We start from the raw sequence: 144,179 nt of genomic DNA, 5'->3' as shown, positions 1-144,179 counted from the left end.
AAGAGAAGCTAAGCAAGACAGGATATTGGGAAGAAGGTCTTGTGAAGCAACAAGAGACATATTCTTCAAGTTGAATTGATCTTTCTTCATTTCCTCCAAAGGACAGCACTGAGTTATACCTTTATTTCAAAAATAAGATAGAAAAGTTGTCAGGCAGCCACCGATTGTGTGAGACAGAATTTATGTGTTACAGTGCAAAGAAACAGAATATTTTTATAACTTTCAAGAATCGCAAGCTGTCAGCATGCACAATGCGTGTACACACACACACACACACACACACACACAACTAAAAAAAATCACAACAGAATATCACTTGCTCCAATAAAAGAGTCAGTATGACTAATGTCATGACATAATAACGCTCTTGGTATTTATGAGTCACAGGGATAAAAAAGATGGCAATCTGGTGCAGAGCTAAGGAACAATTCTAAGGAGCCGATTTCCCCTCAGGGATATAAAGAAGGGTTGGATTTCAGTACACAGTATTGCAATTTCTTATTTTGAGTGCCATGCCACTCTCCCTCAATTCTTCTTAGCTATATGAGATGATCTCTTGCTAACTGAGTTCCAAGAAAGGGAAATATGAGGATATGGTTGAATTTATTCTCCTCTTTAAGTGCAACTTCCAATTAAATTATGATTTGATTAAAACATCTAACATCCTGACATCACTAACCTAGGTGAGGTGTGGCCTTGTCTGGAAGACAGTTGTGCTCCTTTTTGAGTAGAGATGATAAAGATGAACAACCCATTAAACATTTGCCCATGCACTCTAAAAAGTGCAACACTAAATTATTGGGGCCAATGCCAGGAAAGTGTGATAATGTATCAGCACATAGACATGGGATTAGTCTCATAATTGTTATTAAAATTGCATACTATGATACATAAACTTAGAATCCTGTTAGTAACCAGAAATGAAAATCAACTGTTTATTAAAAAAAAAAGTTCCTCATTATGAGTTGAGTGCTCTAAACTTTTCAGTATGAACAGCGTTAACCTACAAATATACATTATTCAAGGCAGAAGCTCTGGAAGACCATAGTGACCTCAAGAAAGCTAGAAAATGCAGCCTTGCATACTGTTTTGCAATGAAAGCACTAAATATGTGACCCTGAGTCTGAACTCTACAGAGATGTGTTTTTCTTAACCTTTGTTGCTTTGCTCTATATTAAGAATTCCATCCCTTATCACTTTTATTCTAAAAAAAATAGTGCTCAGAGTTTCTTCAGATGTTGAGATATAGAAGACAGAAGAAGATAATTGTCAAACTTAACTTCAACAGAATTTGTGGAGTGGAATATGATATAGTAGAAAAGGCTTATTTGTAAAGAACACAAGGATGGCAGTAATATTATTGCCTCCACTTAAGCTACCCAAACCCCACCACTAAATTGACTGGTAATGTCTTCAGTGAGTTGATGGAATGCTAAGTGTGGTAGAAGGCAAATCACATTAGCTTATCATTATTCATATTTTAGATTCTTTGGTCAAGTCCTTTTCTTGTCTATAGATACAAATCTGGTATCAGGTGACATACTTAAATCTCTTATTATAAATATAATAATAATTATTATTTTGTTGATTTGGTTTTTATTATAAAAGGGCTCATTGTAGCTCAGGCTACCCTTCAACTTGCCATGTAATCTATGGTAGCTTTGAACTTATTCTTTCTGATTCCAGACCTCCTGAATGCCAGATTAGATTCATGCATCATCCATCCTATTGTGTGCTTGGAGCCAAACCCAAGGCTTGGAGAAGCTATGCTGACACTCTATCAACTTAGCAACAATCTAGCCATAAATATTTATTTACTAATCTTCATTCATATCCTATTTCACTGAAAAATCCATAAATTCTTTGCATCATATAAGGATACTATCATTTATTTCTCATTATATAACAAACTTCTTTGTCACTTTTATTTGTTCTACTCATGAGATATCTTTAAACATTAGCCAAATATGTGTTCAATAGTGGCTCACTCTGGTTTTTCTCAGTGGGTTGAATCACCTCATTTCTTTTTTTTATTTTAATTAAATATTTTCTTCATTTACATTTCAAATGCTATCCTGAAGGTCCCCTATACCCTCCCCCTGCCCTGCTCCTGAACCTACCCACTCCTGCTTCTTGGCCCTGGCATTCCCCTGTACTGGGGCATATACTCTTCTCAAGACCAAGAGCCTCTCCTCCCATTGATGGCCAACTAGGGCATCCTCTGCTACATATGCAGCTAGAGACATGAGCTCTGGCGGGGGGGAGTATTGGTTAGTTCATATTGTTGTTCCTCTTATAGGATTGCAGACCCCTTTAATTCCTTGGGTACTTTCTCTAGCTCCTCCATTAGGGGCCCTGTGTTCCATCTAATAGATGACTGTGAGAATTCAAATCTATATTTGCCAGGCACTAGCATAGCCTCACAGGAGATAGCTATATAAGGGTCCTGTCACCAAACTCATGCTGGCATATGCAATAGTGTCTGTGTTTGGATAGGTTTTTTTATGGGATGGATCTCTAGGTGGGACTGTCAGAGGATGGTCCTTCCATCAGTCTCATCTCCGAATTTGTCTCTGAAACTCTTTCCATAGGTATTTTATTTTGTATTCTAAGAAGGAATGAAGTATCCACAATTTTGTCTTCCTTCTTCTTGAGTTTCATGAGTTTTGCAAATTGTATATCAGGTAGTCTAAGTTTCTGGGCTAGTATCCACTTATCAGTGAGTGCATATCATGTGTGTATTTTTGTGATTGGATTACCAAACTCTGAAACTCTTTCCATAGGTATTTTATTTTGTATTCTAAGAAGGAATGAAGTATCCACAATTTTGTCTTCCTTCTTCTTGAGTTTCATGAGTTTTGCAAATTGTATATCAGGTAGTCTAAGTTTCTGGGCTAGTATCCACTTATCAGTGAGTGCATATCATGTGTGTATTTTTGTGATTGGATTACCAAACTCAGGATGATATCCTCCAGATCCATCCGTTTGCCTAAGAATTTCATAAATACATTGTTTTTCATAGCTGAGTCATACTCCATTCTGTAAATGTACCACCGTTTCTGTATCAATTCCTCTGTTGAGGGACACCTAGGTTCTACTCAGCTTCTGGTTTTTATAAAAAAGGCTGCTATGAACATAGTGGAGCATGTGTCCTTATTACAAATTGGAACATCTTCTGGGTATATGCCCAGGACAGGTATTGCTGGATCTTTCAGTAGTACTATGTCCAATATTGTTAGAAACCACCAGACTGATTTCCAGAGTGGTTGTACTAGCTTGCAATCCCACCAGTAATGGAGGAGTGTTCCTCTTTCTGCACATTTTCACCAGCATCTGCTGTCTCCTCAGTTTTTGGTCTTAGCCATTCTGACTGGTGTGAAGTAAAATCCCAAAGTTATTTTGATTTGTATTTCCCTGATGATTAAGAATGTTGAATACTTTTTTTTTCAGGTGCTTCTCAGCCATTCGGTTATTCCTCAGCTGAGAATTCTTTGTTTAGGTCTGTACCCCATTTTTAATGGGGTTATTTGATATTCTGGAGTCCAGTTTCTTCAGTTCTTTGTATATATTGTATAATACTCCCCTATATATTTGAAATTGGTAAAGATCCTTTTAAAATCTGTTGGTGGCCTTTTGTCTTATTGACAGTGTCTTTTACCTTCCAGAAGCTTTGCAATTTTATGAGGTCACATTTGTTCATTCTCAATCTTACAGCACAAGTCATTGCTGTTCTGTTCAGGAATTTTTCACCTGTGCCCATATCTTTGAGACTTTTTGCCACTTTCTCCCCTATAATTTTCAGTGTCTCTGGTTTTATGTGGAGTTCCTTGATCCACTTGGACTTGATCTTTGTACAAGGAGATAAGAATGGATCAATTTGCATTCTTCTACATGCTAACTGCCAGTTGAGCAAGCACCATTTGTTGAAAATACTGTCTTTGTTCCACTGGGTGGTTTTAGCTCATTTGTCAAAGATCAACTGACCATAGGTGTGTGGATTCATCTCTGGGTTTTCAATTCTGTTCCATTGATCTACCTAGCTGTTGCTCTACCACTACCATGGAGTTTTTATCACAATTGCTCTGTATTACAGCTTGAGGTCAGGCATGGTAGTTCTACCAGATGTTCTTTTATTGTTGAGAATAGTTTTTGCTATCCTAGGTTTTTGTTATTCCAGATGAATTTGCAAATTACCCTTTCTAACTTGGTGAAGAATTGAGCTGGAATTTTGATAGGGATTGCATTGAATCTGCAGATTGCTCTTGGCAAGACAGCCATTTATACTATATTAATCCTGTCAATGCATGAGCATGGGAGGTCTTTCCATCTTCTGAGACCTTCGATTTATTTCTTCAGAGACTTGAACTTCTTATAATACAGATCTTTTACTTGCTAAGTTAGAGTCACACCCAGGTGTTTTATATTATTTGTGACTATTGTGAATGGTGTTGTTTCCCTAATTTCTTTCTCAGCCTGTTTATCCTTTGTGTAGAGAAAGGCCAATGATTTGTTTGAGTTAATTTTATGTCCAGGTACTGCACTGAAGTTTATCAGGTTTAGGAGTTCTCTGGTGGAATTTTTGGCCTCCCTTAAGTATACTATCATATCATCTGCAAAAAGTGATATTTTGACTTCTTCCTTTCCAATTTGTATCCCCTTGATCTCCTTTTATTGTCTAATTGCTCTAGCTAGGACTTCAAGTACAATATTGAATAGGTAGTGAGAAAGTGGGCAGCCTTGTCTAGTGCCTGATTTTAGTGGGATTGCTTCAAGTTTTTCTCCATTTATTTTGATTTTGGCTACTGGTTTTCTGTATATTTCTTTTATTATGTTTAGGTATGGGTCTTGAATTCCTGATCTTTCCAAGACTTTTATCATGAATGGGTGTTAGATTTTGTCAAATGATTTCTTAGCATCTAATGAGATAATCATGTGGTTTTTGCCTTTGAGTTTGTTTATATACTGGATTATATTGACGGATTTCCATATATTAAACCATCCCTGCATTCCTGGGAAGATGCCTACTTGATCATGGTGGATGATTGTTTGGATGTGATCTTGGATTCGGTTTGTGAGAATTTTATTGAGTATTTTTACATAGATATTGAAATTGGTTGGAAGTTCTCTTTCTTTGTTGGGTCATTATGTGGTTTTGGTGTCACAGTAATTATGGCTTTATAGAATGAATTGGGTAGAGTACCTTCTGCTTCTATTTTGAGGAATAGTTTGAGAATAATTGGAATTAGTTTTTCTTTGATGTCTGTTAGAACTCTGCACTAAACTCATTTTGTCCTGTGCTTCTTTTGTTTGGGAGTCTATTAATGACTGCTTCTATATCTTTAGGGGATATGGGATTCTGTTTTGTGGCTATCTTCTTTTTGATTTATTGAAGGATTATTTTCTTGCTTTTTCTAGGGCATAATTTCCCTCCTTGTGTTGGATTTCTCCCTTTATTATTCTTTGAAGGCCTGGATTCATGGAAATATATTGTGAATTTGGTTTTGTCATGGAATACTTTGGTTTCTCCATCTATGGTAATGGCATTTGTGTTCTCTAGGGTCTGTATAACCTCGGTCTAGGATCTTCTGGCTTTTATAGTCTCTGGTAAAAAGTCTGGTATAATTCTGATAGGTCTACATTTATATGTTACTTGACCTTTCTCCCTTTCTGCTTTTAATATGCAGTCTTTATTTGGTGCAATTTTTGTTCTGATTATTATGTGTCAGGAGGAATTTCTTTTCTGGTCCAGTTTATTCAGAGTTCTGTAGGCTTCTTGTATGTTCATGGGCATGTCTTTCTTTAAGTTAGGGAAGTTTTCTTCTATAATTTTGTTGAAGATATTTACTGGCCCTTTACGTTGAAAATCTTCATTCTCACCTATACCTATTATCCTTAGGTTTGGTCTTTTCTTTGTTTCCTAGATTTCCTGGATGTTTTAAGCTAGGATCTTTTTGCATTTTCTTTGATTGTTGTGCCCATGTTCTCTATGGAATCTTCTGCACCTGAGATTCTCTCTTCCATCTCTTGTATTCTGTTGCTGATGCTCACATCTATGGTTCCTGATTTCTTTCCTAGGATTTCTACCTCCAGAGTTGTCTCCCTTTGGATTTTCTTTATTGTTTCTATTCCATGTTGAAATCTTGGATTTTTTTTTTCTATTCCATCACCTGTTTGGTTGTGTTTTCCTGTAATTCTTTACGGGATTCTTCCTCTTTAAGGACTTCTACCTGTTTAGCAGTGTTCTGTATTTCTTTAAGTGAGTTACTAATGCCCTTCTTACAATCCTGTACTAGTATCATGAGTTATGATTTTCAATTGAATCTTTCTTTTCGTGTATGTTGGGGTATCCAGGATTCACTGTGGTGGGAGTAGTGGGTTCTGATGATGCCAAGTCATCTTGGTTTCTTTTAGTAAGATTCTCAACATTTGCCTTTCGCCATCTGGTAACCTCTGGTGTTAGATGTTCTAGCTGCCTCTGGCTGGAGCGTGTTCCTCCTGTGAATCTGTTAACCTCTGTCAGCACTACTGGGAGTCCAACTCTCTCCTGAGACCCAGTGGTCAGAACTCTCTTTGCAGGCAAGCTCTGCTGTTGCAGGGAAGAGGCACAGAGTTCTGGAGCTCAGATCTGCCTCCTGGCTAAAAATGAAGGCCCGAAGGAACCATATCCAAGAAGCTCTGTTGCTTCTGTGGCCCACGTGCTCTCCTGCACAGACTGATCTCTGAGAGACAGGGAATACAAGATCTCATTTCTTGATATAGATTTACTCTCAGTTAAATCAAAGCTCCTATGAATCATATGCTTTATTTGTTAATATGTAAAGTATCTTCATTTAAAAATACCATCTGAAAACTTATTTTTATTGTGAAACATAATACTCTATAGCAGTTAACAAAAATAATTTTTTTTAAAATGAAACATATTCCACCCCACAATATTCTATTCATCACCATGGACTACTCCTATTTTAAGATTGTCTCTTGAATTGATTCACTTTTCTCTATTCTCACTATAACTTTATTGTACTACACAATTTTAGCCTTATCCATACATTGATTATATTAGAATATGATATCTTTACTCATATCTAGACAATAAACTCCTATTCTCTCATTATCTAATATGCAAACTGCTGAGATGTGTGTCTGTCCTGTTGCTGGGATGCACAGAGCACCTCTGCTATGCTGCTCAGGGAGGGCAAAATGTAGCCAGAAATGGAGATACTCAGTCCATGTTTTCCCAGGTGGGAAACAACAGAGCCTGGGACAATTGCTGTGGTCACCAGTCTCCTGTGTACCCAGGAGTCACTGGCATACGGCTAGGGGTTAGGAATTTTGGTTCCCTGTCCAGACTTCCCCACTGGTCATCCACAGCCTGGTCCTGAGTGAATGCCAAGTGTACAGAGGGACTCAGAGGGAAAGGTCTTCTCTGGGAGATTGAGACATGGCTCTTTACTACGAAGGCCTCCCACTGAAGTGACCCTTCATGGAGAGATGGTCCTTGCTTGTTTACACTACTTCATGCAATGGTGGATGTGAATGCATAAACCTTACTCAGAATGAAGCAGGAAGTAAATACTTTTTGCATGATGTAATGCCCATGAGAAAAACTCATTGGCTGAACACTTGGGACCTATCTAGATACCTCATCAGCATGGAGAACTCCAGGGTTTTATGCTGATTGCTTGATATGGTTCTCTCAGTGGGGTGTCCAGGTTATGTGTTCCAGAGCATGTAGAATTAGTTAGACAAGTTGTTGGTACTACTCCTACTATTCTCAATTCTGAGTTTCACAGGGTTTGGTCTCACTCAACCTTACCAGTTCTTCTGTCTGTTGATATAATCTATATACCCCACAGCAAACCATAAACCTCATATGGTTATTGAACATTTCATACTTCACTGCTAGTCTAAAGCCAAATATGATGTATATCAGGACACATTTACCAGAGATATAATAAATAATATAAAATAGAGAAATTAAAGTATCATGTTGAGATTTTTAAAAATTAAATTATAATTGTATCATTTTTTGAAATTATAGTAAAATTACATCATTTTCTATTTTACCTTTTCGACCTCCACTTTCTCCTTCTCAAAATCTTGGTCTCCAACCTTTTACTTGTTGTAATACACACACACACACACACACACACAGAGACACGTATCATATTTAATATGTAAATACAATCTTCTCAGTCTGCTTAGTATTACTTGCATGTATTTGAATTCATGTGTTGACTACAGAGTATTAGATATCCATTTATTGTGCTCTTCTATGGAGAAAATATGTTCTCCTACTCTCATCATTCCTTAGTTGCATGTAGTTCTTTGTTTAGGGCTAGGTACTTGTGACTCCTTTAAGTTATAACAACACAACCACTGCACCTAAGGATCAAGGAATACCTTATAAGAGAGGAAAGAAATATTGGAAAAGCCAGAGTAACAGGATGACTGCTGTGAAATTGCTTCTCCTAGAAAGGTTAGCTCTCTAGAAGGAATTTACCTTCTAAATTCACTATCTTTTCATCATCATCATCGTTATCATCATCATCTTCTTCATCATTATCATCATCAACAACAACTGCAGCTTCTCTTCCCTCAACTCCTCCCAGTACTTCCCTATAATCCCCTCTCTCCTAGATCCATTACTCCTCTGTTTCCCTTCAGAAATGAGTGAGATTCCCAGGGATATCAACTTTACATAGCATAACAAGATATAATAAGACTAGGCACAAACTCTCACATCAAGATAGGGCAAGACAACCCTGTAGGAGATTGAGCAGGCAAAAGAGTAAAACATAAACCTCTCCCACTATTCAGAGTTCCACAGAACATCTGGAATTTATCTCAAGACCTAGATGGACCTCTTTCAGTCATATACCTAAAAGACATTTGATTCTACTACAAGGACACTTGCTCAGCCGTGTTTGGAGCAGCCTTATTGATAATAGCCAGAAACTGGACTAAGCTGTCTCTCAATCAAAGAATGTATAAAGAAAATGTGGTGCATAGACACAACAGAATATCACTTTTTGTTCTTAAAATATATTTAATAAATGCCTTTATCACTCACTTACTTGATACTTACAAGTTGTGCTAATGTCTCTGTTATACTCAATATACAAATGGTTCAGACAAAAGCCAATGGATTATGTTTCTCTACATACATTCCATTCTACAGACAATACTTTATACCGTGCTATGTGAAACAGTAAAGATTCTGGACTTTATTGGAAAATTATAAAATCCTTCAAACATGAAGAAATAATTTGCACTTATAAAAGATCAGTGTTTAATGAGATAAACCAGACACATGAAGATAAACAGCACCTGATCTCACCCACAAATAAACCCCCAAAATCCTCTTATAGAAAGAAAAAAGAATGGAGGAGCCAAGAAAATAAAATTTAGGAAGATATGGACTAATATAAATTTCTGCTCAGGCAGGAGAAATTAGTTTAAAAAAAACTATTGTAAAATGTTGATGATAGTTAATGATGTGCTGTGTTTTTACAAAATGCAGGGCTGGGAGGGTATAGGGGACCTTTGGGATAGCATTTGAAATGTAAATGAAGAAAATATCTAATAAAAAATGCTCCGGCCATGAATATAAAGAGTTATCACCATAAGCTGATGATGACGTGGGACAAAATATATATTCTTTATTTTGATTATGTAATCCACAATGTATTATATACTTCAAAACATTTTCTTGTACTCCCTATGTATTTTGCCAATTTGAAATTCAAAAGCAATAAAAAATGTTGTGTACAAAATATATAATTTCAAAATAATTTTATTATATGATCTAAGTAATCCAGCATTGTAAAATGTTTGAAGAAAATAAAATTTTTATTATATTGAATAATTCACAAATGCATGATCTCCATTCCTCACCGTAAATTTTGTCTATTTGTGACAATCTCAGTGAACATTTATTCATTGAAACTTTCTAGTATGACACAATTTTTTATACTTGCAATGTTAAGAAAACTTCTTAGATTTGTGAACCTACCTAAATACTAATTTTTAATAATCTGACCCGTATTTTCCACAGAATCACTTCTTTATTCTCCATCTTAATATGGTTAACCTTGGTGTGTGTGGCATGAGGGGATTCCACCTGTAGGATCATAAAATATTTTCCTCTCTGAAAAAGTTTGTTCATTTTGCATAACATTGTTTAGACACACTAAGCATTTTATTGTGAATTATCAGATCTCCTTTATTTAAAGGTTGAATAATATATATACAATTAATATTATATAATATCAGTTATTACCACCTGGTAATTGATATCAAATTAAAAAGCCCCTCTTGAGCTTCCTCTTCCTTGAGGAGAAGGGGAGTGGGTAATAGAGGTAATGGAGGAAAAGTTTTGTATGGCTGGGACAGGGATTTATAAGAGTGGGATGGGGAGGAGAAGGGAGCTACAGTTGGTATATAAAGTAAGTAAGCAAGTAAATAAATAAATGAGTGCCCCACCTTGATAAACACTATTTCCCCAAATATCAGCATTTGGCAGTTGCATAAAGTACATTGTCTAGTTATGGAGACCTATTTTGATTCCCCTTCAGTCTTAACATGCCTATTTTTCTGGTACTTGTTCAAGTCTTGTTTAGGCAACCATTAGACAATAACTATTTTAGTGAGCTGGAATTCAAATCTCATAGTGGTTTAATAATCCCCCTAAAAACTAGAGAGGAGAAATGTTCATAGACACAGTGTAAGCATAAGGTATTCTATATAAAATGATCAGGTTGGATCACTTGACTACTTTTAATTTGATTATTTACTTTTTTCTTTTGGAGTTTTATGTGTTCTTATAAATTTTGGATATTGGCACCTTCTATGTTATAATTTCTCCAATTTTGCACATTATTAGTTTTGTGTAAAAGCTTTTTGTTTTAATGTAGTCCCACTTATTGTTATTTTGCTTTGATTTCACTACAGAGAACAAAGTTGACACATTCTCATATAAATATATAAAGAAGGTAATATCTCCACCTCATATTTTACATTAGTCCAAGAATTTGAAATTAACCAAATGCAAGGCAGAGTCTTTTTCCCCATTATTATGTCGTGATACCACTTTATTTCTCAATGACTAGGAGATGTATCAATAAATCATAATGTGAGTTCAGATCCCCAGTAGAGAAAACAAAGGAAGAAAAAAGAAAGAAAAAAATGAAAGAGAGAGAGAAAGAGAGAGAGAGAGAAAGAGAAGGAAGGAAGGAAGGAAGAAAGAAAGAAAGAAAGAAAGAAAGAAAGAAAGAAAGAAAGCAAGCTCCACAGTCTGTATAAGTAACCCTACTGCCTACTGTTGGGGAGGCAAGAAGGATTTGAATGCTATTTTCATCAGAGTTCAGTGAGCATTAAAAACAGGAGAGTCATAAATGACATCCACTATCTCATTCTCATCTCTACTAGTACAGATATAAAGGAGCAAACATTTCTGAAAAGACAGGTGCACATATATGAACAAGTAGGTATAAATGTGTATACCACATACACACCACAGACAGAGAGACAGAGACAGAAACAGAGACAGAGAGGTATCATAAGCAACAATTGAAATATGAAGAATACAGTAAAAAGATTGCTAAAAATCAGTAGATAACAGAGATTGAATTATTTGATGTGACATCTCATAAGAGCTAAAATATTTCAGTATTATGTATTCTATTGTTCTTCCATTTCAATGCACTTACATTAACTGTGAATTATATAGTCTTCTATTGTGAATATGAAACTTTTCTCCTTATCATTTTAATCTCTTAAAACCTGTATTTAAGCTATATGCTTTTAAATTTCCTTCTTAGAGGACAATCTGTAAAAGCAGGTAAAAAGTTAGTTGCATTGAAGAGGAAGTGGCAGAGAAAAAAAGAGGACTCTTTCCTCTCATACTTAAGCTATTGCTAGTTCTTACCCTAGCTGGAATATCCAGGTAATCTTTGTCAAATCATGCCTACTTATTTTATCCTCATTTGAATATATGAAAAAATAAACTGCTATGACAAGAATGGAAGAGTGTTTGAGGCTAACTTCAAAGATCTTCCCTCTAATCTGGGTTGTTCTCTGATCTTTGAGTCAATTGACTTTATATTTTGTATAGATTGTTGCAGAACAAACAATGTGTTGTTAATCACATTGTGAACATCAACAATGTGAATTGATATGATCTGTTTCTTCTTGTGGTGTGGTTGAGTTCTAGCACTCTCCTTTAACAGAGATTTCTATAAACAAGAGCTAAATAAAGTCAACCCTGGGCCAAGAGGCAGAGCAATCAACCAGATGGCAGGGACTGAACATAAGTAAACAGAAAGGAGGTTTGAAGTTTGTGTTGAAGGGTATTTAAGACAGTGTGAAGAAGAAAGAGCTTTCTTCTGGGACATTGGTTGAGGGGGAAAGTCAGCTGGGTTTTTAATCTGCCTTTCTGAGATTTCAGGCTTTCAGCATAGCATCTGGTTCCTCAGTCTTCATTGGTAACATTGAATAGCTGGAATTTTTGTTTCCTAAAACAACAATAGATTTCAAAAAGGTTTTCATGAGAGATGTCTTTTAAAAGTTATTCAATTATCGATATTAGTGAATAGCTTTCAGTAGCTGTGTCTTGCTAAAAGTTTCTTGAGATAAAAATCAACAAATCAGTTATTATAGTGTAGTTTTATGGAGATAGTAATATCATTCTTTCAGGTGGCAACAATGGTAGAAGAACTTGGAACACTTAGATGAAAAGTAATACATATATACAGATAGATAGATAGATAGATAGATAGATAGATAGATAGATAGATAGATAGATATATAGATAGATAGATAGATAATGTTGTAAAATTATTAATATTAGAAGAATAAACATGTTTGGAATATGTAAAGTTTAATAACTTTCAGAATGTTATATTTACTACAAGAGATACCAGACAGAATCATTTTATTATAAACAAATGTGTCACAATCACAGTTGATGCCTATATTCACAGCAACTTTGCCTTGCAACAATATAAGCCACATATGTGACATACACACAGGTAAAATTTAGGAAATATATCAATATATTTCTCATGAACCCTTCAAGTGATAGCATAAACTTTCAATCAGAAATCATTTTATTTAACACATCAAGGCAGTATGCCAAGTATTCTAAATTGGTGCTCTGAAATACTATAATCAAACAAACTTAATGATTTTCAGATAATTCTATGTAAAATATAATTGTTCCTTGATAGTATTTGAATGATGAATACTATGTTTATATCTATATTTAACCACCATATAATTTGATAGACACCATTATGACATTTTAACCAAGTATATCTTTGTGATTATCCTGCTATCTCCACTATTCCATGCTACTCCTGTTTTACCCTTCTAGTGTTCCCAAAAAGTATTCATGGGACACAAAAGTGAAAAAATATGGAAGGTAAGCCTAGCTGCATGTTTTATCAATGTATTAGAATGCATGAGATTCAGAGAAAGAGAGAGAACATTTAATTGACATTTCTGATGTCTTGGGGGTTTTTTGTACTTATACGTTAATGTTAAATTTGGTAATAAAAGAAAAGAAAAAAAAAACACTCTTGAGCATGGAACTAAAGACTTTTGACCCTCTTTGCAACTGTCTGATCATGATCTTGTCTTATTTTTCCCTGTAGATAGTGAATTTTAAAATATATTGATAGTATCTAAACATAAGCTGTATTTTCAGGTTAACTCAACTCTTCCCAAATGAAGTGCTATCATTTTAGACAGAAATTTAATAATAAAAAAAACACGTCTTGAGTGAATTTATATATTGAATCTGTCAGATGCTTAAGAGAGTTCAAAGAGGTCTAAGGGGCAAAATATATTTTAAATGAATAACTGTTCCAAAGGTCATAAAGTAGACCTAGAGCCTTTAAACTAATTAGATTGAAAAGCTTGATTCAGCAAATGTGGTTTTCTTACTGCAAACTGTATTTGACCTCCCCCAGGTTTAGAAATAATTTCCAATATTTGTGACATTAGTTTGCTGTCTCTGTTTCTCTTCTTCAATATAAGAGTGAAAATCTTCAGGCCTCAAGATGATCATTTGTCTACCTTCTAGCATTCATTAGCAATTGCAATAAATTCTAAAAACTTTAAGACGGAATTTAGTTAGTAAATGGGAATATATATTTTATTTAACATCCAGATAGAGTACATTAAAGTTTCATTGATAGGTAGGACTCCTGTGAAATACTGTGCAAAGAGGAAAATGTTGTCCTAAATTAATTCCCTAATATTAATCAAAAGACACATAGTTGTTCCTCCTATAGAGTTGCTCCTCCTATAGGGTTCTAGAAACCTTTAGCAACAATATGAACTAACCAGTACCCCCAGAGCTGTGTCTCTAGCTGCATATGTAGGAGAGGCCCTTGGTATTGTGAAGATCATATGCCCCAGTACAGAGGAATGCCAGGGCCAGGAAGCAGGAGTGGGTGGGTTGGGGAGCAGGGCAGGGGGGTATAGGTACTTCCAGGATAGCATTTGAAATGTAAATGAAGAAAATATCTAATAAAAAAGAAGAAAAAGTCATGATGATAGAATTTTGGCTGATTATTTTGTTAAATGTTAAACTTATTTATCTTAAGTGACTCAAAGTATAAAAGTATATTTTACAATATGAGGTTTAAAATTAAGGAAAAGAGAAAGAGAGAGAGAGAGAGAGAGAGAGAGAGAGAGAGAGAGAGAGAGAGGAAGGAGGGAAGGAAGAAAAGAAGGAAGGAAGGAAAGAGAGAGAAATAAACAATGTGTTAATCAATGCACTACTTCTTTTTGAAATCACTTAGTTACTGGTGATATTTTTCAAGAAGTGATAGAAGGTAACTTGTTTTGTGTCTCTCAATTCTCGCTTTCCTCAACATCCCAATGTTCAATATACAGAATTCTAATCTTCTCTTCCATAAGATTCGTTTGCATTTCTATTTGTTAGTCAGATAATGTCTGCGTAAGTATCTTAGAGCAACTATTAATACACATCTATCACTGATTCTCAATAAGCAGTAGTTAAAGCAGCAAGAAGGCTCATAGCTGGAACAAGTTAAATAGCAGAAGACAAAATAACCAGACTATGTACAAGAGATATTGGGCAAGTAAAACTGGGATTTTGATAAAGAGTTGCATTTTATTGTAAAGCATCTTTTGTTCTTGTTTTCAAAGGTAGCCCATACTTGGAAAAAAAATAGTCCTTGTAATACAGAGTATTAAACACTTATAGAGACGGTAGAAAGAGGAAATGCTGCTTTACACAAAATGAGGATTGAGCTGTGACTTGATGGGGATGTTAATCGGGTCGTACACTGATGCAGTATGTAATAATACCCTGGTTGGTCCATTTTCTTTAAAGAAACAAAAGTGAGGAAAACTCAGTTTGAAAGAATATACACTTCAAAATTGCAGCAAGATGATATTATGCCAAACAATAAAAAGAATTTGTAACGGGGGAGGGGGGGAAAAACAGAAAAAACAATGGGTGAGACAGGAAACAAATGGCTGTACATGATACCTATCACTATAAAAAGATGTCTTTGAAAAACTTTCAGTTAACTAAATATTCAAAAAGAAAATTATTTCCTGCTCCATTCTATGGTCACAGTGAAAACTGCCGATTACAAGATTGTAGCAGGGAGGGCATATATGCTTGATGGCCTGGGGACAATGAGGGTGATGAGAAGGTCATATAAAACAGAAAAGATATAAATATTACTGTGAAAATCTTCTACCTTGTACCCCCCCAAAAAAAACTTTTTTAAAAGAAAAATTTAAATGCAGAAAACATATATGGAAGGAAAAGAAGCTGTTCACAGAAGCCATGAGTTAATTAAACAAAAATCCTAATCTCATTTAGGATACTTCTTCATGAATTTTTGGTCAAGGAAATTCAGGAAGCCACAAGACTCTATATTTTTGTTTTCCCTCTTGGTGACTGCCAAATTTAAGTGGTAAAACCTTATTACTGGAGAAATAACACTTCTACTGGATATAGTTTATTTATTTTTTTGTTTTTTATTTGTTTTGTTTCTTTGTGGTTTGGTTTGGTTTGGTTATTGTTGTTGTTGATGTGTTTGATCAACTTTTACTTGAGTGTTGTACAGGGAGATAAATACAGATCTATGTGCATTCTTCTACCTGGAGACAAACCATTAGAACAGCAATGTTTGTTGAAGATTTGTTCTTTTTCAATTGTATGGTTTGGCCTCTTTGTCAAAAATCAAACAGCCAAGATATGTGGGTTTATTTCTGTCTCTTTTGATTCAATTCACTTATCAGCCTGTATGTTTCTGTACTGATATCATGCATGATTTTATCACAATCACAATTCTTTATAGAGTTTGAAAGAGAAATATTCAATTTTATATAGGAAAACAAAATTTGGAATAATTAAAACATTTCTGCACAATAAAATAACTTCTTGAGGTATCACATCACTGATTTCAAGATATACCACAGACCAATATTAATTAAAACCATATGGTATTGGCTTACAAACATACAGGTTGAACAATGGAATCAAACTGAAGTCCCAGAAGTAAACCCAGGAATTTAAGGAGAGTTGATTTTTGATTAAGTCAAAACAATACAAAGAAGATAAGAAAGGATCATCGACAAATGTTGATGGTATAAGTGAATGACTATATGTAGAAGAATACACATAGATTTATATGTATCACCCTGCACAAAACTCAAGTTCAAGTCAAGCAAAACCTAAATATAAAACTGATAACACTAAATCTAATTGAAAAAAAATGAGGAAGAATCATGAACATATTGGCACAGGAGACATCTTCATGAACGAAATAACAACAGCTCATATACTATAATCAGCAACTAATAAATTGGACCCCTTGAAATGGAAAAGTTTCTGTAAGCCAAAGGACACCATGAGTGGGACAAAGTGGCAGCCTACAGAATGACAAAAGACCTTCACCAATCCTACATATGACAGAGGGTAGATATAAAAAATATATAAAGAATCAAATGATACAATTAAAAATTGGATTACAGAACTGAAGAGGGAATTCTCAACAGAGGAATATTTAATAGCTGGGATATATTCAGAAAGATACTAACTTAAAGAAAATGAAAGAAACTTTAATAAATGTTCAACACCCTTTGTCATTAGGGTAATGCAAATCTAAAGATTCCAATTTCCATCTTACACCCATCAAAATGTCTAAGATCAAAAATTAGAATTACAGCTCATCTTAATGAGAATATGGAGCAAGGGGAATAAGATTCTATTGCTGGTGAGAGTGCAAACTTGCACAAATACTTCGGAAATCAATTTAGTAGATTCTCACAAAATTGGGACTAGTACTTCCTCAAGACCCAGGTATACCATATATGGGCATATACCCATAAGATACTCTGCTATACCATAATAACATTTGCTCAACTATGTTCATAGCAGCTTAACTCACAATAGACAGAAACTGGAAACAACCTAGCTGTCCCTTAACTGAAGAATAGGTAAAGAAAATGTGGTACATTTACACATGTAACTGGAATATTATTCAACTATTAAAAATAATGACACCATGAATTTTGCAGGGAAATGATTGAAACTAGAAAATATCATCCACAGTGATGTAGTCCATACCCAGAAAGACAGACATGGTATGTGCTCACTTATAAGTGTATATTAGCCATAATGTACCATATAAACATGATACAGTCCACAGACCCAAAGACAGTAAGTAACAAGTAGGGCCCAAAGGAGGATCCTTAAATCTCACTTAGAAGGGAAAATAAAATAGACATAGGAAGCATAAAACGGGAGGAAACTGGGTGGGTGAGGGGTGAAGATGGGAACAGAAGGAATCAGTGTTATGTGAATGGAGGGAGAGAGTACTGGAAGAGACATATTAATCAGAAGGGCATGGGATCATCTCTGGGAAGAACTGAAACCAGAACAATGGAAACTCCCAGCAGTGATAATGACCCTTGCAATAGTGATCCTAGAAATGGGCAATATGGAAGCTGAAATAGGTACCTCCTCTAACCAGTGAAGGCACCCAATGGAAGGGTAGGATCACCAACCCAGCCAGACACGAAGCCTTCAACTCACAATTTTTCCTGCCAACAAGTTCTGCAGGGGTAAAAATAGAGCAGAAATCAAGGGAATGGCCAATCCCTTGAGACGTATCCTGAGAGAGAGAGAGAGAGAGAGAGAGAGAGAGAGACAGAGAGAGAGAGACAGAGACAGAGACAGAGACAGAGACAGAGGCAGAGACAGAGACAGAGACAAAGAGAGAGCGAGAGAGAGATGAGAGCCCACTTTTGACATTATTAATGATATGCTGCTATGTTGTGGTAAATCTCCAATCCAAATAAGCCCAGACAATGAAAACACAATGCAATTAATATGAATACATGCTGTAGGCCTAGATTGGGCAGATCTATCACTACACTACAATTTTCCCTTATAGCTTGCAGTTTCTCCAGGCTATGTGCTTCTGCTCTTCTTTCTTCCTTCCTCCTTCCTAGTCATCCTCTATCTCTTTCTCTCCCAAAACCTTCAGCTCCACCTTCTCCTCTTTCTCTGCAAAATCACTGGCTTCAACCTTAATTTTATACATTAAGGTGAGTAGAAGGTTTACAGGAAATCACCTGACTACTGACTTATTTCTTGTTCACAACCCCTCACAGGAGAACAGAATTAACATCAAATATAATTAGCCCCAGGGCTATCCGCAACATTTCCCGCTTTCTGTCCAATTAAAAGACTATTTTATCTCAGATATAATTGAACACAACTACTACTATTTTGTAATTTGTAACGTACAAGAGACCTAACACCCAGTCCTTCATCTTTGTTAATTAAATAGAACCTGTGTCCTCTATCCTATTTTTAAAAGATTTATAATTATACACTTTACTCATGTCCTGGCTTTAGATTTTAGGCCATATGAAAACCACCTTTCAAATTTATATTATCTTTCTCAATGCTAAATGGCTTTGTTGGCTATGAGACAACCAATCTTCAACCCTGTCAGAAATACAAGAATGACTAATATTACCTGAAAATATGAGAAGAAGAAATTATAGTTTCAAAACTTAGACATTTTATATAGACTACTGACCACCCAGACTGTCCCTTATACTTAAAAAGTTTGGAGCATAATCAGGCTTCAACCTTCTGGACCAGGGTCATCTGACAGACCTTTGTAATGCAGAATTGTGAAGGCTGATTGTCTTGGCAGAGATTATCAGTTGACTATATTTCCCATAGTGTGTCCTTTTTCTGAACAATTGTTTGCCTGCAGATAAAATGAGGTAATTCTTGCCTACTGGATTTTTTTGTCACAACTGGAGCAACTCCAATTGATGCTCAATTCCTTTTTGTTTCTAAGAGAGGGAATGCTGTCAGGAGTAGACATGTTTCATTAACAAGTGAATAAATAACATTAAATGTCTCATTCTGTGGATTTTTTACTTTTTTGAAAACCAGCTATCTATGTGAAGTAATCTAGATCGTTCTCTGTTAACTATTCTCAGCCATTTCTAATTAAAATAACTGAAAACACCCAAACAATAAACTCAAAGCCATGAATTTCATATTTGGTCCTTAACTCTCATGCTTAAACATCACAGATCTGTTTATAAGAACAAGAATACAACGATTGGGTCTAAGCCCTGCACTTCAAAATTTTTAGCATCAATAGAAGAATTTTATACCAATGAAAGCTTTTGATTTTGCATCAAGTTATGTACGAAATTATGACTTTAGTAAGAATTAAAAAGATTTCTACTAAATGAGATTAAGGCTATGCAATCAATTCTAGATATCTCGCCCTGTTCTAATTAAGACCATTAATACATTCCTAGAAAGTCAACCTATCATAACTACCCCTATCTCCAAAGGCTAGGGAACTGGGACGACGATGCTTCATAACTTCTTTAAGCTGAATATGGGCATTGAGATATATTTGAAAGGAGGGGGAAAGGGTAGGGAAAGTGGGGGAGTTGGTTGGTCTTAAGAAGACCACACTGACGATTGTATTACTATCTAATGTCTGTGTCCTGACTAGATCTGAATGAAAAACAAAGATATCAGGAGTTTAGGCAGGTAACTTCAGCATGTCTGACTATGAAATTCACCAAGGCTGTATATTCAGTAATATATACATCTCAAAACAAAATTTTAGTATCATCAAGATACCCTTTTTGCTTGATTCTCTGGAATCTAGTTCTTCAGTGGGTCTCCCTCTATCAAACCTGATACCTATAACTCTGGAAGGTATAAATACTTTAATCACCTTTTCCACAAACACAAAGACAAAACCTTTCCCCCCAAAAAAACATATTCTTCAGCTGGTAACCAGGAAAACTGTGGGGCAGTGGGCTATGCACAGACACCGTGATCGTGAGTCGAGCATAGGTTTCGAACCCCAGGGGATCCATTGGGTGGTGATTTCCACCTACATGGGGTGGAAGGTGTTCGATCATGTCTCCCAGACCCCTTGCTCCTGTTACTGCCCTCCACGCAAGAGAGGTGTGTGATTATCAGTCACACAGACAATGTCCTAAGCTCCAGACATTATGGCTAGACACTACCCCCACATTTACCTGACTATAGCCAGGTGTGCCCCTCCCTACAGTTACCTGATAGTCCAGCCCACTTTAAAAGAGACTGCTTGGCCCCTCCTCACTCTCTTTAAGCTCTCACCTTTCTTACTCTATAGTCCTTCTTCTCTCTCTCCCTCCCCCTCTCCATCTGGTCATGGCCATCCTCTCTCCCTCTTTCTACCTTCTCTCTTTCTCCCTGCCTTTCAACATAAAGCTCTAAAACCATAAACTGTCTCTGCTCATCAAGGTCCACCATGCTTGAATGATGTGGTAGGCTTTCCCCTAATGAGCCACGTCTAACCTCCCACCAGAAGGCCTGTTTGTGCTCCAGACACAGACCGAACCAAGGACTCTCCCCATTGTGAGAACACTTTCTTCCCTTCCCCCCTCCTCCCATTGGCCCCGGGCTGACCGCTGACCAAGCAGCCCCCAGGGCCCCCAACTGTTCTCAGCTCTTCTGAGGTGTTCAGCAGTGTCTGGGATGCCGGAGACTTAGAACCTGGTACCTAGGACTGCCCCTTGTTCACCACCACCCAAACTGAGTCCATGGCTTCCCACAACCAGACACCCACCCAGGGCTGCATGGAAAGCATGTGGCAGTCCTTCATAATCTGCCCACCCAGAGCACCAGAACTCTGGCAGGACAAGGATTTTCTCCCCCCCCCCCACCCTTTATTCCTCCTGTTCCCACTGCCCCACAGAAAACCTGTAGCTTGTCCTCTTTCCCAGAGGAACAATAAAACAACCACGATACTCAAAATCACACACATTTTAGCCTATTTGAGCCTTTCTAAATTGTCATGTCAGGATATTAATCCAAAATTACCATGGAGTTCACATTAGAGAATTTAAGTCTCCTGCAGACTTTATTATATGATCTTTAAAGCAATTAATTCAAACGTCCACTAATATCTGCCTATAGGAAGCAGATAGTTTTAATTGCTAAGCTCTCTACCTGGAGCAGCCATCCTGTTATACCGTAATCTACCTGTTGTGCTCTCTACCTGAAGTCACAGACTTTTATTAATTAATACCAGTTCTACTAATTAATATCTATTAATTATTAACAGGCAATTATCACTGCTCTCTCTACTTGGAGTCAGTGACTAATATTTTCTATCTAGTTCTGAACTGTAAGCAAACTTTTCCATCTTTAAGTATCAAAAGTTTATATTTCTCCCTTTATATCAATGAGTTACCTGGTCCAAAGCCCTTTGTATCTTTGTCTCCTGATTCTTTTTTCACAGGGAGGAGCTGAGTGTAGAAAGACACATGTTGTGGAGAGCAAAGGATACAGGGAAGCAAACACAGAAAGGCTCTCTTGGGCATAGATGCTCCTCTGTCATTCTCTGTAGTCCCCTCAAATCCAATCAACTTCGAATTCACAGGGCTGCAGCCTATATCACTGCCCAACCCCGATTAAGGGGTTGGAGAGCAGTGAATTTTTATCTCAGGTTAGTTGAATTCAATTCAATATGTTGGGTGCCATTTTGTTGTGGTATATCTCCAACCCAAATAAGCCCAGACAATGAAAACACAACTCAATTAATAAGAATACATGCTGTACGCCTAGATTGGACAGATCTACCACTACACTACAATCTTCCCCATATAAGAGACCCCTTATAACTTTCAGTTTCTCCAGGTCAGGTGCTTCTGCTCCTCTTTCCTTCTTCCTCCTCCCCAGTTGTCCTCTCTCTGTCTCTCTCTATCTCTCTCTCTGTCTTTCTCTCTCCAAAAAAACTTCAGCTCCACCTTTGCCTCTTTGTCTGCCCAATCACCAGCTCTAACATTTTTTATATATTAAGGTAGGAAGAAGGTTTACAGGAAACCACCTAAGTGCTGACTTATCCCTTGTTCACAACCCTACACAGGAGAGCAGAATTAGCCTCAAATACAATTAGCCCCAGGGATTTCTGCAACACTGCTATACTTTCAAACAGGAGTTTAGCATAACTATTATCTGGCAAACTTCACCCAGGATCTGATGGAAACAGATCCATAGCCCAAAATTAGGTTGAGCTCAGAAAATCTTGTAGAAGAGGGTGAGAAAGGGTTGATGGAATAAGAAAGGTAAAGGATGCCAAAAGAATACAGAATCAATTAACTTGGGCCAATAGTGACTCACGGAGTCTGAACCACCAACCAGAGCACATGCGTTGGATGGACCTAGGTCCTCTACACCTGTTTAACAGATGTTCACCTTGTTTTTCATGTGAGACCTTTAACAGTAGGGTCAGGGATGTCTCTGACTCTTCTGTCTGCCTTTGGATATCCTTCCCCTAACTGGTCTTGCTTGTCTAACTTCAATAGAAGATGTGCTTGTCCTACTGCAATCCCCAAGGTGGTATGATATCCTTGCCTTTCTATTTCTGATGATAAAGGTAGGGTTGGGATGGAAGAAGGTAAGGTAAGAGAGTGGGACTCAGAGGCGAGAAGGGAGGGGAAGCTGTGGGCAGGATGTAAGGTTAATTCATTAATTGATTAATTAAGAAAGAAAAAGAAAAGAAAAAGAAAATAAGAGAAATAAAGACCCTAGCTCTAGAACCCTTCCTGTTAGAGAAGATATCAAACTACCTAATAGCACTCTTGACTCGATTATAGTAAGCTATGTACTAATTAATAATCCTTTTATTTGTATTTTAGTATCTAAACCATCTGTTTACATGTACTTATCCATTAATCAATTGGTAGTTTAATTCTGGTTTACTAATATTCTGGATGATGATAGATTAAAATAATTCTATATTAAACACATTCATAAAATACTCTCTTAATAAGCAAAACATGTTTGTGCAATTACCTTTATACAAGAATTAGTACATGGTGAAAGAGGCAGAGATTGCAGCTGATTAACAACCACAGTCTAGTCCTTTTAGCTAAAGTAGATATCCATTGCATAACATATGGCATGCTTTGGGCTATTAAAACAGAGAAAAATAAAATAATGGGTTGAGGCAGAATTGTGTAACTCTTTAAATGTGAGATGTCCATTGGCAACACTATCGCTCCATGGTAGCAATATTTTGTTGACTTCCTTTTTGTCTAGTTATGGAGCTTCTTTACATGTTTTGTTTGTTGTTTGCTTGTTTTTAAAGGGTTCAGGATAACTATATGATTTTTTTCCAGTGAGAAAAGAAAATGAAAGAAGGAGAGTATGGATCATTTTTTTTCCCAATAGCAGAAGCTTCTGAATCTAATTTTCACTATGGTAACCATGAGTCTAACTATACTGTAAGCATTCTATTGCTAATGAGATTTTGTTCAGGTATTTTCAGTGAACATGTAGAAATACTATAGTGATTATTTTTACTTCTAAAGAGGTACTTCATAAGCTTTATACACAGTATACTTGTAGATATTCCCTGTAGGTGAGATTTAAAAAGTTATCATGATTATTCATTTTACTTATCAAAATGCAAATTATTTTCAGTGTCAATAGCCTGAAGACTAACAGTAGAATATCTTGCTGAAACTGCAAAAGATATATGAAGTAATAACTCAAAAATATAAAAGAGTTCTATGTGAAATTAATGCTAATATATATGCCTGCAGTAGATACTCCCCCTCCAATGTTCTTCTCCAAGACTCATCACTATATTAAATTTTAATGGGTTCTCAAATTTATTTATACCACCTTTACAGTATATAAACATGCTTTACTCTTCTTTTCATGTTTTGTACTTCTTGTGACTATTCTATATTTTCCAAATTTCCATGTATATTTGTTCCACTTACTTTCAAAAATATCAATGTCTGACACACCCAAACATCCATTCCATAGCATAAGTAAGTAAGTAAATTGTGATGGCACTGTTTGCTGAAAGCTTTTATTTCTGAGATAGTTCACACAGAAGAATAAAACAAGACCTAAACAAAATATCTGGAGCTTTGACATATTTACAGTACAGAAAAATTGACTAGGAGAAAGAATTTTAGAACACAGTGGAATTGTTCTTAAACCTAGATAATTATTCCATTTGATTATACAAATGATACACAACTAAATTTATGTAGTTGAATTAAATGTACAGATTATAAAAAGCCAAAATCAGTACTAGAGAGATAGTTTGGTTGATGATGTACTTGCTTTGTAATTACAATTATTTGAGTTTGATACACAGAATCTACACCAAAAATACTAGTATGAGACAATGAAATTGTTCATGTGATCTGAGTTTAAGCATGAAAATCTACATGATAAAAGAGAACCAACTCCTGAAAATTGCCTTTTGATCTCTACTTATATGTCACAGCATGTGCAACCTATACACATATACATGCACACACACATACATTAACTAATTAATTAATAAAAATTTTAAATCCCAATGATAGTATGGACGAGAGAAGAAAGGCAGATATCTAGGGGTTACTGAACAGCGGGCTTAGTCATCTGGCAATACTAAGCCCGGTGAGAGTACCTGTATTAAAGAAAACCATAAGTCAAACAACACCTGAGCAATATCAAGGCTGGCTTATGGCTTTCTCATGCATATGCACACCAATCCTGTGTCTGGCACACATATGAATTTCACACACATACACACATGCTGAAAGTGTTTTAATAACATTATGTATGATAAGTTGAAATCATTAAACTTTATCAAAATATTAAATTTTCTGTTGACAATTTTTATATATTTTCCCGACATATGTGTTTGTAGCATTTACTCTCTATATAAAGGAAACAGATTGCTTAGCTCTGGCCTTGCCAATGGGAACAAATCCATTTCAGGAGTATTACCTGTTTGTTTTAGCTTATCGTCATTGGCTCCTGGCAACTAGAGAAAACCAAATGATAAAGGACCTCATAAGGACATAGAGAGGCTGCCTCCTTTGGCCAGGCGGGAAGCCTGGTGGAAATACAGGGTCACCAAACCACCCACATATCTTTTTGACCCAAAATGTATCATTTCTATGAGGAATACAGAGACTAAGGGAATGGTCAACCAATAACTTGCCCAACCTGAGACTCATCCCTTGGGCAAACACCAATTCCTGACACCATTAATAATATGCTGTTATGTTTGCCAACAGGAGTCTGGCCTGCCAGTCCTCTGAGAGGCTCTGCCTACCAACTGACTCGGACAGATGCTGTCTTACTTAGGTTTTTGGTTTGGTTTGGTTTGGTTTGGTTTTGGTTTTGGTTTTGGTTTTGGTTTTGGTTTTGGTTTTGGTTTTGGTTATGGGTTTGGGTTTGGGTTTTTTTCCTGTGAACTAACACTATGACCAAGGCAACTCTTATAAGGAAAACATCTAATTGGAGCTGGCTTACATGTTTAGAGGTTCGGTCCATTATCATCAAGGTGGGAGCATGGCAGCATCCAGGCAGGCGTGGTGGAGGAAGAACTGAAAGGTCTACATCTTCATCTGAAGGCTGCTACCAGAATACTGATTTAGGAGGAGAGTCTTAAAGTCCACACCCAGAGGGAAAGACCTACTCCAACAAAGCCACACCTATTCCAACAGGGTCACAGTTTATAATAGTGCCACTCCTGGGCCAAGCATATACAAACTATCACATTCTACTCCCTGGCCCCCATAGGCTTTTTCAAACACATGAGTCTATGGTGGCCACACCTAAGCATAGCATAATGCAAAATACAGTTAGTCCAACTTCCAGCATCCCCATAGTCTATAGCAGTCTCAACAATGTTAAAAGTTCAAAGTTCAACATCTATTCTGAGATTCATACAATCACTTAACTGTAATCCCCAAAGCAAGATAGGAAACCATCTGGGCAAACGTCCAACTCTGCACTGTCAGATATCAAAGTGGTCTTTAAGATCTCCACTCCATTTTCATCTTTGGTGACTGCAACAAACTTTTTTCTTCCGGGCTGATTCCACTACCAGGAAGCAGCTTTTCTTAGCAGACAGCCCATCCTTAACATCTTGTGGTTTCCAAGGCAACTTCAATGTTACAGCTTCTTGTTTCAATGTCTGTGATCCACACATGATCTTCTGAACTCCTCCAAAGGGCTGATGTCACTACTCTAGCCCTGCCCTCTGTAGTACTCTAAGCTCAAAATGTCCACTGCAGTTGCTATTCTTGATGATTATCCCATAGTACTGGCATCTCCAATACACTGGGGTCTTCTGCTGCAATGAGGCTTCATCCATTATCTTTTATAGACTCTCTTCATGGTGACAAGCCTCAACTTCTTTGCATGACCCCTTCAGTTCTGGGTCATTCACTGCAATTGAAGCTGCACCTTAACCAATGGCCTTCCCATAGCCTCTCACAGTGTCAAGCTCAGCTGTTCTTCATGACCCCTTCATGCCTTCAAAACCAGTACCATCTGGGTGACTCATACACATAACCAAGTCCAGCTGCAGCAAGAGATACAACTTTGTCTATCTCTGGAACACGGCTTCTTTGTGCACTCAGAAAACACTTTGCATATTATTTCAACTCATTGATGCTGGTCTCTTCTTAATCAAAACTAATTTCTTAGCTCCAGCTAACCATCATCAGTTCTCTTGGAAATTCCTTCTATTCTGAACTCTAAAGCCAGAGCCTCATGGCCAAAGCTGCTGAGTTCTGCTGCTTGCTGGAGCTGAAACATGGTCCCTTTGTTCTATTACATTATCACCAGCTTTCTGTTTCCCAACTCCTTCACTGGCTAAGCTTGCCTGTCCTGTAACTTGCTCTGAAGTCAGAGATATGCATGCCTGCCTCCTGGTATTAAAAATGTGTATCACCAAGCCAGGATTTAAGTTTTTCTTCAACTAGAACTTACTCTGTCCCATGCTGGACTTGAGCTCAGTGATCTGTTTGGCTTTGTTTCCTGGAATTAAAGATGTGCACCATCGTGCCTTGTTGAGCTATATAGGATTTTGCCTCCCCAAAGTCTCACTTCCTTATTCTGTTATCTCCTCAAACATTCAGTTCCATTTCACTTCCTGGAGCCCCTTTAATACTTTAACCATATGTTTTACATTTTTCCTTTCTAAGCTTGCTATGATTTTTCTAAATGCTCTTCATGAGACTTAACTAGAGAACAAAGTCTCTGCTGGGCTTTTTTGAGACTTCTTTGGTCAATTCAATTAATACAAATCTCTTTACCTTAGCCTGAGATAGACTCTTCAGACAAGGGCAAAAAAGCATCCATATTCTTCCCCAAAATCCCACAAAAACAGTCTCTCAGATACATACTAAAATACTTCTCCTCTGAAACCTCTAGAATCAGGCTTCCACAGTTCAAATCACCCTCATCAACAAAGTCTTCCATATTCCTACTAACATGGCCCATCAAACCCTACTTATAGCATTCCATGGCTTTCCAAATCCAAAGTCCCAAAATCCACATTCTTCCTGACAAAAATGTGGTCAGGCCTATCACAGCAATGTCCCTGTTACCAACTTCTGGCTTAGTTAGGATTTTATTGCTGGAAACAGACACCATGACCAAGACAACTCTTATAAGGACAACATTTATTTTATTTCAATTAGGTATTTTATTCATTTACATTTCAAATGCTATTTCAAAACTCCCCCAGACCCTCCCCCCCACTCCCCTACCCACTCACTCCCACTTCTTAGCCCTGGCGTTCCCCCGTACAGAGGCATATAAAGTTTGTAAGACCAAGGGGCCTCTCTTACCAATGATGGCCCACTAGGCCATCTTCTGGTACATATGCAGCTAGAGACATGAGCTCCGGGGTTATTGGTTAGTTCATATTGTTGTTCCACCTATAGGGTTGCAGACCCCTTTAGCTTAAGGACAACATTTAATTGGGTCTGGCTTAAACAGTAAGAGGTTCAGTCTACTATCAAGGCAGGAACATGGCAGCATCCAACCAGGCATGGTGCAGGAGGAGTCAAGAGTTTTACATCTTCATCTGAAAGCTGCTAGCAGAATATTGGCTTCCAAGCAGCTAGCATGAGGTCTTAAAGCCCAAACCCACAATGGCACACCTACTACAACAAAACCACAGTTACTCTAACAGGGCCTCACCTTCTAGTAGTGCCACTCCCTGGGTGAAGAATGTATGAACTATCATGGATGCAGACACCCACAGCCAAACAGTGGATGGAGCTTCGGCATTCTGGTGGAATAATAGAAAGAAAGGATACAGCCCTTAAGGGTAGAGTAACTCCATAAGAAGATGATAGAATCAACTAAACTGGACCCTTTTGGCTCTCCGACACTAAACTACTAACCAAAGAACATAAACAAACTAGACCTAGGCCTCCCTGCACATGCATAGCAGATGTGCAGCTTGGTCTTCGTGTGGATTCTGAACAATTGGAGCAGGTCTATCCCAAAAGTTGATGCCAGGATATAGGATATTTCTTCTAGCTGGTCTGCCTTGTCTGGCTTCATTGGGAGAGAAAGAACCTAGATGCCAGAGTAAAATGTTCAACATCCTTAATCATCAGGGAAATGCAAATCAAAACAACCCTGAGATTCCACCTCACATCAGTCAGAATGGCTAAGATGAAAAATTCAGGTGACAGCAGATGCTGGCGAGGATGTGGAGAAAGAGGAACACTCCTCCATTGTTGGTGGGATTGCAAGCTTGTACAACCACTCTGGAAATCAGTCTGGCGATTCCTCAGAAAATTGGATATAGTACTACCGGAAGATCCAGCAATACCTCTTCTGGGCATATATCCAGAAGATGCCCCAACCAGTAAAAAAAACACATGCTCCACTATGTTCATAGCAGCCTTATTTATAATAGCCAGAAGCTGGAAAGAACCCAGATGCCCCTCAACAGAGGAATGGATACAGAAAATGTGGTACATTTACACAATGGAGTACTACTCAGCTATTAAAAAGAATGAATTTATGAAATTCCTAGGCAAATGGATGGACCTGGAGGGCATCATCCTGAGTGAGGTAACCCAATAACAAAGGAACTCTCACAATATGTACTCACTGATAAGTGGATATTAGCCCAGAAACTTAGGATACCCAAGATATAAAATATAATTTGATAAAAACATTAAACTCAAGAGAACGAAGACCAAAGTGTGGACACTTTGCCCCTTCTTAGAATAGGAAACAAAACACCCATGGAAGGAGTTACAGAGACAAAATTTGGAAGTATGACGAAAGGATGGACCATCTAGTGATTGCCATATCCAGAGATCCATCCCATGATCAGCTTCCAAATGCTGACACCATTGCATACACTAGCAAGATTTTGCTGAAAGGACCCAGATATAGCTGTCTCTTGTGAGACTATGCCAGGGCCTAGCAAACACAGAAGTGGATGCTCACAGTCAGCTATTGAATGGACCACAGGGCCCCCAATGGAGGAACTAGAGAAAGCACCCAAGGAACTAAAGGGAACTGCAACCCTATAGGTGGAACAACAATATGAACTAAGCAGTACCCCGGAGCTCTTGTCTCTAGCTGCATATGTATCAAAAGATGGCCTAGTCGGCCATCACTGCAAAGAGAGGCCCATTGGACTTGCAAACTTTATATGCCCCAGTACAGGGGAACGCCAGGGCCAAAAAGGGGGAGTGGGTGGGTAGGGGAGTGGGGGTGGGTGGGTATGGGGGACTTTTGGTATAGCATTGGAAATGTAAATGAGCTAAATACCTAATAAAAAATGGGAAAAAAAAGAAAAGAAAATACACCCTGGAGTTCCCATCTGCACAGAAGAGAAAAGAAGGAGGGAATAGGAAAAATATTTTAGGAGGGGCTGACCATGAGGGGACAGTGAGCAGGATATAAAGTGAAAAAGTAAAAAACTTGTTAAAATTTCCCAACCAAATTCAAGAATACATCAAAGATATCATCCACCATGCACAAGTAGGATTCATTTCAGCTGTTCAGGGATGGCTAAATACATTAAAACATGTAAGCATAATCCACCATATAAGCAAATTGAAAGAAACAAACCACATGGTCATCTCATTAGATGCCAAACAGTGTTTGTTAAAATCTAACACCCGTTAGTGGTAAAAGAATTTAAATACAGTACGGATATAAAAGGCATACCTAAACACAAAAGAAACACACAGCAAGCCAGTAGGCAATATCAAGTTAAATGGAGAGAAACTTAAAAGCATTTCCACTAAAACTGGGGACAAGAAGGCTCTCCAGCCTCACACATATTTGCAATATAATACATGATTAGAAGTAAGATAACTAAAGGAGACTAGGGGGATATAAATTTGGAAAAGAAGAAGTCAAAGTATCGCTATTACCAGATGATATAATAGTGTATATATAAGTGAACCCACAAATTCTACCAGAGAACTCCTATGCCTGATAAACTCCTTCAGCAAATTGGTTAACTACAATATTAACACAAAGAAATCAATAGCACTCCACTACACAAATGATAAATGGGCTGAGAAAGAAGTTAGAGAAAAGATACACTTCACAATAGTCAAAACTAACATAAAATACCTTGAATAGTAACTATAACTAAGCAAGTGAAAGACCTTGAATACAAGAACTTCCAGTACCTGAAGAAAGAAATTCAGGAAGATATTAGAAAATAGAAATATCTCCCTTGATCATGCATTGGTAAGATTAACATAGTGAAAATGGACATCTTCCAAAATGCATTCTACAGATTCAATGCAATCCCCATCAAACTACCACGAAAATATTTTACAGACCTTGAGAGAGAAATTATTAATTTCACATGGAAAAAAAAGAGGGTAGGAAAAACAATTCTCAACAATAAAGGAACTTCTGGAGGTATTACCATCCCTGACCTCAAGCTGTACTCCATAGCAACAGTATAAAAACTGCTGATATAGAAACAGACAGGTGAATCAATGGAATTGAATCAAGGACACAGAAATAAACCTACATACCTTCTGACACTTGATTTTTGACCAAAAAAAAAAAAAAAAAAAAAAACACCAAAACCATAAAATGAAACAGAGAGCACCTTCAACCAGTGGTGTTTCACTGGATGTCTAGAGGTAAAAGAATGCAAATAGATCTATATTTATTACACTGCACAAAACTCTAGTCCAAATGGATCAAAGGTGTCAAAGTAAAGTCAGAATACTGATACACTGAATATGGTGGAAGAGAAAGTGGCAAACAACATAAATGTAGTGTCACAGGAGAAAGTTTCCTGACAAGAACAGGAATATCTCAGACAGTAAGGTCAAGAATTAATAAATGAGACCTCATCAAATTGAAAAGCTTCTGTAAGGCAAAAGGACCCTGTCAATAGGATATAAACAGCTCTCTACTGATTGAGAAAATATCTTCACTAATGCATCCAACAGAGGGCAAATATCCAAAACCTATAAAGTACTCAATAAGTACATAAACATGTACATGAACATGGAGAACATGCTGTATTCTCCAACACAGCAAATAACCCAATAAAAAAAATGGGGAGCTGAACTAAATAGAGAATTCTCAACAGAGGAATCCTGACTCGTCGAGAAGGACTTAAAGAAATGTTCAACATAAATAGTCATCCAGGAAATGAAAATCAAAATGTCCCTGAGAATCCACCTTAAGACCAATCAGAATAGCTGGTTCCAGGCAAAAGAAGAGAACTAAAAAATATTATCCTGAGTGGTATAACCCAGAACCAAATTGATATGTGTGGTAAATGGATATTAACTGATAAATGGATATTAACCAAAAAGTTCAGAATACCCATGATACACCCCACAAAGAAGTTAAACAAGAAGGAAGGCCAACTGAGAATGCTTGAATCCTACTTAGAAAGTGCAACAAAATAGTCATGGGAGGCAGAGGGAGGGAGGGATCTGGATGAGAGAGGTGAGGGTGAGGAGAATAGGCAGACAGGATCAAATATGAGGAGAGACAGGAGAGAGTCCCATAGGGCCAGAAAAATGAATCGAAATTTGAAGCTGCTGGGTGGTTGGGGTGGAGGGTATTCTCTAGGAAGTTACAGAGACACAGGATGAGTCAGGTTCTCAGGAGTCAATGCAGGTTACCCTAACCAAAATGCTCAAGAGTGGGAATACGCAACCTGAAGAGATCATGTCTGTGGGGCAAATGGAACCATGTCACCAGACAAAACAACTGGTAAGATCGAGCAGATTAAAGAACCCAGAAATTGTCATAATTGAAAACAGTAGGCATTTGAATCTGCTCCCTAACCCAGTTCCTATCCTGGAACAAGTAACCATGGCAACCCATTAAGAGTACCATGACAACTGGTCAGGTAGCATAGAGCCCAGTGTTCTCCATGCTAATAAGGTATTTAGATGGGCCTGAATGTTTAACAAATAATCTTCCCTTCCCTGGCATCCCCTCTTGCAAAAGGTATTTAACTTCTTGTTCACCCTTGGTAAGTTGTATGTATACATTTTCTACCATGAATAAACAGTTTGGATAAATGACAACTGTCTCCTTCAAGGACTGTCAAGGTGGGAAGCCTTGGTCATACAGAGTCCTGTCTAAATAGAAGAATTCTACTAACTTCTGACAATCGCCCTGAGCCAGGCTGGATTTATCCCACCTGAAGCTCATCACAGACCTGAGCAACACCCACTCATAACCCTCCTCCTCTCACTTAAAGAAACACAGGCTAGGATTCTTATCATCGGCTACATTTCCCCTGTCCTGAGTGGTATATTGGCATGTCTCAAGAACCTGGTACCTCTGTTTCAAGGAAGGAATGTAGCTGGAGCCTCCACACTTTATCACCCAGAGTGGTGTCCTGACATCCCAGTAGTGAGGATGAATGTGAAACCATGTACCTCCAATAGCCAGACAAGACTCCCAGTAAAGGGCTGGGGACACTAACCTATTTACAAAACTTTTGACCCAAAATTAGTCCTGTCTAAAAGAAATGCAGGGACAAAGATGGGACAAAATTTGAAGGAATGGCTGACCAGTGACTAGCCTATTTTGAGACCCATTCTATGGAAATGCACAAATCCCTCACTCTATTAATGATGCTTGCAGATAGCAGCCTACCATAGCAGTCCTCTGAGAGTCTCTACCTAGCAGCTGAATTAGACAGCTATAGATAATCACAGATAAACACTGGACCAAGGTCAGGTACTCCTATGGAAGAGTCAGGGAAAGGATTGAAGGCCCTCAGGAAGACGGCAACACCACAGGAAGACCAACAGTGTCAACTAACGTAGACCGCTGGGAGATTGCAGAGACTGAGCCACCAACCACAGGCTGGTCCAACATCCTGACACATATATAACAGAGGGTTCCCTTGTCTGGCCTCAGTGGGAGATAATTCACCTAATCCTGGAGAAACTTGATACACGAAGCTGGTAGATACCTGCCAGAGGGTGGGCTGTCCTCTAAGAGTCAAAGGTAAGGGGGGGATGAGGGGAGGAACTTTGTGAGGGAGGAACTGGACAGAGGCCATATTCGGGATATAAATAAATAAATAAAGTCATGGTCCCTTTCTGTCCATGCCAGAACCAGGGGTCCTTGGGCACGGAGTCTCCAGACACCCACAAGGACCCCCACAGGACCTTTCACGGGATCTTAAGACCTCTGGTGAGTGGAACACAACTTCTGACAGGAGACAGGTTCGAACACCAGATATTTGGGCACCTTCCCTGTAAGAGGAGAGCTTGCCTGCAGAGAGTACTCTGACCACTGAAACTAAGGAGAGAGCTAGCTTCCCAGGTCTGCTGATAGAGGCTAACATAATCATCTGAGGAACAAGTTCTAACCAGAGACAACTATAACACCTAGCTCCAGAGATTACCAGATGGCGAAAGGCAAACATAAGAATCATACCAACAGAAATCAAGGCCACTCACCATCATCAGAATGCTGCACTCCCACCCCACCTAGTCCTGGGCACCCCAACACACCCAAAAAGCTAGACCCGGATTTAAAAGCATATCTCATGATGATGGTAGGGGACATCAAGAAGGACTTTAATAACTCACTTAAAGACATACAGGAGAACACAGCTATACAGGTAGAAGACCTTAAAGAGGAAACACAAAAATCCCTTAAAGAATTGCAGGAGAACACGACCAAACAGGTGATGGGATTGAATAAAATCATCCAAGACCTAAAAAGGGAAGTAGACACAATAAAGAAAACCCAAAGTGAAGCAATGCTGGAGATAGAAACCCTAGGAAAGAAATCTGGAATCATAGATGCGAGCACCAACAACAGAATACAAGAGATGGAAGAGAGAATCTTGGGGGCAGAAGATTCCATAGAGAATATCGGCACAACAATCAAAGACAATGCAAAACACAAAAAGATCCTAACAAAAACATCCAGGAAATCCAGGACACAATGAGAAGACCAAACCTACGGATAATAGGAATAGATGAGAATGAAGATTTTCAACTTAAAGGGCCAGCAAATATCTTCAACAAAATTGTAGAAGAAAACTTCCCAAACCTAAAGAATGGCATGCCCATGAACATACAAGAAGCCTACAGAACTCCAAATAGACTGGACCAGAAAAGAAATTCGTCCCGACACATAATAATCAGAACAACAAATGCACTAAATAGAGATAGAATATTAAAAGCAGTAAGGGAGAAAGGTCAAGTAACATATAAAGGCAAGCCTATCAGAATTACACCAGACTTTTCACCAGAGAAAATGAAAGCCAGAAGATCCTGGACAGATGTTATACAGACACTAAGATAACACAAATGCCAGCCAAGGCAACTATACCCAGCCAAACTCTCAATTACCATAGATGGAGAAACCAAAGTATTCCATGACAAAACCAAATTCACACATTATCTTTCCACTAATCCAGCCCTTCAAAGGATAATAACAGAAAAAAAAATAAACAATACAAGGACAGAAATCATGCCCTAGAAAAAGCAAGAAAATAATCCCTCAACAAAGCAAAAAGAAGACAGCCACAAGAACAGAATGCCAACTCTAACAAAAAAAAAAAAATAGGAAGCAACAATTGCTTTTCATTAATATCTCTTAATATCAATGGACTCAATTTCCCAATAAAAAGACATAGACTAACAGACTGGCTAAACAAACAGGACCCAGCATTCTGCTGCTTACAGGAAACCCATCTCAGGGAAAAAGACAGACAGTATCTCAGAGTGAAAGGCTGAAAAACAATTTTCCAAGCAAATGGTCTGAAGAAACAAGCTGGAGTAGTCATTCTAATATCGAATAAAATCGACTTCCAACCCAAAGTTATCAAAAAAGACAAGGAAGGACACTTAATACTCATCAAAGTTAAAATCCTCAAAGAGGAACTCTCAATCCTGAATATCTATGCTCCAAGTGCAAGGGCACCCACATTCATTAGGGAAACTTTAGTAAAGCACAAAGCACACATTGCACATCACACAATAATAGTGGGAGACTTCAACACACCACTTTCATTAATGGACAGATCATGGAAACATAAACTAAACAGAGACACAGTGAAACTAACAGAGGTTATGAAGCAAATGGACTTAACAGATATCTACAGAACATTTTATCCTAAAACAAAGGGATATACCTTCTTCTCAGCACCTCACGGGACATTCTCCAAAATTGACCATATAATTGGTCACAAAACAGGCCTCAACAGATACAAAAATATTTAAATTGGCCCATGCATCCTATCAGACCACCATGGACTAAAGCTGATCTTCAATAACAACATAAATAATGGAAAGCCAACATTCACAGGGAAACTGAACAACACTCTTCTCAATGATACCTTGGTCAAGGAAGGAATAAAGAAAGAAATTAAAAACTTTTTAAAGTTCAATGAAAATGAAGCCACTTGGATACTTTCTCTAACTCCTCCATTGGGGGCCCTGTGCTCCATCAAATAGCTGACTGTGAGCATCTACTTATGTGTTTGCTAGGCCTCTGCATAGTCTCACAAGAGAACTAACCAGAACCCCGGAGCTCTTGACTCTAGCTACATATGTATCAAAAGATGGTCTAGTCAGCCATCAGTGGAAAGAGAGGCCCATTGGACACGCAAATTTTATATTCCCCAGTAAAGGGGAATGCCAAGGCCAAAAAATGGGAATGGGTAGGTAGGGAAGTAGCGGGGAGGGTATGGGGGACTTTTGGGATAGCATTCTAAATGTAATTGAGGAAAATATGTAATAATATTTAAAAAGAAAAAGAAAATGAAGCCACAACATACCCAAACTTATGGGACACAATGAAAGTATTTCTAAGAGGGAAACTCATAGCTCTGAGTGCCTCCAAAAAGAAAATAGAGAAAGCACACATTAGCAGCTTGACAACACACCTAAAAGCTCTAGAAAAAAAGGAAGCAAATTCACCCAAGAGGAGTAGACAGCAGGAAATAATCAAACTTAGGGGTGAAATCAACCAAGTGGAAACAAGAAGAACTATTAAAAGAATCAACCAAACGAGGAGCTGGTTCTTTGAAAAACTCAACAAGGTAGATAAACCCTTAGCTAGACTCACTAGAGGGCCCAGGGAGAGCATCCTAATTAACAACATCAGAAATGAAAAGGGAGACATAACAACAGATCATGAAGAAATCCAAAACACCATCAGATCCTTCTACAAAAGGCTATACTCAACAAAACTGGAAAACATGGACAAAATGGACAAATTTCTAGACTGATACCAGGTACCAAAGTTAAATCAGGATCAAGTTAAGGATCTAAACAGCCCCGTATCCCCTAAAGAAATAGAAGCAGTCATTAATAGTCTCCCAACTAAAAAAAAAGCCCAGGACCAGATGGGTTTAGTGCAGAGTTTTATCAGACCTTCAAAGAAGATCTAATTCCAGTTCTGCACAAACTATTCCACAAAATAGAAGTAGAAGGTACTCTACGCAACTCATTCTGTGAAGCCACGATTACTCTGATACCTAAACCACAGAAAGACCCAACAAAGATAGAGAACTTCAGACCAATTTCCTTTATGAATATTGATGCAAAAATACTCAATAAAGTTCTTGCTACCCGAATCCAAGAACACATTAAAACAATCATCCATCCTGACCAAGTACATTTTATTACAGGGATGCAGGGATTGTTTAATATATGGAAATCCATCAACAGAATCCATTTTATTAACAAACTCAAAGACAAAAACGACATGATCATCTCCTTAGATGCGGAAAAAACCATTCTACAAGATCCAACACCCTTTCATGATAAAAGTCTTAGAAAGATGAAGAATTCGAGGCCCATATCTAACCATGATAAAAGCAATCTACAGCAAACCAGTAACCAACATCAAAGTAAATGGTGAGAACCTGGAAGCAACCCCACTAAAATCAGGGACTAGAAAAGGCTGCCCACTTTGTCCCTACCTAATCAACATTGTACTTGAAGTCCTAACCAGAGCAATTCGACAACAAAAGGAGATCAAGGGGATAAAAATTGGAAAAGAAGAAGTCAAAATATCACTTTTTACAAATGATATGATAGTATATATAAGTGACTCTAAAAATTCCACCAGACAACTCCTAAACCTGTTAAACAGCTTAGGTGATGTAGCTGGATATAAAATTAACTCAAACAAGTCAATGGCCTTTCTGTACACAAAGGATAAACAGGCTGAGAAAGAATTTAGGGAAACAACACCCTTCTCAATAGTCACAAATGATGTGAAATATCTTGGCATGACTCTAACTAAGGAAGTGAAAGATCTGTATGATAAGAACTTCAAGTCTCTGAAGAAAGAAATTAAAGAAGATCTCAGAAGATGGAAAGATCCCCCATGCTCATGGATTGGCAGGATCAACATTGTAAAAAGGGCTATCTTGCCAAAAGCAATCTACAGATTCAATGCAATCACCATCAAAATTCCAACTCAATTCTTCAACGAATTAGAAAGAGCAATCTGCAAATTCATCTGTAATAACAAAAAACCTAGGATACCAAAAACTCTTCTCAAGGATAAAAGAATCTCTGGTGGAATCACCATGCCTGATCTAAAGCTTTACTACAGAGCAATTGTGATAAAAACGTCATGGTACTGGTATAGTGGCAGACAAGTAGACAAATGGAATAGAATTGAAGACCTAGAAATGAACCCACACACCTATGGTCACCTGATCTTCAACACAGGAGCTAAAACCATCCAGTGGAAAAAAAGACAGCATTTTCAACAAATGGTGCTGGCACAACTGGTGGTTATCATGTAGAAGAATGCGAATTGATCCATTCCTATCTCCTTGTACTAAGGTCAAATCTAAGTGGATCAAGGAGCTCCACATAAAACCAGAGACACTGAAACTTATAGAGGCGAAAGTGGGGAAAATCCTCGAAGATATGGGCACAGGGGCAAAATTCCTGAAGAGAACAGCAATGGCTTGTGCTGTAAGGTTGAGAATTGACAAATGGGACCTCATGAAAATGCAAAGCTTCTGTAAGCCAAAAGACACTCTCAATAAGACAAAAAGGCCAGCAACAGATTGGGAAAGGATCTTTACCTATCCTATATCAGAGAGGGGACTAATATCCAATATATATAAAGAACTCAAGAAGGAAGACTCCAGAAATTAAAATAACCCCTTTAAATAAGGGGGCTCAGAGCTGAACAAAGAATTCTCACCTGAGGAATACCGATGGCTGAGAATCACCTGAAAAAAATGTTCAGCATCCTTAATCATCAGAGAAATGCAAATCAAAACAACCCTGAGATTCCATCTCACACCAGTCAGAATGGCTAAGATCAAAAATTCAGGTGACAGCAGATGCTGGTGAGGATGTGGATAAAGAGGAACACTCCTCCATTTTTGGTGGGATTGCAAGCTTGTACAACCACTCTGGAAATCAGTCTGGAGGTTGCTCAGAAAATTGGACATAGTACTACTGGAGGATCTGGCAATACCTCTCCTGGGCATATATCCAGAAGATGTTCCAACTGGTAAGAAAGACATATGCTCCACTATGTTCATAGCAGCCTTATTTATAATAGCTAGAAGCTAGAAAGAACTCAGATGCCCCTCAACAGAGGAAAGGATACAAAAAAATGTGGTACATTTACACAATGGAGTAGTACTCAGCTATTAAAAAGAATGAATTTATTAAATTCCTAGGCAAATGGTTTGACCTGGAAGACATCATCCTGAGTGAGGTAACACAATCACAAAAGAACTCAAATGATATGGACTCACTGATAAGTGGATATTAGCCCAGAAACTTAGTATACCCTAGACATAAGATACAATTTGCAAAACACATGAAACTCAAGAAGAACAAAGACCAAAGTGTGGACACTTTGCCCCTTCTTAGAATTGGGAACAAAACACCCATGGAAGGAGTTACAGAGACAAAGTTTGGAGCTGAGACAAAAGGATGGACCATCTAGAGACTGCCATATCCAGGGATCCATCCCATATACAGCATCCAAACACTGACACCATTGCATACACTAGCAAGATTTTGCTGAAAGGACCCTGATATAGCTGTCTCTTGTGAGGCTATTCTTGGGCCTAGCAAGCACAGAAGTGGATGCTCACAGTCAGCTATTGGATGGAGCACATGGCCCCCAATGGAGGAACTAGAGAAAATACCCAAGGAGCTTAAGGGATCTGCAACCCTATAGGTGGAACAACATTATGAACTAACCAGTACCCCGGAGCTCTTGACTCTAGCTGCACATGTATTAAAAGATGGCCTAGTCAGCCATCACTGGAAAGAGAGGCCCATTGGACACACAAACTTTATATGCCCCAGTACAGGGGAAGGCCAGGGCTTGAAAGTGGGAGTGGGTGGGTAGGGGAGTAGGGTATGGGGGACTTTTGGGATAGCATTGGAAATGTAATTGAGGAAAATACTTAATTAAAAAAGAAAGAAAGAAAGAAAGAAAGAAAGAAAGAAAGAAAGAAAGAGAAGGAAGGAAGGAAGGAAGGAAGGAAGGAAGGAAGGAAGGAAGGAAGGAAGGAAGGAAAGTGACAATAAAAAGACCAATAAATAAATAAATTATATACAAATACTCTGAATTTTTTGTGATTAAAGCCAAACAAATAAACACTAAGAATTTCTTAGACTGATATGGATAGCTTCTAATTAAGTGGAGCTTATAATTTAGCTCATGAATATTTTCTTGAATATTTCCAGTATATGGCATATACACATGGAGATTCTCTACATAGCATAACTATATAATTAAAATAGAAAGAGCAGTAAATTATCCCATGCCCAAGACTGCTCATTAAAATTCAGTTGTATGAATACATGATAGAATACACACATATTTAATTTTAAAATAAAATTTAACATATCATACAAAATACTCAAATTTGTCCTCTTACAAATTGCACATTTACTGTTTAAAAACTAGAAGTACACTTAGGCAATAAAGAACATGTGCATCTACTATAATGCAGAAAACAGAAACTCAACCAAATCAAAATTGCTTAGTTGTAAGTACATAGATCTTCACCTAGGAAAGCATTTAATGCATATAAACATATAATGGCACAAAGGCACGAATCTAGCATGAATGAATCCACCTTCAATCCCTAGAATCCATTCACTCCTTCCAAACTCTATAAACTGTAAGTGTTAAACATTATCAATTCAGGTTGAATATTTCAATGGCGAAAGTAAACACAACACTTTCATATTCTGAAGTAATAGAATTAATCTCATATTTTCAGGTGGGCACAAAATTCTTAGTAAGAGTAAAACAATCTTTATTTTGACAATAGTTAAAAGCAGACCTTGGAACCACACTGACTGGCTTCAAATCTTGCCTTTCTTACTGACCATAAAGCTATGGTTGCCTTAAACTCACATCATTTAAGTAAAATGCTTCAGGCTTTTACAGAATAAAATTGTTTCCAGTAATATAATCCTTATTATCCTTTTAATTATTATGACTTATATTTCTCAAACATCTGGAGCACACTCAGAAGTAGGCCAAAAATCTGTGTCAACTTTAAATAAGTTCCCTTCCCGTACTTGTCTCTTTTGGGGTGGGCGAATCTTCAGGAAATTGATATATGTAAATTTCAGTCAAACAACATTAAAATGTATGTTACAAGTAGATTATTTAAATGTATATCCCAATAAGTGGTTTAATGAAATCTTATTGGTAATTAATTTATACAAATATTGAACAAAAATATATATCTTTTGTGTCTGTTCTAAAGGAATGTATACATATATTAAAATATAAATTTATAAACTATAATTTTATCCAATAATTAGTCACCATATAAAATGTTTTTACTCTGTAAAATTTCAAATGCTTGCTGAAGATAGTCATCTGGATGCTGCATAGAAAATAGTATTAGTCTTAAAGAAAAGATATCAGTAAAAGTCTCAGAGTACATTTCTTGAGTACAATTTAGCCAATACGTCTTTATGAAAGAAGTATAGATCTAAACATAGTAAGAATATTTAATAATTTATAATCACATCATGTGTAGAAATGTTATCTATTAGTCATGATATATTTGTGGTATATGTTTCTTCACATGATTATGTCCTGTCACTCAGCAATTGTTCCCTGTGTAGAGAAATGACAACTCACAAAAGTTAGCTTGCTATTAATTTACCTTCTTTGTCATGTGCTTTCATGTACTCAAAATAGTACAGACTATGATTTACCCAGTAAACTCTGGTCAATCAGTCAATCAAGTCATATATTATTGGTTTTATGTTACTTAGTTATTTTATTATTCCTTATGTTACTTTCTAACTACAAAAGCAATGTGACCAAACTATTCTAACAGTTAAAATGAATAGAAATATTCTCTCAACATTCTAATATAATTAGTTTGTTTTCCCCTTTTTATTAAGTTTGTATATCTGTCTATTGGTAACACTAACTACATAAATTTTAATATAGAGTTTTCTTCATTAAATTTGTAACATCAGTTTCTTCTTACTAGTGAATAGTATTTACAACCATTACCATATCTTGTACTCAAATTTAAATAGCAAATTATTTTCTATATTTATAACAATCATTATCTTCTTGACATATATGTAACATGTCCTATAGAAGGTTCACAGCATTTAAAAAGTGACTTTATTGTGCATTTTCTAATAGTTAACACCCCCTTAAGGCCTCATGCAAATAAATTCAAAACCAAGAAATCTTACCTACCCCTTTGTTTCCTAACTTCTACATTCAAAAAGTCCCAACAACTCTAAAACAGTGTTCTACTTACACACTGAGGGTATAGCCAACCCCTTTTAAACATACTACAGCTCAATTCAGTTCACTATCTTTCAGTGTAAATTAAGATTACACTTTCCTAAGTAAACTTGCTTTCTATTATGCTTTCCTCAAATCCTTAAGCCAAGGTTATGATTTTAAATGACAAAGCCAAACAGGATGGCTCATACTTGAAATGCATTCTCAGGCATGCTTAGTGTAGTTTACCAGAAAGTCTCTCTGGATCTACACTGTGATTCTTGCTTGTGGCTCATACTGAAGTAGATAAGCAGGGTCTTCACTATAAAATAACCAAGGACAACAGAAATGTTACTGTATACTGATGAGCAAAATGCCCCTTAGGATATAAATATCCTTAAGGCTAAGTTCTGTCCAGTACACACAGATTAATGTGTCAGGTACTTTTCCAAGGCTTATATAAGGACACTAGCAAAGCGTTCATTATCACAATCTATGGCTTCCATACATGATTTGAATTGTTGTTTTGACCCTGACCCTTGCTGTATTTTCAAGAGTATTATGGAAAGAAATAACCCCAAAGGGGAAACCAGTCGATCATATTTGGAGTGAACAGATATGTCACATTTCTTTATGAACATGTTAATAATGAAAGCTTCTCTATAAAAAAGCAAACCTAAACTCTCTTGTTGATACCTCTATTTGTGAGTTAGCCCAATCGAAGCTCAATGGAGGGAATTATTTTTTCTTGGTGAACTTCTGGTGAATATATCTACAAATCTTGGATGAATTATCTATGTATATGTATAATTTTAATATGTATAAATATAATCATATGTATACATAATTTTGAATATATATAATTTGTATATGTATATATGTATATATGATGTATATGTATATAATTTTTTATTAGATATTCTCTTCATTTACATTTCAAATGCTATCCCCTTTCCTAATTTCTTCTCTAAAAGTCCCCTATACTCTCCCCCCGTCCTCCTCCCAAAGGCGCCCACTCCTGCTTCCTGGCTCTGACATTCCCTTGTACTGGAGCATATAATCTTCACAAGACCAAGGGCCTCTCCTCCTATTTATAGCCAACTAGGGCATCCTCTGCTACATATGCAACTAGAGACAGGAGCTCTGGTTAGTTCATATTGTTGTTCTTCCTATAGGGTTGCAGACCCCTTTAGAGCCTTGGGTACTTTCTCTAGCTCCTTCATTGGGAGCCCTGTGTTCCATCCAATAGATGACTGTAAGCATTCACTTCTGTATTTGCCAGGCACTGGCATAGCCTCACAAGAGACAGCTATGTCAGGATCCTATCAGCACAATCTTGTTGGCATATGCAATAGGGTCCAGATTTCAGGGTTGTTTGCTGGATGGATCCCCAGGAGGGCAGTCCCTAGATGGACCTTCCTTCAGTCTGAGCTCCGAAATTTGTCTCTAACTCCTTCCATAGGTATTTTGTTCCCCATCCTAAGAAGTAAAGTATCCACACTTTGGTCTTCCTTCTTCTTGAGTTTCATGTGTTTTTCCAATTGTATCTTGGCTATTCTAAATATCTGGGCTAATATCCACTTATCAGTGAGTGCATATCATGTGTGTTCTTTTGTGACTGGATTACCTCACTCAAGATGATATCCTCCAGATCCATCCATTTACCTAAGACTTTCATAAATTCATTGTTTTTAATAGCTGAATAGTATTCCACTGTGTAAATGTATCACATTTTCTGTATTCATTCTTCTGTTGAGGGACATCTAGGTTCTTTTTAGCTTTAGTCTATAAATAAGGTTGCTATGAACAGACTGGAGCATGTGTCCTTATTACAAGTTGGAACAGCTTCTGGATATATGCCCAGGAGAGGTATTGCTGCATCTTCTGTAGTACTATGTCCAATTTTCTGAGGAACCACCAGACTGATTTCCAGAGAGGTTGTATCAACTTGCAATCCTACCAGCAATGGAGGAGAGTTCATTTTTTTCCACATCCTCGCCAGCATATGCTGTCAACTGAATTTTTGATCTTATTCTGAGTGGTATAAGGTGGAATCTCAGGGTTGTTTTGGTTTGCATTTCCCTGATGATTAAGGATGCTGAATATTTTTTCAGGTGCTTTTAGCCATTGGGTATTCCTCAGTTGAGAATTCTTTGTTTAGTCCTGTAACTCATTTTTAATAGGACTATTTGATTTTCTGGAGCCCAGATTCTTTGTATATATTGGACATTAGTTCCCTGTCTTTTTTTTTTTTTTTTTGGTTTTTCGAGACAGGGTTTCTCTGTGTAGCCCTGGGTGTCCTGGAACTCACTCTGTAGACCCAGGGTGGCCTCGAACTCAGAAATTCACCTGCCTCTGCCTCCCAAGTGCTGGGATTAAAGGCGTGGGCCACCATGCCCGGCCTCCCGGCCTAGTTCCCTATAATATTAAGGATAGGTAAGGATCCTTTCCCAGTCTGTTGGTGGCCTTTTTGTCTTATTGACAATGTCTCTTGCCTTACAGAAGCTTTGCAATTTTATGAGGTTCCATTTGTCGATTCTCAATCTTACAGCACAAGCAATTTCTGTTCTGTTCCTCTGTGCTCTTATCTTCAAGGCTTTTCCCCACTTTCTCCTCTATAAGTTTCAGTATCTCTTGTTTTATGTGGAGTTCCTTGATCCACTTAGACCTGAGCTTTATATAAGGAGATAAGAATAAATCAATTTGCATTCTTCTACATGATAACCACCAGTTAAGCTAGCACCATTTGTTGAAAATGCTGTCTTTTTTCCAATGAATGGTTTTAGCTACTTTATCAAAGATTAAGTGACCATAGGTGTGTGTGTTCATTTCTGGGTCTTCAGTTCTATTCCATTGATCTACCTGTCTGTTGCTCTACCAGTACCATGCATTTTTTATCAAAATTGCTCTGTAGTACAGCTTGAGGTCAGGCATGGTGATTCTACCAGACGTTCTTTTATTGTTGAGAATAGTTTTTGCTATCCTAGGTTTTTTTTATAATGCCTGATGAATTGCAAGTTGGCCTTTCTAACTCAGTAAAGAAGTGAGTTTGAATATTGATGGAAATTGCATTGAATCTCTAGATTGCTTTTGGCAAAATAGCCACGTTGACTATATAACTCCTGCCAATCCATGAGCATGGAAGATCATTCCATGTTCTGAGATCTTCTTCGATTTCTTTATTCAGATACTTTAAGTTCTTATCATATTGAACTTTCCCTTCCTTAGTTAGAGTCACACCAAGGTATTTTATATTATTTGTGACTATTGTGAAGGGTGTTGTTTCACTAATTTCTTTCTCAGGTTGTTTGTCCTTTGTAGAGAAAGGCCACTGATTTGTTTGAGATAATTTTATATTACCTACTGCACTGAAGCTTTTTATCAGTTTTAAGAGTTCTCTGGTGAAATTTTTAGGGTCACTTATATGTACTATCATATCATCTGCAAATAGTAATATTTAGACTTTGTCCTTTCCAATTTATATCCCATTGATCTCCTTTTGTTGTCTAATTGCTCTGCTAGGACTTCAAGTATTATATTGAATAGGTAGGGAGAAAGTGGGCAGCCTTGTCTAGTCCATGATTTTAGTGTGATTGCTTCAAGTTTCTCTCCATTTAGTTTGATGTTGGCTTCTGGTTTGCTGTATATTGCTTTTATTATGTTTAGGCATGGGCCTTGAATTCCTTATCTTTCTAAGACTTTTATCATGAATGGGTGTTGGATGAATGGGGTCAAATGTTTCTCAGCATCTAACCAGATGATCATGTTGTTTTTGTCTTTGAGTTTGCTTATATAGTGGATTATGTTGATGGATTTCCAAATATTAAACCATCCCAGCATTCATGGGATGAAGCCTACTTGATGATGATGAATGATCGTTTTGATGTGTTCTTGGATTCGGTTTGCAAGAATTTTATTGAGTATTTTTGCATCGATATTCACAAGGGAAATTGTTCCGCAGTTCTCATTCTTTGTTGGGTCTTTATGTGGTTTAGGTATCAAAGTAATTGTGGCTTCATAGAATGAATTGGGTAAAGTAAGTTCTGTTTCTATTTTGTGGAATAGTTCAAGGAGAAATGGAATTAGGTCTTCTTTAAAGGCCTGATAGAATTCTGTACTAAACCCATCTGGTCCTGGGCTTTTTCTGGTTAGGGAACTATTAATGACTGCTACTATTTCTTTAGAGGGTATGGGACTGTTTAGATCGTTAATCTGATCCTGATTGAACTGTGGTATCTGGTATCTGTCTAGAAAATGTCCATTTCATCCAGGATTTCCAGTTTTGTTGAGTATTGTTTTTCCTAATAGGATCTGATGATGTTTTGGATTTCCTTAGGTTCTGTTGTTTTGTCTCCCTTTTTATTTCTTATTTTGTTAAATTAGGCTACTTTCCCTGTGCCCTATAGTTAGTCTGGCTAAGGGCTTATCTATCTTGTTGATTTTCTCAAAGAATCAGCTCTTGGTTTGGTTGATACTTTGTATAGTTCTTTTTTGTTTGTTTGTTTCCACTTGGTTGATTTCTGTCCTGAGTTTGATTTTTTTCCTGCAGTCTATTCCTCTTGTGTGAATTTGTTTCCATTCATTCTAGAGCTTTTAGGTGTGCTGTCAAGCTGCTAGTGTGTACTCTTTCTAGGTTGTTTTTTTTTTTTTTTTTTCCCACCCCCGGCACTCAGAGCTATGAGTTTTTCTCTTAGGACTGCATTCCTTGTGTCCCATATATTTGAGTATATTGTGGTCTCATTTTCATTAGACTCTAAAAAGTCTTTAATTTCTTGATTTCTTCCTTGACCAAGTTATTACTGAGTAGAGTGTTGTTCAGATTCCACATGAATTGCTGGCTTTCTCTTATTTATGTTGTTATTGAAGATCAGCCTTAGTCCATGGTGATCTGATAGGATGCATGGGATAACTTCAATATTTTGTATCTGTTAAGGCCTGTTTTGTGACCAATTATATGGTCAATTTTGGAGAAGGTACGATGATGTGCTGAGAAGGAATATCCTTTTGTTTTAAGATAAAATGTTCTGTAGATATATGATAAATCCATTTGTTTCATAACTTCTCTTAGTTTCACTGTGTCACTGTTTAGTTTCTGTTTCCAGAATCTGTCCATTGATGAGAGTGGGGTGTTGTAGTCTCCCACTATGATTGTGTGTGGTGCCAGCTGTGCTTTGAGCCTTACTATAGTTTCTTTAATGAATGTGGATGTTCTCCCATTTGGAGCATAGATATTCACAATTGAGAGTTAATGTTGGAAGATTTTACCTTTGATGAGTATGAAGTGCCCCTCCTTGTCTTTTTTTTTAATAAATTTGGACTGGAAGTTTTATTTTATTAAATATTAGAATGGCTACTCCAACTTGTTTCTTGGGACCATTTGCTTAGAAAATTATTTTCCAGCATTTTACTCTGAGGTAGTGTCTCTCTTTGCCCCTGGGATGGGTTTCCTATATGCAGGAAAATGTTGGATGCTGTTTATGTAGCCTGTCTGTTAGTGTATGTCTTTTTATTGGGAAATTGAGTCCATTGATGTTAAGAAATATTAAGGAAAAGTAAGTGTTGCTTCCTGTTAATTTTGTTGTTAGATTGGGATTCTGTTCTTGCAGCCATCTTCTTTCAGGTTTGTTGAAGGATTGCTTTTTGGCTTTTTCTAGGGAGTAATTTCTCTCCTTGTGTTGGAGTTTTCCCTTTATTATCCATTGAAGGGCTGTATTTGTGGAAAGATATTGTGTGAATTTGGTTCTGTCATGAAATGCTTTGGTTTCTAAATCTATGGCAATTGAGAGTTTTGCTGGGTATAGTAACCTGGGTTGACATTTGTGTTCTCTCACAGTCTGTATAACATCTGTCCAGGATCCTCTGGCTTTCATAGTCTCTGGTGAAAAGTCTGGTGTAATTATACTAGGTCTGTCTTTATATGTTAACTGATCTTTATCCCTTACTGCTTTTAGTATTCTATCTTTATTTAGTGCACTTGTTTTTCTGATTATAATGTGTTGCGAGAAATTTTCTTTCTGGTACAGTCTATTTGGAGTTCTGTAGGCTTCTTGAATGTTCATGGGCATCTCTTTCTTTAGGTTAGGGAGGTTTTCTTCTATAATTGTTGAAGATATTTGCTGGCCCTTTAAGTTGAAAGTCTACATTCACATCTATACCTATTATCCTTAGATTTGGTCTTCTCATTGTGTCCTGGATTTCCTGGATGTTTTAAGTTAGGATCTTTTTGCATTTTCTTTGATTGCTGAGTCCATGTTTTATATGTAATCTTCTGCAACTGAGATTCTCTCTTCCATCTCCTTTATTCTGTTGGTGATGCTTGCTTCTATGGTTCCTGATTTCTTTGTTAGGATTTCTATCTCCAGAGTTGTCTTCCTTTGGGTTTTTGGGTTTTTGTTGTTGTTGTTGTTGTTTGTTTGTTTGTTTGTTTGTTTGTTTCTACTTCCATTTTTAGATCTTGTATGGTTTTGTTCAATTGCTTTACCTGTTTGGTTGAGTTTTCCTGTAATTCCTTAAGTGATTTTTGTGCTTCCTCTTTAAGGACTTCTACCTGTGTATCAGTGTTCTCCTGTATTTCTTTAAGTGAAATAGTAATGCCCTTCCTAAAATCTACCAGCATCATGAGATATGATTTTAAATCTGAATCTTGCTTTTCCAGTGTGTTGGTGTATCCACGACTCCCTGTGGTGGGAGTACTGGGTTCTGATGATGCTGAGTGGTCTTGGTTTCTGTTAGTAAGATTCTTACATTTGCCTTTCACCATCTGATAATCTCTGAGGTTAGATGTTCAGCTGTCTCTGACTGGAGCTTGTTCCTCTTGTGATTCTATTAGCCTCTGTCAGCACTCCTGGGAATCCTGATTCCCAGGTGTCAGAGCATGTTCTTCAGGCAAGCTCTCCTCTGGTGGGGAAGGTGCACAGAGGTCTGAGGATCAGCTCTGCCTCCTGTCTGAAGATGAAAGCCCGAAGGGACCCTGTCCAAGAAGCTCTGTTGCTTCTGCAGCCTGCATGCTTTCCTGTGCATACTGGTCTCTGAGAGGCCCGGGATACAAGATGGTGCTCTCACCTGACTCTCAGGATCAGAGGCCTCCCAGGAGCCTAAATTTCCTCTGGTGAAGAAGGTGCACAAAGCTGAATTATTTCCTTGTAAAGAACAAGAATTTCAGAAAACCTTTTAACAATTCTGTTATCTAGATTTTTATTCTGAATTCTGGATATATTGAAAATTTTGCACTGTACCAATAAACTCTTCTTAATCAAAACATATGCTTAAAATATTTATTTTAATTGAATCACTGCTTTGGTCTCTTGTCATCCAATTACTTTCAACAATTGCTAATTATTTCAGATTAATTTGATATGTGACAAGTTCAAGCAGCACTTGATGAATTAGAAGTCCCACTGGCTATCTCCATGAATTCTGCAGTTAACACTGAGATACTTTTAATCACACTGTATTGGGCTTGCTTTTTTCCATAATATATATTAAAATAATCATGGGTTAAGAGTAGATTTTGTCCATCTTTGGATGTTTAGAACCTCACATTTTTCTATTTTAAAAACTGATGAAATTTGATTAAATAATTGCTGGAGTTCCCCCTCCCCCTACAAAACACTTGATTACTACCTTTATTGTGACCCTCATGTATTCTCCTACCCCTCTATTACTCTTCCCCTAATCTCCTTCACAATTAAATATTTTAAAATGCTATTTTTTCATAAACCAATAAATTCTTAAAATTCTTTAAACAAGTTTTGTGGCTTTGACAATACACGTGTACTTCCTCATAATGGTTTTTCAATCTAAAATCATCAGTGGTAGAGTAAAATGCAGTGTACTTAATTCACCACTCAACCAAGAGTTTTCCTTGACAGTGGCATTAATAATAAAAGGTCTATCTGCTATAAACAAGAATAATCTTTCCTTTACTAATTTCCTGTTTGTTTCCCTGTCCATGTCTATGAATAAAAAATGTCAATGTTTGTTAATTATCACTACAGGGTACCTAAAATATGTCAGCAGTTCTCCTTCTCACAAGACTTCACATTAACATTTATATTACATCTATCAGGATGTGAAATAAAACAAATTTTCATGGTGGTGTTGCTAAACCAGGGTAAAACTTCTGAAATTAAGTTTTTGGATTGTTTTTCTGATAAGTGGACAAAAGCTTATTCATATTTTTTGTTCATTTATTTATTGCTTTTTAAAAACATACACCAAATTTTATGGATTTTAATGGCAGTAATTTATTCTCTCACAATTCTGGAATTTAAAAACTAGGTATTTTTGTTTGCTTATATTTCTTTTATGCTTGAGATGGTCATACAATTATATTATTTCCCTGCTGTATTTCCCCTTATAAGTTCTCTCAGATAGCTTTTTCAAATCCATGGTCTCATTTGTAATTAATTATTGTTAAATATGCATATGTATATGTGTATACATATATATTGCTAAAAATAGTATGATCAGTCTATACAATGATACTCGTACATATGTTTTCAAAGCCGACCATTTGGTGTTGGAGAACCAATGTGTGTTCTTGCTTCAATAAGACCATTTGTTTTTCCAGCCTTCAACATTCTTAGTTGCTTGTACTTCTCCATGTAAAGCTGAGATCTGGTACCACAAATCAATTTCTATAGCTAATATTAACCACACTTACTGGAAGGACCCTTGACCAGTAGTATAGTCAAGGGAAGTTTTCTTTGGACCAATAAGCTCTTCTTAACCAAAACATATGCTTACATTATTTAATTTTGATTGAATCATTGCTTTGATCTCTTGTCAGCTCCTCATTGTACCAAATAGTATTTTTGTAGAAATTTTGTGTCAAGTTATTTTGTTTGGATTTTTTTTTGTCTAATTAACTCTTTGCTTCCGCATTATTCTTTCCAATTTTGTGTTTTTAGGGATTGTGTGTGAAAGGGTGTTTGTTTCTGTGTGTATGTATGTATGTATGTATGTGTGTGTGTTTCTCATGTTTTGTTTTCTTTTTATTATGATCCGATAATATTTTTTAGTTTGCTTGTTTGTTTGTAAAAGAGAGAGAAATAGCATATGGAGTTGGGTGAATGGTAAGGTTGGAAAGATGTAGGAGGAGTTGCTGATAGGAAACTGTTATCAGAATATATTGTGTGAGCTGGGCATGGTGGCTCTCACCTTTAATCTCAGCACTTGGGAGACAGAGGCAGGCAGATTTCTGAGTTTGAGGCCAGCCTGGTCTACAGAGTGAGTTCCAGGACAGTCAGGGCTATACAGAGAAACCCTGTCTCAAAAAAACAAAAACAAAAACAAAAAAAATCCAAACAAACAAACAAAAAAAGAATATATTGTGTGAAAAGGGTTTTTTTCAATAAATAAAAGCTTCATCCATAAAATCTCATCAATGTAACTGTTGGTATGAGCTAAACAAAGACAAAAACAGACGAGCTATATTTCAAGACATCTTCTAAAATTTCTATAGCATCATCATTTTTATTATTTCTCTGAGATTCTCTTGATTCTTGTATCAGTTCTTGGCCAATGCATCTAGTAAAAGCATTCATCACACCATCCTCACATGACTTTCTTCCATGTCTGCCTCTGTGTTTCCTTCCTGTTTGTGTAAGGAGCCACCACCACCTTAGATTGAGGGAGATCCTTTACTAACATAAACTAACTTAACCAATGGCATGTGAAAACCTACTTCCAAAATAAAAATCTCATTTTGAGGTCCAATGTAATTTTCTTATTAGTTGATATCCTTGCTGTCAGTGAGGTACTACCATAAATAAAGGAAGAAAAATGATGAAAACAAGAAGAAGAAGGAGGAGGAGAAAAAGGAGGAGGAGGAGGAGGAGGATGGAAGGAGGAGGAGGAGACTCAAACAACACTGGAAGAACTACATGGTTATGATGTAGCACAGAGTAAACTCTCAAAAAATTATCCAATAAACAGATGTAGTTCACTACAGACATTCTTTTGTTTCATTTTGTTTCATTACAAATCTTTAGTCAAACTTTTTGAAGCACATAGGCCTGGATTTGAGGTACCTTTGACTTATTTTATTAAATTATAGTTGCTTTGATTGAAAACTAATAACTTAATTGTTTTGTTTAGTTTTTGGAGTTTTTCGAGACAGGGTTTCTCTATGTAGCTCTAGCTGTCCTGGGACTCACTCTGTAGACCAGGCTGACCTTGAACTCAGAAATCTGCCTGCCTCTGCCTCCCAAGTGCTGGGATTAAAGGTGTGCGCCACCACTGCCCAGCTTACTAACTGAATTGTATGTACAATATTTCATAATTTTTTTGTTATTACAAATTGGTTTTATTTAATTCTTGTAAGAGAGAACCAAAGATATCAAATCATCTTCTGATAAAGAAAACTCAAAATACTTTTTGTTTGTTTTTTTAAGCTTAGTAGGAAATTTTATAAAATGAATATAAACATTTCAATTTATACATTGCAAAACAAGGATTTCATTTCATGTTTAAATATTTTTCTCACTTTAATTACTCCTTTCAAATTTTTGTATAATGAATTTTTATCATATTAACTTTCAATCCTCTGCCAAACTACTCAATCTCTTTTTTTCCTAAGAAGCCAAAATTGGATATAAAATGTCAAGTACAGTCTGTGCTGCCTGACACAATTAGATATTTACCCGTATATGAGATCATCCATCTGCAAAGGGCCATGCCATCTAGCTATACCACTCTTGGGTATATTCCCAAAAGTCTTATTCCCTACAATAAACAATACCTTTTCATCATACTCATTCATCTATTCCAGTAGCAAGGAAATGAAACAGCCTGGATATCAACCAACTGATAAATAGATAAAATATGTTAGATCTATGTGATGTAGTATTATGCAGATACTAAGAATCAGGAAATTAGACGAAACTCAAAGTAAATGGATAGACCTGGAAATAATCATCCTAAGTAAGTAAGATTGCCCCGAAGTACAAATGTCATTCATTTTCCATTATCTGTGGACACTAGTTGTAAATTTTCAACTATGTATGTTCCATTTAAAATACCTAAAGAGTTCAGGAAATTAAAAGAACATATGGAGTATAGGAGGGTAGGATGGAGGGGAGACAGAATATAATGATATAAAAGGACAAAGAAGACTAATAAAAATTATGGGTTTATTCAGGGTAGGGAGTGGAAGGGCATGTTAGAAAGGAGGATGCTGGAAGAAATAACTAAAACTCATACCTTCTGAAGAAGTCATGGAAATCTACTGCCATAGAAGGTTCATATATATTCACACTCATATATAAGAAATATATAAATCTAGATAAATAATTTCCCTGCAGGCCAAAACAGGCTAATGAATGAAAATCCTGTGTCAGGAATGATTACCTCTTTTGGAACTGTTTTAGAATCTGTGAGGTCCCCAAAACCTCCAAAGAGTATAGTATATTGCTGTTGTTCTTGGATAACTTCTGAACATGAGTGTAAGACCTTATTGTTGAAAACACCCCATACTTGAGTCAAGATACTGTAATATCAGGAACTACTCACCTGGAAACTTCATCCCTACTAGCTAGGCTTTATATTGCTACCAGGTGAGGTTCATACCATTGTAAAAAGTAGAGTAGTCATTACACTTACTCAGTGTGAACCCTTCAAATCCATTATAATGACTGGCTATGCACAGGCTCATGAATACAATAGTACCACAAATGTCAGAGGAATGAACATTCACTCTAATTGGATTGAATACCTGTGGCTGTACATGTTATAGGCCTATGGGAAAACCTACAGATAATCTTAAATGGGCACAGTATTAATTCTGTCCTGATAACTGATTCATACACCCATTGTTTTAGTGACTTTTCTTTCATTATTTGAAAACAACTGTAACATGGCCAAACAAGTTATAGAAGAAAGAGTTTATTTGGACTTATAGGCCCAGATGGTAAGGATCTACCATGACAGAGAGCATATCAGCAAGCAGCAAACATCAAGTATGAGATCGGGAGCAGGAATCCAGTGCTAACATCAACTGCAAGCATGAAGCAGGAAAAGAAAACGTAAGTAGAGCAAGGTTTCTAATCTCAAAGGCTTTTCCCAGTGACAGATGTCCTCAAACAATGGTGCACACCTATATCTGGTCATACAGCTCCACCAGCTTTTCACATATTCAAATATATGTCTATAGAGGAGCTATTCAAACCACTATACCCATAGAGTAGTACATCCTACAATTTTCATCATAAAAGCTTCATTTTTAATAGATGCAGGTTAATACAAACACACAACTGATTATGGGCAAAGAACAAGGAACTGCAGAATGTTTGTCCAATACACCTTATTATAACCCCTACTCTAAATGCAGACATCATTTCAGAAGAGGAATAAAGAACCAGAAGTGGAGAATGAAACACTGCTTCCTAGTTAAAACAGGATAATTGTATATATGAGCTCACAGTAGTTATAGCACCACACACAAGACCTAAACAAAGATATGCTACCATAATAATATAGCAAGTATATTCCATTTCAAAGTACAAATCAGTTGTATGTAAAGCTGACAAAAAACTAATCATCCCCATTGGCCCTATGTCAATTTGACCCACAAACAGACCATTATTAAACTACCAAGTTTCCCTTCTTGTGTTTCCCAAAGACCTCATATTACTTTCATTGTCTCTGTAAAAAATAAAAAATAAAAGTAAAATAAAATAAAATACATCTCAAATTTTAAATTTTCCAAGTCTTTACTGAAGACCTGGGATGGAGGAGGCTATGAGGAGTATATGGGTGTGACCCTACCTGAGATTCTTAACTGCAGAGGATATATGGACTGAAGTGGGTACCTCCTATAGTCAGGCAGCACTTCCAGTGGAAGGAGCAGAAAAATCAATGCATTCACAAAACCTTCAACCCCAAATCTGTCTTGACTACAAGACGCATAGGGATAAAGAAGAAGCAAAGACAGAGAAAACTCCCAACCAAGGCCTGCCCCAACTTGAGACACATCTCATGGGATAGAGTCAATCCCTGACACTATGAGGGGTCCTCTGCTATGCTTGCAGACAGGAACCTAACATAACTGTCTCCTCAGAGGCTTCATCCAGCAGTGGATAGAAACAGATGAAGAGACCCATAGTCAAACATCAGGTGGAAAATTCAGAAATAGAATTGATCAAGCAAGAGGGGTCAAGTACACCAGAAGAATACCTATAGAGTCAAGTAACCTGGGACCATGGGGGTTCACAGAGACTGAACAACCAACCAAAGAAAATGAAAAGCCTGGACTTATGCCCCCAACATATTTGTACCAAATGTGTAGCTTGATCTTCTTGTGGGTCCCCTTACAATTGGAGTAGGGACTGTCTCTGACTCTGTTGCTTGCCATTGGATCCCTATGACCTTCCAGGACTGTCTGGACTATCCCAGTGGGAGAGAAGGTGCATAGTCTTGCTGAGACTAGATGTTCTAAGATGGGGTGGTACCCAAGTGGGGATTCCCCTTCTCTCAGGAGAAGGGGAGGAAGAAGGGTAGAAAGGAATTTGTAAGGGCTGGACTGGGAGGAAAGGAGAGAGGGGCTACCATTGGGATGTAATGTAAATAAAAATACATTACAAAAAATTCAAACTTAAAACTTCAGCCTCTTTAAAATATTCAAAATGTCCTTCAAAGTGCAAAGCCTCTAGAAAATATCTAAAGTCTCAAAATTTCTGATCTCTTTTCATTTCCATAGTCTCTTAACTGTCAACTCTTATAAATTAAAATTCACAAATAAGTTACATACTTCATATTTTAAATTTTATGACATAGTCACAATTTAATCAAAGTAAAACAGAATTTCAGCAGTGTAAACAGCTCAGTATTTCACATCTGGAAACCACAATCTTTGAGACTCCAAAAGACCTAGAAAGCTTGACTTCTCTGGTTGTCATAGGCATAACTAAAAAGCTGTACTTCTCCAGGTATCCAAGCCACAGCATGTGCAGCTTATCTTCTGGCTCAAGCCAGCTCCACAGTACACTTGATGTCTTGGTTCATTATCTCATATTGGCATCCAATTTCCGGGGGTCCACCAAAAGTCTTTACTGGATTTCCCTCAGAACTCTGACAATATTCCATAGTACCAAACCTCAAATTCTCTTATGGCTACACTTCTGTCAATAGTCTCTGCCTGCTTGTCATAGTTCCAAACCTCAGTTGTTTTCCATGACTTCTTCTTACCTTCAAAAGATGGAGGAAAAGCTTACACATTATCTGGCTCAGTGGCTGTTACCAGTTACATATTTAGCTCTCTAGACTACAGCTTTTTGTTCTGATCAAATGTAAGCAAACAAACAAAACAAAACAAGAACAAAGTCAAAACCAAAACAAACCACTTCCCAGAAGTCTTGGTTTTAAATGATGCTGGTCTCTTCATAATCACAGCTGATTCTTCTTTCCAGTTGATCAATAGTGTCACATCAAATCGAAGATTCCACTTTAGTCCTTCAGGCCCCTAGATAACCATCACCAATTCTTTGGCTCTGGCTGAGCAAACACTGAGATCCTTAATATAAATAGCAAATGAAAGGCCCTGATGGAGCTGTTATTTCTCTCTGAAATTTCAGAAGTCAGGCTTCCCTCATCTGTACTGCTCTCAGCAATATATTTTAATTATCCACAATAATAGTTTATTAGGTTTGAGAACTTGATGGATTTTCCAGTCTTAAGTTCCACAGTTCTTTCACAATCCTGTCCCAGAGAACACGGTCAGGTTTCTCACACCAGTTTTTCAGTTCTGCTACCAGTTTCTCTCTTAAAATTTCTATGGATGTGATAAAAACCCATTTTTTAAAAAAGCAAATTGGGGAGGAAAGGGTTGATTTTAAGCTTACAACATTCAGGTCACACTGCATCATTGAGGGAATCCCAGGGAAGTGATCAAGGCACAAACAATGAGACAGAAACAAAAGCAGAAGAGCTTAGGGATCTGCTTGCTAGCTTGCTTCCCATAGGTTGCTCAATCTGTTTTCTTGTTCCATCAAGGAACAGTTTTTCAGAGGTGGTATTGCCCCCAGTGAGTTGGGCTCATGAGCAACAGTCATTAATCAAGAAAATGCAGTACAGAATTGCCTATAGCAACAAATCTCATAGAGGGTTTTTCTGCAATTGAGAGTCCCTCCTCTCAAAGGAGTCTAGCCAGTATGTACCTTATTTAAAGCTAACCATCAAACCAAGGTACTCCACTATGAAGGCAAAAGATAAACAAAGATGCAAACATTAGAAATCTTCCATCCTAACTGAGAGACAAACTATAGAAGAAACTTTCCTTTTATATTTAGAAAACAGTAAGATAATTAGATGGAATCTTTATATTGTATTTGATTTATTATCTTAGAATGATAGTATCCTGAATGCAGTGAAACTAGGGGGCTTTAAAATACATGTGTATGTGTGAAGTGCATTTGTTTTCTTTGAATTATAAAGCTTTATCCATAATTTGATTCTCTGTTTGACTATTTTATGAGAATAGTATTGAAAACTGAAAGAAGGTAGTTTTGAGTAAATTCAAGTGGGAAAAGAAAAAATATTGCCATGCTTAATTCTTATAGCATATAAAATAGCATTTATGTCATTTAAGATCTCATTTTAGAAGTCTAAACTAAAGACAAAATCATAATTTTTTATTTTCTCAGAAAAAAAATGTCTTCAAAAAGAGCCTGTGATTTCAAAGTGAAGTTATTCTGACTTCATAATGTAGCCAAACACCTTGAGGACAGGAATGACACACAATTCTCATAACCTGTAAATTATATTGCTCTCATAAAGAAAAAGGTTACAGTTAGTAAGTTGCCTCTAGTACCATGCTCACAGGTTACTATAGCAACTGTTCTATGCAAATAAGCATGGCTAGTCTTTCACAACTCTCAAATGGTTGAAAAAAAGAGAAGAAAATAAAGTAAATGGAAGATCCATGGGGACTCCTTGCCCATATTATCCCTCTACCAGGTAGTCACTAAATATAATCAGTGTAATTTATTAACACACAGGGACAGGATATAGGTATTAGGATTACTTTTCTCTTAACAGTATGCATTATGCAATAGCATTATTTGATTAATCTCTGAAATGCTGCTAATTATTTCCTCTATTCATTCAAGTCTCATTAAGAAAATAGAATTTTTTTTCAATCAACACCAATATCAAGCAACAGCATTAACATGTTAACTACAAACAACATAACCAGGAATAGCAAGATAGAATACAGAATCTACTCCAGGAAGGTTTGTGGTTCAATCATGGATTTACTTATAGCTACATAAATGGTACACTACAGGTCAGTACATTAGTAAAGACTTTGTTCTTCAGCCCCTTAGAATCAAATTAATAGGAACAACTTAACAGAGTAATTGTGAAAGTTTTATAAAAGTTTGTGATATACAGTTCAATTTTAAATAACTACGTTTTTAAAATGATGTTAAAAGGTATATGTCTTTCAAGCATGCTGCTTCCAATTAAGAATGGTAAGTTATATGCTGGCTACTCTAAGGAGAGAATTTAGTGACAAGTAATATATCACAAGCCCTGCTCACACTTTTCCCTGTGTTAATATTGAATTTATCTGAAAATTGAGTGATAATCTGTTAATATATGAATGTGTTACTAAAACAATATATATTTATGTTAAACAAGAAAATATTCCTCGCTCTGTCTTAGAAAAATGGTTTAGAAATAATTACATACATATATACATATTATACTTACATATATGCATGCATATACTTGTACATTATATGTGATGCTTAATGTTTATTGTCAACCTGATTAAATATAGAATCACCATGGAAATGTATGCATAAATAGGTATATGAGGACTTTTCCTAGAAATATTTACTGAAGAGGAAAGGCATTTTTTGAATATGCACAGTATCAGTAATAGCAGTGAGAGTCCACAATATAGACTTAAAAGTAGAGTGGGACCTGACAATAAGAACCCATCTCTCTGCTTCCCAACTGCTGATACAATGTGACTAGCTGCCTCATGCCCCTGTTTTCATGACTACTCTATCCTCAAACTGTGAGGCAAATAACCCTTTCTTTCCTGAAGTGCTTTTCTCCATGTATTTTGCTCTCTCACTAATAAGAACAACTAGTACAGTAAATCTATATGTAGATAATTGTTGTTCTATACATATTGAATGTATGTATGGAACCAGGTATGTTGCTACATGCCTTTAACCCCAGCATTCAGGAAGTAGAAGGGGTCAGATCTCTGTGAGTTCAAACACAGCCTATTCTACAAAGCAAGGTCCAGGACAGTCAGGATTGTGCAATGAGACACTGTCCCAAATGAATAAAAATTTTTAAAAAAGAAAAGAAAAAGAAAAGGAAAAAAGAAAAGAAAAGAAAAGAAAAGAAAAGAAAAGAAAAGAAAAGAAAAGCAAAAGTGTACCGTTAATTACACTCTCCCATTGAGAAAATTAGAGATTTGGGGAGTTTGTTAGTATGAAAGAAAAATTTTCATTTCTACAAAGCTCTGTGTAAACTTAGAAGTATTATCCTCTGTTATATTATGATAACTGATTCAGAAATTTAGTTCTCCCCAAAAACAATCTATCATAGGAATAATGATGATTAAGAAATCACTTGACTCAATTAAAGCAAAAATAGAACATTTCCTCTCTTGTATATTCTTTATTCAATTATTACAACATAAGAGTCAGCTTCTCTGAGTGTATCATCAAGTTTTTACAATGGTGTAAAATATGATCCAGAACTAAATATAAAAATAAATTTCATATTACCTAAGTGTAGCAAAGTGAAGTAATTCCAACACTTTCATGACCCATGATGGAAAGCTCAATTTCTATTGAAAATACAAACTTCTAGTGGATCAGGGAGGCTTACAATATCCTACTATCTGTCTGTTTAGAACACTAGGATATCTAGGGTAGAGTATTCTGAACATAACAAATCCTTACCACGTACCAGTGACTCACAAGCACCTGAATTAAGTCATTATCTGCTGTTTTAATCTACTTAATAAGTCTTTCTACCTGACTCAACTACCTCAGCTTCATGATTCAGAGGAATTACTCATTTCATTTTCTTTAGTTTTTATTTATATTCTTTATGTATAGATATTTTTGGCTTATTTTCAAAGGTTCGAAGTCAATTTAAATCAGACACATTAAAGATCAAAAGAAATCACATCACTTCTAATAGTCAACAAAGTTTAAATCACTTCCTTTATACTGACATGGTAGAATTGGTCTCTGTCTTTGAAAATACAGTTCTGCATGAGAAATAAATCCTGGGAGGAACTTGTAAAGCCCTCACAGGCTGTTGGTGAACATTAAGCATTTACTAGTCAAGGAAACACAGTTGTCCTGAATCAGATGAACTTCACGTATCTCCTGAGAGAAAGTGAGAGGTCAGATTCATTATTTTAAAATAAGATTATTATCACAAGTCTCTGTTCTAATTATCTGTCAGACTGCTGCCAATCATTGCCAGTGGAGCAGATTGGACAGTCACAATGATGACATGATCTGAAATTTGATATTTGAGAATTAACAAATGACAAAACAAGGTCTGTAGCAATCCCAAAGTGCAGAGTCTGCAAAGATTTACAGTAGTTTCATTCATTGACTTGTGGAAATTATTTGACAACGTGAAAATGGCAGCATTGTGAAAAGTAGTATAAGCTTGATTGAAACACAGCTTAAATAGGAGAAAAAAAGCCACACAATTACTCAGCATTGCAAACGTACTGGGTTATGCTATCTAATGTCCTCCACGGTAGACCTTCAGGAGGCCCAGGCCCATAATTTAATACAGTGCATTTCAAGTAGAGCACTCATCAACAGAGTTTAGAACACAGTTTCTCAAGACCATGTATATATGCCAGCACATTAAACTTTTAAATTAAATTCGAAAAATTACCTTACTATAAAGCATGCTGTCACTGTAATAAATAATTGTAATTATTGTCTTTTATATGAATCCACATTTATTTAACATTTTAGATGCTCTAGACCATAGATTGTGTGATGCCATTGTGTGGGAGCCTGGTACAGTATATAGAGCACATGGAGTAAAACCATTCAGTTCATTGCCAACACGCAAAAGAGAATGAGGACGGAGTAGAGCCTTTCCATCCCCAATTAAAGCATACCCTATATGACCTGAAAATTGCCCAGTATAGATGTTACCCCTAGCTAACAACACAAGCTGGAGAATAAAATTTTAATGCACAGGCCTCGAGGAACAGTCCAGATATGTGCTGTAGAGGATAATTCTTCAAAAAAGTTATTAAATTAGTCATATCCTACTAATCAGATGATCATATGATAATTTTGAATCACTCAGAAATAAGTCTAAGCATTCTAAACATTTGCCAGTGACATGAAAACCTAGAATTCTACTTAGAGTTTGGACAAGATTGAATGAAGCCAGTGAACTCTCATCTTCTTTTCCTCTATCTCTACTCCTACTATTTTCCTCCTATCTCTTAGGAAGAGAAACAGAGGCTAGAGTTGAAAGTGCTTTATAAGTAGTTTTATAGCCTATATCTGGGTATCACTGAGTAACATTAAAGGGAAGCCAAGTCCATTCATAATTTAGGAGTAGGATTTCACTTAACAGAGATAACTCACTGAATACAAGAAGTGTCTTGTTTCTTCCACTGAGCAAGACTTACATATTGAGTGTTAATGTATATATTTTATACATCAAAACACCAGTTTTGCTCTACTGTGTAAAAGCTCCTTACATTCTGGTAAAGTTTCAAATTTTTCATTCTTTGACGGTTTATTTTTGCTTTTTCTAAGGGATTTTGCCCCTATATTTTTCCTTTCGTTTTTTTTTCATTTTTTTATTAGATATTCTTTATTTACATTTCAAATTTTATCCCCGTTCCTCATTTTCCTTCTATCACATCCCCCCTGCTCACTAACCTACTCACTCCCTCTTCACTGTCCTGGAATTCCCCTACACTGGGGCATGGAGCCTTCACAGGACCAAGAGCCTCTCCTCTCACTGATGTCCCACAAGGCCATCCTCTGCTATATATGTGGATGGAGCCATAGGACCCTTCAAGTGAACTCTCTGGTTGGTGGTTTAGTCCCTGGGAGCTCTGGGGGTAATGGTCAGTTCATATTTTTGTTCCTCCTATGGGGCTGCAGATCCCTTCAGCTCCTTGGATCCTCTCTCTAACTCCTCCATTGGGGATCCTGTGCTCAGTCCAATGGATGGCTGTGAGTCTTCACTTCTGTATTTGTCACGCATTGACAGAGCTTCTCAGGAGATAGCAATATCAGGCTCCTGTCAGCAAGCTCTTGTTGGCATCCATGATAGTGTCTGGGTTTGGTAACTGTATATGGGATGGATTCCCAGGTGGGACAGTCACTGGATGACATTTCCTTCAGTTTCTGCTCCAAACTTTGTCACTGTAACTCCTCCCATGGGTATTTTGAAGGACCAAAGTATCCACACTGTGGTATCCCATCTTCTTGAGCTTCATGTGGTGTGTGAATTGTATCTTGGATATTCGGAACTTCTGGGCTAATATCCACTTATCAGTCAGTGCATACCATGTATGTTCCTTTGTGATTGGGTTACCTCAGTCAGGATGATATTTTCCAGTTCCATCCATTTGCCTAAGAACTTCATGAATTCATCGTTTTTCATAGCTGAGTAAATGTACCACATTTTCTGTATCCATTCCTCTGTTGAAGGACATCTGGTTTCTTTCTAGCTTCTGGCTATTATAAATAATGTTATAAACATAGAGGAGCATGCGTCCTTATTACATGTTGCAGGGCAGTGGGTATGGGGGAAAGGGAGTGGGAGAAAACCCACATCCATCCAAAGTTCCAGTGCTCTGGGGAGGTGGATGCAGAAGGACTGCCACACACTTTCTGTGCAGCCCTGGGTGAGTGTCTGGCTGTGGGAAGCCATAGAATCTCATCTCAGCGGGTAGTGGACAAGGAGCAGTCTTAGGTACCAGGTTTTCAGTCTTGGGCATCCCAAACACCGTTGGACAGCTCAGAAGAGCTGAGAAAAGAATGGGGGCCCCAGAGGCGGCACAGTCAGCCCCAGGGCCAAAGGGAGGAGAGGGCAGGGGGGAGCAGGAGGCGCTGTGTGGTTCTCATGAGGGTGAGAGTCCTCGGTCTGGTCCATGGCTGGAGTACAGAAAGGCCCTCAGGCGGGAGGTTAGATGAGGCTTTTTAGGGAAACACCTATCCCATCGTTCAAGCACAGCAGACCTTGATGAACAGAGACAGTCTATGGTTTTAGAGCTTTTTTGTAGAAAGGCAGGGGAAAAGAGAGACGGTATAAAGAGGGAGAGAGGCTGTCCATGGTCATGTATTGAGAGGGGGAAAGGGAGAGAAAGAAGGAGGGCTAGATATGAGAGTAAGAAATGTGAGAGTTTAAAGAGAGTAAGGAGGGGCCAACCAGCCCCTTTTATAGTGGGCTGGGCTATCAGGTAACTGTGGGTAGGAGCATACCTGGCTATAGTAGGGTAACTGTGGAGGTGGAGTCTAGCCAGAATGCCAGAAGCTTGGGACATTGTCTGCATGACTTATAGTCACAGAATCATGGAGTTGGGGCTCTGTCGTGTCAGGCACCTGACTCCAGGAATGTGGCTTGCTTTTCTGTCCCTTGTAGAGTTTTCTACTTGGTCGCCTGAGCAAGCCTCATTCAACCAAAATAGGCTGCCTATCATAGTCACACAACATGTTGGAGTATCTTCTGGGTATATACCCAGGAGTGGTATAGCTGGGTCCTCAGATAGTACTATATCCAATTTTCTGAGGAACCGCCAGACGGATTTCCAGAGTGGTTGTACAAGCCTGCAATCCCACCAACAATGGAGGAGTGTTCCTCTTTCTCCACATCCTCACCAGCATCTGCTGTCCCTTGAGTTTTTGATCTTAGCCATTCTGACTGGTGTGAGATGATCTCAGAGTTGTTTTGATTTGCATTTCCCTGATGACAAAGGGTGTTTAACATTTCCTTAGGTGCTTCTCAGCCACTCAGTATTCATCAGTTGAGAATTATTTATTTAGTTCTGTACCCCATTTTTAATAGTGTTATTTGTTTCTCTGGAGTCCAACTACTTGAGTTCTTTGTACATATCTGATATTAGCCCTCTGTGGGATGTAGGGTTGGTAAAGATCTTTTCCCAACCTGTTGGTTGCTGTTTTGTCTTATTGGCAATATCCTTTGTCCTTTGCTATGCAATTTTATGAGGTCCCATTTGTCAATTCTTGATTTTAGAACATAAGCTATTGGTGTACTGTTCAGGGAATTTTCCCCTGTGCCTATGTGCTCAAGGCTCTTTCCCACTTTCTTTTCCACTAGTTTCCATGTATCTGGTTTTATGTGGAGGTCCTTGATTTACTTGGACTTGAGCTTTGTACACGGAGATAGGAGATAGTTTTAGCTCCTTTGTCAAAGATCAAGTGACCATAGATGTTCTTTTGTTTTTTTAATTGTATCATCATTCATTTTTCAATGCTTGCATCTGGAAATTAGCAATTTAAAAAAGTAAGTATGACAATACATATTAGTATTACTGAGATGGTTATTTTACATTAATATTTGAGAATTTACAAAAGGAAAGACTGTATATAAAAGTATTTTACACAAGTTACTCAGTCTTCCTTGTCTCATCTTACTGGTCAGAATCTCACCACCAATAGTCATCCTTATATTAGCAGATAAGTACATAAGATCTTGGAGATCTTGAGGTCATCTCCTGACTAGATTTTCAATGTTGACAGATATCCCTACCTTCTGAACATTCATAAACATGATATTCTGAATGTCCTAAGCTCCTTGCTGCAAGCTCATAGGCATAAGCTCAAAAGCAACTGGCCTAGATTTACTAATCAAATAAAGTCACTCAAACTTTGAAAGCAGAAATAGTGTAAAAGAGAAGTAATGGAATACCTGGAGGTGGTGATATTATCCAGAGTCTGAGCTCACCATGGTGACAGTGCAGGATTCTGTGATAAACATTGCTCATCAGCATGCTGCTACTACTCTACAGCTACCCAGATATAATATAGGGCATATTTTCTGGAACTGAAAAAGTCTTGGTTTAATTTTCCAAGTTTTTTATTTACCCTTGAGGGCCAAAATCATTTTAATAAATAGGAGCATGGCCTGTTTTTATTATTTTAGGAATGAAGCAGTTGGGGAACAAATTTGGGGCCTGAAACATATAATTCAAGTACTCCACCTCCATGTAACCCCTCAGCACATTATTAAAACCCGTTTATAAACTGTTAGTGCCTAGGACTCTGATATACTACAAATCAAAGAGTAAACGTTACTATCTGTTACCAACTATGTCACTTTGAGGACATCAACATTGAGCATTTTAAAATATACAAATGAAATGAAAACATTATTAATAAAATGTGTCATGTTTAAGAGATGAAAAAGGAAGTCATTGTTACAAAACTTAATCACTAATGCTCTGGATCAACAGTTAACACAATACACCCTCATCTTTCTCTGTTCCTTGTGGTACATTTACACTCAATGGAGTACTACTCAGCTATTAAAAACAATGGATTTATGAAATTCCTAGGCAAATGGATGTATCTGTAGGGTATCATCCTGAGTGAGGTAACCCAATCACAAAAGAACACACATGATATGCACTCACTGATAAGTGGATATTAGCCCAGGTACTTAGAAAACCCAAGATGCAATTTGCAAAACACATGAAACTTAAGAACGAAGACCAAAGTGTAGACACTTCGCCCCTTCTTAGAACTGGGAACAAAACACCCAGGGAAGGAGTTACAGAGACAAAGTTTGGCGCTGAGATGAAAGGATGGACTATCCAGAGACTGCCCCACCCGGGGGTCCATCCCATAATCAGCCACCAAACGCAGACAATATTACATACTCCAGCAAGATTTTGCTGAAAGGACCCTGATATAGCTGTCTCTTGTGAGCTTATGTCGGTGTCTGGCAAACACAGAAGTGGACGCTCACAGTCAGCTATTGGATGGAACACAGGGCCCCCAATGGAGGAGCTAGAGAAAGTATCCAAGGAACTGAAGGGGTCTGCAACCCTATAGATGGAACAACAATATGAACTAGACAGTACCCCCAGAGCTTTTGTCTCTAGATGCATATGTAGCAGATGATGGCCTAGCCGGCTATCATTGAGAAGAGAGGCCCTTTGGTCTTGCAAACTTTATATGCCCCAGTACAGCAGAAACACCAGGGCCAAGAAGTGGGAGTGGGTAGGTAGGGGAGCGGGGGCTGGAGGGAGGGTATAGGGGACTATAGCATTTGAAGTGTAAATGAAGTAAATACCTAATAAAAAAAAGTGGGGAAAAAAAGCGAAAAAGAAAGCAAGAAAGCAGGAAGGAAGGAAGGAAGGGAGGGAGGGAGGGAGGGAGGGAGGGAGGGAGGGAGGAAGGAAGGAAGGAAGGAAGGAAGGAAGGAAGGAAGGAAGGAAGGAAGGAAGGAAGGAAGGAAGAAAGGCTTCAAAAACAATGAGAAGCATTAACCAAGGGAATTTCATCTGATAGTTCATTTCATTTCTGATTCAGTATTTTTAGACCTCTTTCTCTATTCTCTTGAAAATAAAATTAAGTCAAAGAAGAATAATACTAAATTTAAACAGATTATCTGTTATGGGCAATAATTTTGAAGATTTCCAGAACTAAAATAAATTCAAATGTGGCAGTGTTATTCAGGTGAGAGTCATGCCTGGAAATTCACTATTGTCCAAGTTCAAACAAAACGTATGAGGTTTTACTTCTGAAAATGAGAATTCTGGGCTTTTTAAGAAATTTTAACCTTCTTTTATACTATTTTGTACAAGATTGTAGATGAACTTATCTATTAGATAAAGTGTTTTCGTCTATTGTTTTCTGGCTATATCCACCCACGATAAGACAGCTGCAGTAAAACTTGAAAATTTAACACTCTAGGGAAATTCAGCCAGAAGAAAATTTTCATGAAGCTCACTACTTGCTATTTCCAGGATGGATACTTCCTTGAAACAGTCACAAATGCTAGAAAAGTGAGGACTTCAGCAGTAGTTGGTTTAAGTTAGCTAGAAGCTTCATCTTTCCTGATTGCATCAGGTAATATTTTCTTACTTGCACATACAGGTACGAAACGATCTATTAAGTGCCCTCCCCTTCCCCTAAACGCACATATAGAAAAGAAATTTATTAAGGTAAAGTGGGGCTTTTTATGTAATGCAATGACTTAGCAATGAATATCAATGCATATTTTGTATGTAAACAGTTTTAAAGCCATAGAAGCGAGGGCATGGAGGGTACCTTGGTGGCTAAGTGTATTCAATACCCTTGCAGAGGACCTGAGTTTGACCCCAAAAATCTACACCAGGAAGTTCACAACTGTGTGTCATTCTAACACCAGGAAAATCTCAGTCCCCTGACCACTGTGGGCACCAGAACTCACAGATAGATACCCAAACAGAGAGACACACAGGCACACACACTTAGAAATGCAATGCTTTTTATTCCCATGAAAGCTTGAAATTTTGTATAAAAACAAAGTGAGACAAGAGAAGGAAGAACCTTAAAGAGGGAAGGAAGGATGACAGGGCTGATACATTTCTTTCCCTCCCCAAATCTAAATTTTCAGATACAACAGACATGTTTGGATTTAACTTTAGAAAGAAGTAAAGGAAAAAGAATAGCACTGTGTAATTTATACCTACAATGTTTGAAAGGATAAATTTAAAGCAATTATTTTCTGCTTGGACTACATGTATTGATTTATTGATAATGTAGTAATATAACATCCTTAACTAATTGATATAAATAAACCTAAGGATAATATTGCATGTAAATAACCTTTTAATATGTTAAACAAACCTCTTATTAATTATGTGTTTCTCAAAATATTTTCATCTTTTCAAAAAACCAACTGAGTCTTGCAAAGCAAGACATAGTGTGAAATACTATTTTTACCATGTTACCTGTTTAAGTAAAACACACAGACCATACAGAACACTTGCATATCTTGAGATATACTGACACTTTCATCTGCTTAATATTTTTATGCTAATTTTATTGGCTTCAGATTAATTGTTATTCTTTTTTAAACAAAACAACAAAAAATAAATTATATTGTAGCTAGTCATCTTTCTGAAAAAAAAATGTGTTTTGTGTATTATTGGGATCATTCAGGGTTCTTGCAATTCTATATGAAACACATTCACATACATGTATCCTTTCCAGTTGATTTAAGATAAGTACACTGACAGCTTACATCATCTTGTATATATCTATCCATTTTTCTATGAGTTATTTTTTATGGTTATTACTCAGTAATAAGGTCTGTGTAATTTGCCACAGCAAATCTCTGTACCACAAAAGCTCTACTTATTCTCCTTAAACAAAATGTTTCATAGATGAACAGTGCTCTCCTGTGATCAAACAAAGGAACTACTACATCATAAAGGAACTGATTACTGTTTTTTATTGCTTAGATTTCACCTTCCAGTTTCGTATGGATTTAGCAGGATTATCTTCCAATTTCTGTTCTACCAACTCTAGCTCTATGAAAGGTTTGATTTTCCTTTCCAAAGTAAACCTGTCACTATATTGATTTTATTTGCAGAGCTGTGACTGCAGCTCCCATGTATTTTCTTTGTCAGAGTCAAGGAATGGTTAATAAACATATCGGCTCTCCTTAGAATCAATCACATAAGTTCTGGCATATTGGAAAATTACTGAATTGTATTATATAAGCCAATGTGTACATTTAAAATTGCAGCCTTGAATTCCATAATTTGATTAGTTCTGCCTGTTTTTGAAAAGGAAAGAAAGCTTAATGTCACAGCTACACAAAAAGAATTTCCATATATATTTCCTATTTTAAATGCTTATAACTTAAAATGCATAAAATAGTATTTACACTTTCAAAGAAAGAAAGAGAAGCACCATTTATATTAAGAAATAGAGGTCTGAGATTTTACCAACAGTGTTCTATTATTCATGAGAGTGTTCTGACTTTCTATAAAACCATGATAATTTCCACTAACACATTTCTCTAACGGTTTCTGTCATTTTGGTGCAGAAAGAGGGTGGCAAGGAAACTTGTTCCCTGTGAGCACTGATCCAGAACACACTGCAAGCAACTCTGTCACAGAAGCCTTCTTTAGGGAGAGTAAGCTCAGTTGCTACACAGCAGACTGACAAGCTAGATTAATGTCTTACAGAAAAGACTAGGTGTGTGCCTCTCTACAAATGGTAGGCATAAATTGACCACATAAATCAAGAATCAGGACTGCTGAGAAACTCTTCTATCAAAGCTAAGGCTGTTCCTAGTATGTAGTTGTATTATAATAGTATTAACAAATTTATATTCAGCATGCAACAATAAACATCCACTATGCTATGTAAATATACACTATGAAATAGGTAGCATATATGTAAACAGTGGCAGCATTTGGCATCATCATATTACAGATAGCGATTATTTTTCTCAGTGATCTAGTGAGTTTACTGATATTACTCACAGGAACACTCATTTACATTTCTAAACTGTCTTCTCCACAACAAGACTAACTAATGGCCAACTGAACTGTCTAATCGTGCAGTAGTTCTGAGTTCTAGTAAACATTTCTATACACTCAAGCTTCCTTTGTGCCTATGTGCAGCTTAGGAAGGGTTACATGCAACAGGTGTAAACGGGAAGAGTGACTGGAAACTCATCAGTTGACACATGTAGCTACCAGATACACACTTAAGAAAGCTAGTTGATAGCCCTTATGAGGACAGAAACAAGAAATTGATTCCCTGAGAAAATGCATCAGACCCTGAAGAAAACACCAATCTCAGAGACACATACAAGAGCTAGACTTCTGTACCTGAGAGGAGGTCATGTTGTTTGAACAAAAAGAACAACTGTATCTAGGGAAAGGACAGACATGAACATTCAATGGTAAATCAATGCTTTATTGAAACTTGTTGCCACTTAAGGTTTACCAGTAGTCCAAAATAACACTCTGTGTATAGTTTTCTGAAGGTGAAGATGTAAGTTAGTGAGGTATCAAGCATTAGCCATTATTCTGGACATAATGGTGACAGTGGCAGAGGGGGAAATGAATGCTGCAGTGTACAAAATATCATGAGTTATTTTATGACAATAATAGCTTTTATTTTTCTTCTTCTGGTGAAAACAAAACAAAACAAGCAAACCAACAAAAAGCATAATTAATCTTCGGAATTCTTTTTCAAGAAAGAGAAATTACTCTAATCAAGAAATCTTTTCTATGCTTTGGAAATAAAAACTACAGACCTCCTTTTCAACAAACATCACAAAAAAACATAGGTTATTAGCAAGAAAACTATAATGCCCAGACCTAGTAATTGATCTAAGGAGTGAAAACAGCTGAAATCTAACTCAAAAGAAAGTTCTTGTGACAAATTCAAGAGTGAAATCAAGACAGACAAATGATAGGAATTAGAAAGTCTTGAGTCCTCGTCTAACAACACAAGGAACAAATGTATCACCTAGCTACTTTACAGGGACTATGGGACCAAAATGCAAGGGAAATAAGCAAAAAGAAGTGATGCAAATTGTGTTCAGATGAAAGAAGGATACTTAGAACCTAGGTCTCATTCAAATCATTGTTTCACAAGCCATTGGTGATAACCAATATTTCTGTCTTAAATTTTAGCAAACACTTTGGCTTCCTGTCACTAACCTAGGTTATGATTGCCCAATAGAAATTCCTGCATAGAAACTGTATGACTGTGTAAAAGTAGAATGAGTTAAAATTAGACTTGTGCCTGTTTGTTACAAACCTCTTCCTCTTATCTTCGAGAGATAAACCTTAGCAAGAAACTGCTGTAAGGAACGATTTTCACTGCTCTTTGGGCATGCTGCAAATCCAGTCTTCTAAGGAAGGAATTCTTTGTTGTCCTATGCAAACATATACCTACAAATACATATTTGTTTTGCAAGTTATGTTGCTGGGAACATGTCCATCTCTAAAAGACATTATTTTGATGGACTTGGCACTTAGATACCACCCCTGGGTAGGCAAATTGACCTGTGAGTGGTTTAAAGAACTGTGGGGGTTCGGGGTGGGGGGCATGCCAGACCTTATTGAAGCATTAGCCTATGTCCTTTCTGTGTGAGAATAGAGAGGAGTTTTCCTGTTTCTCAGATTGCATGGTTGATTCTTTGCCGGTTGGAATTTCTGTAACAATATGGAATCATCATTTTTGTTTCAGCTAAAGAAATGAGACACCTGTTCTGACAATTAGTGAATATTATGACTAAAATCTCCAACCATATGTTGGATATCTGAGCCCAAAGTTTGTTCACCTTGTATTACCCATATTTAGAGATAAATGATGGTATAGAATCTAGGGGTGGAGAACAGAATTGCAAGAGAATAAGAGCTGCATCTGTTTGTTTATTTAAAAATTTTATTTATTATTTATATGTACGGTGTGTATCTGAAATATGTTGGGGAATGGTTGCACAGGACAGAAGAGTGTTAAATTTCCCAGAGCTAGATTTCCAAGAAATTGTGTACCACCTGACACAGGTGTTCAGAATAAAAATCTAGTCCTCTGCAAGACAAGAATGTCTCTTAATTGGCAAGAAATCTCTTCAGCCATAAATTCCTAAAAATAATTGAATTGGTTTGTATTTCTATGAAGTAGAAATCATTTCTTCAGTTAATCAGTTACCACTCAGAAAATGCATTTTCCCTGTAACACTAGTTAATGAACAAATGATAGAGAAAGGAAGAGAGGAACAAATCAACAAAGGAAGGAACAAAGGAGTGAAGTAGGTAATAAAGGAAGGAAGAAAGGAAAGAACAAAGGAAGGGGCAAGAAAAGAAGAGAAGGTAGGAAGGAGGGGCAAACAACTGCTTTTTTATTGTGAATTTTCTGTGCTTCATTTTTCCCCCTACATTAGATAAATGTCAAAAATTACCTGTTTGAAGCATTAACATACTTTGCATTCTGGTCTGCCATTGATTTAAATCATTGCTTCACAGTAAAGTCAACAGAGGAAAGTGCAGTGTATTTTGTCCAATTTCATGTTAAAGTAGGATCCTGGAGATGCTACACTAAGAACTTCAGACAAAAAAATAAAGGATAATGGGTTGTAATTAACTTGAGTAATTGCCTCTCTGTGTCACATTTCCTCCCTTGAAGATCTCTTGTCAACAAATTAATTTGTGACTCTGTATTACAAAAATATGTTGTGATTGTTAGCCTTCTTATAGAAGGAAATAAGACAGAGACCTGAATATGATTTTCTAAAAGTGTATCTCTTTTCTGACACATCTGTGCAGTTTAACACACACTTATAGACTGACATATTTAAGCACTATTGAAAGAGCTGAGAACAGACACATAAAGAAGACTTCATGAGGGATAAGAGTCTCTATTCTCCTTTTTCTGCATGTGGTTGCCCAATTTTCTTGGAAATGTTTATCAAAAAGACTGATCTTTCTGATGCATGTCATCTGAGGATCATCAGGCTGTACCTACTCAGGTGCAGAGGATTGACAATAGACCTACCCTGTGGACTATTTTAAATGCCAGAACTAAAACTGTTAATGAAACAGAAAAGAAAATATAACAGAAACATTTTCAGTTACTGGAATGGATAAAAATTTGGGAGCAAATACCCTGAAAGCACAGGAAACAAAATAAAATATATAGTAGGCATTTATCAAATTAGATCAGCACAGAAAATATAATCATAAAAAGAGTCAGTTTATAAAACACGTGAATATATTTTCTGAGAGGAGACTATCACTGATCATGTATAATGTATACATAACAATTATTCAGTAGAAAAAAGCAAATAATCAATGAATATTGATTTATATCAATGAATAAACTTCCCCCCAAGAAAAGAAAGAGAGGGAGAGAGGAAGAAAGAACGAAAGAACAAAAGAAAGAAAGAAAGAAAGAAAGAAAGAAAGAAAGAAAGAAAGAAAGAAAGAAAGAAAGAAAGAAAGAAAGAAAGAAAGAATAAGAGGCAGCTACAACAATGGTGAGGCATACCTTTACTCCCAACAGTAGGGAAGCAGAAGCAGGAGGGTCTCTGTGACTGTGAGTTCAGCTTCGCCTTCTGGGCAAATAAAAATTTCACTGTGGCCTACAAGTAAATGAAAAATTCATATACTCATCAGGAAATATCATATATATATAATAGAATCTTATTCTATCATGAAAAGTAAAATGCTCTCATTTTTCCATCATAAATGGAATGAAAGACATTGTGTTAAATGAAAAAATACTTCACTATCACAGATGTAAAATCTGAAAGTTAATCAGTGAATACTAAATTATAGTTATAAAAAAGACAAACCAGTATGCCATTTCACAGAAAAATTATACATAAGTCAACAGTATTTCACTCTAAGGCAATGTTACTTATTCATGAAGTACATTCTTATTGGCTTGAATATTATATGTGATACACATGCATCAGGAAAATACATGCTATCCCAAACACATGAATACATCAGATCAAAATGAAAGAAAAGCTATTATTCCTGGATAGAAAGGAAATAAAAAAGCCTTTTAGAGAGAGATCAGGAACACCTATCTCATAATCTCTAATCTTCTGTCAGAAATAACAAGATAAATAGGGAAGACCACATAGGCCTAATGGAAGGTTTCATACATTTTCTGTTGCTTCTAGTGTGGAGCACAGAATCAACTGACTTTGGAACTTACAGTTTTGGTTAAAAAAAGGTTGTGACATATTTTAATTCTTTGGAAAATTATTAGAAAAAATCAGAGCTATGAATCAAAAATAGAGCACTTCTCTAGTATGGTTGACGTTTATATTCCTAGAAGGAGTCTGTGACAGAGAGAAAGAAGAAAGAAAGAGAGAGAGAGAGAGAGGAAAGAAGGAAGGAAGGAAGGAAGGAAGGAAGGAAGGAAGGAAGGAAGGAAGGACAGAACAAGAAAAGAGAAAGGGAAAAAAAAGGGAAGAAGGAAGGAACTTAGAGACACAGACGAAGATGGAAGGTTGAAGAAATAGAAAACGAATGAGGGAGAGAGATAGACAATTAGAAAAATAATCTCAAGCCATCAAAAGTATGTGACTCACTGCTAAACAGCTGTAGTAACTAAAAGCAATATCTCTTTACCTATAATACTTTGTTTCTTCTCCATCTGACAGAACAATATTTGGAACGTAGAAAATAGGAATGTCACATTGTTATGCATCTTTTCTCATTAATACCTGCTTAAGGAGATCTGAATGTATCTTTGATGCAAGAAAAAAATTTCTGGATGTGCTTCATGTACCAAACTATATATGAAGCAAATGAAAAAGTGTATATATATTTTTTCTCGATTTATTTAGATAGATAGATAGATAGATAGATAGATAGATAGTCTCAATTTATTCTAAAGAGCCACTAGGTACCAGCATTGGGACATTTTTCCTGAAGTGACATTGTTTGTACTGATTTTTATCCTCAAAATGGAGGCAAGTACTATAACACTGTCTGCTAGTTCATCTTTTACATGGTATATTTTATATAATTAATTTTCACTAACAATCTCTTATCCTTCTTTATTTTCTCCAAAACAACAAATAAAAGACCATAAATAGTTTCCTAATTAACAAGATGGGGGAATTTGGTAATATATATTCAAAACAGACCAATATTCTCCCCCAAATATATATTTATTTACTGTTTTGAACATTGGTTAGCATTGGCACCTATGCATTAAATTAAAAATGTGCACATATATTTTCTCATTAGAATAATTTTCTCAACTTTTCACAAATATTACCCACATTGTCATCATTGCAGTTAGGATAGTATAATTATCTTGACATTGAAAGATTAAGAAATGAAGACACAGAAGGTTTAGTGGACTCAAACATCACATGAATCTGACTTATTTCTGTTGGCAATATTATTATTTACTTTCTTTAAATTCATCATGTTTCTATGAGTTTGATTTTCCTTTCAATTATTTTGTATAATTGCATCCCTCCTGCCTGACACAACTACTATAAAGAAACAATACAATTCTCCTTTGCACTTTTCTTCTGCTGTAGTCAAGGAGACACACAGGATATTTCCTTTCAGACAGTTGCTAAATTTATATTTATGTCTTCCAGTATTTTGTCTCCTGGCTACTGAAATACACTGTTCATGTGTTTCTGCACTCTCTGAGTAGAATCTGATGTAATTCCTGGCAGATGCTTTCAGAAGGTTCCAGGCTGTTGGATTCTGGCACCAGGGGCTTGGGAGGAAGTCAAGCAGATCTTTCATAATACAAGATTGTTGAAAGGTGCATTATATACTTCACAATAGCCATGAAGCTATTCTGTCACACATCCTTCTTAGTCCTGGTGTCTTCATAGCTCTTTTATCTGCAAGTGAGTCTCTTTCTGGACCTTTCTGGTCCCAAGAGCATATGAAAACCCCAGTAATGCAGTAATTACTGGCAGCTTGACAGCAATCCAAGCAAGTCAGCCACCAAATCACATAGCTGTGCACACTAAACACAAAACATTTTTGGAGAGAAGAGGCTGGGGTGTTACCAGTTAGTGTATATGTCTAATAGATTTTGATTCTTTTATACTACCAAATACATCTTACTTATTTACTTATTTAATGCAAATTGTATAATTTTCCTTCAGTTATTTTTGTTTTCAAACTAATGGGATGCATATCTATGGAAATTCTTTCAAGAAAAAAAATATTGAAATTATGAGCTATTGTCATAGCTTTTCTGGACTCAGTAATCATCATTTGGAAAACCATATACTTATTCAGAAAGAAGGACCAAGCTGGTATCTGTTACATATAACAAAATAGCAAAGGAGCTTCTTTCAGTACAAGATGCTGCTATCTTACTTAGTGTACTAAAGGGGAAACAGTAACCACATTGTTCTTTAATATGCTTAGAGTATTTTTCAGACAAATGTTCTTAAGTAAGGTTTTTAGAAAGCTTTTTGTGATAGCAATTGTTCCCTTTTCAGAATAATGACCTTGCTCAGGATATTGCATCTAAGTGATAGAATAGAACACTGTATTCTACCCCTGGTGTTTTCTCTAAGAGGTGTACTTAGGAATTATTGCATCTCATTGATACTCCCTTTTGAAATACCTTTTGTTTGTTTCAAAACTTCAAGTGCCTTCACTGAAATAGAGAGAAGGAAGAAGGATGGAATCTAATTGGAAAAAGTCAGATAAGTTTGTGTTAAATGTCAATAAATTAGAGCCTCTAATTTTCTCAATCCATGACTCCTCATTATATTTGAGTCATGTGCCCAGGATTCTAAAGCATTGATTCTTTATGCCATGGGATACCAAATTACTTCTGGTCAATTTTATGTATAGTTGTTCAAACAACTATACATAAAATTGGTCAGACCCATATAATTCTAAAACGTGTATAACACAAACCACGGTAAAGAAAGCAGGTTAGCAGGACGTGGCACCCTTAGTATTGTAAACAGCTTTTCTGCAATACATTGTATATATCATACCATTCCTGTATTCCCAGTTTAAGAACCAGGTGGTAGTTTTAATGAGCCATCATCATAAATCACATTTAGGATGCTTTCATCTATTTAAAATGAACTTCTTCACCTGTTTACTGTTAACAATATCCATTAGTCTGAGCCCCAAGAAACTGCTAATCTACTTCTGGTCTATAATTTTCCCTTTGAGAAATTATTAGAATACATTCAATATATAGTCTTTTGTTTGGACTAACTCATCTAGCAAACATCATATATTTTCAGCCATGATGCTCACTCTTTTTCTTTTCTATTTTTAAACATTTATTTATTTATTTATTTATTTACATTATATCCCAATTACAACTTCCCCTCATTCCTCTCCTTCCAGTCACTCCCCCTCACCTCATTTCCCCTCCAACCTAGTTCTTTCCTTTCTCATTTCTCATCTGAAACAGGGAAGCCTCCCATGGATATCAACCTGTCTTAGCATATCAAGATGGAGTAAGACTAGGAAAATCTTCTCCTAATGAGGATAAACAAAGCAATCCAGGTAGGGGATGAGGGATTCAAAGCAGGCAACACAGTCAGAGTCAGTCCCTGGTCCTGCTCTTAGCAGTCTTACATGAAGACCAAATTGCACAACTATTACATACATACAGAGGATCTAGGTCAATCTAATACATGTTCTCTGGTGATTCAGTCTCTATGTGCCCCAATGGGGTCACGTTAATTAATTCTGTAAGTTTTCTTGTGGTGTCATTGATCTCCCTAGCCCCTTCCACATCCCCCTTCCAAAGAATTCTACATGCTCTGCCTAATGTTTTGGCTGGGGTCTCTGCATTGATTTGCATCAGTTGCTGAGTGAAGCCTAGCAAATAACAGTTATGCTAGGCACTTGTCTGCAAGCATAGCAGAATATAATTAACACTGACAGTGTGGGATTATTTTCATGGCATGAATCTCAAGCTGGGCAAGTCATTGGTTGGTCATTTCTTCAATATTTGCTCTATCTTTACCCCTGCACATATTGTAGGCATTAAAAACTGTGAGTTGAAAGGTTTGTAGCTGTGTTAGTGTTCCAATCTCTCAATGAGAAGATCCACCCCAGGATCTATTCTAGTTCCCATTCTTGGTGATATTCAAGCATCCCTTGTGCCCTTCTTTTACCTAGTTTCCTTGGGTGTGTGGGTTATAGCATAGATTTCCTGTGATTTATGGGTAATATCAAGTCATAAGTGTGTATATACCCTATTTTCTTTCTGAATTTAGGTTACCTCACTGAGGATGATTTTTTTTTAGTTCCATTTATTTGCCTGCAAATTTCATGATGACTTTGTTTTTAATAGCTGAGTAATATTTCATTCCATAAATATGCCACATATTCTTTATCCATTCTTCAGTTGAGGGACATCTAGGTTGTTTCCCGTATCTGGCTATTAGGAATAAAGTTTCTATGACCACAGTTGAGCAAGTGTGTGTTTGATATGGTAAAGCATCTTTTGAGTATATGCCTAAGAGTGGCATAGCTCAGTCTTTAATTAGAACTAGTCCCAATTTTCTGAGAAACCATCAAACGGATTTCTAAAATGGTTGTACTAGTTTGCACTTCAACCATTAATAGAATATTCCTCCTAGCTCCATATCCTTGCCAGCAAAGTTTCTTTTTTTTTTTTTCCTATTTTGCTGAATATTTTGAGTAGTATTGATATCAACCATTCTTTGAATGTGTGGTAAACTTCTACAATAAAACCATCTGGATCTGGATGTTTTCGTTTTGTTTTTGTTTTTGTTTTTGATTTTTGTTTTTTGTTGTTGTTGTTGTTGTTTTGGTTTAGGTGTTTGGTTGGTTGGGGTTTTTTTTTGTTTGTTTGTTTTTGTTTTTTTTTTTTGTTTTTTTTTTTGTTTTTTTTTTTTTTTGACTGACTGCTTCTATTCCCTTAGGGGTTATAGACCTAATTAGATAGTTTGCCTGATCTTGATTGGGCATTGGAAAGTGGTATGTATCAAGAAGATCATCAGTGCTGTGTCTCTTGTTGCACATGTAGGAGAGGATGGCCTAGTCGGCCATCAGTGGGAGGAGAGGTCCTTGGTATTGCGACGATCATATGCCCCAGTACAGGGAAATGCCAGGTCCAGGAAGCTGGAGTAGGTGGGTTGGGGAGCAGGGCAGGGGGAGGGTCTAGGGGGCTTTGGGATAGTATTTGAAATGCAAATGAAGAAATTATCTAATAAAATGACTAAATAAATAAACAAATAAGTAAAAGAAAATCATCTGTTTATGTACATTTTCTAATATTTTAGAGTGATTTTTTTCTGATTTTATAGCAGTTACAAGACATTAATGTCAATTACACATTTTGACTCCTATATAATGTTATGAACATTAATATTAATTTTTGTTTGAGCATATGTTTTAAATTCCATTGAATATATGCTATTAAAAATATTTTTAGTATATTTCAATCAGAACAGGAGTTTATAATGGGAGTCCCCATTTCTCCACATTATTTTTTTATTCCTCTGTGATTATTTTCCCTATGGACTATGATAGAATTGATTGATTATTGATGGAAAAATATCCTGGAAAATTTTCTCTTTCTATTGTTTTTAACTAAAGAACTACCCTTATTTGAAAGAGTGAATAGTCTCCACTTCCTCCACTGCAAGAATCCAAGTAGGAGGTGGCTCTGTATTTCACTGCTCTTCTTCTCCTGTTTGATATTTTAAAGCTATTTGACCACATATTATAGGAATATTCTCTACTCATAGGTTTTTTTTAAAGTAATAGATGTCTTAAGTTTTATCTTTCAGTACACTATATTGATTAAACACATATCAAAACAAAGAATATTGTCAAGAAAATCAATCACTGAGTCATAATCAATCACACCCATTAATCTATTGGACTCAGGAGTTTATCAATAGAAAAGAGTTAGAGGACATGGAGTTGGGAGGGAAACAGGATGAGGGAGACTAGGGCAAGTAGAAGAGAGGTAAGGATGACTACATGTTATGAAAATACATTGTGTAAGTGTTCTAATTTTCAATAAATAAAAGAAATATTGTTAAAAATAGAAACTGTCTAATTTGTAGATCCTGGGGATGCTAGCCTAGTCACTGTGAGTTGATATGTATATCAGATTATTATGTCTGGAAAAGGCTGCTTCTCTGGAGTAAGGTACCTACTGGTCCTTACAGTCTTTCCTTTTTTTTTTTTTTAAACAATTTCTTTTTTTATTAGATATTTTCTCTATTTATATTTCAAATATTGTCCCTTTTCCTAGTTTCTCCTCCAAATATCCCTAATCTCCTCCATGCCTCCCCATGCTTCTGAACCCACACAATCCCACTTCTTGGCCTTGACATTCCTCTATACTGGGACATAGAACGTTCACAGGATCATAGGCCTCTCCTCCCTCTGATGACCAACTAGGCCACTCTCTGCTGCATATGCAGCTAGAGCCATGAGTCCCATCATGTGTTTCCTTTGATTGGTGGTCCCATGGAGTTCTGGGGATACTGGTTAGTTCATGGTGTTGCTCCTCCTATGGGCATGCAAACCCCTTCAGCTCCTTGGGTACTTTCTCTAGAACCTTCATTGGGGAAGCTGTGCTTTGTCCAACAGGTAGCTGTGAGCATTTGTACAAGGAGATAAGAATGGATCAATTCACATTCTTCTACATGATGACTGCCAGTTGTGACAGCACCATTTGTTGGAAAAGCTGTCTTTTTTCCACTGGATGGTTTTAGCTCCCTTGTCAAAGATCAAATGACCATAGGTGTTTGGGTTCATTTCCGGATCTTCAATTCTATTCCATTGATCTACCTGTCTGTCACCGTACCACTACCATGCAGTTTTTATCACAATTGCTCTGTACTACAGCTTGAGGTCAGGAATGGTGATTCCCCCAGAAGTTCTTTTATTGTTGACAATAGTTTTAGCTGTCCTGGGGTTTTGTTATTCCCAATGAATTTTAATTTGCTCATTCTAAATCTATGAAGAATTGAGTTGAAATTTTGATAGGTATTGCATTGAATCTGTAGATTGTTTTTGGAAAGATAGCCAATTTACTATATTAATCCTGCCAATCCATGAGCATGGGAGATATTTCCATCTTCTGAAATATTCTTTGATTTCTTTCTTCAGAGACTTGAAGTTCTTATCATACAGATCTTTCACTTCCTAAGTCAGAGTCACAACAAAGTATTTTATACTATGTGTGACTATTATGAAGGGTATTGTTTTACTAATTTCTTTCTCAGCATGTTTATCCTTTGTGTAGAGAAAAGCCACAGATTTGTTTGAGTTAATTTTATATCCAGCTACTGCACTGAAGCTGTTTATCAGGTTTAGGAGTTCTCTGGTGGAATTTTTGGGGTCCCTTATGTATACAATCATAACATCTGCAAATAGTGATATTTTGTCTTCTTCCTTTTCAATTTGTATCCCCTTGATCTCTTTTTGTTGTCTAATTGCTCTGGCTAGGATTTCAAGTACTATATTAAATAGGTAGGGAGAGAGTAGGCAGCCTTGTCTAGTCCCTGATCTTAGTGGGATTACTTCAAGTTTCTCTCCATTTACTTTGATGCTGGCTACTCATTTTCTGTATATTGCTTTTATTATATTTAGGTATGGGCCTTGAATTCCTGATCTTTCCAAGACTTGGATCATGAATGGGTGTTGGATTTTGTCAAATGCTTTCTCAGCATCTAACCAGCTGATAATGTGGTTTTTGTCTTTAAGTTTGTTTATATAGTAGATTACATTGAGAGATTTCCATATATTGAGCCATCTGTGCATCCCTGAATTGAAACCTACTTTATCATGATGGATGATCCTTTTGATGTAATTCTTGGATTTGGTGTGTGAGAATTTTATTGAGTATTTTTGCATTGATATTCACAAGTGAAATTGTTCTGAAGTTCTATTTCTTTGTTGGGTCTTTGTGTGGTTTTGGTATCAGAGTAATTGTGGCTTTATAGAATGAATTGGGTAGAGTATCTTCTGTTTCTATTTTGTGGAATGGTTTGAGGAGTATTGGAATTAGGTCTCCTTTGAAGGTCTAATAGAACTCTGCACTAAACCCATCTTGTCCTAGACTTTTTTTGGTTGGAAGACTATTATTGGCTGTTTCTAATTCTGTAGGGGGTATGGGACTGTTTAGATCATTAACCTGATCATGATATAATTTTGGTACCTGGAATCTATCTAGAAAATTGTTCATTTCATTCAGGTTTTCCAGTTATGTTGAGCATAGGCTTTTGTAGTAGGGTTTGATGATTTTTTTGGATTTCTTCAGTTTCTGTTGTTATGTCTACCTTTCACTTCTGATTTTCTTAATTAGGATACTGTCCCTGTGCCCTCTATTTAGTCTGGCCAAGGGTTTATCTATTTTGTTGATTTTCTCAAATAACCAGCTCCTGGTTTGGTTGATTCTTTGTATAGTTCTTTTTGTTTCTACTTGATTCATTTCAGCCCTGATTTTAATTATTTTCTGCAATCTACTCCTCTTGGGTGAAGTTGCTTCTTTTTTATCTAGAGCTTTTAGCTGTGCTGTCAAGCTGCTAGTGTATTCTCTCTCCAGTTTCTGGAGGCTCTCAGAGATATGAGTCTTCCTCTTAAGACTGCTTTCATTGTGTCCCATAAGTTTGGGTATGATGTGGCTTCATTTTCATTAAACTCTAAAAAAGTCTTTAAATTCTTTCTTTATTTCTTCCTTGGCCAAGTTATCATTGAGTGGAAAGTTGTTGAGGTTACATGTGTATGTGGGCTACAATCTTACTAGGTCTTCTAGGCATATATCCTTGAGCCTTGAGGGAAGGGGTATGATAAATATATCCTATTTAGGAGTAGACACAGACCTAGCACATAGAAGAGGAAAAAGACACAATGGCTCACCATTAAGCACTACATTATTAACATTTGACTACTTTGGAGAAAGGGAAAAATCAGGTTTTCCAGTGGAATGTCACATGGTATATGTGGGAAGCTTCAGGGGAAGCTTCATGCTCAGGAGTAGTTAGCAAACACACAAAAGAATCTATGAATTTGGTGAGGGGTGTTTCACTTTATTTGCTTTATCGTATTGTTTTTGTTTTTGTTTGGCTTTTTTGTTGTTGCCGTGATGGTGGTTGTTGATCTTTGTTCTGTTTTTTGTTTTGAGAGAGAAAGAACATGAAGTTGGGTGGGTAGGGAGGTGGGCAGGATCAAGAAGGTGTCAAGGAAGAGTAAAGATTATAAAAATTATGAACTATTAAAAATAAAACCCTGTTGTAAATACCATAGGAATAGAAGTCATGGTCCAAGGAACAAAATATTTAAACAAACAATATAAATAGGTACAAAGTGTCAGTGAACATAAATACTTCTATTTCAGTCAAGAAACTGCATTTCAGACTTTTTAAGTACAAGGTAACAAAAACAATGTGCAAATCTCAAAGTTTTCACGATCTATTTTATTGTTCTAGTGATCCTCACTTTGATTAAAGAGGGAAGAACAAGTATCACATGGTGACATAGGTGCACAAGCAGCAGGATTAAAACATGTTTTGTGGTGATAAAAATTATTACACATAATGCATTGTAGTACTTAGATAAACTGAAATTTTTAATTTTGTAATTTACTTCATAATTTCTCACAATAGAGGTAAAATTCAAAAATATTTACGCTAAAAATAAAATTAAAGTAGCATTTAATTCAATTTTCATTTGACAAGCAGAAGTCAAGAGCCATTTAGTATGGTAAGAATGTTTGTTTGTATGTATGTATATATGTATGTATGTATTATTATTATTATTATTACTATTATTATTATTATTATTATTTTGGCAAAATAAGCAGAGTTAATTTACAACAGTTTTCAGGGCATAGCTAGCATGAATATACATAAAATATTTGGTTTTTCAATGACTGATGTGAAAAATATTGAGATATTCAGTATTCTTTCCAGATATTGGTTATATTTCTCAGTATGCTAAATAAGACAATACTTCATAGGCTCATTATACATAAAATAACATCTATTAAATGTTTAACCTATGTGATCACTGCTACAGTGACTTCCCCAAGCAGATTCAAGCATATCTTTCACTATGGTCAACTAGGTCAGTTACAGGTTTGTGTAAGAAGGTAGATAGTGACTTAGAAATAACACCTGAGGTTATCCATTAATCACATAGACACACACACACACAAATACACACACACACACACGTGTGTGTGTGTGTGTGTGTGTGTGTGTGTATATATATATATATATATATATATATATATATATATATATTCATGCACAGAGATTTACTAGAAAGTGGAGTATCAACAAATTTGTGCAGCTGTGATGTTATATAAGAATAATATTTTACAGTCTCTACATTCTGTTTTCTTTGTAATGTAGTAGGATGATATGTGACCAGCAGGTTAATTAAGAAATAATGTATGTATATTATCAGTCATCATTTGCTGATCATCAGGACCAGCAAATATCTTCAACAAAATTATAGAAGAAAACTTCCCAAATCTAAATCAAGAGATGCCCATGAACATACAAGAAGCCTACAGAACTCCAAATAGACTGGACCAGAAAAGAAATTCCTCCAGACACATAATAATCAGAACAACAAATGCACTAAATAAAGATAGAATACTAAAAGCAGTTAGGGAAAAAGGTCAAGTAACATATAAAAGCAAGCCTATCAGAATTACACCAGATTTTTCAACAGAGACTATGAAAGCCAGAAGAGCCTGGACAGATGTTATACAGACACTAAGAGAACACAAATTCCAGCCCAGGCTACTATACCCAGCCAAACTCTCAATTACCATAGATGGAGAAACCAAAGTATTCCACGACAAAACTAAATTCACCCATTATCTCTCCACAAATCCAGCCCTTCAAAAGATAATAACAGAAAAAAAAAAAAACAATACAAGGACAGGAACCACGCCCTAGAAAAAACAAGAAGGTAATCCCTCAACAAACCTACAAGAAGACAGCCACAAGAACAGAATGCCAACTTTAACAACAAAAATAACAGGAAGCAACAATTACTTTTTCTTAATATCTCTTAATATCAATGGACCAACTCCCCAATAAAAAGACATAGACTAACAAACTGGCTACACAAACAAGACCCAACATTTTGCTGCTTACAGGAAACTCATCTCAGAGAAAAAGATAGACACTACCTCAGAATGAAAGGCTGGAAAACAATTTTTCAAGCAAATGGTATGAAGAAACAAGCTGGAGTAGCTATTCTAATATCTAACAAAATCGATTTCCAACCCAAAATAATAAAAAAAAGACAAAGACGGGCACTTCATACTCATCAAAGGTAAAATCCTCCAAGAGGAACTCTCAATTCTGAATATCTATGCTCCAAATACAAGGGCAGCCACATTCATTAAAGAAACTTTAGTAAAGCTAAAAGCACACATTGCACCTCACACAATAATAGTGGGAGACTTCAACACACCACTTTCACCAATGGACAGATCATGGAAACAGAAACTAAACAGGGACACAGTGAAACTAACAGAAGTGATGAAACAAATGGACTTAACAGATATCTACAGAATATTTTATCCTAAAACAAAAGGATATACCTTCTTCTCAGTACCTCATGGTACCTTCTCCATAATTGACCACATAATTGGTCACAATACAAGCCTCAACATATACAAAAATATTGAAATTGTCCCATGCATCCTATCAGATCACCATGGACTAAAGATGATCTTCAATAACAAAATAAATAATAGAAAGCCAACGTGTAAACTGAACAACGCTCTTCTCAGTGATACCTCAGTCAAGGAAGGAATAGAGAAAGAAATTAAGAACTTTTTGGAGTTTAATGAAAATGAAGCCACAACATACCCAAGCTTATGGGACACAATGAAAGCATTTCTAAGAGGAAAACTCATAGCTCTGAGTGCCTCCAAAAAGAAACTAGAGAGAGCACACATTAGCAGCTTGACAAGACACCTAAAAGCTCTAGAACAAAAGGAAGCAAGTTCACCCAAGAGGAGTAGAAGGCAGGAAATAATCAAACTCAGGGGTGAAATCAACCAAGTGGAAACAAGAAGAACTATTCAAAGAATCAACCAATCAAGAAGCTGGTTCTTTGAGAAAATCAAAAAGATAGATAAACCCTTAGCCAGACTCACTAAATGGCACAGGAAAAGCATCCTAATTAACAAAATCAGAAATGAAAAGGGAAACATAACAACAGATCCTGAAGAAATCCAAAACACCATCAGATCCTTCTACAAAAGGCTATATTCAACAAAACTGGAAAACCTGGATGAAATGGACAAGTTTCTAGAGAGATACCAGGTACCAAAGCTAAATCAAGATCAGGTTAATGATCTAAACAGTCCTATATCCCCTAAAGAAATAGAAGCAGTCATTAATAGTCTCCCAACCAAAAAAAGCACAGGACCATATGGGTTTAGTGCAGAGTTCTATCAGACCTTCAAAGAAGACCTAATTCCTTTCTTCACAAACTATTCCACAAAATAGAAACGGAAGGTACTCTACCCAACTCATTCTATGAAGCCACAATTACTCTGATATCTAAACCACAAAAAGACCCAACAAAGATAGAGAACTTCAGACCAATATCCCTTATGAATATCTATGCAAAAATCCTCAATACAGTTCTTGCTAACAGAATCCAAGAACACATCAAAACAATCATCCATCCTGACCAAGTAGGTTTCATCCCAGGGATGCAGGGATGGTTCAAGATATGGAAATCCATCAACGTAATCCAGTATATAGACAAACTCAAAGACAAAAACCACATGATCATGTTGTTAGATGCTGAGAAAGCATTTGACAAAATCCAACACCCATTCATGATAAAAGTCTTGGAAAGATCAGGAATTCAAGGCCCATACCTGAACATGATAAAAACAATCTACAGCAAACCAATAGCCAACATCAAAGTAAATGGTGAGAAGCTGGAAGCAATCCCACTAAATTCAGGGACTAGACAATGCTGTCCACTCTCGCCCTACCTATTCAACATTGTACTTGAAGTCCTAGCCAGAGCAATTCAACAACAAAAGGAGATCAAGGGGATACAAATTGGAAAGGAAGAAGTCAAAATATCACTTTTTGCAGATAATATGATAGTATATATAAGTGACCCTAAAAATTCCACCAGAGAACTACTAAGCCTGATAAACAGCTTCAATGAAGTAGCCAGATATAAAATTAACTCAAACATGTCAATGTACTTTCTGTACACAAAGCATAAACAGGTTGAGAAAGAAATTAGGGAAACAACACCCTTCTCAATAGTCACAAATAATATAAAATACCTTGGCATGACTCTAACTAAGGAAGTGAAAGATCTATATGATAAGAAATTCAAGTCTCTAAAGAAAGAAATTAAAGAAGATCTCAGAAGATGGAAAGATCTCCCATGCTCATGGATTGGCAGGATCAACATTGTAAAAATGGCTATCTTGCCAAAAGCAATCTACAGATTCAATGCAATCTCCATCAAAATTCCACCTCAATTCTTCAACGAATTAGAAAGGGTAATCGGCAGATTCATCTGGAATAACAAAAAACCTAGGATAGCAAAAACTCTTCTCAAGAATAAAAGAACCTCTGGTGGAATCACCATGCCGGACCTAAAACTGTACTACAGAGCAATTGTGATAAAAACTGCATGGTACTGGTATAGTGACAGACAAGTAGACCAATGGAATACAATTGAAGACGCAGAGATGAACCCACACACCTATGGTCACTTGATCTTTGACAAGGGAGCTAAAACCATCCAGTGGAAAAAAGACAGCATTTTCAACAAATGGTGCTGGCACAACTGGCACTTATCGTGTAGAAGAATGCAAATTGATCCATTTCTATCTCCTTGTACTAAGGTTAAATCTAAGTGGATTAAGGAACTCCACATAAAACCAGAGACACTGAAACTTATAGAGGAGAAAGTAGGGAAAAGCCTCGAAGACATGGGTACAGGGGGAAAAATTCCTGAATAGAACAGCAATGGCTTGTGCTGTAAGATCGAGAATCAATAAATGGGACCTCATAAAATTGCAAAGATTCTGCAAAGCAAAAGACACCGTCAATAAGACAAAAAGGCCACCAACAGATTGGGAAAGGATCTTTACCTATCCCAAATCAGATATGGGACTAATATCCAATATATATAAAGAACTCAAGAAGGTGGACTCCAGAAAATCAAATAACCCCATTAAAAATGGGGCTCAGAGCTGAACAAAGAATTCTAACCTGAGGAATACCGAATGGCTGAGAAGCACCTGAAAAAAATGTTCAACATCCTTAATCATCATGGAAATGCAAATCAAAACAACCCTGAGATTCCACTTCACTCCAGTCAGAATGGCTAAGATCAAAAACTCAGGTGACAGCAGATGCTGGCGAGGATGTGGAGAAAGGGGAACACTCCTCCATTGTTGGTGGGATTGCAAGCTTGTACAACCACTCTGGAAATCAGTCTGGTGGTTCCTCAGAAAATTGGACATAGTACTACCGGAGGATCCAGCAATACCTCTCCTGGGCATATATCTAGAAGATGTCCCAACCGGTAAGAAGGACACATGCTCCACTATGTTCATAGCAGCCTTATTTATAATAGCCAGAAGCTGGAAAGAACTCAGATGCCCCTCAACAGAGGAATGGATACAGAAATGTGGTACATTTACACAATGGAATACTACTCAGCTATTAAAAAAATGAATTGATGAAGTTCCTAGGCAAATGGATGGACCTGGAGGGCATCATCCTGAGTGAGGTAACACAATCACAAAGGAACTTACACAATATGTACTCACTGATAAGTGGATATTAGCCCAGAAACTTAGGATACCCAAGATATAAGATACAACTTGCTAAATGCATGAAATTCAAGAAGGAAGACCAAAGTGTGGACACTTTATCCCTTACTAGAAATGGGAACAAAACACCCATGAAAGGAGTTACAGAGACAAAATTTGGAGTTGTGACAAAAAGATGGACCATCTAGTGATTGCCATATGTAGGGATCCATCCCATAATCAGCTTCCAAACGCTGACACCATTGCACACACTAGCAAAATTTTGCTGAAAGGACCCAGATATAGCTCTCTCTTGTGAGACTATGCCGGGGCCTAGCAAACACAGAAGTGGATGATCACAGTCAGCTATTGGATGGATCACACGGCCCCCAATGCACGAGCTAGAGATATTATCCAAGGAGCTAAAGGGAACTGCAACCTTATAGGTGGAACAACAATATGAACTAATCAGTACGCCGGAGCTCTTGTCTCTAGCTGCATATGCATCAAAAGATGGCCTAGTCGGCCACCACTGCAAAGAGAGGCCCATTGGACTTGCCAACTTTAGATGCCCCAGTACAGGGGAACGCCAGGGCCAAAAAGGGGGAGTGGGTGGGTAGGGGATTGGGGGGGTGTATATGGGGGACCTTTTGGATAGCATTGAAAATGTAAACGAGGAAAATACCTAATTTAAAAAAAATTTTTAAAAAAGAAATAATGTATATATATTATCAGTCATCATTTTTTTTTGTTAAGATAACTATAGTCATTCAAATGACGATAACCTATATAAAATAATCATTAAATCAACATATATGAGAGCATATTGCTTTGATAAAACACCAGGACCAAAAGCAACTTATGAAAGGGTTGACTTCACCTTACAATTCCACATCACCTTTCATTATCTATGGATGTCAAGAAGAGACTAGTGAAACAAGGGCCATACCTCAACACACTAAAGACAATTGACAGCAAGCCTGGAACTAATATCAATGTAAATGGAGAGAAACTCAAAGAAATTCTATTAAAATCAGAAACCAGGCAAGGTTGTTCCCTCTCTTCATATATATCCAATATTGTACTACAAGGCTGATCTAGAACAATAAAACAAATGAACAAGATCAAGTAGTATAAATAGGAAGGAAAGAAATGAAAGTAACTTTATTTGCAGATGATGCAAAAGAGTATAAGAGACCATAAAATTCCACCAAGAAACTCCTATAGCTGGTAAAAACAAACAAACAAAAACAAAACCTTTCAGTACAGTAATAGGATCAAAAGTAATACACCAAAATCAGCATCAGTAGCCTTCCTGAATTCAATGGCAAACAGGCTAAGAAAAAAAAAAAAGGTGGGAATAGTACCTCTTACAATGATCTGAAAAATACATTAGGATAACTCTTGACAAAAGAAGTGAAAAACTTTAGGAATAAAAACTTTAAATAATTGAAAAAATAAATTGAAGAACCTATTAGAGGGTGGAAAGTTTGCCCATATTCATGGAGCAGTGGGATTAGCATAGTAAAAATGGCCATCCTATCAAAGCAATACTTTGTATGGAAACAACTCTATCAAACAAGCACAAGTCCAACAAACCAAATGAACACAAAAATAAAAACAAAGACAGGATAGCTGAAACAACCATGTCAATAAAAGAACTGTTGAAGGTATTGCCATCACCAATATAACATTTCCAATAAAGCTACTATAATAAAAACTATGAGGTATTAGCACATAAACAAAGACATTCATGAATGGGATAGAAGTGAAGACAATGAATAATTCCAGATGCCTATGGATACCATATTTTTGGAAAATAACTCAGAGTTACAAAGCAGAAAAAAAAAGATTTAATCTTCAACAAATGGTGCTGGTCAAGCTAGATAGGTATGTAGATGAATCCAGATAGATTCATGTTTGCCACCCTGCACAAAATTCAAGTCTACGTGGATCAAAACCTCAATGTAAAATCAGAATTAATAAACCTGATTGAAGATAAAGTGGTTAGTAGCCTTGAACACAGGAAGTCTTCCTGAACAGAATACACAAAGCAAAGGCACTAAAATAAAAAATTAATCAATAAAACCTCATGAGACGTAAACATGTTTGTAAGGCAAAGAACACAGGCATTAGTACAAAGAGGCAGCCCACAGAAGGGAAAAACAAATTTTTACCAACTCCACATGCAATAGAGTTAATATATCCAAAATACATTAAGAATTCAAGAAACTAGATTTCAAAAAGCACCAGAAACCCAATTTGAAAATGGAATACACATCAAAACAGAATCACTTAAAAAATTGTTTAACAGCCATATCCCTCATGGATTCCATATTACACATGTCAGCATGGCTGGGATCAATAATACAAGGAAGAGCTTATGCTGGCAAGAACACATAATAAGGGGGAACATTCCTTCATTGATCACAGGAGTGAAAATTTATGCAACTGCTATGGCTATCAGTATTACATAATGATTCTATTTTATTTCCAAGGCTCTTCCTCAGAAAGATGAGAATCAAATCTACCTCAAGATCCAGCTATACCATTCTTGGGCAGGTACTCCAAAAATCTACCATTCCAAAACAAGGACACTTGCTCAACCATGTGCATTGCTGCTCTATTCATAATAGCCAGAAATTGGAAATAGATTACATATCCCTTAAGAAAGGAATGCATAAGAACAAAATGTAGTGCATTTACACAATTGTGTAAATAGTTGTTAAAATATGAAATCATGGAATTTGCATTTAAGTGGAGGAGTTAGAAAATAACCATACAAAATAATTTAACCCAGATCCATGAAGAAGAATGTGTGTGTGTGTGTGTGTGTGTGTGTGTGTGTGTGTGTGTGTGTGTGTGTGTGTTCAGTGTTAACTTTCTATAAGCAGGCTACAAAACTACATCACCACAGAGCTTAGGTGTGGAATAATACACTTGTGAGATTTTATCACCCTAGGAAGGGGAAATAGAGAAGATAATTATGGATTGAGGGTGGGGTGGTGTCAAACAGAAAGATCAAATGGAGAGGATGAAGGAAGAGGAGATATGGGAGGAAATATTAAGAGGGACAGATAAAGATATGGGCTATTTGAGGGGTTGTATGGAAATTTGATACTGTAAAAATTTCTCTAAAACAAACACACACACACACACACACACACACACACACACACACACACACACACACTTAACCTAGAAGTTCTCTCCAAGTAATAACCACGTGCGATGAAAAATTAGTTTTCCCCAGTGGAGTTTCTCTAGATGTACAAGCTACTTTTAGGGCGAGTGCACAACTCCAACTAAAGATTACAAATAAAAAACAAAATCAGTATTTTCTTTTTCTCTTTTCTATCTTTTTCCTTTCTTCTCCTTTTTTTATTTAAAAATAATACTTTAGTCGTTTTCTTTTACTTTTCTTACCCTACCAATCTTTTGCTTATATATCATGACATTCAATTTTATGTTTTATGAAATCTGTTTTTGACAGTCTCTGTCCTGCTTCTAGCCCCCTTCATCCCCCCACCCCCGTAGTTTTCTTTGGTCCTTTGTTTTTCTGTTTCTTTGCTTGTCTTGTACTATTCAGGTTTATTTGTTTTTATTTTATTCTATCATGATTCTTTTCTTTCTATGTAATTGCCTGTTCTCAAATGAACAATAGCAAGAATGAATAAGGACTTGGGTGCATAGGGAGGTAGGATCTGGAAGAGTAGGGGAAGAAATACCATAATCAGAACACATTGTATGAAAAGCTTTTCAGTAAAAAAATATATTTTTTTTTAAAACTTACTCTTCTATAAGAAATTCTTCCTTCTTCTTGGATTTGTCTCAGTTAAAGATTTTAGAGCATTTTCTATAACTTGGTAGCTGTAGCCCTCTCACAATAATAAAGGATATATGTAATAAGGCAAAACTATAGTGGAGAATGGTCTTAGGAACTCAAATATGGAAGAGTGACAACTGTAGTAGTTCAGATAAAGAATGAAAATGGTCTAGATTGACCACAATTTGTAGGGAAAATAAGGCAGGTACAAAAGTAATAATGATGAGGAACTGGACGCTAAGCTTTGGATTTGTTTGTCCTGGTCACAGTGCATGTGTCAGATGAACATCATACAATATCTTTTTCAGAGTTCTGATGTCTCATTAATTCAGATTAATTAAGTGTAAATTATTATTTTATAATGATATTTTTATGCATAAGGCGAAGTCTATAGCTAAATCACTTGCTTTTTTAAAGGAAAGTGTACGTATTTTGTAGTATTCGATGGAAAACACAAAGAGTTTTTTTTTTTTAATGAAGGAAGACATGTTTAGTGCAAACAGTCCAGAAATAATAAATGTACCTATATTATATCTCTACTTAGACGTTTAAACTGCATAATTATAATGATGACTATTGCCAACCCTCACCCCTTTTGTAAGTGTTGACCATTTTCTTAATCTAGATATGCTTAGGATATTGTGTCATTCCCAATGTTCTCTGTAGTCAGTCCACATATCATATAAGACAATACTTTTAATAGAAATGTGCAAAAGATAATGGTATTAAGATAAAATGAATGATGAAGGAGACACTAGAATTGTATAACTTATTTTGCAGAATGCATGTATTCAAGCTATATGTAGTGAGTATTTTGATATCAGTGCCTTGAGATCAGACAGTGAAGTAACAATTGATATACAGAACTAAATCAATAAATGCAGAACATTTTCAAAACATATGAAAGGCCCTGGGGTTCTTTAATTTGGGAGGGGACATTAAGATTTGACAGAATAGACCAGTAAAAAATCTTTAATATATTACTAAAGTACATAAATCTTTGTGGGAACTATGGCTGTTACTGTCCTTAATATAATCATTTGAAAGCAAAGGAAAGAAAGGGAAATTTTCAACTGGACTTAAAATTAAATACTATATGAAAAACTGATCATATATTATTGGAAAACAAGAATGCTTTAATGATGTCTCACTCATGTAACACCTCTCTGATGCTTGAATGTGTCCAGAGCAATGGGAAATTAGAGAAGACTTCTTTTTGAAAGGTTGATTAAAGAACATGTTATCTACATGTAAACAAAATAATTTAAGATAAAGTCACATTACATTTTTTGACATTTGCACTGCAATTATAATAATGTTGAGGTTTAATTTAGAATCTTGACTTTGATTTGTATGCATGCACTGATGAATCTCCTTCCTAATGTTTTATAGATGCTGTTCAGAAAAGCTCCCAGTCCCTGCTCTTAGAGCACCACACAGCAATTCCTGACAGTGTTATTCTGTGTCCTTGCCTCAGAGTGTTCAAACACTGTTACACACCAGGCTGGAAAAGGTCTGGCTGAGTAAGTGATGGGGGTTTCTCTGCTAAGTTGTTTTTGGGGGTTTTGTTTTTGTTTTTTTAGGGAAGGAAAACATGCACAACAGCACTTCTACACGGTATTCACTGAAACAGCTCTTTTATATATAAAACAACTCTTTATTGCATGGTAATAAGGGCTATATACACCATGGGGAGTTGTTAGATGTTTTTGAGGGGAGTATATGTTATTGACTGGGGCTGAGATGCTGGGAATGCTTCATTTACATGAAAAGAAGTCCAGGTGCTTAAACCTGCCATTTGGTCATAAGCTTACTTGACTATCTCAATGGTGGTGGAGGTGGTAGGATCATAGGTCTATATTCTGAAGCAAGCAGACCCAGAACAGTAAGTTCTCCTGCAGTCTCTACATGAGTTGTCAGGGTTCGGACAAGTCTCAACTTCACTGTTGCTTCAGGTATGTTCCCAATAGATATAGCTAGCAGCTCTTGAAAAGAATCACATCAAGTTATTTAATTTGGTGTTTCCTTCCAAGATATGGGAACTATTTTTTAAAAATAACAATGTTATTGTTCATATGATATGAAAGTGTGAAGAGAGTTACAGGGATTCGAGAATGCAGTGGAATAGATTTCCTACTTCTGCTTTTCAAACCTTTGAAACCTAGCTCCTGACCTTGTAATTTAACCACACAACTCCCAAGCTGATCATGGTAACCAATTTTTATTACATATCACCCGTTCCCTGGATGTGTAATTGAATGGAGAATGTCTAGACTTGCATTTATCAGAATGTTTGAATTTATCAGGATGTTCCAGCTTTACTCCTTAGAGGAAGGCATAATGAATAAAATATTCCATGAGAAGGAATGAAAGGGAAGCTTTTTCTTGGTTCTTTTCTGCAGTATACTAGTATAAGATTAGTTCTACACATATCTTTGCATAGAAAAAGCTAGCAAAAAATTTGGAGAGGTCACGCCTCACTTCTTCCAAAAAACTTGTGTTGCAATAACCTACTAAAAAAGAAATGCAACAGAGCTTTAAGCTTAAACAGAAACTTTGGGTTTACATTTATTGAGAATGTTGGGTAAGAAACAGGACTAGTGAAAATGTCGAGGAAAGCTTTGGCATTATTAACACAGAAGGCTGATTTCATGTGAGGCAAATCATTCTTAAAAGTGATGGCTGTTTATTTAAATGAATATATGTGTAACAATCTCAAAGATGAGGATGAAGTGTAATTTGTTATATATTGGACTCAAAATATTACAAATATATATGTACAGCATTCACTGAAACAGCTCTACTACGTGTGAAACAGCTCTTTATTGCAGTGTAACAAGGGATATATATATATATATATATATATATATATATATGCATATATATATAATCATCAATCACCATAGAAATGTATATCCATTGCTAGTGGCTATATTTATTGATGAAACCCTTAAGAAAGAATCTGACAATTACTGACATGGTGAATGTATACACATGATGCAATTAGACTCAGTTTTATATTTTATATATAAAATCATAACCTATATCACTGGAAAAGATTCAGAATTACATACAATGGAAGGACATGTAATCAAAAGGAGAATTAAAAACATCCATAAATCTCTTCATACATTTACAAAGGGTAAGCTCTAAAATAATAGAAAATGATACTGATATCGCAGAAGAGTCTGTATAATGAATGGGCCAACTTGTTAGGAATTAGTTCTAATGTTTTGTCTTAATTCAGCCCCCAAAGTTGAGAACATGAATGTCCAAATGCAGAAGGTTTATGTCTTCAGTTATTTTTGATTGATTAATAAAAGCCAACAGGGAGGCCAATGGTTGGGCAGGATAAAAGAGGTAAGATTTCTAGGTTTCCAGGGTGGGAGAGTGGGGAGAAAAATGAGGGAGGAGAAATGAAGGACCACTGCCAGGAGCAGGGGTAGGAAGAAACAGGAGGGAGTAACAGCCAAAATGTAGGTAGAAAAAGGAGAGCAACCCCTGGAAGGACTGGCCAGAAGCAAAGATAGGAGACTCCCAGAAAGAGTCAGGATAGCAAAGATAAATACAGATTTTAAAAGATATTAACTCAGGAATACCGAGGGTGGGTGTGCTAATTCACCACTATGCCAACATATGAAGGATTTTATAAAGTGCATTATCTTGGAAATGGTATACCAGAAACTGGAAGCACAGTGACATCACATTTTGTGGAAGTTGAGTTTAAGTGGCAGGTATTCATCCATATAAACATCAGATGTCTTGTTAAAATTTTGATTCATAAGTAGTAAACATAAAAATTTAAGTATATACATAAAGGAAATAAATTATTTACCATAATATTTTGAAAACAACAATGGGTAAAGTATTTAACTGATATATTTCTATTACTTTTTACAAAAATCAAATCCTTAGAATTGGGAACAAAACACACATAGAAGAAGTTACAGAGACAAAGTTTGGAGCTGAGACGAAAGGATGGACCATATAGAGACTGCCATATCCAGGGATCCACCCCATAATCAGCTTCCAAACGCTGTCACCATTGCATACACTAGCAAGATTTTATCGAAAAGACCCAGATGTAGCTGTCTCTTGTGAGACTATGCCGGGGCCTAGCAAACACAGAAGTGGGTACTCACAGTCAGCTATTGGATGGATCACAGGGCTCCCAATGGAGGGGCAATTAGGACAAAAAGAAGTAACCACCCACAAAAGAACAAATGGAAGTAATCATACTGAGGGCTGAAATAAATAAAATAATAAAAGGAGAGCAATGCAAAGAATTAATGAAACAAAGTTAGTTTTTTGAGAAAACAGTACAATGTCCAAATTAACAAAATCAGAAATGGAAATGGGGGCAATTTCAAAAATACCAAAGATACCATTTCAAATAACACCAAGTAAATCTAGATAATTATATTCACATAATTTAAAAACCTATGCTCCAACAAACTAGAAAATGTAAAAGTAATGGATAATTTTCTCAATAGAGATAACGTACCAAAGTTAAATCAGGGTCAAATAAGGATTTTAAATAGGCCTATAATCCCTATTAAAATAGAAGTCATCAAAAGTATACAAACAGAAGAAGGCCAGGGCCAGGTGGTTTCAGCACAGAATTCTATACTTTCCAAGGTGAGTTAATGCCAATACTCCCCCAAATTATCCCAGAAAATAGAAGTAGAAGTGGCATTGTCCAATTGATTTCAGGAGGTCACAGTTATCCTGATACCTAAGCAATCCAAAGTCCCATCAGAGAAAAGCACTTTTAGACCAATTTTCTTATGAACATAGATTCAAAAATTATCAATAAAATCCTCAGAAAGTGTACCCAAATCACATCAAAAATACCAGCAGCAACCATGATCATGTAGGCTTCTTCCCACAGATGTAGGAATGCTTCAAGACACATAAATTGGGAAATATACTCCACAATTTGAATGTAATTGAATTTGAATAAATTGAAAGAAAAAAATGAGATGATCATCTGAATAGGTACATAAAAAAAAAACCTTTTACAAAATCCAACACTACTCCATGATAAAAATTTTGGAGAGATGAAGGATAAATGGGAAATTCTTAAAGAAAATAAAGGCAGTTTACAGGTCTATATCTAACATCAAATTAAATGGAAAGGAAACTCAAAGCAATTCCAATTAAATCGGTAAGAAGACAAGACTTTCTACTCTCTCCATATATATTCAATATAATGCAAGAAGTCAGAGAAAGAGAAAAGAACTGAAGGATATGAAAGAGATACAAATTGGAAAGGAAGAAATTAAAGTGCTACTATTTTCAAATGACATGAAAGTATACATAAATAACCTGAAAATTCTACCTGGAAACTCCTACAGCTGACAGTAACTAGATACAAAATTACCTGACAAAAATCAGTAGTCCTTTTATAAGCAAATGATGATGAGCAGATTGAGAAAGATAAGGAAAATAACATATTTTACAATAATCTCAAGTAATCTAAAATATCTTAGGGTAATTCTAACCAAGAAAATGAAAGACTTGTATGGTAGAACTTCAAATCTTAGAAGAAGAAATTAGAAACGTTGCCGGGAGATTGAAAGTCCCCCCAATGCTCATGAAGTAGTAGGATTAACAGTAAGGATGGCCATTCTACTCCCCCAAATAATCTATTCATTCAGTGCAATCTCCATTAAAATGTCAACAATTCTTCACAAATCTTGAAAGGAAAAGTCTCAACTTCATGTGAAACAAGAGAACGGGTTAGCTAAAACAAACCTGTATAGCAGAAGTTCTGTAGAACTCATTATCCTGATTTCTAGTTACACTACAGAGCTATAATAATAAGTGGATGGGATGGGTATAAAAATAGACATGTTGATGAATGGAATAAAATTGAAATCCCAGACATAAATCTGAGACACCTGATATTTTTTAATAAGGTAGCAAAAAATATACACTGTAAAAAAGTAAGCATCTTCAATAAATGCGGCTATCAAATAGTATATCTGCATGCACAAGAATACAAATAGATCCACATTTATCATTTTGCACAAATTCAAGTCCAATTAAATCAAAGACATCAACATAAAAGAAGATGCACTAACCTGATTGAAAAATAAAGTGGTATAGAACTTTGAACACAATGGCAGAGAAGACATCTTATACAGAACTAATACAGCAAAGACACTAAGATCAACAATTAGTAAATGAAATCTTATGAAATTGAAACCTGTAAGACAAAGGACACAGGTAGTCAGACAAAGAGGCAGCCTACAGAATGGAAAAGATTTTTATCAACTCCACATCTGATACAGCACTAATGTCAAAAATATAAAGAACTTTAAAAAGTAGATATCAAAAAAAGCCCAACAATTAGTCTAATTAAAAATGGGGTACAGATCTCAATAAAGAACTCTCTATAGTGGAAACTCAAATGGCTGAGAAAATCTTAAAGAAATGTTCATCATCCTTAGCCATCAGTAAAATGCAAATCAAAACTAATCTGAGTTTCCATCTTAAACTTGTCATCATGGCTGAGATCAATAATACAAGTGACAGCCCATGTGGACAAAGTTATGAAATTATGGGAACACTCCTCCACTGTTGGTGGGAGTGCAAACTTGCACAACCCTAATGAAAATCAATATGGTGTTTCCTCAGAGAGTTGGAATTTATCTACTTCAATACCAAGCTATACTACTTTTGGGCATATACCCAAAGGATACTTCATGTTAATACAAGGGCACTTGTTCAATCATGTTCAGTGCTTCTCTATTCATAGTAGTCAAAAAACAGAAACAACCTTGATGTCCTTAAACATAAAAATAGAAGAAGAGTAAAGAAAATGCTGTGCAAGTACATAATGGAGTATTACTCAGCTGTTAAAAATGACATGAAATTTATAGGCAAATTTATGGAATTAGAAAAAACAATTACCCAGAGTGATGTAACACAGACCCAAAAAGATAAATGTGGTATGTATTCACTTCTATAATGATATCAGCCATTAACTAAAGGATAATGAATCAACCTACAATATGTAGACCCAGAGACATTAGGTATAGAGTAAGTGAATGGCAGAGACACATGGCTCTCCCTAGGAGGGAGAAATAGAGTATATTTTATGGGCACACTTGGGGCAGGTAGGGATTCATGGGAGGAGCCAGTGTGGAGTGGGAGTGGAGACATAATATTGAGGAAGGGAATGTGGGGAGAGAGAGCTAGAATGCAGAGGCACTTGAGAGATTGTATAGTGGTAATACTCTAAATTATATGATAGTGATCCAAATGTGATCTCCTAATAATGACTGATATGGTGTCTCAACTGGCTATCTCTTGGCACCAAACAAGGAGACAAATAGTGGTACTGGGTTGCTTCAATTGAGTTGAGGTCCAAGGAATCACATGGAAATCCCCAAATAACTGAAGCTGTTAAGACAACTGGTTGCTCTCAGCATACTGACAATGGAGTTCAATTGCCAAGAATAATGCTTATACAACTCATGCAACAGGGAAAATCAAAGAAGGTGCCAGTGTCTCTGGTGCAGGAAAGTACTCTTCAGGCCAACAAAACAGAAACAACACCAACTCAGCCACAAATAATTGCAATAGTGGCACAGAGCTTATGAGAGTAGTTACCCAATGCCTGATTTGATTTGAGGCCCACTCTGTGAGGTGGAACCCATATCTGACACTGCTAGAGTAGCCAACAACTAGAGAGTAGATAGCACAGAGACCAAGAATAAAACATGAACAAACTGAATATTGTTCATCTAAGAAAAATAACAATAAAATGACTCTTAAATATTCTACTATACTGATAAATTTGTGCCTTTTTCAGTCATAATAATCACCAGATAACCTTCTTCCTGCAGTAGATGGGAACAGATGCAGAGACCCCCAGCCAGACGACTAGGAGAGAATCCTCAGAACAACTTTAAGTAGGATATCTCCATCAATGATCTCCTCTCAGAGCACAGAAAACACCATAGAAGAAGAGATAGAGTATGTCAGCCAGAGAAAATGGAGAACACCAGGTGACCTAGTCAAAGTGAGTAAGTCTCCGATGAGTAAAAGAGTGGGACTCTGATTCTTGTGCCTGCTCAAGGGGTACTTTTCTTCTGCTATGCCACCTAGCCTCAATGTGATGGGTAATTTTCATCTTACTCTATTCTTTGTCATATTTATTTGCTATCTTCTAGAAGCCCATTCTGTTCTAATGAGAGAAAGGTAGTGCATCTGGATGGGAGGGAAAGAGAGGAGGAACATGGAAAAACATAGGGAAGGGAAATTGCAATTAGGATGTATTGTATAAGAACAGAATATTTTCAACAAAATGAAAAAAGAAAGAGAAATGAAAACAAAAATGAAAAAAAAAAAATCCCTTTGCTACCCTGCGTGAGCTTGCTTATACCCAAAAGAAGGTTTCTCTGTTTCAGGACAAGAGAATGGAGAGAATCCATACAGAATGTCAGGGTTGGTACTCTTCTAGATTTCTTGGTTCTACTATATTTATTTTATTTCCTATGTAGGTAAGTGTGTAACCATCAAATTATCCTGGGTGGGATGTTCCATGGTAAGCAATACAAGACTTTTAGTGCAGTTCCTACCAACAGTAATTGAATACCTCAGCAACTCCTTTTTATCTAGCATAAATAAGTCGTGTTTTCTGTTATATTTAACATTACTGAAAACATAAATGATGTATCCATATATAAGCAATTATCAGTGTATGTTCTAGCCAATTAATTATTATCTTCTAAGTAGAACTGGTTCTTACAACCCTCAAAATTTCACATTTAGTGATAAGAAATCCCTTTATTAGAAGTATGGCCCTTGCTGCTCCTTGAACAAGCGTTAAAACTGGAACTACTGAGCTAGCAATTTAACCACACTATTTTATTTCATTACTCTAATATTTAATTGCACAGCTTATTTATTCAAAATGAATGAAAGTTATTTCAATGCCATTTTTAGGAACAAAATATCCATCATGGCTAGGGACCTGCTCTGTCAATAAGCCACTTGCTACAGAAGCATGAGGTCTTGAGTTTAGATAAGTTGAACCCAGTGATCCCTGTAGGGGCCAGGCAGACTCTGAAGGATATTTATACCTTGTGGCCAGTAGTCTAACTAATGATGATGTCTAGGTTCAGTAAGAAAACCTCTCTCAAAAACTAAAAGGGAGATCAGCAGAGAAAGACACCTGATATTGACCTCTGTTCTCTATACCTGCATGTACACATGAATATGTACACTTATACATGAGAGCACATAAGCACATAAAATAAAATGAACATGTACAATTTCCTAAACTCTATAATGAAACATATCTACATTTTTTTAAATTGTACATGCTTTTGTGATTATACACACACACACACAGATATATATATATGAAAAATATAGCAATGTTGTCTTTAAATTACAAATATTGTTATTCCTTCTAATTGGAAATTTGGAGTTTCTTGTCTTTTTAATATAGGAAGTTATAAAAATATGTACTTGTATCAGTACTTTACCATGCACATTTGAAGAGTTAAAAACACATAGACATTTTATCAGAGTTGTTTTTGAATTGTATGATTACAGATTTTAAGGGAAATACTCCCTAAATAGTCAGCGTTTAAATAAAGAACTCTTTTTTTAAATTTTATCAACCTGCATTCTGTGAAGACTGGTTACTTAACTATGGCTACAAGAGACTGTGGAATGCTCAACCTTACATAGGACAATCTATATCATATACATGCATTGAACACTCAGGCATATTTAAGCAACAGGGAATAAAAAGATGTAAAAATCTAGAGCACTTGAATAACTACAGTAAAGCAGTATTTTCTAGACCGATCAGGGTAGTTGCACATATGAACATTCAGCCCTTGTGACAGCATGTGTAAGACTTGTAACAATGCAAACTAGACAAAAATGAAGGTAAGGAGGTGATCATAGCATTCCAACTATGGTCATTTGATAGCTACTTTGAGGGGAAGTATCAGTTTTCTTTAATGATATAAATCCTGGATAGATCCAGCATGCTCCGTGGCAGAGCTCACAACCAACAGTATTTGGTCAGCACAAATCTGTCTAATTTTTTAAAGTGAAGTAGAAAGAACATGAGTTTGGGTATAAGGGAGTATGGATAGATCTGGGAGGAGTGTGAAATATGGGAAAAATCCATAGTATGAAATTATCAAAGAATTAATAAAATATTATTTCAAAAGATGGTCCATTATAGGTAGCAGACATCAAATAAACATAGATAAAATAGGGTAAGAGTTCAACAAATCAAATTTTGCTAATTTTTTTTGGTGGCACATAGGAAAATCCTTATTTCCAAAAAATATATTTTGTAAATCCAAAACTCAGGCTCTCAAAACTGATATTACTAAAGTTCTGCCTATTTTAGATCACAACTACAATCATCTAGTTGAAATATTTAATGATGTAATATTACCCTGGGTAATATTCCTTTAATAAATATTTTACACTAATTTACTTAGTTGAGTTGAGTTGATAAAACTCAATTATATCAAACTTACTTAATATGTTTCAAAAATAGGCATGAGAAAAGGACAGGTCATTGTGATGAAATTAGAATGAACAAAGTTATGATTAGGAAACATAAATATAACATGAATTTCACATTGGCAATGATACAAAACATTGTAAAACAGTTGCATTTAAAGTAATTAATTGCAATTGATTAACAAGAATGTTGTTGTAAAGTACCTTTCATCGATTTATTTTCTTTGATACATTTGCAACTTGGTGCCTCTGGGGGTAAGTGCTTTTAGGATATTTCATCTTTAATTATAGTTACTATGGATGACTACTTCGAGAAAAGTATTGATTTCCCAATACATGGCATCACACAGAACTAAAGTTTCAGCTTGATTTTCTGTGACTACCTTTTTCACTCTTGGCATCTGTGTGATGAAATTATTGAAATTATATGACACAAATCCTGATCTACTTATAATCATTCAATTTGATGGCCAAATGTGTAATAAACAAAAATTAAACAATACAACATTGGCCTTTGCAAAAACTAAAAAAATCATTGTGAAGTTCTTTTCCTTCTTTTAGACAAACAACAAGTAAGTCACAAGGTTAGAAATAAACACAGATAACCACAGTGAACACTCCCCTCTGCTAAGAAATTTCTAACTTTGCTTTAATTAAAGATGCTGAGTGTCAGGGGATGTGACATATGGAGAAGTCAGAGTTGCAAAGCATACTGGATAATTCTCAGAGTAGTCTTAATACAATAGCACCAGGAAAATAGGATGTGGTACATTTAGCCTTATTAAAACACTCAAAAATACACCATAGGCAATGATCCTAAACTATTAGATGAGTTGATGAGATATCCTAATGGGTATTTTACTCATCAACTTTTTAAATTATGCAAGATTGTATGCTAGGTTTCTATATAATTTGTAAAACTAGACATAAAACCTGCCCTTTGTTGAGCATATTTTTTGATTATGATATATGCTGCACATTTGAATATCTTGTCCTTTTCAAAACGTGAATGTATGCATTCACATTAAATAGAAAAGCTCTGTTAACTTTTCCTTTGTTCCTTCCCTTTTTTTCCCCACCTGAGTTTCATCGATGGAACCCACAGGTACAATACTCCCTTTCAAGTCAGAACCCAAATCATCAATCTTTCTCTGATCTAAAATTTGAAAAGTGATGAATCTATGCAGGACTGATCCAGACCATACAAACTCAGTGTTACTTTTGTTTCATATGTGCAATAATTTCCATTTTACCTTAGAAAACTTAAGAGTACACTCATATTAAATGCCACATATTAAAGTAGCTAATGATTAAATGTCAATTAAGAGAAATCTACAGGATCATTCATAGTCCTACCAAAAGTAAGAAATGCAAGACTGAGCCTTAATTAATGCTGACACTTTCTTCTTCTGCGCCCTTATATAGGCTTCAATCAGAATGTGTGGCCCAGATAAAAGTGGGTCTTTCCATCTTATGATCAGGACCAAAATTGAGTCTTTTAAGTCTTAGTCTTAATTTCATTCACTGTCATAAAAAGATTTTTTAAAGGGCCAAATAGTCTCTAAATTCCCTTTATATTTATTTATAAGTTATCAGCTATTATGCAGTCACCCTTTTGTTTGTTGAATGTGGGGGTCTGCTTATGATTTAGCATCATTTCCTTTCTCATTACAATAAAGCAATCTTACGATGAGCTAGTTTGGATAGAGTATGATGGCTATTCTTGTTATATATGAAGTGAGTTACTATCCATGAATGAAAAGTATATCACTGAGAGATTTCTGCTTAGTTTGAAGTGGGTGAATCTATATCTAGTTGGACATTTGAGGTAGGAAGACTCACTTTTGGTCCTGATCATAAGATGGAAAGACCCACTTTTATCTGGGCCACACATTCTGATTGAGGCCTATATAAGGGCGCAGAAGAAGAAAAGTCTTGTTCTTTTCCTGCTTATCCTCACTTTGCTAGCACATGTGTTAGAGTCTACTCTTTCAGTAACCCAGCATATGGAGAAGACTAGCTAAGACTTACATCCTTGTGAGGTTGAGCAATTCTAAATTCTTAGACTATTAGTACATAGCTACCAGTGTTGAGTTAGCTGGACTGCAGCCTATAAATCATTCCAATAAACAAGGAAACAAATATATATATGAGACAGAGAGATTTGTTCCTTAAGTTCTGTTCTAGAGAACCCTGACTAATACAGTTAGTATCCATTATAAACAACTTTTAAGATTAAAAAGTATCCTCTTAGGAAAAAAAAAAAAAACGCCTTTTATATAATCCTAAGGTAATATTTTACGCATATATTCAAAGTGTATAGTGAGTATACATGTTTCATATAAAAAAGATAAACAGAGGGATGATACATGTTTTTGGTCTTAAACACTAAATGAAATTTAGAGAGAAAATGAGCAGTTGAGTCAGAGTAACAATAACCGAAATAGGACAAAAGTAATTAAAATAAAACCAGAGACACAGATAAGGGCTACAGGGTGACTATGTGAATCCACATCTGTATGACCTGTCTCAAAATAACTCTATTTTACCACTTAAACTTTCCACAGAAAACTGAATTATAATAAGGAGGATATCCATATGGTAAAAATAACTAAATTAATTAAAATGTGGTGTATTGTCTCATAAATATATGGGAAATATAAAACACTTTTTAGAGAGTAAATAAATGGAAATGATGGACACCCATGTATGTTTTCTTATATCTATTTATTTAGGTTTCAGATCATCATATCCTTTGTATGTCCTGCTGTGTGTGTTTCCTGGAAGAATTACAAACAAAGTACCCACTGTATGGAGTACTTTATTGTTAATCCTATTCTTCTCATATGTACAAGGCATGAAAAATATTTTTAAAAGATTTATTTTATGTATGTGATTAAACATTGCACTCTTCAGACACACCAAAAAGGGTAATTAGATCCCATTGTGAGCCACCATGTGGTTGCTTGAAGTTGAACTAGGGATCTCTAGAAGAGCAGTCAGTGCTCTTAACCTCTGAGCCATCTCCCCCACCCATGAAAAAAATATTTTTAACTATTTAATTTCTCACTTGTTTGAATATATGGAAGATAACATCAAACTGAAAAGATTCATGTTAGCATTCTGTCGAAACTCTGCCCCACAGTTGCCTGGCAGCAGCCAGATAGGGCTGACCCACTATAAAAGGGGCTGCTTGCCCCCTCCTTGCTTTCTTGGTCTCTTGTCTTCTTGCTCCCACTCTGTCCCCTTGCCCCCTTCACCCTCTCTCTCCATTTTCTTCCCCCATCTCTCTCCGTATGCTCATGGCCAACCTCTACTCCTACTCCTCTACTCATCTCTATACTCTCTCTGCCTCTCTCTGCCCCTCCTCTTCTCTTAACTCTCCTCCCCGGAGTAAACTGTTCTATACTATATGTGCCTGGGAAGGGATGCCTTGACATGGGCCCACTGAGACACCCTCTTCCCAAATATGTCACCACCCTTCCACAGAATATATTCTCTCTCTCTCTCTCTCTCTCTCTCTCTCTCTCTCTCTCTCTCTCTCTCTCTCTCTCTCTCTCCTCCCTCTCTCTTTCTATAAACACATCACTCCATATAGCAAAGTAAACTCTCAAGACTGAAGAGAAAGCCTACAAAATGACAAAATATTTGAAAATCTTATGTATTACGGATTAATATATAGAATATTAACAAGGTTCAAGAAATGAGGGTCTATAATGAAACTCCAAAGTTTCTGCAAGGCAAAAGACACCGTCAATAAGACAAAGAGACCACCAACAGATTGGGAAAGGATCTTTACCTATCCTAAATCAGATAGGGGACTAATATCCAACATATATAAAGAACTCAAGAAGGTGGACTTCAGAAAATCAAACAACCCCATTAAAAAATGGGGCTCAGAACTGAACAAAGAATTCTCACCTGAGGAATACCGAATGGCAGAGAAGCACCTGAAAAAATGTTCAACATCCTTAATCATCAGGGAAATGCAAATCAAAACAACCCTGAGATTCCACCTCACACCAGTCAGAATGTCTAAGAGCAAAAATTCAGGTGACAGCAGATGCTGGCGAGGATGTGGAGAAAGAGGAACACTCCTCCATTGTTGGTGGGATTGCAGGCTTGTACAACCACTCTGGAAATCCGTCTGGCGGTTCCTCAGAAAATTGGACATAGTACTACCGGAGGATCCAGCAATACCTCTCCTGGGCATATATCCAGAAGATGCCCCAACTGGTAAGAAGGACACATGCTCCACTATGTTCATAGCAGCCTTATTTATAATAGCCAGAAGCTGGAAAGAACCCAGATGCCCCTCAACAGAGGAATGGATACAGAAAATGTGGTACATCTACACAATGGAGTACTACTCAGCTATTAAAAAGAATGAATTTATGAAATTCCTAGCCAAATGGATGGACCTGGAGGGCATCATCCTGAGTGAGGTAACACATTCACAAAGGAACTCACACAATATGTACTCACTGATAAGTGGATATTAGCCCAAAACCTAGGATACCCAAGATATAAGATACAATTTCCTAAACACATGAAACTCAAGAAAAATGAAGACTGAAGTGTGGACACTATGCCCCTCCTTAGAAGTGGGAACAAAACACCCTTGGAAGGAGTTACAGAGACAAAGTTTGAGCTGAGATGAAAGGATGGACCATGTAGAGACTGCCTTATCCAGGGATCCACCCCATAATCAGCATCCAAACGCTGACACCATTGCATACACTAGCAAGATTTTATTGAAAGGACCCAGATGTAGCTGTCTCTTGTGAGACTATGCCGGGGCCTAGCAAACACAGAAGTGGATGCCCACAGTCAGCCAATGGATGGATTACAGGGCTCCCAATGGAGGAGCTAGAGAAAGTACCCAAGGAGCTAAAGGGATCTGCAACCCTATAAGTGGATCAACATTATGAACTAACCAGTACCCCGGAGCTCTTGACTCTAGCTGCATATGTATCAAAAGATGGCCTAGTCGGCCATCACTGGAAAGAGAGGCCCATTGGACACACAAACTTTATATGCCCCAGAACAGGGGAACGCCAGGGCCAAAAAGGGGGAGTGGGCGGGTAGGGGAGTGGGGGGTGGGTGGGTATGGGGGACTTTTGGTATAGCATTGAAAATGTAAATGAGCTAAATACCTAATAAAAATGGAAAGAAAAAAAAAAAAGAAATGAGGGTCTATGTTTTCCAAGAATGAGAGACTGGGAAGAGAAGGAAGTAAGCAAAGTTATGTGGACCGGTTCTCAAGTGATCAGTGGTAAGAGTAATGAAATGTGCATTTCAAAAGGCATGAAAAAAAAAAAAGGAATTTCGAGTTGTTTCTCCATAGTTCAATAATAAATATACGAAGAAGTAAATATACATACAAGGACTTGAACATTACATAACATATACACAAATCAAGCATCAATTTATTATTATTACTATTATCATTGTAAACAATTGTTATGAACCAAACTTTTGAAAAAATGTCATAGAACTTAGAAACTTTCAATATATATGATTGAGTATGAAGCAAACTATAATAGTATAGATGCAAATTTAATGATAGACTGGTTAGATGGATCAGCATATAAAGAAATCTTATTCAGACTAAACCCTGATAAACTGAGTTTGATAATTACAACCTGCAAAGGATAACCATGTTGCAATCCACAACAAATACTCAAAGAAACTAAGTAACAAAGAGAGCTTGGTGGGGATGTTGAATTTAAATAAGAAGGGCAAATGGATTAATAGTATAGACATCATGGGTAGAAGTAAGAGGATAACAGGAGGGATCAGGTGGGAGGAAGAGAGAACTGGGATAGATACCTGTCTTTAGGGTCAGGGGACTACCTCTGGGACATGCTAAAAACCTAGGACAGTAGAAGTTCCTTGGAATCTATGATAAGACTAGATAAGACTCCTAGTATTGGGGGATATAGAAGCAGAACTGGCTATCTACTGTGACTAGGCAAGACTTCCAATGAAGGGACTGAGACACTAACCCCACCATAAAACTTTTAACCTATGATTTACCCTAACTGCAAGATGTGTAGGAAAAAAGATGGAGCAAGAATTGAGGGAATAGCCAAACAATGACTGGCCCAGCTTAAGATCCCTGCTATGAGAGGGATCCCACCTCTAACAGTTTTATCCAGAGAGGAGCCTCACATATTTGTCCTCAGAGAGACGTCACCCAGCAACTGAAGGAAACAGATGCAGAAATCCACAGCCAAACATTAGACAGACCTTGGGGGATCATATTGAAGGTAGAGAGGAAGGACTGTAGGATGCTTATGGTTATTTTTCTAGGAAGGAGGAAATGCTAATATTCATTTGGTTAATTTTTTAAATATGCCCAGTTTATTGGTTATAATCTCATTGGGGCAAAATAACCAGCCTTGTAATTTTTATTGTTTATACATAAGACAATAAATTTTAAGAACATGTGCTAAAGGGTTTTGTGGTAGTACTTACAATTTACCACTTAAAAATATTTGTTTTTATAATTTCCACAATAATAGGCACTATTGGTTTTATCAGTGTTCCCTTCCAACTTCCTTGGGAATAAATAAAATTTTCATTGTCCAAACTGCATGATGTAGTTATTTTTGATGCTCTGTCTATACAATGACACCTCATAGAGAATAAAGATCCAATCTAAGTACCAAATTTTACATTTGAAAATTGCCTAAAAATGAATCCCTAAAACATTTTCAATGAACTCATTAACTGTTTGGAACCTCTTCTCAAATCAAACAAATATACTTGTGGAAACTAAACCAAACAAATTAAACTACCCATTAAAAGCCCAAGAGAGGTTGCTGCTCTCAATACAAAATTGTATTTTCACAAAAAGGCATCCATTAACCCCCATGGTCTGTAAAAATTCAAGTCTCCAAAGATTTCAAACTCATTAATATGATGCTGATGGCTATGACTATTTTTCTATTGCTTTATGAATTTAGACATTATTAAAATATAAACAATTAATAAAAATAGAGGTATACTTATTTACTTTGAATTAAAATCTTGCCCAAATTCTCCTTAACATACTAGCATACAATTTTACCTGACATTACTAACCAAAGGAAATCAAGCTGAAAGACATGGTTTTGTGTCTGTATTTAGGTTTTGTTGTTGTTTGTTTTTATTTATTTTCCCCATGAGATTATGAAAATCAAATGAGAATATTTCAAATACTGGTGGCATGTATTAAGATGAGTTATACCAATTAAACACAGGTATAAGGAAAATGAAGACGAAATATACTTTCATTCATGTTACATTTAACTAGTTTTCCATAGTGAATAACTTATCTCTAATATAAAATGAATGTACTTCTTTTAATTTGAAGTTGTATATAAAATTATTGTTATGTGGAAAAATTCCTTTATACATAATTCATGAAACTTTTCATTACTCTTGAAGTATCAAAAAGCATGTTAACCCTTATAGATCCAAATTTCTGAGACAATGTGTGAATTATTAGAAACCATCAAACCATTGCTTTCAGAAAGGAAAGGGGGCACATTTTACTTATCTATAAGAAATTTTAATGAGGTTTCTTTTTTGTCTTTTATTTATTTACTTTTTTACACTCCAGATTTTATTCTCCAACACTCCCTATCCACCCTCGGACTGTTCCACATCACATACCTCTTCCCCATACCCCTGTCTCCACAAGGATGTCTTCTCCCCCCACCACCCACCCAACCAGACCTCTAAACTCCCTGGGACCTCCAGTCCTTTGAGGGTTACGTGCATCTTTTCTGACTGAACCCAGACCCCGCAGTCCTCTGCAGTATACATGTGGGGGGGCCTCATAACAGCTGGTGTATGCTGCCTGGTTGGTGGTCCAGTGTTTGAGAGATATTGGGGGTCCAGATTAATTGAGACTGCTGGTCCTCCTACAGGATCACCCTTCTCCTCAGCTTCTTTCAGCCTTCCCTAATTCAACAACAGGGGTCAGGTGCTTCTGTTCATTGGTTGGGTGCAAATATCTATACCTGATTCTTTCAACTGCTTGTTGGGTCTTCTGGATTGAGGTCATGCTAGGTCCCTTTTTGTGAGCACTCCATAGCCTCAGTAATAGTGTCAGGCTTGGAACCTCCCCTTAAGTGAATCCCACTTTGGGCCTGTCACTGAAACTTCTTTTCCTCAGGCTCCTCTTCATTTCCATCCCTATAGTTCTCTCAGACAGGAACAATTATGGGTCAGAGTTGTGACTGTGGGATACTAACACCCTCCCTCACTTGATGCCCTGTCTTCTTGCTGGAAGTGGACTCTATAAGTTCCCTCTTCCTACTTTCAGACATTTCATCTAATGTCTCTTCATTTCAGTCCTGAAAGTCTCTCAGCTCCAAGGTCGCTTGTGCATTCTCCCAACTTCCTATTTTCCAAGGTGGCATATTTCCATTCTTGCTGCTGAATCTCGGGGCTTCAGTCCTTTTCCCTCACCCAATAACAGATCAGGTTCCCATCTCCCCCACCCCACCCCACCCCAGCCCACCCCCAGTCCACTTTCCATCCCAGTTTCCTCCCTCCCTCCTTCCACACTCATGGTTGCTTTCTTCTCCTTCCCAAGTGGGACTGGGACATCCTCACTTGGGCCCTTCAGCTTGCTGAGTTTTTTGAGTTCTGTGGACTGTATTTTGGGTATTCCTTTCTTTTCATTTTTCTTTTCTTTTCTTTTTTCTTTTTTTTTCTTTTCTTTTCTTTCTTTCTTTCCTTTTCTTTCTTTCATTTTTTATTTTTTATTTTATTTTATTTTATTTTATTTTATTTTTGTCTGATATCCACTTATTAGTGAGTTCATACCATGCATGTACTTTTGCATCTGAGTTACCTTACTCAGGATAATATTTTCTAGCTCCATCTATTTGTCTGCAAAACTCAGGATGTACTTGTTCTTAATAGCTGAGTAGTACTCCATTGTGTAAATGAACCACATTTTCTGTATCCATTCTTCTATTGTGGGACATCTGGGTTGTTTACAGCTTCTGGCTGTCACAAATAAGGCCACTAGCAATATAGTGGAACACGTGCTCCTGTGGCATGGTGGGGCATCTTTTGAGTATATCCCCAAGAGTGGTATTGCTGGGTCTTCAGGTAGATCTATTTCCAATTTTCTGAGGAAACTCAAGATTGATTTCCAGAGTGGTTGTACCAGTTTGTAATCCCACCAGCAATGGAGGATGGTAGAAGAAAAAGAGCTGGCAGCTTTCCACTGTGGTCCTGGATAAAATAGAAGACAATCGTCATTACATTCTTACTCCACAAGCTCTTCTTCAGTGCAAAGCATCCCTAGTTGCCAGCAAGCTTGCTGAATAGTTAAAATACTTGTACTGAAAAATATATTTATCCATATTATTTTTTAGCTTCACTGTGGCACCTGATAACAAAGAATGACAATAATTAAGAATAATAAAAAGGTATATTACATTGGGTAACTTTTTAAATAATAAATGTCAATATTTTGAATTTAAATAGCAGTTCAGAAAACAGTAAATTCAGAAAAAATTTGGAACCATATTATGTCAATTGACTTATTCAGCATAAAAACAAAACAGTACTTAACACCGCAAATGTTACCTCCTCTATTATCCACCACTGTTTTAGGATTTTGTTTGTTTGTTTGTTTTGTTTTAGTAAATGCTATTAGTAGAATAGTTCTGCACAAATGTACTTTAATCAAACTCCTATTAAGATTTATATCTTCTAGCTTGTTTTTCACAATTACTTTTAGACTCTTTTTCTTAGGATTTTTAGCTCCAGGTCTTTTGAGAGCCACATAAATAAAAGAAAATTGAAAAACAAGTTAAAGCTGAAAAACTAGAGAAAACAAAGCACCACATATGACTTACTACAATATAAAGTGTTGCCCTTCACAGGAGCACTGCAGTCTACTGCTGTGTTTTGAACATGGAACAAATTATTTAAATTCTAATATTTGGCCTCAACCAAAGACTATTGGAAGAAAAATTTTCAGTTGTACAAATTAGGATCTGTAATTTTAAGTAAAAATCACACACAAGTTCTAAAATGATACCTGGACCCTCTTCATTGTCATATTGAGAATGAAGTCTGAGGTCAAATAATCAGGATCGGGACTTAAGATTAATAACATGGTGTTTATGGCTATAGGGGGTTATTTATGTGAATTGGTTTATTTATGTATATAATAGGTTTGTTATACAGAGTACCTGAATATGCATTGATGACAAGAAATTAGGATGGTCCCAGAAACATATTAAGGATTCAGTAAATAGTAACTGTTGTATTTATCTTGTTACTAAATATTATTATTGTTATGCTAACTTATTCTGAGTCTAAATTTTTTTTCAAATTTTAACATCATGTTTACCACAATATTAGATCTGGGCTTATTAGGAGTGGATCTATTCTCAAAAATATAAAATTAAACATCTATCATAAAATGTTCTACTTCAAAGACAGGTTTCCTTATCTTACTAGAAAAATTAAGACATATTCCTTATGGTAAAAACAAAAGGGTGCCTCAAGAAGGTTTTTATTTTTTACATTTAAAAAATTAGAACTGTTTCAATTTTATCTATAACTGCAGCATGAATATTTAATAGTATCAGCAAAGGCATTTGAAATACCTTTTATTATTTTGCAAAGAGTTTTAAAATATTTTGGGAAAATTAAACAAAATAACAATTTAATCTTTCCAAATATTGCCCTATCTTTGAAATGAGAAGGCTATAATCCATCAACTAATTTCTCTGCCTGAGACATAGCAAGGTCCCACTGTGTGATTATCCAGAAGAACAAGTGGTATTCTGCAGGGAAGCTGGGAGATCAAACAAGGGCTTCTACCAAGAGATGTTATGCCAAAATAAGGAGCCAATCAATGACAGTCATTTAGCTAAGTGAAGTTACTTCAAGTTGGCCAGTCTTCCTAAAAAATAATTGCAGTCTTGAAGTGGTAGAAGAGAAAATGGTTATCTCAGGAGGAAATCAGCAGGGATGGCACTTTTGAAAGTTTGAAGCCCATTTTCAAAGATGCAACTATTTTACAAAAAGTGATTGAAGAAAATACCCTTTTGCTCTAAGAATAAATTTACTACTGGGAGAAAAAAAATGTAGTTAAAGGGTTTTTATCAATTCTAATATGGTTCCATTCCAGAAGGAGATGTGAAAAAGAAAAGATTTAGATAGTTACTGCATGATCTCCCTCACTAACGACAGTTTGGAGTTCCTGGTGGTCAATAACTAAAACCTTCAGATTCACCTAGGTGGTAATAATAGAGTATAAACTGCTCAGGGAACTTTCCCTAATGCTACAGTGACAGCATCTATACAGACATCTGAAGTATTATCCAGGCGTATGTGCAGGAAAGAAGCAAGCTTCTTCCCATGTCTCTGTCTTGGCTCCCAGCACAGACTAATATTAGCCTCGGGCCCGGCAAGAGATCTCCAACTGTGCAAAAGCTGTGAACTTTCTCACTTAGGTTCTATTGATTTTACATCAAATATCAACACTAAGCTAGATAATTGGGAACCAGAAATATTCATTTTCTTCTTTCTATGCTGGTAAGGTTTAACTGAAGCTGGCCCTATACCTACTTCCAAGCACGTAAGTGCTTTACTGGACTAAGGATATTTTAAAATGATTTACTTTGATGACTGGTGAAAATGATCACTAAAAATAAAGTTTTGCCTGTGTTGCCAGGAGTATCTACTAATTCTATGGAAATATTAGGCATTGAAAATCCAAGACGTTAGAGTTGTACTTTTCAAGGATCTTTCAATTATACTACCAATCATGTAAATAGACTAATTAAAAGCAATAATTTATCTCAGAAATTAATAAAGTATTCGTTTTGTATATTTAGTTTAAGAAATTTAAAAGCTACTATACATTCACTAGGTATTGAATCCCTTTTAAAATGATAAATGACTTTTAACTGCATGAGGTTCGGTTGCCTATTAACCACAAAATAAAGTTTAAAATGAGATAAAGATATGGTCAAGTTATGTGCAAAAGTTTACAGAAAGGTCAGGTAAGAAAAACTAAATTGATCTGGTAATCACACTCTTTTTTTGTTTGTTTTTCGAAACAGGGTTTCTCTGTATAGCCCTGGTTGTCCTAGAACTCACTCTGTAGACCAGGCTGGCCTCAAACTCAGAAATCTGCCTGCCTCTGCACCCTAAGCGCTGGAATTAAAGGTGTGCGCCACCCCGCCCGGCTAGGTCTGGTTGTCTTAACATTGTCTGAAATGGCAGGAATTTGGTCACAACCAATGGGATTCCAAGGAGTTAGGGGATGGCCTGAGTGAAAAGTAGCAAAAGGCAAAGAGGTAGGGGAGAGGAAGACCCTAGATCCATATACCTCCTATTTTGCTATATCACCTGGATATATATATATATATATATATATATATATATATATATATATATATATATATATATTCATTTGTAAACTATCAATTCCTCCATAGTTTATAATAAAGTGACCTTAAGAAAAACAAATAATGTACAGGTTTCCTAACTGGAAAATCAATGATTACACTGAACTTCCGTTGCAGTTTGCTGTGATGGCTTTAAAGATCTCGATTCTATTTCTCCATTGGTCATACTGTTTCTTCCAAATAGTTTTATTCTTAGATTTGCTGGGACCTGTGTTGCAGATTGTTATAGCAAAGTTCAAAGGGACAGTTTCTGTTGCAGAGATATATATGGGTAGAAAGAAACTTGGACATGTAGACTGCTCAACTCCTCTAGTAAATGAAAGTCACCTAGGTGCCTGTTTCTCCTTCACAATGTAGCCAGAAGTCTGAGGACACTAACAGGCATGCATGTATGCCTGAAATTGGCATAAAGCCAATTTCATTTGAAACCTGAAGATAGAGAGTAGAGAAAAATAGTTCTACTTTGAAATAATAATTTATTACCAGACAAAAAGGAATGAATGCAAAAGTCATAAACAGATAAATCTTATTCTGCCTTTGTGACAAAAACATTACAGAAGTAAAACTCTAAAGCCCTTCGTGGCTTTAGGTCCTATATAGAATTTATAATTTAATATGTGTTAGTTTAAGGAAGAAGAAATGTTTCTTCTGTAGTATATATAAGAAATAACTCAGGGCATGAACACAATATATGATGACAAAGTGAAGATAGCAAACATTTCTAGTTCCTCAAACATTTAAAAGTATTAGATTGCAAAATGGTGTGTTTCTTTATATGGTGTCAGCGTTTGGAGGCTGATTATGGGATTGATCCCCGGATATGGCAGTCTCTAGATGGTCCATCCTTTTGTCTCAGCTCCAAACTTTCTAAGAAATGGGTGATTCAGCCATTGAATAAAGGCAAGTATAAGGTGGTCTTTTGAAGGCATAGTCTACAAAATTGTCTAAAACAACAGAGCCACAGTGGGCAATAAGTGAGTGCAGATGAGTGGAAGAGGCTATCTGCTATGGTAAATATGGAGACATACTAGCTAAGAATGAGTCTAAGACACAAAATTTAAAAACTGGCAAATATACACACATACACACACACACACATACACACACACACACACACATTCATTTGCATCCCCTTTGTTAGTCACTGAAGGCTTTCTTTCCAGATAAACGCATAATAATCCACATAATTTTGTTTGTGACTTTAAAGGGCCATGACCACAGTAAAAGAGTACTATAAACGTGCTTACAAGTTTACAATTACCAATTATGGTCTCAAAGTAACAAATCTCCCAAACTTTTTATTTCTTCTACTCATAATGTTTCAAACTAACATGAATTTTAAAATGTAGTATATGTTATAATAAAGAAATAGTCTTTTTATTTAAGAACAGAAAACGTATAGTAGCCATAACATAATTGAATATATACTAAAGAATATCTCAGCTTGGCATAAAACAACTACTGTTTCTACTACATATGACAGTAAATACGAGGAGATATGTACTGGCAAGGAGGTTTATATAACACTATAATCTATAAAATAGTCTCATAGAGAAAACATTCTCATATAGTGATATACTCATTTCACAGGCATTGATTTGATGGCTTTCAAAAAACTAAGTTATTCAGTGCTTTAAAGACATTCTTGAGATTTTTATGTTTTGTTTTGTTTTTCTTTTGTTAAATTTTATTTCACACGTGGGGCTCAAATATAACCTCGTTGGGGGAAAAAAACTGACCCAGAAAATAAAAAGCCATCTGATATTTCCACAGTCCCCTTAAAAGAACAGATCTTGCTGAGGCTGTTATGAATGACCTCACATACAGTGTCTGAGTAAGGGGCTGGGTAGTAGTGGTCTTAGGCCTTTGTGACTATTTACAGACTCTTTAGGACATTCACAGCTACAGTGAGCTGAAATAAAATTATAATTCATTACTACATAATAAAAGCTGTATTTAGCAGAAATGGAATGATTTATTTTTAAATAGCAGCGAAATTTACATGATGGTTTCATGTTGTCAAACATCTAACACTTCAAAATCAAATAAAAATTAAAATGGGTAAAAATGGTTTGTCAAAGTGGCCCAGAAGATGAACTAAACATACTGCCAAGCCTGATGATGACCTGTCTGAAAATATTCATGTGGGCCAAAATCATATTCATAGTCTTGGTTCTCTGTCCTAACTCCCCATGCTAGAGAAAAATCAATTTCCAGTCTTATTTCCCTGAAATGATTATATTATATAAATATAATATCTATTTTATATATTATATTCATATATCATAAATTTTATATAAATATATTCATATAAATGTTTATACAAATATTATACAAAATTTATTGTACAAGTAACACATACTGTGCATTTTATCAATAAATGAATGTAGGCATTTGCTAATATTTTATAAATATAGATTTTCAGGCCAAAAAGATAATTGAAAGTTAGTGACTTCTTTTCCTCAAAGATTAAGTAATCAGTTTGAAACAAACAAACAAAAATCACCAAAACTGGTATTAGACTTAGAAAAAGACTTCAGAAAATGACCTAACTCCAAACTAAACATTTAGACCTAATCATTTACTTTCTTCCAACAGGATAACACATTCAGGGTCATGTGACTATGTATGTGTGAATATGAACCTTTTCCAGAACATTAATGAAACTGGCTTTAAGAAGCCAATCTAAAATATAATGATCCTTCTAAATATAAAGCCACAAATGACTCAGTAACAAACAAGGTAGCAAAAGGTTTATTATGAATTGCTTTATCAAAGTCTTTTAAAAGAATGTTTACTAAAGAAATAAGAACAGATATGATCAATTCAAAACAACATAGAGAAGATTCACTAATATACATTTAAAAGCTGCTTAGCATTTTCCAACAGGCATTTTAGGTAATTGAATGTATCTCATTAGTATTAAAATGAACCAGGCAAACTTTCATGATTAAACTAGGAAATTACCAAATTTGGATGTCATTAAATTAAAAGTCAATTAAATTATATTTTTCTTCATTTATTATTTTTAAGTTGTTTTTAATGTATATATTAAAACATATAAGCCATACAAATTAATGACATAATGTTTAAATCAGTTTAAATATATCTGTCTTCATAAACATTTACCATTTATTGTAGTACAGGTATTTGTTCTTCTTTGTTAGTAAGAAATATATAATACATAATTACTACCTCTATTCCAAAGTCCATAGTCTTTTCTGAGACTCAAGGCTATCTTGCACTTGGTACACCCACAAAAAGAATAGATAGATAGATAGATAGATAGATAGATAGATAGATAGATAGATAGATAGGTAGATAGATAATAAAAATTAAAAACCACAGATTTCCAGCATAAAATAAAACAGAAAACAGAACATGCATTATCCTTCCAAAGAAGAGTAAATGGTTCATAACGAGGAATTAATGGACCAAAGACTAAAATAAAGCAGAGCAAACACCAAATCCTATAGGTTCACATTGAGATTTGTGAACTGCAACATTATATCTCTCATGAGCTGATTCCACTGATGGTGCAGGTCTCATTTGATAGATTTCTCCAACATTTAGGTGGCCCCAATGCAACAAAGCCTACCATCCCAGGTTCAGGCCATGGCATCTAAGGGTCTACTTGAAGGACTGTAAGACTATCATACATTGTCTGACCTTATTGACACTCTGAAACCATGAAGGAAGAATACATGCTTCCCTTAGCCATGTATCCTTTTTGTGTGTAAAGCCTCATATATGACATTTCCAAGTTCTACTGCCAATTTTTGATACAGTCTTATATCTTTGGACCACCGTTGATGGGGCTCCTGTATACTAAAGCTGGTGATGAGTTTCCCTGTATAGTTCTTTTCTAGGAGTACACAATCCATTAGACTCGACTCTTTCTTTTCACAAACTGGACTTTTTACTTGGTTGGGTCTTGTGCTTATGTTCCAGTGTAAAGCCAGAGACTTCTTTCTAATACAGTCATTCACAACCTGTGAGCCATATACCTTTGAGGGCTGACCTTTCCTTTTCCAGTGGTCACATATCAGAAATCTTGCATATCAGATATTTACATTATGATTTATAAAAATAGCATAATTAGTGCTATGAATTAGCAACAAATGTATTTTATGTTTGGGCATCATCACAACAGGAGGGACTGTGTTAAAGGTTAGCAGCATTAGGAAGCCAGGGAACCACTACTAAGCTTTGGTCGTATAGCCTTTTATCAGCTCATGACTTGGCTCCTATCTTAAGCTTCCTGGTAATATTTTTCAATGTAAACTTATATAAAAGTAAGCACTAATAGCCATACCGAATTCTCAATGCTATTTCATTCACCAAAGAAATTACTTTTTAACTCATTTATTAAGACATGGACAGAATGCAGACATATTCTTTGCCAAAATACCAAATGAATGACTTCTAGTCCAGTTGTTAACAAAAATCATTACTCCCCTGAAACATCTTAATGAATAATAAATATATTTTGGATTACAATTCCAGAAGGATGATGGGAAGGCACCACAGACAGCAAAGAAGGCATGGTAGACAGAAGCAGGAACTTGTTTGTCACATTTTGTCTATACACAGGAAGCACCTAGAGAGAAAACAGCAAGTATAGTGAAGATATAAAACCTCAAATTCTGACTTCAAAGGAGTACTTCCTTCATCAAGGCTCCACAACCTATAGGCTCCATAAACCTTACTACATATTGCCACTATCTAATAGCCAAGTGTTCAAGTACATGAGCTTATGAGAAACATTTATCACCCAAACCACAACCAAATTGTGAGTTATTTTCATTGCTTGGCTAATGCTGGAATAAATGCAAGACTGCCATTATCTCCTTGGTTTACTCATTTCCTGTCCTTTGAATAGAAATACACAGTAAGAAATTTGTGCAATCATAGTAAAGTTCTACTTGAATTTTCTCTACTAATTTAAGGGTTTCTAATACTATACTGCTTCCTTCTTTGTGTGTTGTCACAATTCTTACTTACAATATTATTCCATAATAGCCATTATTATTGAAATGAGGTAATATACCATTGTGGTTTGGTTTACATTTTCTGTTAGTGATGCAGAGTGCCTTTTATGTAGCCATTGACCATGGAGATGTCTTCTTTTGTGATATCACTAAATAGATTCACTGATCATTTTAAATCAGATTTTACATATTATGAAGTATAACCCATAATCTGTTGAAAAATTCATTAGCATGCTTTCTTTTGATCTGTGGGGTGTCTTTTAACTTTAAGAATCTTGTAGTTTACTGACCAGTTGGATTTTAGTTTGATTTATTCTAGTTTGTCTGAATCTGCCTTTATTTTATGTGCTTTATTTGTAATAGTTAGAAACTGGAAAGAACAAGATGTCTCTCAACAGAAGAACTGATAAAGAAAGTATGCTACACTTACACAAGCACATATTACTTGACTTTTAACATGAAAATTTGTGAGTATATGGACATGGACAGAACTAGAAAAATCATCCAGAGTGAGAAAAAACAGGCACAGAATAATAAATATGGTATATATTAGTTTTAAATAAGTGATAAAGGTATAATCTGAATACTCAAAACAGATAGTTATATAGTTAGACATTAGGTGGAAAACATACATCTCCCTCAGAGGGCTGCAATTTCCTCTTATTCTCAAATACACTAACTATAATCTGGAAGGCCATCATATATATATATATGTATATATACATATATATGTATATATACATATATATCCATTTTTTCATTATATATAGCACAATACATATTTCATATAATCTATTTTAAAAAATAATTAGTGGGTAACTATTCCCATTCCTTGTTTTCTGTTTCCCACTCTAGATCTTAGAAACTGTGTTTGCCAACTAATGACCAGCCCACCTTGGGCAGTCACCAATCTTTGATACTATTACTGATGTTATGTTGTACTTTGAAATAGGAGCCTAGCATGGCTGTCCTCTGAGAGACTCTTCCCAGTAGTTGACTATGTCAGATGCAAATACCCAGAGCCAAGCAATAGATGAAGGTCAGAAACCCCTATGGAATAGTTATGGGAATGACTGAAGGAACTGAAGGGATGGCAACCACATAGGAAGATCAGTAGTATCATCTAAAATGTGCTCCTGGGAGCTCCCAGAGACTAAGCCGACCAAAGACCAATGTAGGCTGATCTGAGGCCCTCAGCACACAGAGAGGTCTCCCTTTTCTGGCCTCAGTGGGAGAGGATATGCCTAATCCTGTAGACACTTGATGCTCACTGGGGGAGGGTCACTCTCTCAAAGGCAACAGGGAGAGAGAGGGGAAGAATTCCTCAAAGGGGAAGTAGGAGAGTGGGCAACATTCAGCATGTTCTAAAATAAATAAAACAATTAACTAATTAATTGTAAAGAAGAGAGTCTGTGGTGGCTGTGAGTTTTCTTGTAGGGAGTGCTTTTGTCTCCCTGCTACTCTGCCACTATCAGAGGTCCCAGGTAGAACATATTTTAGTCATGAAGGGCTGACACAAAGAAATATGGGTAGGCTAGAGTTGGGGCTGAACAGGTACATAGGAAGGGGAGAAGCTGGGTCTGCTATGAATTTTGGTAGAGTCAAAGAAGGAAGGCGGGTTCCTGAAAGTGGCATGCTATTGGGCTGGAGATGAAGCTAGGGAGGAAAAATTGAGGACAGGAAGGAATATGAAGATCACTTGCCTGATTCCCTGGCTGGAGTAGCCAGAGCTTGCCTAGGTAGAAACAGGCAGTCACCTCAAGTAGTCTGCTTCAGGCCTGAGATGACACTGGATTTTGGATATAGAGGACAAAAAGAGTGAAAGTTGCCTACTCAATTTCCAGGCCTGTGTGACCAGCAGGTTCCCAAGGAATTAATACCTATGGGCTTTGGAGGGTGAGAGGAAAGGATAGGTAAGGGAGGAAAGTGGGGTCCACAAAGAAGATCTGAGTCACCTGACATGGAGGAAGTGAGAAAGAAGAGGCAGGTAGTCTGCTACAGAGCTGGGAATACTCATAGATCAATGTTTCACTTTGCAGTCATTAGAAAAGTATTTTCTTATGGTAGATAAGAACAAATTTAGAGGCTCACAACTGTACAACCTGTAAAAAGTCAGAGATCTTAGAACATTCAATCCTAAAGGACATGTCTCCATCAAAATCCACCACCCATGGTACAAGGAACTCTATGGAAGAGATAGCATAAAGATTGTGAGAGCTCCTGGGCATATATCCAGAAGATGCCCCAACTGGTAAGAAGGACACATGCTCCACTATGTTCATAGCAGCCTTATTTATAATAGCCAGAAGCTGGAAAGAACCCAGATGCCCCTCAACAGAGGAATGGATACAGAAAATGTGGTACATCTACACAATGGAGTACTACTCAGCTATTAAAAAGAATGAATTTATGAAATTCCTAGCCAAATGGATGGACCTGGAGGGCATCATCCTGAGTGAGGTAACACATTCACAAAGGAACTCACACAATATGTACTCACTGATAAGTGGATATTAGCCCAAAACCTAGGATACCCAAGATATAAGATACAATTTCCTAAACACATGAATCTCAAGAAAAATGAAGACTGAAGTGTGGACACTATGCCCCTCCTTAGAAGTGGGAACAAAACACCCATGAAAGGAGTTACAGAGACAAAGTTTGGAGCTGAGATGAAAGGATGGACCATGTAGAGACTGCCTTATCCAGGGATCCACCCCATAATCAGCATCCAAACGCTGACACCATTGCATACACTAGCAAGATTTTATTGAAAGGACCCAGATGTAGCTGTCTCTTGTGAGACTATGCCGGGGCCTAGCAAACACAGAAGTGGATGCTCACAGTCAGCTAATGGATGGATCACAGGGCTCCCAATGGAGGAGCTAGAGAAAGTACCCAAGGAGCTAAAGGGATCTGCAACCCTATAGGTAGAACAACATTATGAACTAACCAGTACCCCGGAGCTCTTGATTCTAGCTGCATATGTATCAAAAGATGGCCTAGTCGGCCATCACTGGAAAGAGAGGCCCATTGGACACGCAAACTTTATATGCCCCAGTACAGGGGAATGCCAGGGCCAAAAAGGGGGAGTGGGTGGGTATGGGAGTGGGGGTGGGTGGGTATGGGGGACTTTTGGTATAGCATTGGAAATGTAAATGAGCTTAATACCTAATAAAAAATGAAAAAAAAAGATTGTGAGAGCAAGAGAGGGTGGAGGACACCTTCCTCACACAACATATGAACTCACAGAGACTATGGCAGCATGAACAGGGCCTGCAGGGGTCGAAGCCAGATGTGGTCCTAAGACTAACAGGGAAAATGGACACAAGCCCCAATCCTTAACCCAAGAAGCTATCTCCAAAATGGAAAATTCATTTTCTCCAGCAGAGTTTTATTGAGTAAACAAATCACTCTTTGGGCCAGACACTCCCACTCCATGTCCAGCCAGCTGTAGATCGCCAATGCAAAATGAACTCAATATCATTCTTGGAGGTTCTTTGTCTCAAAATGTACTGTCAGGACACTTTGTTCTTACCTTACAGGACATTGCACACATGTTAGAGGTTTTGGTTTTATGGGTTTTTTTGCGAGGGGTGGGGGCATTTTTGTATGCAAATAAATGTAAGGGTTTTTTCTCTTCATTGGTTGTTTTAGTTTTTATACCATTTAGTTTGTTTTCTATATTATTTTACTTTTAAGTCTTACATGCCCATTTGTCTTTATCATTAAGCACCAAAATTGTATATAGTTACATTGCATGTACACTAAGGTGATTACAATAATTGCTATGCAAGCACTTACCTCTGATAGCATACCTATAAAAACATGAAATACAAACACAGAGCAATCAATAATTTCAGTGCAGAAAGCTTGAATAAAAAAAGCAAAGACAATAGTCAAAAACAACAACAACAACAAAGACTAGGGATTCCACAACTGCTGTAAATGCTTTGCTTTGTTTTGGTTTTTGGTTTGGGGTGTGTGTGTGTATTTTTAATACATTAGAATGCTAATTGTGACCATTCCATCATTAAAAATATGTTAGAGATGGAATTTGCAAAGCACTACAAACATTGACTACCTAATGTAATATTTGAAAAAAAAATCCTTAGAAACAAGCTCAGCTTATTAGAATCTTGTTTCTGCCTTTAGAATATTTCACACAAAAACAATAAATGATGTCAGTCTGCCATTGTAATTTTTACTTACATAAAACATTGAAAAGGTGGTCTACTTTTCTATCTCTAGTAAGCTTTATGAGTACAAAATTATCTGCAGCCTTCCATTTTTCACAAATTATATGTCCTGGTTTCATACTTTTCCTTACATACAATATAGTGAGAAGTTCAATGACTCCTGGGGATTGTGAGTCATATATCAAAAGTTACTGTATGAAAATTATGGTCCACACTTACTGTTTAACACAAATGAGGGATAAATGACCCCAGTGATTATGACAACTTCTTTAAGAAAACAAAATTAGCAGAGGAAAAACTGAAAGAAAACTGCCACACTCTTTCATAGTTTACAATATGGAAAGAAAAAGAAATTTTCTCCTCTTAAAACGTAATTCTATAAAAATAGCCATATTTTTGTTGCTAAATATAACTTTTTAAGGTCTGTCTTCAAATTTCTCTATGCCCAAATTTGAGCCATTCTTAATTTTGCATGAATTTATATAACTAAACACCCAAACTTTCCCTTCTTCTTAGTACAAATAACTGCTTTGATAATCAGTATGAAGTACTGACTCTCAAAGTTATAAACCCTTTAGCATGTCAACCTCAGATATTTTCTGTGCATGCACATTTCACAGCCCACTAAACATATAGTAGTTTTTATTTCTATTTCATTTTCTTGTTCTTCTGTCATATAATACATCCTGACCTCAGCCTCCTTTCCCTCTACTTCTCCCAGTTCTCTCTCCCTCCCTCTCTCTCCCTCTCTCTCTCTCCCTCTCTCTCTCTTTCTCTCTTTCTCTCTTTCTCTCTCTCTCTCCCTCTCTCTCTCTCTCTCTCTCTCTCTCTCTCTCTCTCTCTCTCTCTCACACACACACACACACACACACACACACACACACACACATCTTCAGCCCCCTAACCACTCCCATATCAACAGAACACAGCATAACAAGATGAACCTCTTATCGGGGCTGGGTGTGGCAACCTAGGAGGAGGAAAAGAGTCTCAAGAACAGGCAAAAGAGTCACAGACAGTCCCCATTCCCACTGCTAGGAGTCCTAGATGTGCTTTTAAAAGAAGGAAGTATAACTGTACCCACACTTGTGGCAGATGCTTTCTACTTTTTATTGTTCTTTCATCTTGTTGGTCTTGAACTAAGACTAAGATTTTTTTCAATATCCTAAGAAATAATCGAAAACTAAAATATACTCAAGATGTACATTTAGTTATAAATTATCATTTTGGATTAGGTAAATCTTGAGGTCTTTAACTGTCATGTGACTGCATTTTAAGCTTTCTGTGACAGTATGAAATGTTTGGATGTTGCTTAGGAAATTTTCTGTTTTAAAACTAAATCTGGAGAATTATAAGAAATCTCAAATTCCTGATTGGGTCAGAAGGGCCCCAAATCACTCTATAGGTTAATAAGTGTCAATAACCATATAATAATGATAACCTAGCTGGGAAGTTAATGCTAAATGCATTTATGAAAATGAATACAAGTATATTCAGTGAATGTAATTCAAAAACTAATTGTCGGGCTGGTGAGATGGCTCAGTGGGTAAGAGCACCCGACTGTTCTTCCAAAGGTCCGAAGTTCAAATCCCAGCAACCACATGGTGGTTCACAACCACCCGTAATGAGATCTGATGCCCTCTTCTGGAGTGTCTGAAGACAGCTACAGTGTACTTACATATAATAAATAAATAAATCTTAAAAAAAAAGAGTAAATTTCTAATACTTGTATCTTAGCATGAGTTTTTTTTAAAAAAAAAAAAAAAAAAAAAAAAACTAATTGTCTGGGAATACAGAGGATAAAATTCCATCACTATGCATATACCAAATCCATGTGGATGCTGCCCATTAGGCTAAGTTCCACTGGGTTTTAATTCTTAATATATATGACTATAGTATGCTTTATGATTTCACGTATTTTAGGACACAATTTTGCCTTGGTATGTGGCTCAAATATTGTTCCAATATTCGATTTCCAACACAAATGCACACATATGCACATACAGCATCAAGTCACATACTGAAAATGCATTGTTTGACTACAATATGTTTTATGATTTCACACATTTTAGGACAGAATTTACCATGACATGTGGGCCAAATATTACTTCTATATTCATCATTGTAGACTAGAGGATTTCTAACACACAAACACACACACACACATTATTGAGTCCCATATTCAGTGAACAAAGAGCTTACATAAATGCTTAGGTACAACATCCTATCTTCCAGATATAAATTACAGTATTAGACCAATTAGAAGACAAGTAATCTTTAGTTCATGTGGCACCGTATTAGATGAAGTTCAAGTGTATTAGATCGGTGTACAGTCTTTTACCAAATAAGAGATTCCAATATTTAAGAGTTCCTGTTACTAGGGGAAGACTGTCTATTTCTCATGCAAACTGAAACTTTATGTTGATAAAATATAATTGTTACAGGAAGAAGCAATAAATACTCTAAACCTTTGAAATACTTGCTGGAAAAGGTGACTTAAAAACTAGCACTCCCTAATAACATTTACTATTAAAATGATTAGATGAGCTTGCAAATCAATACTATGTACATTTTTAATAATGTTTATTTCTTTTTGTTAAAATTTAATGTAGTGTTTTAATATAAATGTTAATAATTGAAATGTGAAAAATTGTTTTTCATGGGAAAACTTCACTATTCAAAGAGATAAAACCTTCTATAAGATAATTCAGCCTGAGTCAGTAATGGGCCAGTCACAAATTGGCAGTGAGCAATACTCCAGTTGGGACCAAGAGGATTTACCAAAGTGTACAAGTAGATAAATTATGCAAAATCTACTACTCTAATGTGAGCAGTTTCAAAAATAATAAAAAGAGCTAACAACTCATGTCTAATTAGTCAAAGAGACAAGGGACTACTTCAGCACTCTATGCAAATGGCCGCTAACAATCCTGCAGATTCCATTCACATTTACTCTAATGGCAAAGCAATAAAAATGTTGAAGATGCTTTTAAGCAGGATGTTCTTATCTGTTAGCACATTGAAATTCTAAAAAGTTTCCAGAGATGTCTATAAAACTGAAAGTTTTCTATTAATGATGAAAATGTTTATCCCGTGGAAGGCATTTTTATGTCATTTCATTTCCTTGTGCCAATGATAAAAATTTATTCAATAGTTAGTGTTGGTTGTATTCCAGAAGCTATTTGATCTCCATAATGTGTGATGCAGGAAAGAATTAGCAGGCTTCCTATGCAGCTTGTGTAGGGGTCACTGCTTATCTCTCAGCCTGGTGGTTTGTAATATGGAGGGTGATCCATATTTTGCTTGCTTTTCATGTTCTGGGATCAAATCCAGGGTCTCCAGATGAAAGGAGTGTGCTCTACCATTAAGCTATACTCCAAGCCTCTGGAAGTCAGATGTTTCTCCCTTTTTAAAGATGAATCACAGGTTTAATTATTTAAATTTTTATAAAAAATGAATCATAACTCAGTTGACATGAAGAACAAATTTAAAAACAAATGTATAAAAATGTGTAGTTCATTCAGCTCAAATGGAACCAGTCTTACCCATAACTTATAAATCATCAGAATGAGAAGATAGTCTTCTCACTCACCTACATCAGGAAGACTCTAAACACACAGCTGATTTGGTTGGAGAGTTTAAGAAATACTACTGATCCTGATATTATATTACTATGGAAATTATCTAGGATATAAGAAAGAATACAGGAAGGGAGGAAGGTGAGCTGGAAGTGAGGAAGGAGTTGAGGAAAGTAATAAGGGACATTACTTACTCCTTTCTTTCAGACATAAAGCAGTTAGCAAGACGCTTAAGGCTGTGTCATTCTTATCAATAAGTTTTATATCTATGATGTTTTCAAATGCAAAGCATTCAATTAGCAAAATTAACTGACTTGTGAAGTAACAATTTCAAAGAGTAGATAAGAAAAAACATATATATATGAGAGAGATGGATTGACATACAGGTGATAGATAGAAAGATAAATCATAGAGAGAGAGAGAGAGAGATGTATTATAAGTATATAAATATGATTGGCTTGGATTATTATTTATACAAATATATTCACCTTCATTCTGTCACATAAAACTTGATTGTATACAGTTCACATACATTCCTACTAGATGAAACTTTGTTAAATTAATATATTTCAACATGTGCATTATGCATTAGTATGTATTCTTCAACCTTCCAAAACCTTTATAGAAGAGGCTGAAGAAATATGTTAGTGACTTTTTGCAGTTGCCATTATTGGTTGTATTCTTTACTGTATTTCAAAGTCCACTTTCTACCTTGGACTTCTAATTTCATTTTTATAGAGAAATTTTAAGCCACCCAACAAGGCTACGCTGGCAAGGGATCACATCCAAAGACCTACATCTGTGTGATCCAGCAGACACTCCTTTAGTATATACCTTTAATCCCAAACAATGATGTCTAATTGAGGGCCAGACAAAGTGACAAAACAAAGAAAGATTTGAAAGATTGAGTCAGATATAGGATACAACCAATTCTCAGAGAAATGGACAGAAAAGAGGGGCTACTTAAGAGCAGTGTAGGAAGAGAGACTCCGTTGAGTTTGGAGCAGTTCAGTTGGTGCAATCAGAGACCATTTTTTTTTCTAAGTAGAGAAATTTAGTCATAAGCCAAGAGAAGCCAATTTTAATGTGTCAGCTTAGGTGGTGTGGGGAGTTTGAGCCAGAACAGCTGAGTAGAACCAGCCAGCTATAGTTTGGAAAGAGGGAGAAATAACAAGGCTTACTCAGGAGTAAGCCTCCAAGAAAATAACTACAATAGTATAATACCATACTTAGTTTTTAAGAGTTTCATCCATTGTATTTTGAATACATTTTCCCCACTCTCCTCTAACTCCTCATAGAAGTATCCCCACTACCTTTCAAAGGTATCCCTCTGGGTTTGTTTTTTAAACCCATCTCACCCGATTTTTACTGGCCAAAACTAAGTTTGCCCAGAAAACAGGACCAAATAGGGTCATCTTAAACTTTAAAAATATCTGTATTGCAAAGTAAAATGTTAATCAACTTAAAGAACAGCCTACAGGATGGGAAAATCATTACCAATTAAGCATGTGACAGAGTATTAGTGTCTAGAATATACAAAGACAGAAAAGAAAAAACACAAGAAAACAAAATAATTAAAAGAGACTAAAACTGAACAAAAAGCTCTGAGGAGGAGATACAAAATGTGAAATATTTTTAAGAATATTTACTATGAATAGCCATCTTGGAAATATGAATTAAAGAATTTTTGAGATTTTTTATCTTAGCCCACATAGAATGCATATGATTTTTTTAAAGGCAACACATGTTGACTATTGGGCCTTACTTGGCCTTGGTTTGGGCCTTGAAGACAAACCTGAGCCTGGTTTGATTTTTGAGATCTGTCATTCACTTAAGAATGACTCAGCACAACCTACCCATCTGAATGAGACTGTCTCTGCCTAGATACCACTGATGTATCAATTTATTATAGGCCCCATGAGATCACCCCACACCTCTCATCATCTCACACCACCCCATATGTCATCTGACCTCATACCCCTATCACCACCTCCTTGCCTTCTCTATATAAGCAAGTGCCTAGTTTAATAAAGTGAGTTCCTGCTTTGACAAGACTCCTGGCCCGGTATCTTTCTTTTGGGCTGTCGACACTCACCATCCCTCTCATTCCCGGACAGACCGGGCTGGACAGACAGGGTTCTCTCCTCTTGCCTGGACCTGCAGGCAAAGAGCCAACAGTTGACAAGTATGTCAGGAACTGGGGAAGCTCATTTATTGTTGGAGGAGAGAAAACTGATACTGCTACTATGGGAATCATTGTGACAGTTTGTAGAAATACAAGAAATAGAGCTACCCTAAGACTATGCTATGATGTTCTTGATCATATGCCCAAAACACTCTGTATCCTACCTCAGAGACTCAGGATCATCTCTGTTCATAGCTGCTCTATTAATAAAAGCAATGACATAGAAACAGATTAGGTGCCCATCAACTGAAGAACAGTGAAAATGTGGTGCCTATTTGCAATAGAATTTTGTTTAGCTTTAATAAAACTGAAATTTACAAGTAAATGGATGGAACTGGGTAAAATTATACTAAATGAGGGAACCCGGAACCCCAAGATCCAGATAATAGCTTGCTTTGTTTATGATAGCAGTGAAAGTATTGCAGTCTTGTTTTTAATAATCATCTTTTCAAATCCCACACAGATGACAGCAGAAATGGTACACATCTTCTTTCTTACTATTTTCACTATTAAGGCACTAATATGTTTTTTGAGAGCTCCAACTTCATGATCTAAGCATCTCCTGCACAATTCCCTATTTAATGTTATCACACTAGAGATTAGCATTTCAGGGGATGAATTTAAATTGTGAATAAGAGTTGTCTATTTATTCTACAGCTGTTGTTAAGGAAGTGAAGAGAAAGTGGGGATAAAAAGTAAAATGATGAGTATAGCCTCTGGTATAGCTCAGTCAATACAGTGCTTGCCATCCAGCATGAAGAATTTAGTTCGGATCTCCAGGACCCACATCAAAAGCTAGGTAAAAGAGCTCAATCTATAACCTTAGCACTAGATGCAAAGATAGAAAGGTCCATAGGCTTTTCAAGTCATCCAGCCTAACCAAACTAGTCAACTCCAAGTTCAATGAGAAACCCGTTATTAAAAATGAGGTGGAGAGTAATTGAGGATACCTGTACACATATGATCGTGTATACACATATGCACTACAGGGAGAAAGAGATAGAGAAAGAAAGACCTTTATAAGATGAATCAGTGATGAATATTTGCTGCTACTGAAGAAGACCTAGCTTTCCTTCTCTGCATCCACAAGATGCATTATGAACTTTCTTAATTAAAGTTACAAAGAAACAGTGCCCTTTTCTGGTATGGGCAGGACCTATGTATATACACATAATTATGCATATATACCTTTGAATATGCACATATGTTTACACTTTAGCCAAACACTCATACATATAAAATAAAAATAAATAATTTTTAAATAAATAAGATGATATGTAATGGGTTTATAATAATAACAGTAATGGAAGAGTTAACACCTGCAAAATGAGAACATAGATAGAAGTCTCTCAGCCCTTAATGGGTTATCTATACCATAACCCATCATTTCATGGCTCAGTTATCATTTAAGAAGAGTAGAATGAACTATTGTAAGAGCCAATGGTAGAGGACTCACAGAAATAATAACATTCACAAGAGTGTTCAAGCTCAGGTGAGACAAAATTCTAGAATGAATGGTGAAGAGATGTGGACACAAAACCTGGCATTTAATAGCTATTAGTAGAGGGAGAGTTAGTTTTCATTAATTATGAGTCCTCTGACAGGTCCATCATATTCCAGTGGATAGGCATGTACTCAAGAATATATAGATAGCACAAACTGGACTTGATTGGCTTTAAGAAATGATGCCAAGTAGGGAAAAAAAAAGGTTGAATCTGAGAAGAGTTGTGAAAGGGGGTTAAATCTGAGCCAAATGTTTTGAACAAAATTTTCAAATAATTAAAAATATTTTAAAAGTCAAAACACTTGAATTAGTCTTAGTTACAAAAGAAACTTGGTCCCTGCTACAAGATCTATTACTAAACACAAACTGATCGGCTAAGACAAGTTTTTTCAAAAAAAAAAAAAAAGTTGTAAAGTTTCCTACATTGGAAAAGTAGTGGCACAAACACTACACTGATTTAGTAGGCAATTAAATAATTAGGATATAAGAAATGAAATTATTAGTATCACTCTTGAAGAAAAATTTAGTGTAAACTGAAACAAATTGATGAGACCAGATATAGAAGGAAACAAATATAATCTGCTATAATTTTTATTAAATTCAAACAATAAGGAAAAATTCTAAATATAAGCTAGCTCTAAATAAATGGGCTAAGGTCAAAGAGAGTAAAATCTAAGCAGAATATGAGGGTTATAATACAAGTAGTCAGTGAGTATTCCTGGGGAAATAGGGAAGAAAGAAAAGGAACATACTATGGAAGAATCCAGGCTAAATCTTTACTTTGATTTGGTTATTTGAGTTGCATTTTATTTTGGGTTTGATTTTGTTTTGTGGGAGAAAGATAGGAAGGAAGAGAGAAAGAACATGATGTGGGATAGGTAGGAAAGTGGTCAGGATCTTGGAGGAGGTGGGTGGGAACATGATCAAAATATATTTCTTGAGAAAAATAAAAATATCCTAATGTACTGCAGAAATATAATTTAATCAGATGAAATTATATTTTACTCCTTGACATAAATTATGTAAACATGAGGTATGTAATAATAGTCTTCACTATATGGATATAATATATAAATATATTTACAATAATAGAAATATTAACAAGGTAAGATAAAGGGATGAACAGAGTAGTCAACTCATAGAAGTTACATAAAATTGTGACAAAATTTAGGCGTAGATTAAAATGGCAGAAAGACCTAAAAACAATGTACTAATAAAAATGTGTTTACACTAAGATAAATAAATTCACTGAATCCCTGTAATGTTTTCATAATTCAGGTGTACCTGCAACCACACTATACCATTGGGTGGTAGAGACAGTCAGATTCTGAGAGCTTACTAGACAGCCAGACAAGCCTAAATGTGTGGGTTCTTGTAATTCAATTCCCTATGTTTAGCAAGGGAACCTGTGCAATTTTTTTTAACACTAGACATTCAAGATCAAACTTACATCACCACATTGTAATTTTGTATTTAAAGAAGAAAGGTAATCCATAACAGCAAGAGATTAAAAGACATGGAAGAAGGAAATTCATGTCTTGAAGGCAAGATCACAGAAATGGAGAACACCATAAAAAAAAGTTATATCTAAAAATATCTAGACAAGTGCCCCCAAATATTTGTGACATTAGTAAAAGACCAAACCTCTGAACAAAAGAAAACAATGTCTGAAAGAGAGAAAGACATGTGGATATAAATAAAAATTAGATTACCAAAATGAAGACACAATTGTTTAACATAATGTTCTTGTTAAAATAGAAATGGGATTTAGAGGTTAATTCTATGATAAATTTCAAGCAAGAATTCATATAAGGAATATCTAGATAGGTAACAAATGGAGAAATAATCCAATCAAGTTTACAGAAATATTATACTTGTATTCCAGGTCTGGGAAACAGAAGTAAATAACCGAGTGACAAATTTGAATATTTAGTAAGACCAAACAAACATCAGATGAGAAGAGGTACTGGATTGTTTTGGGATTTGCTCTTGTTCTTTATTCATGATAATGGTTATATGTAAAAAGGTAAGCTTAGGAAATGATGAACTAAGATTTGATGCCTGCATTCCCATAATCTAAGTGGCACTGAAGATTGATGTCTGTTTTTGTCTGTTTACTTCTAAGCAACAATAATTTAGAAATAAATATTAAAAAGTTAAAAATATTACAGAAAACACATACACCGATAGATAAACACAGAAACATTTTCAATGAATTTTATGTAACAGGATTTTGCTGACCTTCAGTGAGCCTTTTTTAAAATGATAAGTTGTAAGAAAAAGAATAAAAACATCAAGTCATACTTGAAGGGCCTTGGAATTGAGCCTAAGTTGAAACAATAAAGTTAGGAGAAAGGACAAAAAATGGTCATACTTCTAGGGAAGAAAAAGTTTTAACAGTAGGAGATGGTGTAAAATCTAGGGATAGGATCTAGAATACTTAGACACAAAATGTAAACAACTTAATTAAATGACAGAAAGCAATCACACATTCAGAAAAGCATGCTCTTCAAACAATATCTTCAAATTAAGTCACTGAAGAAAATTGAAATTTGATGTTTGGTTGGACCATAAAATCAACCTAAAAATACATTTTTTATTAGATATTTTTAATTTACATTTTGAATGTTATCCCCTTTTCTAGTTTCCCCTCTGAAAAACCCCTATCCCCTCCCTCCTTCCCCTGCTTCCCAATCCACCTACTCTCATTCCCAGTCCTGGCCTTCCCCTATACTGGGGCATAAAACCTTCACAGGACCTAGGGCCTCTCTTCCCATTGATGACCAACTAGGCCATCCTCAGCTACATATACAGCTAGAGCCACATGTCCCATCATGGTGTTTTTTGTTTGTTTGTTTTTTTGTTTTTGTTTTGTTTTTTTTAATTGGTGGTTTAGTTCCAAGGAGCTCTCGGGGTACTGGTTAGTTCATATTGACGTTCACCCTATGGGGCATCAGACCCCTTCAGCTCCTTGGGTACTTTCTCTAGCTCCTTCATTGGGGACCTTATGCTCCGTCCAATGGATGATTGTGAGATTCCAATTCTGTATATTCCAGGCACTGGCAAAGGCCTGCAGAAGACAGTTATATCAGGCTCCTGCCAGCAGGCTCTTGTTGGCATCTGCAATAGTGTCTGGGTTTGGTGGTTGTTTATGCAATGAATCCCCAAGTGGGGCAGTCTTTGTATGGCCATTCCTTCAGACTCTGTTCTGAACTTGGTTTCGAACACAGCCACTCGGTCCCCAGAGGAGGTACCACTTCCAGGCACTGTAACACACCCAAAATCTTAGGATTCCAAGTTCCCAGCATCCCTGGAGCTTGGTCACACCAGGATCTCAGGGTCTCAGAGGAAGCTTAATGGCCAAGAACTCTGACACACCCAGAATCTCAGGTTCACAGGATCCCAGAACTACAGGATTACAGAGAAACCTGGACTCTAAAGAATTCTGAGACAACTGGGATTACAGGAAGGACAAGCTCCAATCAGATATACTGAGGGCAGTGAGCATGTGAGATAATCATATGCAGAAGGCAAATGTAAGAACAGAAGCAACAGAAACCAAGGATACTTGGCATCATCAGAACCAAACTCTCCCATCATAGCAAGTCTGAATACACCATCACACCAGAAAAGCAAGATATGGCTCTAAAGTTATTTCTCATGATGGTGATGGAGGACTTTAGGGTAAATAAATAACTCCCTTAAAGAAATACAGGAGAACACATTCAATCAGGTGATGGAATTGAACAAAACCATCCAGGATCTAAAAATAGAAGTAGAAACAATAAAGAAATCACAAAGAGAAATGGAAAACCTAGGGAAGAAGTCAGGAGCCATTGATGCAAGCATAAGCAACAGAATACAAGAGATAGAAGAAAGAATCTCAGTTCAGAGGATACCATAGAAAACATTGACACAACAATCAAAGAAAATGTGAAATGCAAAAAGATCCTAACCCAAAACATCCAGGAAATCCAGGACACATGAAAAGACCAAACCTAAGGATACTAGGTATAGACGAGAAGGAAGATTTCCAACTTATAGGGCCAGTAAATAAAAATAAAATTTAAGACACATTTTATGGCTTCCAGTTTCGATCTATGCCCCAGACCTGGCCCTGTGTCAAGCTCTCCATAACCAAATTCCTCCAGGACAGACTTGGTATCTCAGGAGTGCTGACACACCTAACAGCACAGGTAAGACTACCACTTCTGCTCAAATTCCTGGCCCAAGAGTGACCCACCCAGAGCCATCAGAACACAGGAACCAAGGAACACCCAGGGACAGGATCCTTTTGGTTTCTGTCTGCACTGTGGAGCTGACCCTGTGCCATTGTTCTCCATACTCAAATTTCACACAGAGAGAACTAGTCTTCCAGGAATGCTGAAACACAGGCTAATAGGAGGGACAAGTCACAGTCAGAGACAGCAAGACCAGCTAACAGCACAGATAAAAGATAGCAAGAGGCAAGGGCAAGAACATAAGCAACAAAACCAAGGCTACTTGGCATCATCAGAACCCAGTTCTCCCAACACAGTGAGGCCTGGATACTCCAAAACACCCGAAAAGTAAGACTCTGATTAATATCACATCTCATAATGATGATAGAGGACTTTAAGAAGGACATAAATAACTCCCTTAAAGAAATGCAGGAGAACACAGGTAAATAGGCATTAGTCCCTAAAGAGGAAACACAAAAATCCCTTAAAGAATTACAGGAAAACACAAAATAATACACATGGTATGTACTCACTGATAAGTGGATATTAGGCAAAGAGCAAAATATTACCCATGATATTATGTGGGGCATTGGGCTATACACAGTCTGATTTCTAGTTGAGCTGAGGTCTGAAGCCTGGAATGGTGATAATTCATCTACATGACACAGTAGGAGTTCACTCATGCTCCTGGAACTCTGGCTCCTGTCTAAGTTACTGCCCCCCCTCAGCACCCACAAAAGAAGCATGGCTAATAGTCAAGAAGGCAATGTCCCAAGCTTCTGACCTTCAGGCTAAACTCTTCCCCAGTTACCTAGCAACAGAAAAGATAGGGGCTGTTTGTCCCCTCCTTGCTCTCTCACTCCTTTGTTCTCTTGCTCTTACTCCTCTCCTCTCCTCTCCTCTCCTCTCCTCTCCTCTCCTCTCCTCTCCTCTCCTCTCCTCTCCTCTCCTCTCACTTTCTCCCTCTTATTCTCTTTCTCTCTAGCCTACCCCCCTCCTTTCCCCCTTTGTCTCCTCTTGGCCATGGCCAACCACTCTCTCTCTCTTTTACCTTCTCTCTTTCCCCCTGCCTTTCTATAATAAAGCTCTAAAATCATAAACAGTCTCTGCTCATCAAGGCTGCACTCACTCTCGCATGCGTGGGAACCTCTCTTCCCTTAACCCTCTCTCCCATAACCCCAGACTACAGGGTGTACCCCGGGGCCCCTTTTGGTTTGGGGGTGCTGCCCCTTGTCCACCCCCCCAGTAGGTCAGAGTCTTGGATGCTCACCCGGGGCTGAGTGAAAGTGTCTGGCAGCCCTCCCATGTCTGCCTGTCCAGAGCACAGGTGGAACTCTGGCTGTACGTGGGCTATCCTCCCTTGCCCCCTTTCCCCAGGCCCTTTTTTAGTTCCCACAATATTAGCTAAAAAAATTACCCATGATACAACTCACAAATCACATGGAGCTCATGAGGGAGGAAGACCAAAGAGTAGATGCTTCAGTCCTACTTAGAAGGGGGAACAATATAATGAAAGGAAGTAGAGGGTAGGAGGGACATGGGAGGAAGAGGAGGGTTGGGGAAAGAAGAGGGGCAGAACCAGGTATCAAAGGAGATGGAAGATTGTACAGAAGTTTAGAAAATTTAACAGAGGTGTAGAGCAATGAGGGATGGGGAACTGGGGGTAGCAACCAGAAAGTCCCAGATGCCAGGAAAGCAAGAGCCCCTCAGGACTCCAAGGGTACATCAAGTACATTAGCTGAAATACTCGACGAAAGGGAAGGAGAATCAGTCGAGACCATATCCAGAGATTAGGCATGACCCTCCCCCCAGTTGAAAGATGGGGCCACCCACCCATCTCCACAATTTTATTCCATAATTGCTCCTATATAAAGGAAATACAGGGACAAAGAGTGGAACAGAGAGTAAAGGAAAGGCCATCCAGAGACTGCCCTACCTGGGGATCCATCCCACAGACAGACGCCAAACCCAGACACTATTGCTGATGCCAAGTTGTGCTTCCTGACAGAAGCCTAATACAGCTGTCTCCTGAAAGGCTCTGCCAGATCCTGACCAATATGGCTGTGAAGGGTCACAACCAGCCCTCAAACTGAACCCAGGGACCCCAATGGAGGAGTTAGGGGAAGGACTGAAGGCCTGAAGGGGCTTTATCTGACATCAATGGGAGAGGAGGTCCTTGTTCCTGTGAAGGCTTGGTGCCCCAATGTAGAGGAATGCTAGAGAGGTGAGGCAGGAGTGAATTAGTGTGTTTGGAGTACCCTCATAGAAGCAGAGTAAGGGGAGATAGATAGTTGAAACTGGGAAAGGGGATAATATTTCAAATGTAAACAAACAAAATATCCAATTAAACAACTAAAAAAGTCCATTATAGTTTTACTTATCTATGGTTTAGAAATTATTTTAAAATGTGGGTCTTGGTAGAATTACTACTTCAGAAAATCATTTTATTTTTATAGTTTCTAAATTATTTAAGAATAAATAATTTAATGATAATTCTGCTAAGATATGTGGATTTGATCTATAATATGAATTATATGTATACATATATAACAATATCAGAATGTTGGAATATAAATCATGATTCTACCATGCTCCTTTACTGTCCACTATATGTTTAAAGTTATAGTTGACACTCTGAAAACCAATACTTTATTGGTGCTATTCAATTGATTTAAATTGTGAGAAAAAATAAATAAAATTAAAAAATCTGGTTATTATTACTTCTCCAGCAGCACTGGCCATATCATGTCTGTTTCCATGTCCTGTCTGTTTATTTCTTTCTCTGCTCTGGACTCTTCCAGATGTCCCAGGCTGTTCTATATCTTACCCACAATAAAATAACCTTCCTTCTGGAAAAAGGAAAGACCAATGTGAAGTAATATCAGAAGAAGAAAACATAGAAAAGGGGCCCGAGAATCATGTTGGGAAATAAACAGAGAAAACAGAAACACAAACAAAACTTTCTGCACTATGTACATCATCACAGAAGGGATGTTCCACAGAACACAGAACAGAGCAGCCAGGCACACAGACTTAAGCCTCGTCTAAACAAAACAACACAGCAAAGCTTACAATTACAATTCAGTCAGTACTTGAAACAAGACTCCATAAAAATAGGTATAACTTCATCGTTCAGTAGCAAATCACTCTGGAGTTTCAATGTAAAACCTGTAAATAGTTAACCAATAAATGTACAGAGTAATAGCCGTAAGAAATTAAAACTGGTGCATTAAAAAAAAAAAAAAAAAGTTGTCAGACATTTTAAAAGCAAGCTGTGGAGACAGTCAGGGATGCTTGTACTCCTCTGTATCTTTACCAGGCCATTTATTCATCTCAACCTGATCTGCACCTGCTCTGTTTATGAGCCCAGCTTCTGATTCTTGTGAAATTGAAGTGTTTCATCTTCCACACACATCTTCCTGGATCCTGAATAGCTCACATCCTAATACTCTAATTCTCAAAGGCTTACAGCCTGCATTGATATCAGAGGGTCCTCATGAAAGAAACATCAAGGACCATCTCAGATGACAGACTCAAATTATGGAATGAGCTGCTTGTGTGACTTGAGAGTTTTGTCATAGTCTATTGCATTTGGGTTACTCCTTTCATGCCTTATCTAGGACAGTTTAACCAAGAAGCAGACAACACTGACACACATTTGCCACTAGGGTCTTTGACCTGTGTCACTCACACTAAAAGGCTGGATTGATGCAGACACTCACACTGCTTTAATAACAGGTTGTAATTGTCCTCTTTCTTTCACAGGGGAAAAGAGTCTAGTGAGCTGTGAAGCTTGAAGCAGCATTTAATTTCAAAAATAAGACTTTAACCAGAATAACAACACTTAACATGTAATAAATAGCAATACCAAGCTCTGCTGCTGTCAGTTTCTCCTCTTGTCAGAATAAAGCCAGCCTAGAATGCCAATTTACGTTGACATTTTTTTTCAAATTATGAATACCTAAATAAGTTTAAGGAGCTCCAAAGAACAGAAACAATGGAATGAAGTGTGTTGATTAAAAAATCCAAACAAATGAAAGTTTCCCTGCCACATCTGTTTCCCTGCTTCTTACAAACTTATATTTAAAAAAAAAAAAAAAAGCACTGATACCTTGTGATTCTCTATGTCTCTATGTGGATTCTCTAATGATCATGAATCATAAGGTCAGAGATGATGGAATTGAATTTTTCGGGTTCATCCAATTTCTCAAAAATTGTTTAAGTTCAAGGTATCTGGATTTCATTCTTTGGTTAAAGGAAGAATAATCATCAAACAAGATCATCCATCTTTCGTTTTAATGCAGACTATATTTTCAAAAAGAAACATAATGATATTCCATTACACAAGATTAAAATTTAAAACAGCATACTTAAAATGTTATCGCTTCAAAGGTTAACTATTATCAGCACTTTCAATTTATTTGTCTATGCAGCAAAAGTATTAAAAAGTAGCTACCTGTAAATACATCATTAAATTGTGGGCTTTCAACATCAAATTTTAGGCCTGTTATCTAAAATAACGTTGGCTCTGAGAATGCATTGTAAAGTATTTGGTAAATAAAAATGGAACTGCTGTGGTAGAATGACTTAATCCTTGATAACAAGACAAACTGTGGGACATACCATTGATATGCCCTACTTAGACCCCTCCGATGCTTTTATTCTATCAGATGCATTTTAACTTAATGATGCTTTTAGTTTTGCATTAATTCTTTCAAAAAAATGTTGCTGCCCCCTTATTTTTCTATAGCATAATCAGGTAGGAATGATAGCCTATTGTTTAGTATTTGCATATAAAGTATTCAGCTTTTGACACTGACATTTATTTTCATTGAATTTGACATTCAAAATTAAATGCATTACTACAGCTGACAGCCTAAGGTAGCTATTGAAGGAATTACCAACCACAATAAGCCCACACTTAAAAAAAAACTACCCAGTTATTATAATTATATGCTATATGCCTAGATTAGACAGATCTAACAATATTCTAAGATCCCTTGCTACTTGTGGCTTCTCCTGGCCACATGGTTCTGGTCCATCATGGCTTCCTCCTCCTTTTCCTCTGTTAGTCCTCACAATCCCCTCTCCTCCTCTTCTCTCCAGGTGGGCAGGTTCCCAGAAGCTACATGGAGACCCTCTCAAGGAAACATTTTGGGGGACCCAATTAGCATTAGAATCCAAGCAGCTACAGCTAGTTAAAATTTGCTTCAAGTTCAGATGCCTTTTTCTCTTTTTTTATTAGATATTTTCTTCATTTACATTTCAAATCCTATCCGAAAAGTCCCCTATACCTATACACTCTCCCCTCCCCACCCTGCTCCCCTACCCACTCACTCCCACTTCTTGGCTCTGGTTTTCCCCTGTACTGGTGCATATCAAGTTTGCTAGACCAAGGGGCCTCAGATACCTTTTTCTAATGCTTATCCTCATTCTTAAAGGCAAAAATGAGCTTGAATTAAATCTTAAAATCTGGGAACCAGTTACTTAACATCAAAGTGATAGCAAGAGCTAACTAAATTCCTAATTTATGAGTTCATGAAATGGTGTGACACAAGGAAAGGGTGGCAAGTGGATTCTGGATGTGTTTGTTGTTCTAGGACCTCACAAAGAATGTCAGTTTTGCATTTCACAACACCTAGCACATTTTATTATTATATTCATTTTTCTTTTTAGGAAAAAAAAAAGCAAGATCAAATGGGTTGTTAAATGATTCTTAATTTGAACTCAAAGTTTATCTTGACCAAAGCCCAGAATCCTGTACTCTAAGCTATGTGACTTCTGCCTAGCTCTCCAGTTCTACCTATATACCCTCCTCTTTCTCCTCCTCCCCCTCTTCATCTTTACCATCCTCTTTATCCCAGTCATGAATGAAATCCTTCTTCTCCCCCAAACAAGAAAGAGTTAAGGTTAGAAAATCAGATGAAAAAAGATATTCACAATGAATTTTAAAGGATTGTTTCAAATCATTTCTCAATTCAAAATGAAGGAAAACAGTGAATACAGTGGATCTTATATAAAACTGACATAAATTTTGCTTTACTTCATGTCTTCTAAAGGATTACTACATTATATTCATATCAACATATGAATATAATGCAAGGGAAGACCCTTGCATTGTGATATATATTTGATATATAATTGAATTCTATCATGCCTACACTACTAAAGTCCAAATTGATAGATTTCCATCCCATTATTTATGTACACATTAGAAACTTGATAATAGCACCACGGAGGAGTCTTAATCCTCCAATTTATGGAAAAGCCTTTTCTTATATAGTTCCTTTTATATGACATTCTGATGTGCTTCTTTTATTCAAGTTAAAGTACAACACATTATTTTAGTTTCAACTCTGCATCTATAGAGCAAACGTTTCTTCTACTATTTAGGACAGGGTCATCACTTATCCCTTCACGATTTTACACCATGTGCATTTAGCATCACCATGTATCTTTACAGGCCACTTCCTCCCTTCTTTTGTGCTTATACACACTCCCAACTCAAACAAAAACTGACTTCTGAAGCATCAAGGTGAAAGAAAGCAGGAGAGAGAGAAAGATGGAGGAGAGGTGAAAGCATTTATGCTTCCATTCCCCGCACAGTGAGATAGTTATTTGTAACCTGCATTCTTCTGAGATCCAGTCCTCTCACCCTCTAAGTCAAAGATGGTAACAGTGTTGGTCACACTTTTAACCCTGGTCTGCACCATGCTTGCATCTTCATAAATAGCTGCTTGCTAGAATCATTTAGATGACCCCAGATTTATTCTCTTCTGCTTCTTGCTGGAGAACTGCCTATATATTATGTGTGTTTCTACTGTAATGCTATAGTGTGTGTTTAAATAGTTTTATAAACATTTATTTCCCCATAAAATATGAGTTATTTGAAAATAAATCTTATTGGGATTTATAACCTCTAGTTCAAGTAAAGATTTGCCATAAATTAGAGTTCCCTATGAATGTTTGTCTTTTCCTTCTTTTTGAATTTAGAAGATTTACTCTGTAATATTTGTTCTTTCATCTAAAGAAAAAGAAAAGTTCAAACCTTACTTTGAAGGCAAATATTTATCAGCTTACAGGTTTTGTATATGTTATAAATCTGTCTCTCTGTCTCTCTGTCTCTCTCTTTCTCTCTCTCTCTGTCTCTCTGTCTCTCTCTCTCTCTCTCTCTCTCTCTCTCTCTCTCTCTGTGTCTATCTGTCTGTCTGTCTGTTCCTCTCCCTCTGTGTTTATGTCTGTGCCTCTGTGTGTGAGTGTGTGTGTGTGTGTGTGTGTGTGTGTGCGTGTGTTTATTTGCTGAAATCATTCTAAGAAGTTGTTAGAACTATCTGTGACTGCAATTTTTTTCCATAACTTTTTTCACATTGCATCCCAATTGCAGCCCCCTCTTCTCTCCTCCCAGTTCTGCCCTGAAGAACATACAGAGGCAGAAACCTTTAATGAAAGGTCATAGCCATGATTAGACAATCAATGTTCTAAAGGCCACTGGATGAAGCTTGATGTTAAATTCTGTGGAAGGTTAATTTAAATGATTTTCCATGTTGACAAAATATAGTATTGCTTTCCTTTTCATTGTATTTGACTTTGACTTAAATGACTTAAATGTGCAGTATAATGAAAATGACAATCAGGGCAGTTCTGGTGAACAGAAGAAAGCTAAGGATGGAGACAGCCAAATTCAATTTATACCACTGCAATACATAGCTTTTAAAATAAACTACAATAAATGAATGTGCCAATTATTTAGTAGTGTGGAACTTTAATCTTAGATTCATGTCTTGTCCAATAACAGCCTTTAATTTTATTCTTTATAGGCATTCACACACACACACACATACACACACACACTTACACCATTTCTAGATGTTTGTTTCATGTTTGCTAAACATAATAACATGTGAAT

The sequence above is a fragment of the Mus musculus genome, chromosome 15 (genome assembly GCF_000001635.26).
Source record: "Mus musculus strain C57BL/6J chromosome 15, GRCm38.p6 C57BL/6J".
NCBI classification, from domain to species: domain Eukaryota; kingdom Metazoa; phylum Chordata; class Mammalia; order Rodentia; family Muridae; genus Mus; species Mus musculus.
Note: the sequence above shows the minus strand (reverse complement) of the source record.